The sequence below is a fragment of the Argiope bruennichi genome, chromosome 10, assembly GCF_947563725.1.
Source record: "Argiope bruennichi chromosome 10, qqArgBrue1.1, whole genome shotgun sequence".
Lineage (NCBI taxonomy): Eukaryota > Metazoa > Arthropoda > Arachnida > Araneae > Araneidae > Argiope > Argiope bruennichi.
The window spans coordinates 52,083,729-52,210,036 of NC_079160.1; the positions used below are offsets into that span (position 1 = coordinate 52,083,729).

The window sequence follows — 126,308 nt, forward strand, 5'->3', positions numbered from 1 at the left end:
CATCGGCATTTTAAATAATAAACTGCATTTTTAGTTATTTAGATCAATATTTGACACATAATTATAATGTTCATACGAATTCATGTTAGTAAAAAGATCACATAGCAAATTTCATTTATCTAAGTCAGTGCGTTTTTGAATTATCGCATTTAAATGCATGTAAATATACAGATAGGCAGATGGTTGAGATTGACCCATTGACAGATTTGATTTAAAATTTGTGATGCATCGACATTTTAAGTAATAAACTGCATTTTTAGTTATTTAGATCAATATTTGACACATAATTATAATGTTCATACGAATTTATGTTAGTAAAAAGATCACATAGCAAATTTCATTTATCTAAGTCAGTGCGCTTTTGAATTATCGCATTTAAATGCATGTAAATATACAGATAGGCAGATGGTTGAGATTGACCCATTGACAGATTTGATTTAAAATTTGTGATGCATCGACATTTTAAGTAATAAACTGCATTTTTAGTTATTTAGATCAATATTTGACACATAATTATAATGTTCATACGAATTTATGTTAGTAAAAAGATCACATAGCAAATTTCATTTATCTAAGTCAGTGCGCTTTTGAATTATCGCATTTAAATGCATGTAAATATACAGATAGGCAGATGGTTGAGATTGACCCATTGACAGATTTGATTTAAAATTTGTGATGCATCGACATTTTAAGTAATAAACTGCATTTTTAGTTATTTAGATCAATATTTGACACATAATTATAATGTTCATACGAATTTATGTTAGTAAAAAGATCACATAGCAAATTTCATTTATCTAAGTCAGTGCGCTTTTGAATTATCGCATTTAAATGCATGTAAATATACAGATAGGCAGATGGTTGAGATTGACCCATTGACAGATTTGATTTAAAATTTATGATGCATCGACATTTTAAATAATAAACTGCATTTTTAGTTATTTAGATCAATATTTGACACATAATTATAATGTTCATACGAATTTATGTTAGTAAAAAGCTCACATAGCAAATTTCATTTATCTAAGTCAGTGCGCTTTTGAATTATCGCATTTAAATGCATGTAAATATACAGATAGGCAGATGGTTGAGATTGACCCATTGACAGATTTGATTTAAAATTTGTGATGCATCGACATTTTAAGTAATAAACTGCATTTTTAGTTATTTAGATCAATATTTGACACATAATTATAATGTTCATACGAATTTATGTTAGTAAAAAGATCACATAGCAAATTTCATTTATCTAAGTCAGTGCGTTTTTTAATTATCGCATTTTCATGCATATGAATATACAGATAGGCAGATGGTTGATCCATTGACAGATTTGATTTAAAATTTGTGATGCATAGACATTTTAAGTAATAAACTGTGTAGTAGATTTTTACCTATCTATCTCTTATTAGCTTTTTGAGGGTTGTAATTAGCATGTTTACTTTCATTCAGATAGACAAACTTATTTTGCATAGATTTCGTTCAAATTCAGACAGATATCGCAGTTTAATGTAAAGACTACATAACAATTTCCTACCTCATAGAATATTAACTGTTGGATTGACTTTACATTTTGGTGCTACTCGATAGAACGGATTTCATTATTTTGCTCTCTCTTTAGTTAGCGAATATCCATTTCTTCATCAGTATTCTAAGTCCTTTCTCCAAACATCAACGATACATGAAGACGTTTGAATTTAAACAAGAATTCTTTGGCAAAGTTCCTAGCCTTAACTAACTAGGACGATTTTGTCACTTTTATTCGTCCATTAATTTCACTATTTCGCGTGCGCAACTATCACCAGAATGCTCTGTTTGTTGCGCAAATACAATTTAAAATGGTACTATTTTTTGTTGTTGCGCAAATATAATTTAAAATGGTACTATTTTTTGTTGTTGCGCAAATATAATTTAAAATGGTACTATTTTTTGTTGTTGTGACAGTATGTAGTTGTCTGACATGATAAAATGAATGCTTTTATTATGGTAAAAGAACAGCTAGTCATAATAGAATTTGCACTTCTAGTTTAATGCATATCTCAGTTACCGCATACGAAAAAATGTATGGATACATATTTACAAAATATGGTAAATTTAATCCAATTCTGATACAATCTGATGATAAAAATTAAACTTCATCCATTTAATTTTTTGTGTTTTTGAAGTGCCACATTCAGTTGGAAAGATGTAGAGCATTTTGTCCAAAACTTCATAGAAATTTACCAATCTTTAAGTAGTATGTCATTTCAAAATGCAACCCTGTAGTTTATTAAGTATTTGAGATATCGCATTCAAAGAAAAAAAAATCATAATTTTGACATAAGTCGAATTTTTCGGTGATTAAAAATGATTTCTTTTTCTACTCTCAATGACAAGGGGAAGAAAAAAAAAAACAGCACCATAGTTTTTTTCAAATTCATATACACCCATAAATATCTTTTGAATGGAGACAAAACCCCATACCAAATAATTTCGTTTTTGAATTATCGCGTTTATATGTTTCTGACAGTCGTGACAGACAGACGGTCACTCCTCTCAAAATTTGACTTAATAGACTCGCAAAATTTGATAGTGTCCACACAATAGATATTAATTCTGTATACCGTATCTTATATATATAGCTCTCTGCGTTCAGTAATTATCATGATAACTTATATTCGAACAGCAGGATGAACGGACTTCCTCTTAACAGATTTCACTCAAAATTGATAGAAATCTGCAAATTTGATGTAAAAAATGAAAACCAAAATTCATTCACCTAGATCACACCGTTTTTCAGTTATTTTTGTTACAGAAGAATGGACACTTTCCAAAAAATTGTATTTCGAAATTTGGTGTAAAGAACATATACTACATTTCAACCGTCTAGCTCAAAGAGTTTGTGTGTTATCTTTGTCATAGACAAACATTTTTCATAAAGGTGTTTTCGAAACTTAGGGAGGTTTAAAACGTGGTGATTCACCAAAATCCGGAGTTCGAATTTTTTGACGATTACTGTACTTTCTCTATACAACCTTTACGAGAAAGTAAAAATAGAACAGCTTGCAAACTTATTAAAAAAACTGTTACTCTAATATCATGGATATGCCCAAAATGTTTAAAGCAAAAATCTTTCAACTTTCATGATGTATAGAGAATTACGCGATACCAAGTTAATTAAATTTTTATTGTACCCACACAAAATATTCCGAAACTTTATTAAAGCTTTCCAAGTGCGGGGCAATTGAAATTCTAAAAATTAACCACAAAAGAAAATGTAATAAACAAAAATTTACCTGAAGAAGGGATTGAAAATTAAAACAGGAATAAATTGAAATACTTATCCTCAAAATTTAATTTTCCTTTCAGCAGATTGTTGTCTAGACTAGGTTGAAGAACCAATTGAAAAAGCTGCGAGGTGGAAAAAAAAAAAAAGATCTAAAAAGAAGAAAGTGCGTATTAATTTGCAATCCGGGCTTTGGTATGCCAGAAAAGATTGAAAAGCATCAAGAAAAAAAAAAAACGATTTTTTTTTTCGATCGCTGTTTTTTTTTTTTTCAAACTCTAAAGAATTAATTAATTACATGTCTTTCAAAGCAAAAGAAGAAAAAAAAATTATGTAAGCTTAAAATTAATAAATACAAGAAAAATAGAAAGGAAAAAAATGTTGCTGGGAAAGAAATTTAATCAGTACATTTCGTTCAAAAAATTAACGCCCAGGCTCAGAAAATTAAAACAAAACCCTCCGGCAAGTAAAAATTTATTAAATCTTGATTGTTTTCTTTATTAGTGTTAATAAAATTTTTTTGAATAATTCTTCAAGGTGAATTAAGATGAGCAAAAAGAAAGACATGAAATTACTGTCCCTTGATTTGATCGAGAATGCTTTTTCTTTATATGTATGGCAAAAAAATGAACAAAATGCCCTTTAAAACACATTTTTTTCAATCTTAAGGTCTCTTGACTTGGTTTTTAATCAGTTTAATTTACTGATAAATGTTAGAGTGCATTAACGTAAGGGTTAATCAGATAAAGTGTTTTCTGGTGATGCGTAAATAAATAATTCAAACGGCCTTTTTTTTTAGCTGCCGATTTTTTTTTCGTGCACTCTATTTTATCCTCTTTTTTTTGTATGTTTTTATTTTTTAAAAGGCGATATAACTTTTACTGTGACTCAGTATACCGCGTTTTATGCTTCCTGGTATATTAAAGAAATTCGATTATGAATTTTGGATGTCTCCTATTCCCTCTATCAAATCCAAATTTTAAATATTCAGATTTACAATTTAGGTCATGAAACGGCATAACGAATTTAATTTATCTAAGTCTTTGTCTTTTTTGAATTATTGTGTATATATACAAATATAAAAGCAGATAGGTATTCAACTTTTTAACGGATTTGGTACAATATCTAATACATAATTACATTTCTTATGAAACGGTTCTGTTCCAATTATTATCCATCTGTTTCTTTAGAAGATTGACAGATAGCGAGCAAAATTTGATAAAATTATATACATATCTGATTTTAGGACTACATTCTAAATTTCATTCCTCTAGCTCTGTGCGATTTTGAATTATCTTGTTCACTTAATTCCAAAACTGTGTCTTTCGGATACTTAGAAGTCTGAAATATGGATATTCATCAAAATCTCGAGTTTGAATATTTTGGCGATTATAATACTTTCCCTTTATAAACATTGGATATGCGAAGGCAAAATTGGAATGAAATATAAATAAATAAATCTTGAATGCTATTTTGTTCGAATTTTTTGACTATTGAAAGAATCGTTCACGAATTTTCTCATGTTCCGCGTCCCATTTGTTACGGACCGCTCACGAGTTTTCTCATGTTGGACGTCCCGTCTGTTATTGCTTCATAAATGACAAAGTAATGATGGTTTTAGAACTTACAAGTTTGCCCAAAAACGTCGTCGTATATCTTACGTTTTTTTTTTTTTTGGGGGGGGGGGTCTTTAATGTGTTAAACTTTTGTAAGCCTTAAAAATTATTAAAATAGGTTGGGTGCAAGATGGAGGTATGACAGAAGCGAATTCCGAAAAATAAAATCATCAAAATGGGTGAGAAAAAATGGTTGGGATCTCTGATGAAGATAAAAACTCCCAGTACACAAACAAACAAAAAATTTTAAAAAAAAAATCACAGCAAATAAATTCAAGGCAACCTAACTAATAACGTAAATAATTATTGCAAGACTAATGATACTCTTAGCACACAAACAAAAAACAGAATTTTAAAAAATCACAGTAAATAAGCTCAAGGCAACCTAGTTAATAACGTAAATAATTATTGCAAGACCAATGATACTCTAGCAGTAAATATCGTGAGTAGATGATAACTTATTGCTAACTAGAGACATTATTATCTCAGGCTGAAAATTTAATTCAAATATTTGGAATCGTGGTAGTTTGAGAAATTACGTTTCACAAGAAATATCTTGTAAAATAACCCTAGAAGAAGAAATTCTTCAATTAAATGTAACACACAGTGCATCCTAGTGACATATGTTAGCGTTACTGAAAACGACAATGAGATACCAATTACGTAAAAGAAACATTAAAGCCATCACCACCTAAATAGTTGAATGGAAATCGAAAAGATAAACGAAATTGAATTTTAGTTTACAGTAGTCACATTAATGTCCCATTTTAAAACTCCCTTACGCTTTTACAATGGTTCTTTTAACCTTTAACAATGCTCATATACCTTCATTGGCACTCTCTCTCCAATTTTCACACCACATAAACGGGAAAATTTTTGTCTCCTATAGATTTAATTTACACTAGACCCGCTTACACAGTGATTCTTTGATGGAATCGAATATTAATCGGAACCGGGAGCTCTTCAGTTTCGAAAACAAGATACTACAAAGCACCCCAGATAAAAACAGAAACCAAAAGTGAAAAATATAAACTTTTTTTTCCTGGGCTGAGTTTCTGACAGCTGCATAAAATATCCTATTTAAAAATAAATAGCTAACTTTATTCTCTGAATTTTTAATGACTTTTTTTGCATGTGCTAAAATTATTTACTAATAATTTCATATGATCTAAAACTGCGGGAGAGAATTATACTCGTCACAAAAACTAAACAAGGGAAATACAAAGGTGTCTCAGTTAAAGGTTTAGGGGCTTTTAGAAGGAATAGGGTGAAAAACTAGTCAAAATCGAATAACAAAAAAGGGGTTGCAATGCTTGCAAGATGTAGGTAGAGTTCGTTGCAAGAAAGTAGGAGTTTCAATAATTTGCAGAATGATGTCTGCAAAAGAACACAACAGAAGTCTTTTCACAGACTTTATATTGCTGACGAATGATTCTTTCTTCATAAGGGATATAATTTTCAATTCTGACAGTGTAGATACGATGAAGAACTCCAATGAGGCACAAAATAATGCAGCACAGAGACTTCCTGTGGTAAATGTTTTGCCTTCAATGTCTATCTTGTCTGACATATGCAAATTACTTGATCCTCTGGTCCTGAAAATTAATATTTGTTAAGCGACTAACATATTTCGATGACAATACACATTTTAGTATGGCATCTATATGCTGGCATCTCTAGTCCTGTTCACTGCCATTTAGAAATAATATCGACCAAGGGTGAATACAGCGTAGTAATTCGACTCTTTGGCCCCCTCAATCATAGCACCTATCATATCTTCACTATTTCTACTGCAGGTATTTTAAAACGTATGACACTCCTTTAAAAACAAGGTTTGCTGGTTATTGACTTCACGGTAATTAAAGGGAACGTAAAGAGATATTTGAGATCATTAAAGATTGCGTGGTCTTCCAGATGCCGAAGATATGAAGGCAGCATCTAAGTTCATGATCAACAATTCGAACATTTCTTGTCACCTTTTGTTATCTTTTTACAACATATTTTTTGTGGCAATAAAAAAATTCACACATTCATTTCAGTGATATTCTTTAATTTCTTTTTTTTATCTGTATTTACTACCTATGATCATGCCATTTTCGACTCATCATTGCTATGCGATTCAGACTTTGCTAGGTGTACTCTATCTCTTTCTAGAAATTTATAAACCTTAGCTAATACATCCTGTATTATATTTATTACGTGCAATTAATTATTATTTTTTCCGTTTATTTTTCTTGATCCCTAGAACGAAACATCAAGTTTCTTTATAATTTATAGATTTGAAATAAGTAAGGAAAAAAAACAGTCTTCCAGCCTATAACCCTGGTCTGAATTCGTCAGCATTTATTTCATATAACAGCTTTTGAAGCCTAGATATGTTAACAATGGCCGCCTGACTATCATTATTCTTATTTTTGCGAGATATCTCAAAAACATTGCTTCAATGCAAACTCTCTAAGGAGGGGAAATTCCACAATAAAGTCTCCCAGCACCAATCACCGTACTGACATCACAATTTTTTTTTATTTTATTTGAAAGCTTGTGACATTTAGATATCTTTTTACTGATAGCCTTCCCTTTTTTGCTTTTCAATTTTCAAGAAATATTTCAAAATAAAACCTTAATTCAGCCCCTAGTCTCAAAAACTCGACCGATTTTGCCATTTTTATTCTACGATTGATTTCGCCGCTTTATACGATCAATTCACTAATCTGAATACTCCGTATTTATTATGCAAATTTCATTTAATATTGTATTTTTATTTGTTGAGATAAAATGCAATTCATCAAAGTTGATTGACATTATTAATTAACAAGGAACAGATTTATCAATGAAAGTGCAAAATGGATAATAGACGCTAATAGAAAGATATTTAGCAGGTAATAAAAAGGCATTTCATTAAGTGATAACCATTTTTTAAAAAGTCATCCTGATAGTTGTGTCTGTTTACCAGCGGCTTGGGAGGCTTTAAATTCGAAATTGATTCTACAAAAAGTAAGCTTTTTAATCTAGTTCTGTAAGCTTTAAATTTGAGGTATCAAACACCCTTCCATTACTCAGACTTAAAAATTTTGAGAGAGGGATGTTTTTTGAGGTACTGTTCATCCCCTTGCCAATTGGTTGGTTTGTATTGTTTATTGACTCAAGAGCGCATCCACTTTCTTGACCAAGATTCAAAATTACAGACTTTGTTCTGAAATGTTTTAAACTAGACGTTAATTTGACCGAATTTTACACCGCTTCTTTAGCGTAGTTGAATCTTTATTGGTCTGTTTTAATTTTATTGTTAAATGATTAAAAGCAGTTCAGTCAAATTAAAAATTCCGATATTCATACCCTTTCTTCAAAAAATCCAGCACCGCCCGAGCCAGAATGTCCCGAAAAGTGGAAAATGCTTTATCGCACGCGTTCCAAACAACGATAAATCATTAGCAATCAGAACCACATTCAGCCACTTTCAGGAATCTGGGCTTTCGACCATAATTAACGGTAAAACGCAGGAAGTTGGCAAGCAGGAAAAAAAAAAGTCGACCGTGATCTATAATTCTCAATCAATGGACTAAGATTTCGCATCGCAACTACCGCGGATGCCGAAATCATGAGGGGAGGGAGAATGGTTTAGCTGGAGAGAGAGATAAATGGCACAGGATGGAAATGGAAATAAAAAATGAAGAAAAAAGCAGGGCCGAAAAATCGAGTGAGAAAAAGCTTTGTTTCTTGCTCTTACTCATTTTAAATGCCCGTAATTAGTCCCTGGCCCAGAGCCATCAATTAGGCAATCTGCCGCCGCTCACAGAAACTTCTCTAAATCAAACCACGGATTGGCTCACATTTGGCGACCATTCGTCGGATCTGGCGACTCACACGTTTTTTTTATACAATCTGTAGAAAACGGAGAATAAAGAAAAGCAAATTAATAAATAAGAAACGCGATGTATGATGACCAAAGTCAAAATAATTTTTTTTTTCGCTCTGAAAAATGAGCTACAGAAGAACAATTTGAAATGTCATGGAAACTTTTGACTCTTTTAAGTTATTCGAAATTTGTAGGCAAAAAATGTCAAAGAAATAACACTTGGCTTTAAAAATTTCATTAAAAATCTGTTTAATGGAATATTTTTTAAATCATTAGACAGTTCGACTGCAGTAAAATGTTTGTATCGTTTATCGAGTATTCTTTCAGATATTTCTAAAATTTCTATTAAAATTTTGCTATGAAATCAAAATAAGAATTAACTTAGATTGGATTATATAATACGATTTATTGATGCAAGAGCCAAACTTATTTGAGAATTAATTTTGAAAACGAAAATAATTTGGATCTACTTACAAATTTCGGGAATTTTTTACAATCTTATAATTCTTTGAAATATAATAACGAAAAGTCTTTGATAACTGTTTCAAATAGGATGTTTCATTTTATTAGGATTAGGATTTTTCATTTACGAAGTATTGTAAAGAAAGTAATGTAATAAAAAGATTCAAATTCGAGTTTTTGAAGAATTTCCACGTTTTAGATCTTTGAGTTTGAAAAACACATTTTTGGCACTACGCTTTTCTGTATGTGCACACGATAACTTGTTAAAGTTAGTTATAACTCCAGCTAGACATCTAGCTATTTTTAATTTGAGATACAAAGATAAAATTTGTAGTGTTAATTTGAGATTAAATTTGTAGATCAGATTTTAAACGTTATCTATTCTGATGATGTTGCCCGTTTGGCCCTTTGAGTAATATGAGCTCAATTATTTCAAAACATAAAGAGCTACATAGATAGATAGATAAAATTTGGTTATTGGGTTTAGCATCTAAGAGGTAGATTCGTAACGAAATTTGATCCAAATCTGTTAATGTTATGTTATTCTACGTTAAATGCTATTCTGTATTTTCACATGCTCGTAAATGCGGCAGCATATACGATTGATCATTCATTGATTTAAATCAATGAAATTCGGTACGTGATCTTTACAACTGAAATTCCGCGTCAAATTTTGACTTCAATCGATCGGAAAAAAGACGACCGTGACAGATTCAGCAAAAATACTAGATACAAGCCAAATATTCATATTTCATAACTATTTGTTCGCAAATGCCGTGCAAGGCGTTTTCTGCCTTATTCGAAGTCTGCAATTTTAAACGGAGGGAGGGGGAGAGGATCTTTCTTGAAAAATATGAGAAAAATTCGGGTGAGACCCCATCTGCTGGTTTAGATCTAGATGTTAGTTCAGTTCAGTTCAGTTCAGTTACATTAACGTACCATTTTTAAAGCAACAGTAGAGCTTTGGATGGACCTCTTAATTTTGAACCGCTGTCAGATGACGAGGATGACATCTGAGCAGACGACATTCCTCTCCAAACCCCCTCACCAGTAGATATAATTGTTAAACATAGACTTGACAAATACATAGCCTAAACATATTCTTTTGCTTACAAATCGAGTAATTTTTTTTCATTGGATTGATAGTATTTCAATTAAAATAATATTCTAATTGTAGTGTCTCATACATTAAAATAGTATATTTATTAAAATAGACTTCAATAATTGCTAGTATTCTCATTAAAATCACCTTTTCATTTTGTTATAAGAGTAATTTATAGCAGCATTTGCATATTATAATTATAACCTTCTCAAACTTCAGAAATCCTTATTCCCTCTTTTCGATTATACATGTAGAAATCTAAAATGTCTTCTTCATAATGACACGAAATGAATGTTATAAGAATGTGTGTACATGGCTTAACATTCATTAACAATAGTTTTGTTTTTGAAATATTCCGCAAGACTAAAACATTTGTGTCTCTCCCATTCATTACTGACTCTGTGAATAGGAAATGAGTGTTATAAGAATGTGTGTACATGGCTTAACATTCATTAACAATAGTTTTGTTTTTGAAATATCTGGCAAGACTAAAACATTTGTGTCTCTCCCAATTTATAAGTTAAAATAGAGACCTATTCTTGCCTCCCTATCTCTCAACATCAAGTCTCATACCAAAAAAGACTAAGGGAAAAAACAAGCACCGCAGTCTTCTGTCACACATTTCAATCAATCAGAGATTGTCTTCATTTCCATTTCTCAAATTATGCTCCATCAGATTTTTTTAACTGCATCCTGATCTACTATATCATAAAAAATAAGTGAACACAGATTATATGTATATTTTTACACATTTTATCTCACAGCACTATATTTCTATTACTACAAATTATATTTCTAAGTTGAAAAATTATGTAAATGGTCTCATCATGATATAATTTCTTATATAATTGTAAATTCTGTATATAATTATTTTTGTTTTGTTTCCCTACTGTTAATATTTTGTTAATTAAATAAAATTCCCGTAACATGCCCACCAAACTGTTCAGTGACCAGAATGGTCACGGATACGGGGGCATGAGACGGCGTTCTGTTCTGTCTCTCCCAATCATTACTGACTCTGTGAATAGGAAATTAATGTTATAAGAATGTGTGTACATGGCTTAACATTCATTAGCAATAGTTTTGTTTTTAAAATATTCGGCAAGACTAAAACATTTGTGTCTCTCCCAATCATTACTGACTCTGTGAATAGGAAATGAAAGATAATACATTTATGAGGTTGGTTTAAGTCAGTAATTTAGGCTTGAAACTACTGCAAAAAACGCAATTCAAAAAGTTTTTATAATAGTAGAAATTATGCTTTCAAGTTTCATTTAAATAAAATTAATTCATCTTATTTCTTAATTCCATTTTGAAATTATTTAAAAATGATTGATAATGTCAAAGTCAATTTTTGTGTGTATTTCATGTTTATGTAACTCTCAGAGAATTACTAAAATGTCTTATGCAACCTTCTATGTTCTAACGGCTACCTTTATCAATAGGTAATATCTTTAAAAAATGAAGATGAGAAAGCAAAAATTACAATTAGTGTAGAACTTTACTGACATGATATTCAGATGCGAAAATCACAGACATTGATTAAATGGTTAAAAAAAATTTAATTTAAATTATTAATATTATAATTACTAACATTTAAATAAACTATTAGTTAAAACATTAATAAAATAGTTTTCGGTGGAGCTTTCTGTAATTCAAGATCTTGGACTCAGAATTAGAAGATCACAAGTTCGAGACCCGAATGTACTAAGTTTGAGCTAGGTACGCAAGATTGTACATGTTAATTCTGTGGAAATTCTATGGGGAAAGGTATTTGGCTTCTTGTCATCTGGCATTGGTTCCAAATGAAGGTATTATCAATTATGAAATCATTTTGAACCAAATTATTAGTGCAAAATCATTTCTCAAAACTTAGTTCAAAACAAGATGTTAACCTAAACAAAACCAATTTCTCAAGATTTTGATTAAATGCCTTTTTTTTTAAGCAACTATCCATTCTTAATTCTTGTGAAAAAAATGATGTATGAATATAAAACAACAACAAAAAAAGTTTAGTTTAGTTATATTAACGTCCCGTTTTAAAGCAACACAAGGGCTATTTTGAAACGTACATCGTAATGTTGAACTACGGTCAGATGACGAGGATAACATCTGAGCTGGCAACCCCAAGCTTCCACATCACATCATTGGGAAGACGTTTGATCCTGATGGATTTAACATGCACTAGACCCGCTTACACGACGGTTCTTCGATGGAATCGTGTCTCGAATCTGAAAACCTCCGTTTCCGAAGCTGTGATCTTACCACCAGGCCACCGCGGCCTCAACAACAACAACAAAAATAATCCTTTAGGTCTTGGTTTTTTTAAAAAATACTTCTGCATATGATGCCATTTCAAGAGATTTATCTTTTGGCATGTAAGATACAATGTGAAAGTGGGGGATTTTATGCGAGAATTCATTCGTTTCGTTTGCACTCACAGCACTTAGATAATATCTAATAATTGAGATTGCAAAACTAAATAAATAAGTGAATCAATAAAAGAAACAAAATGGGTATAAAAATGAAGATATAATAAAATTGGTAATAAGTTTGAAGAAGAATGTTATTACCAGTCTTGTAAAGTCTTTTATATTGGCTAGAATTTCTTTTATTTGTTCATTGAGGGATATGACTTACATGGAAAACCAATGCTGCTTGATAAACTTCTTGCTCGTCCTTTGAAATATTGGAATTATTTCAGTATCATCATATTTTATTGTTTTTATAATATTCATTTCATAATGTATTTCAATCATCTATTATACAATTCTGACGTTATAAGATAAAGTATTACAAACAAGGTTCACCAAAATTGTTGGATTTTATTTTTTTATTCTAATTATCAAATAAAAATGGACATTTTAACCTTTTATATTAAAAAAATTATGTGTAAATGATCCATTAAAAACAAGATTTCATTTAATTGATTCTTAAAATTATAATAGTGTCTTCTGATTTTTTTCTTAAAAATTAATTAAATTAAATCAATTTCTTACAAAAAATTTAATTAATCTGTAATTTCTTCCAATTTTACAAGTTTTTTTAAATTATAAAAATTATAAAAAAATGTCAAAAAAAGTAATCCGTCTAAAATGGTATTTTCAAAAGGCTCCTCTGAAAAAGTTAAGCATTTCAGTGCATAAAATTCATTTTGTAACAAATTTTCATTTTTTTTTTTTCCTCCCTTTCCCTTCTATAAACATGTTGAGAGGAGGCATCTGAGTCCAAAGGATTAAATTTTTCCCCATTCGTTAGAGTTGTCATCTTATATTTATCAAAACTAATTAAGGTTAATGTCAGCCATTAAGTACATCTAAGGAAATAGCTATATTAGTTTTAATCACTAATTCGGATGTTATTCAAAGGCTTATGACAGCACTTAAGAAGAAAATTACAATTGAATCAAAATCGAATAGGCTTAATTTTAGTTTTACGGTAGTTGTTATTTTGATTGATTTCGAACTTCCTACACAAAATGATAAAAACTATTATTCTTTTCCAATTTATGCTGACAATTATTAGTGTAATGAGAAGGATATATATCCAAATTTATTTTTCCCACGGTCCTGTAATTGCAAAATTCTGTATAATGTATACCTGTCTCTACAGATATCCTTCCAAACGGCGAATAAGCTAGTTTCATAACTAATTGTAATAAACTGGGTTTTTTTCCATGACATTTTTCTGTTGATAAATGTAAAAGGAATTATATTAACCCCTGACCTCTGTTTTCTTCACTATATTATAAATCAGACAACTGTATTCTTGCTATTTACAAAAATTAAAAGTTTATTACTAATTACAAAACATACACGTGTAACATTGCGTCATCGCAAAGTGTGCCTTGATGTTATTCAGGGAGCGCCTAGCACAGGGCAGGGGGCTTATCGCCGGTAGATGAAAAAGTTGATGGAGGATAAATGGCTATTCAGTATTTTACTGTGACCATCTTCGATAAATTTGAGAGATGAAATGTCATCGCAAAAGTGTCCCGAAAGCATTCAAATTTTATAAGATCAACTTTGGCTTAAATGGCGCTCAATGTAAAATATAAAAGCAGAGTCCTTCCGATGGTTTCATTTTTTTTAATAATATTTTGGATTTAACACTCAAATGCCCGTATACTGTACAAGAAATGCCAAGGTATTAAAATATCCTGGGAAAAAAAGCATGTTCCAATTGGCCGAAGAACTTACTAGCAAAATAAGGGAATCGAATGAAGGAAACCCCTTTCATTCTTCAGCATTTCGCTCATAAGTTCTTCGGATTCGACTCAGCTGTTGCAACAAAAATATAAGTAAGATTATCTGTATGAAATGTAAAAACAACGTTTGCGGAAAAAGAATATGGGCAACAAAATATATCTGCAAGATTGCAAAAATAAAAATTTGTATAAGTTTATTTATACAATCTGAATAGACTTAATTCTATAAATACAATCTGAATAGACTGAATAACTTCTATTAAGTTAAAAAATTGTAAATGTTTTTGAATTAAATTAATCGTTTTTTAAAGAAAATATATACAAAAAGGTCCGTGAATGCTGTTAATGAAACTTTATCAAAATTAAAGAATTTTTTAAAATGTCTTAATATTTTAAAACTAATTTCAATATTTATTCGAGTTTTACTGATTTTAAACAAGGAAAATAAATTCATTCATGTAAAATTTATCTTCTCTTCTCTTCAGATTTTTTTTCTCTTTTTCCGACTAATTTTAGTAATATGTTACCTATAAATAAATCCACTATTTATCGTAGCACAACCATTTACTAAGTAATCCCATTGCCGTGCCATTACTCTATTCACCTGTTGCGTTTGGAGGTTAAGAATCTTGAGTTCAAGCATTCAGTGACCCCCCCCCCCTCAAATTGGCAAATCAGAAGGGAAATAGAATAGTGCATTAACTTAAAAGAATGATAGATTATTAAATACTGGATAAAATTTCTGGTGTAGCAATTTTCATACAGGAAGCATTACTTCTCAACGTGCTAAAACAAGCATCATACTTAAAATTAAATTGTATTTTTTTAGTTCCCAAATGAAATTATCGAATGGCACATTCCTCACGAAATTATCCATATAAACGATAAACTGAAAATAGTAGAAGGACTTTCAAGGAAAATGCTTGCTCATAATTGTAGGATTTCATGAAAAATTAGGAGGAATATAACGATTGTCCCCAACATATTTATTATCATAGTATCATGCTAGCAATTACTTGAATGCAAGTTAAAAGTATACTACATAACTGCGACTATTAGAACATTGCCACTGTCTTCTCATCTTAGTTAGTTAAAAATTACAACAAGGGCTTGTTGTAATTTTTAACTACGAAATATTTATACCTTACTGATTAAAAATTCCTATCTGAAATCCAAGCACACATTCTACTTTCTTGCTGCGCAGGAGTATACCAAATCACAAATCGGAGCTATTTTCTAATGAACATATAAACAAGAAATCAAAGCATATGGTTTCATGTATCACCAGACCTCAGTGGATCCTATTTTCGAAGGTCAGCTCCAGTCGAGTCCAAAAATATATTTTCTATTTCCACTCAAATATTTTTTTTTATTTTCTATTGGACTTAGAATATGAATAATTTTAAACATCCTTTCAACTTCTTTCCTTAATGCAGTTTCATTAGATTACAAAAAAGTGATTACTGCTACTAAATACAAATTGTCACCACTCAAGTTTTATTAGAAATCGAGAAGAGCAGCCTTCACTTCATGTTACTTTCTCCCATACTTTCTACAAAGGTATTAGTCCCCTCTTTCCGAGTAAAATTATGGATCTAAGACAAGGCCATTAATGCCACAAGTGCTCAGAATTTTATTTTCACACCCGAGAATTGTGTGCTTCATAGTATAGTAAAGAAAACCCCTTCTCGTGTATTAACTGCTTGACTTTGACGAAAAACAGTAACAAAGATCTATCTTTGGTATATATTTGGAATTTTTATTGAACTTAACCTATCTTTAATCGAATATATATTTTCTTCTGGGGTTTTCGGCCATTTGAAACCAAAATTTGACATACAATTATAACTGTAGTCAAAAGATCATATACTGTAGACAAACGATCAGATAGTAAATTTCATTTACTTAGCATTAGGTTTACCAAGGGGTCATTTTGACGCCTCTGAGAAAACCTTTCTTTTATTTTCTTCAAGAAAATTGTTGTCGTATTTTATGAGAATATCTTTATTAATTTTTACTTACATTTATAAGACATATAATCGCAAATATTATCTTTTTTCTTTTTTTTAGTTTCGGAGGAATATATATAGTATACCTATTTTTATCGAAGGGATCATTTTGACTATTCGAATAAATATTGTTGTGAATACATACATTTATATTTAAATATGTAATAACTGGAACGTACATAGATATAGGCATAAATATAGAAATGAATATGTGTTAGTAAAATGTTTGTATATAAGAAGCAAGAATACGAAACCAAAAGTCACTCCGATATTTGTTGGTAAGGTCAGGTTGTAAGTAAGAAGACGTGTGAGACAATGTTTTGATAGAAGAATAGATGGCCTTGAAGACCTAAATTAGAACAGAAACAATTTTTTTTAGTAAATAAACACAGAGGAACTGCCTTTTGATTACACCACACCTCAACAAACATATTGAAAATATAAAAGTTTCTTTCTACTTTAACTTCATAACAGATATGTCAATTTATATATTTTTCTAATTAAATACCGAAAGGGGTCAAAATGACCCCTTTGGTAGAAATAGGTGTATGTCAACTCATGGTAAACCCAGTGTTAAATTGTTACGTTTTTCAATAATCGCATGTAAGTGCATGCAAACGTACAGACCATCAGATGATCAATCTTTTGAAGGATTTGGCTATAAATTTGATAAGTAATTACAATATGGATACTAAACTTGTATAAATTTTTTTATATATTTAGGTCTTTCCGTTTTGTAGATATCTGTCTATCTGTAGTTTTACAGCCAGGCAGACTTTCTCAGCATAAATCTCACTTAATATTGGATAGAAATCTAAAATTTGGCGTAAAGATCATATACAAAATTTCATCTGTCTAGCTCAAAGTGTTTTGAGTTATCGAGTACAAGATAGTATATGTCTATCGGCAAATGACAGCGATTTAATCCCTTAGCCACTAATTAGATTCAACATTCTATTTTCAGACTATTTTCCCATTTTGATGCAAATGAGAATCCATAAAAGGATACATTTTTCTATTTAAACTATTTTTAATTAAATTTTAATATGTTTAAAAGTGTAAAAATACGATAAAACTATACATGCGCTTTGAACCCCCGGGTGGGGACACCTCGAAAAGAGGATGCGATGCTTCCGGTATGGTGGTTGGATCTCGCCACCCTGGACGGTATACAAAAAGGTGGGGAGTCTGACTTCTCCCATCGATGACGGGACGTACTTCCTTCGGGAAAAGTTGTAACGTGGCCGGTGATGGCCCTTAGGACTCAACCACGGTTCCACCAGTGTTGCTGTTGCGGCGGTCCGGGTCATTCAGTTTTCTTTATCCGTGTGCCTTCGGGCGAGTCGGAGAGTCAGTGATATGACTATACATGCAGTAAGTAGGTTAAACTGGTTAAAGAGTTAATATTACCAGGATGGTCTCCATCATCCCTGACCATATTACCTGATAATGTGACCCTTTTTTATATCCGGAATTTTCTTGCAACATTATTCACAGCGCAGCCAAGAAGACATGTACTGAATAACACTTTCAAAAATTTTAATTCTTTCAATACTAAGTTGAACATACGATTAAGAACTGTTTAAAAAAAATTATTTTGATAAAAAAAATAATCAATGAATAGTGAATATTCACCTTCACAATTTCTCTACCTCTCTTCTAAATCCTAAATATATTACTTTCGACAGTAAAACAAGCAGTGTACAGATATGACAAGTGGTTATTTGCTCACTTTATTTATTGTCTTCATCGTTATTTATTTATTGTTTCCCTTTATTAATTGTCTTCATTGTTATTTATTTATTGTTTCCCTTTATTTATTGTAATTCTATACCTTAAAAGGCCCTGGAAAAGAAATCAAATTCTTAAAATCACACTTCATTTTAGAATTAATGTTTATCTGAATTCTATTTTAGTTAACAAAAACAATGCGTAGGTAGTTTTCAACAAATATTTGATTCGGCCAAATATTTGATGAAACAATGGATACGATTTTGATTCCATTCACAACAATGAAAATACTGTTGTGATATATAATTAAAAATACATTCAAAACTTAATTCAATCTAAACTAAAAGAATTTTACTATTTAATTGGTCTTATTGATAGGATAATTTGGGAGAATTTAAAACGGTATAAAAATCCTTTCTGTGCGGGAATATTTTTTGAAATTATAGCGAAAAAACACTAAAAAAACTGGTTTTATTTTTAATTAATTAAAATTTTAAAAATGAACCAAAAGTGCACCTTCTCACCACCCTTCAAAGAATATGTGTGCAACATTTGATAACTCTAAGTCAAATGGTCTGGCCTGTGGAACGCTCCCCCCCCCACACACACATCATTCATCTTTATTATTAGTAGATATGTGTACATGTACAGTTTTATAAGCATTTGCAAGCAATTCTATTAGCGAAGCAAAAAAAAAATATTATGTATATACATTTTATTAAAAAGCAATCTACATTTCTGCACACGTTATTTTACAAAGGTTTTTTTTTTTTTTTCAAACTCTAAAAAAAAAAAATACAACAGTTACCAAATTTAATTTACTTTATAAAGGAGTTAAGTTCCAAAAATGACGCGCTTGCTTTTTTTAGTTAATAATTTAAAATCTAACTTAATCACCACATTTGATAAGGACTTTTACTGAATTCTTCAACTATTTGATTCAGTGTCTAAAGGGATGTTGCAAAATTACCAACAAGAAGTAAAAGAGTATACATGTTGTGTGTGTGTGTGTGAAATGGTTAGCTATGGGCTTTAAAAGAGTGTTTTTAACCCAAAAATTCACATTCATTTGATCCTTATAGCGTTTATTAGGTATCATCTGTAAATTGCAATACGCGTGATACAAAAATAATTCAATAAGCTCTGTAAAGTAGACCGTCATATCTTGGACATCAAATTTGACACATATCTACTTCTTGGATAGTCAGTAATTATTGAAAAAATTTCTAAATTTCAGTTATTCTTAATTCTGTTAGCTTAATTCGAAATGTTAACATTTTCCTTCAATGATTTCGAAGCCTATTATATTATTTCGAAGCTTAACTATTTTACACTACCTTAAAATCTAAAATATTAGTTTTTCAGTAATATTGGAAAGAACATTTTAGAACTCCTTTCGTTATTTTTATTATTGGATTTATATTCAGGCGTTTTGCAGCAGTATTAAATATATTTTTGAGCAGGCGTTATTGATGCTGTATAACATAAAGAGCAAATTTTAAAAATAAATAGAAGAATCAAATCCAAAATCCCATCTTGCCATGATGTTTCTTTCCAACGGAAGGCCAAAATCGATTTTTTTTTAAAAATTTTGTTTTGTTTAATGATAGTTTTTAAGAAATAAATAATGTTATAAGAAGATCTACTCCTCTTTTGAATTTTATATAGTCTAAAAAGATTCATAATAATATAAATTCTCAATAATAATATATTTGTTACTAAACGTAAGTTGAGAAATATCATGTTTGTATTTAAAAAAATCTGAAAATTCCCGATTATAGATAGAAATAGCATATTTGGAATGCTGGATATATCCTAAGGACAGTCATTCCTAAATGCAAATAAACACTTATGAATGATCTTATTTAATATATTAATAAGGATAAATTGTAATTTTTTATAATATTAAGGAATAAAAAACATTTAACTTTCATGAACTTAAATATTCTATGCAATTTATTGCTTTCTCGTTTTGAAAAAATTTCTGGCAACTGCTTCTTCACACCCCTGTTTTATAAAAAGAAAATTTGCATTTAGTTTTTATTGCAAAACACGTCTTTCTACACTTTATAGAAACTACTTATCTGACTCTGAAGGTTGAATTGGATTTATCAGAAAGATAATTTAAATCCAATCATTTATAATCAAATACTAATTATTTTTATTATTATATAAAAAGTAATTATTATAATTACTTAAAAAAAGAACTTTTTGATTTATGAAAAACATTGTAAGCTTTATTTTTAAGTTAAATTATTTTGTTAATTTTGACTTACTGAAAAAAAATGAAGTAGATACATATTTTTTTAAATAATCTGTGATGGATATGGTTTTTTGTAATATTTTTGTTTGCATAAATGCTCCCAGATAATGTTCGTGAACTCACACAGCAATGCTGAGCATGAAGTGACATGTGATGCGTTAGTATACACAGAGAACACCAGAAATGATAGGACATAAATGAATAAGCGGTGATTAAATTAAGATAGCTACATGTCTCTAAACATAATTTTATACTACATAGAAGTAAAAAAAGTAGGTTTTTGAATTGTTCTCCAGGAACTTTGGCGCAGGTCTCACAATTTCCATTCAATCTCCAAGATCCCAAGCACATCTTCCGCAATTATTTTTTTATTAATAATAAGTCAATCCCTGTGCACCACAAAGTACAGCACAAGGCTTACAGAAATAAGTAGAAACAACTACATACATAGCTAAAAACAGATTTGAAACCAGATCTTCCTTGCAGATCAGATCCTAATCAACGCATGCGAGGGTCGAGCAGATTAATGAGTCAGACCATCATGCCCGATTAGAGCACAGTAGTTCTAATTATTACGAATCTAATTATAAAAAGAGGATTCCATTGTACTCTGATCACATTGAAATACTCATCGATAGCGAATCGGCCAATAGTTGAGGTAACATTTATTCTAAAAAGATTGTTTCCTATCTGTCAAGTGATTACATTCCAATGAGATATTCTCTCACAATAAAAAGGATTTCCCGAACTTCGGCTGTAAAACGTCTCTGTGCTGCATATTTCTATCACATAGTAGATCTTTACAGCTATCACATATACATTATGAAATGTGAAAATTACCTGCTTTTGGAAAAATGAGAAATCTGTAAACATAAAAGCTAAGAAAGAATTACCTGTATCGTGCTTCTGTGGATAACATTCTGCAAAACATTTGGAACTCTTGCAACGCCCTCTACCGCGCCTGGTACTCATTTCCGACCTGGCATTATCATGCAATACTTAGTCGTCTCAGTTTACTCTACTTCTCCTGGATAATCTGTAGCTTTAAAATTGTTTTCATATTTTTTTTTTTATAATTTTACTTTGTTTTCTCCTTTTAACCGTATGCAATAAAGAAATTTCTCCAGATGACAGCCTTTTTTTATTTCTTGGAGATATAATTTTTTTAAAGCCTATTAAAAAATAATTTTAACATTCTGGATACTGAACTACTATAAAATAGTAAATAGCACAACTGGTTCGAGAAATATGAATGGTACGGAAATATAAAAGCTGAATTATCTGTAATATAAAACATTATAGTAATTAAAAACCTATCTTTTGAACCCCTTTATAAAAATTTACCTTTGTTGTTTGCTTTCTCCAAAATGAGTGATAAAAATCAAAATGGAATGACTGAGAAACAAATTTGAGTTCTCTTAATGCGTTCCTAAAATTTTTCTGGTTTTTATTCAGAAGTCATAAATGATTTTAACAAAATCCATTATTCTACCGACTAAATCAAAAGCGCAAATAAATAAAATAAAATAATTTTAATTAAATTTTTAAAAAAAAACCCTGAAAAAGAATCAGAAGAGGATTTGATAACTTTTTTCTGGAAGTATTTTTTAACCCCTTTTCCTATGGATACTTTCAATTAAATGTGAAACAACAGCAGGGCAATAAAATGCAATCCGGTGAGAAAGCACGGAAATCAACGACAGACCCCCTGCCCTTACTTGGCGCTGCTGGAGCCCCTTTTTCAAGCAACCCCAGGATGCAGAGGTGCCAGAAAGTCTGGGGCAATCCGTGCGGGGGCGGTAGTACTAATCTCCATCCATTGAAGAGAATCAGTGGCGGTTAAGCAATTTACAACAATACCATTCCTTAATCACTTCCCTTGAAATTATTATTCCTGTTGGCCTGTGACATCTCGGTTTTTAACACTACTCACTTGTCGCTCATTTTTTTCTTCTCCTTTCCGAGCTTGAGACAAATGCAATTACCAGTGGGATCTTTTTCTATGGATTTATGAGTTTGACGGAGGCCTTGAGTGGTGAACTTATGAGAATAAATATTGTTCAATGTTTTGATGTTCTTTTGTTTCGATAATTGCGATTCGTCATCTCGGACTCGAGTTTTTAAACTAACCACCGATTGCGTCACTGGAGAAAAAAAAAAAAAAAATTAACGACCGCGACAATTTGCGGACGCTTTCGTTCTTTCTCTAGCTTGAGAATAACGAGTTTGACTTCTAAATTATTAATGAACGAAATAAAAATATAATTAATTGATCAGAAAAAAACAGATGCTAAAAACATATTAAAACTTCTGATTAATTTGATTTCTAAATTATTAATGAACGAAGAATTAAATGGAACACAGAATTGATAAGAATAAATAGACACATTAAAAATATTATCCTTTAAAAAATGTTACAAATTCTGTTGAATATTTGTTTTCTAAAATATTACTGAACAAATTAAAAATATAAATAATTGATAAGAAAAAAAAACAGTTAGTGAAAATATTATCCTTTGAAAAAAAAAATGTTAAAAATTCTAACGGATTTGATTTCTAAATTATTAACGAACGAACTAAAAATATAATTAATTGATAAGAAGAAATAGACACACTGAAAACATTATCCTTTAAAAACATGTTAAAAATTCAGATGAATTTGACTTCTAAATCATTAATAACCGAATTAAAAATGTAATTAATTGATAAGAATAAATAAACACTAAAAATATTATCCTTTAAAAAAATGTTAAAAATTCTGATGAATTTGGCTTTTAAATTATTAATGAACGAAATAAAAGTGTAATTAATTGATAAGAATAAATAAACATACTAAAAATATTATCCTTTAAAAAAAAATGTTAAAAATTCTTTCTATTTTTGTTATGTATAAAAAAAGGTGTTTAGATTATATTATTTATGTATATTTTGAAAATATATTGGCAAAGAGCATAAATCGGTATCGTTAAAATCCTGATCTTGCTTTTAATAATCTATTTTTAAATTCATATCTTCTTTTGATAATTTAATTATTAACTTGTTAATTAGTGCTTGTTAATCATTAATTTTTTTAATTAATTTTGATTATTTAATTTGATATTTTAATGAAGTCAATCAACATGACGTCAGTGTCACATGATAAGCATAAATGTACCTATCATAAGGGGCCATACCAAAGGTATCCAATATTATTGTGAGGTGACATAATTGATTTATAATAAATCAGCATGAATCGGCATTTAATAATGCAGAATTATTCAAAGCAATTGTTTCGACTACAAATGGCTAAAATGTTCTTTTAAATAATGATGTGCAGAAAAAAAATGTGAATCATTCGCTAATGGTACCTTCAATTCTTTCAATGTTATATGCTAAGAAAGAGTAAATCAGAATCTATGATGTGTTCCAAAAAAATAAGAGCTCAAAAATTAATTTCAGAAGATTTATATAGCCTGTTACAGAACATATATATGGCTATCAATTGAGCAACAGTGGTTCTAACAGGCTGTACAATGTCTAATATCATTTCATTCTCATTAATAAACCGCTTAAGTGTTTTTAGTATATACTGTTATATGAAGTTTTTAAGCTCAACAACAACAACAAAAAAAAAACTTCATGATTTTTTTTAAATAAACAATAAAAGTAAGTTGTATCTCCGATTGTTTTGCACAAATTTACTGGTTAGATTGAAAAACAAATATGAATTCATCGTAAAATTTCTTTGCCTTATGAAGTTATATATAGTTTTGCGTGATATTTTTTTTTACTATTGGCATTCTATATTTCCCTTAATAATTTTAATAATTAATGAATATTAATTAATATTAGAAATAACTCTGTGATTTGCACTCTTTGAATTCTTTTTTAATTAAACAATATAACTCAGATACTTCAAGTACTTTCATAATTCTCTATAATTGTTTATAATTTTTATTGATAAATTAAATAGAGAAAGAATAATAATTAGAGTTATCAGTAATTTCATAAGTTATGTAAACCAAACGATTTACTTTTTATAATTCTTTGCATCTAAATTGAATGCTGACGTATAAATGAATGACGTCATAGCAGAGAGGTATTGGCAATAAATTTTTATATGAAATTTTTGGATAATTAAATGCTAAAAATTTCGAAGTAGGATTCTTATAATCGAAGAAGAAAAAATAAAATATTTTTCTACAATGTACAAAACTTTAAAAATTTGTATTTGCATTTCCAAATACAATTATATATATATATAGAAAAATATCAACTAATCAAACTAATAAAGAATACCAAAACGATTTCTGATTTGAACGATGCAACTGTTAACGTAACTGTAAAACAAAAGAATTTAAATAATAAAAAAATTCAGAATAATATTCCAAAAAGATTTTTGAATTTTCAGAAGAATAATAAAGAAGATGATCTTTTTTATCAACAATATAAATAATAATAATGTAAAGATCCTTATGTTCAAAATAATTTCTATAACTTCCAGCATTTATTTATTTTTTTTATCGACCGAAAAAAATTGAAAGTTCTTTGAAATAATTTGACGTTTGACTTTGATAGAGGGCTCCATTACAATCTAAATATACAGGATTCGAAAGAGAATTTGTTGAAAATCGCCTTTCATGTAAGTAATAAAATATGATTTTTATTAATTGTGTTATAATAGTTTTAGTCAGGTTTAAAACAAATATAATAGTTTATAATTAAATACAACTTTTCTCTCAGATAAATTTTTCAAATCTTCAATATTCTTTCGCAAATCGCGTTTCGAAATTCAAAACTTTATCTCTAGTAAATTTTTCCTTTTTATAATTATTTTAAATTATTCTAATCCTTTAGGTATTGATTGTAAAACAATGAATATAAATTACTTTGAAGTTTATGCTGTTAGAATTTACATTCTTTTATCTAATAAAAATTTACAATAGCATCTGATTCGAGTATCAGATAAATAATGAAAATTAATTTTATTGATTTGTCTCCCAAATATTTGCATTGAACTGTGAAATCCGAAACAGAGCAAAGCTTGTAGTTGGGGGGAAAAAATGCATTTTGGACTTTTTGAAATCAAAATTCGATGCACAATTTTTTTTTAAAGATCATATGCCAAACCAAATTTTATTTATCTATTTAATTTTTGAATCTTCAGGTTTGCGTGCATGTCATAAACGGTCAACTCTGAACATATTTGATTCAAAATTTAATATGAATCTACATTTTAAATAACAAACTTGTGCACAAGATTTCATCTCTAAAGATTTTTTCATGTTCACTTGTATTCGGGTAACCAGACAGACTTTTTGTGAATGGTTTCATTCAAAATATAATAAAAATCTACAAAATTGCGAAAAGACTACATACCAAATTTCACGTATCTAATTCCAAGCGCTTTTGAGTTATCGAGTCCTCAGACAGACATATAGATGAATAACATAATTACAAAAAAAAGTGTTTTTGGTTCCAGTGAGATTTGCAATATAAAAGTTCGTCAAAATCTCGAATTTGCGATCGAATCAATTTTTGCGATTACAGTACTTCTTATAACGAATTTGGAATAATTTTTCAATTTTCCCAACTTGTTGTTTTATTGATTAATTTTTTAATAGTTTTGGCTCAATATTGTAAGAATTCTTCTCAACTATAGTGTATTAGAATTTTTCTTTCAATTGTTATCGTATTATTTTATTAATTCCGAAGCAATACGATAACGAAAAAATAAAGAGATGTACAGCTGTTTTGTCTTACTCGGTTATTGTTGTCAACCTGTTTATTTAATGGTGACGCATGTTTTACAAGGAAAAAAAATAATAAAATTCTCCGATTTATTTCATTTACTATACACGAGGATACGCAATAGATTTCCATTCTAAAGAGTACAAACTATTAAATGTTCAAACCATATGTCGCTTAAATATTAGAACTACAAATAATTCTTTTCTAAAATCAGAAAAAAAGAAATTATTTGAAAAAATGTTCTATTATTGGAGGCTTTTTTCCTTGAAATCCACCGATGAATTTTGCCGACAGAAACGCTTTGAATTTCGAAATCAAAGCAATTTCAATTTTTGAACTGTGAGTAATATTAAATGCCACGGAGATGGGCTAGAGAGTTTGGATTCTCGAGAAAAGTAGTTTCAATGAAAAGCTAATATAATTATCAAAATAATTTCAATCGAACTTATTTAAAATAAATGTTCTCAAAAATTATTCTGTATAATTAATAAAATAAATAAAGCAAGAACTAAATAAGAAACATATCTATTAAAATAACGTAAATTATTAGGACAATTTCTAGTTAAAATGCTGCAGTTAGAACACACAAATGTTGCAATATCTACAAATAAAACATACAACTTATCCTTCGAAAAAAAAAAGCCTTACAATTATCTATGTCTGCCTATACTTATAATAAAGCTCAATGTGCGTGTGTGTTGGCAGTCTGCAGGCTGGACCATTCAACTTACAGCTACGAAATTTGGTACATGTATACCTTGGAGTTCGGAAAAGTGCACCTCTGAGTGATTTTTTCGAATTTTTAATTAGAACTTTAATTAAAAATTAAGCGAAATTTTGACATTTTCCAGTTATAACTTCCGAAACTATTACAGCACAAAATTGATTTTTATATCCTATTGAAGACCAAAAATTCTCATTTTAATGATATTAATGCTTTAGCCAACAAATCAAATTTCTATTTTTAAGGAATTTTTAAAAAATAATTTATTCAGATTTTTCAACAATTTGTTTCGCACAAAATAAGAATTAAATTTAACTTGCACGAGCACGTTACGCGTGCATGGGGGAAAAAATTAGCTTTGATCAACGTGTTGCCATCATATTGACAAAAGCTCAAATTAAAAAAAAAAAAAATCAAACGTATAAAGATGTAATTTTCAGTTTGTATGAAATGAAATATGATATTTTATAAAACGTAAATGCAAAGAAAAGATTTCTATGATCTTTCACAATATCTATATTATTAATTCAATAAGTCAGTTTTATTTAAGGTAAACATGGTTTAATATATATCCTTTCAATTCAAGGACAAATGGCAAATTTGTAAACTTTTAATAATAGAAATGCATGTAGTAAAATGGTCTAAATGAAGTAAATAATTAAATTATATGTAGCTTGAATCTATAAATGCTCTAATAAATAATGAATATTTAATTTTTATCTAGATCCTCTGCTCTATGAATCATATTTAAGAAAATATTCTTGAGATACCAATATTTCAGATAAAAAGCGTTGCACTCCAATAAACTAAATCAATATCTAAAACTGACTGATTTATGAATATTTGAATATCATCATTCAATAAAAACTGCCCATTTCAGATCATTTTATCGAGCGTTTCAAATATGATACGCCAATCAGCTCCCAGGATTTCTCAAGACTGATCGGACTAGGATTATGAAATTTTTGTTCTAAAATATTGTTCTATCATCGATATTGTTCTATTGTTCGGTCATATTTAACAGCAAAAGATAGTAATGATCATTTACTTATTTAAAAGTTGCAGTGTCGAGAATACTTCCAGAATATGATCCCTTTAGACCAAAGGATTGTATAAAATTTAGAATTCCTAATTTTTAAAGTATATTTATGGACATTAAATATTATATTATATATATAATGTTATTTAAATCCTTTTGAAAATAAGACTAACAACTGAATTTTATGATGAATCTGAGAAATTTTTATTGAATTATTCTTAAGATATTACATAAATTATGAAAATTATTCTGTAGTGCAAGGTAGACTTAAATGCAAAACGATTTTGTTTTCAGCATTCATATTTTTTAAAAAAAATGCGTGGTTTCAATTAAAAATGTCTTTTTTATATTCATTGCAGTTTAATCTTTTCCGTTCAATTTATACTGGTGCTGACAGAAAATTAGAGAGATACATAATAAATTTTGGCTTAAGGCCGTTTTAATAATACGAGTAAATTATATGACTATCAAAATGTGAAGCTTAAAATATTTTGACGAAGAAGCAATTAAAGACACATAAAATATAGGGTGTTCATTAATTATTGTCGGGGTTTCCGTACCTCACAACTTTCGAATAAAAAATATTCGCAAAAACCGATTACGTATTCGTAAATTACAATTCAAAGAATTTTATTAATGATATTAAAGTGTAAAGCTTGCACAATTTGCACTTTGTAGGCATTCAGCTGAAGGCGATTATGTATTCGTAAATTCGCTGAACGAATTTTGACTTTTGATAATCGTGCGGGTTCTCCGAGCCCCATATTCTACAGTTATGTTTATTCACTTTTTCTGACACATGAAATATGGATTCGTCACTAAAGAACCATTTCCGAAGGTAATTTTCATCATCCTCAATTCGAGTCAAAATTTGTCCAGCGAATTTACGAATACATAATCGCCTTCAGCTGAATGAATACAAAGTGCAAATTGTGCAAGCTTTACACTTTAATATCATTTATAAAATTCTTTGAGTTGTAATTTACGAATACGTAATCGGTTTTTGCGTAATATTTTTTATTCGAAAGTTATAAGGTACGGAAACCCCGACAATAATTAATGAACATCCTGTATTTGTATGCAACTTGAAATTTTAACGAGCATTAAGATCGGCGAACCGGCTGGTCACCAAAGGCGGCTTGAAGTATATAAAAAATTGTAGAAAAAGATTAGTGAAAAAAAATAATCCAAAGATTGTATCAAGGGTTACCTTCGGAGAAATAGTCAAACCAAAGGGGACCGGAATTATTGGGATTTTTGGGTCACGAAAGATTAATTTTTGAACGAATATTAGACCTCTCTCAGAAAAACTTTTTTTGATTTGAATTTCTTAGTTGCTTTATAAAATCTTTGCACAAAATTCATTTTTTATTAATTTTGTTCTTTTTTTTGTTTGTTTGTTTTTATTCTCTTTTTTTAAATATTTCCTTACACTATACACTTCGGGCCTTTTCTTTTAGGAATAAATTCTATATAACTCTATTATATTGATAAATTTCTATATTAATAAATGTTCAAGATCTTTCAAACACATTTTTAATCATTCGGGGCCACAACAAGATGAGAAGATTTATCATATTAGATGATCACACTCTTAAAACTTCTTAATAAATGTAATTCAATAAAAACCACATACGATTTTCTGAGTGTGTCATTAGTCAGACTTTAATGAATTTTGCTGTTCGGTCTGTAAGCAGCTGCCCACAAACCATTTGATTTCCCATAATTGAAATAAATATAAACCTTTAATTAAAAAATCCTCAGAGTGTAAAAAAATGCTATAATTTTAAAAAATTATTCTAGGCTGGCAGCATTTTTTCGAATTAAAAATAAAACATTTCAAAAAATATCAAATAGGAAAAATTGAAACGATGGTTACAAACAGAAACGAGCTATTTATTCCCTCTGAAATTTTATCGATTCATTGAAATAATATTCAATAAAAACCAGACCGAGTCATAGAAATAAAAAAAATCATTACACTAATGCATTATTTACTGAAATAAATATGAGAAAAACGAGCATTTTATGAAAAGGGGAAAAAAAAAAAAAAAAAAAACGGTATACGAAATAAGAATTGTAACGAATAACAAAATTCAAATCAGAAAAAGAATTAAAAATTCTTGTGATAGAGAGGCGGAATTTTGTATTTATAATTTTGATACTTTTTGTTAGAATAATCAGTGTTCTTTTATGATTTATTTCTATATTCAAATATCGATTTTCGTTCTTTTTTTAAAACACATTATTTCATATTTTATGATTTTAAATGAAAAGATTTTCAATCCATTGGACCTCTTAATTTTGAAACTTGATCATATTTTATGGTGTTGTCAATTATTAAAAGAATCATAACATAATAAAATTGGGAATTTCTGCTGCTACGGTTAATTTCCATAATTATTACCAAATCGGATATTAGTGGTAACAATAAAAGTCGTATGTTCAATGTTTTCCTCTTACATTCATTGTGATAAAATCTAAATTTAATTTGTCAATCAAATAGTTTTTTGATGATAAGAAAACTTAAAATTGGTAGAGATTTCGTTATATCTTATTTCTAGTTCTGTTTTTCTATCTGATATAACAAAATTCTCTTCTTAACAAAAATTCTGCGTTAGAGATTATATACTGGGTGTCATTACTTTTCTACTGAAGTAGCAGCGAAGAACGATCTGTCGCATGCAAACTTATTTCCTTGTTCTATTCATTTCAACGTAATCAATCTTCTGAATGAAAACAATGCGAAATCTCTTAAATTCCAGGAGCGATTAGATTACTTCCATTTCCTTTTCTTCTTTTGAGCTGAAATTCAGATAAACGAATTTCAAAAAACATCACACTTTCGTACAGTTTTTTCAAGATCCAAAGAATTTAAGCATTTTTCAACATGTACTTCCATTCAAAAGAATTTTTTTTTTTAATTTTTAAATCATAATCATGGGATTTGATTTTTAAAGTACATATAGAAAATTAGTTTAGAGAACTTTGTTTGAATTTAATCATCTCAAAATAAAATCCAAAACAAAAAATTTATTTTTAAAATTTTTTTTAAAAAAAGTTGTTTAGTCTGAGCGTAACGGGATTATTTCATGTGATGACATAATCACATGGCAAACATTACTGCGTATATGATGAACATTCAACTGCGCATGATATTTTGTTCCGCTATAGCCTTACATCCTTTTCCTATTTAAAAATGAATTCCGAAGTGAAACTAAATGGCATAATTGTGCTACATTCGCATGAAATAATTATGTTACCAAGACATGATTTGAATTTTTCTAAGACACTAAGCAATTTAAATAAAGAGTTAGTGGAAAAAAAATACATGCCATTCATTAATTTTTACCATTTGGTCTAAAACTGCTATTGATAAAAACACTTGATTATATTTATAAGAATATATATAATACTCAGTCAAACTATGGACAAAATTAGCTTCAATATTTTTTGAACTAAAAATAAGCAATTAGAAATTAATTAATAAGAAAAAAGAATAAAGTAAAAACTAATCGTTGTAAATAATTAATATAATAAGTCGAAAGTTAATAAATTATTTAGAAGAAATTAATTTTCTTTCAAATTTCTGAAATTACTTCTGAAGAAAAAGAAATGCATTATTGTAATAAAATAATTATTAAAAACGCGAAAATTATACCAAGTTATTTATTGTGACCAAAAATCTAATGTTCTTCCCAACGTTCCTGGAATAAATTCATTGTTTGATATTATTATTATTATATCGAAATTCAATTTTAAGTTACTCTTTTTTTCAAATGTTCCCGTTTTAAATGCGTGAATGTAGATTCAGAAGCTAGACTAAAAGTACATTCAAATTAATAATGAAATTCATGCAGATTGGCTTGCTAATAATTCAGTAGGCCCTATCTAAAAACTTATCTTTTATAATTTTTTCTCTCCTTTCACATTTCGAGTTTTAGATTTGAAAATAATTTCCTAGATATGTTAGTTCATCATCATTATTATTATTATTCCCAAATATTTTGTAAGGAAAAAAAAGGAAGGTTGAAGAAGGTGCTGCTATAAAATCTCTCATTTCTGTCTTAACCCTTTCTAGGGCCGTGAGAAGTATGCTTCCCACCAAATAACATAATATGACACGAAAAAAAGTGGCCCTTTAAAGGGTTAAAAGAAGGATAGCGATGATCTGTTCGTAACATCGAGGATGAAGAATTAGAGGATCATGTATTCGCGACGCAATTCGGCCATCGTTGGATGCGGGGAGCGTTTAATCTTTTGTCATGAGACAAACATCTTTACACTGCTGTGACGCAAGATCTCAGAAAGCAGATTGCCAGCTCAGATGTCATCCAATTATGGCTCAAAATTATGTCTCACAATACCTGTGAGTGTTAGTAAGATTCACGATATCTCTTAAAATATGTGTTTATAAAACGGAAAGTTAATCTAAAAATGAAACAAAAAGTTTATTCCTTATGAAATGAAGGGATAAGTAATAATGTGAAAGACGAATTAGATTGTCATCAACTTTATTATTATTATTTTTGTTTTAGTATTTCAGTTATAACAACATTTCGCTCAGTGGATCGTTTCATTGGAAGATTTCAAAAACTCAATTTGTGTTTATTTTTTACATTGTTTGTTACATGATAAATTAATGAAGTTTAATCATGTATTAAATATGTGATAAACTAACGAAGTTTTCATTTAGACATGGAGATGAAATAAAATATTTTTTTCATTTTCATTTCTTTAACAGATTATGAAGCAAAGTCTTATGTATGATTGAAAGCTTTATACCTTTATACCCCCCCCCCAAGTTGAAAATCCTAACGTTCGATCAAATCAAAATCGATTATATGTATTATGGTATTAACTGCAGCTTTTACCAATTTTTTTAAATTTCATTTCCTGTATCATTAATAAGTTTCCTCATAATTTGCATAAACGTTGCAATTATTTTGCCATATAAAATGATTAAGCAAAATGTTGATTTCTATTGAGTATTATCAAAACATTGCAGGATAATTAAGAGGCAAAAGTGGAGATTAAATTTTGTCATAAAAAATCGGAAAATAAAAAAAGTTAGCAGATTTTTTTAAAAAGAAATTCCAGAACATAATAACAGGTAAATTTAATTTTAGAAAGCAAATTATCGGTATGTTGAAGTGATTATTCAAATTCGAGTCTATCGAAACATCCTAATTTTATGAATATTTCATGCTTGATCCTCTGTCTTGACAAAAGCACGCCGCATAATGATTTTTACATATCTGCAGATAACTTACAGATAGAGTGCCAGTCTAAAAATATATGTTAAAATCCGTATCTTTCTGTGTTTGACGTAATTAATCCAAGTACATGATAAGTAAATTTCTTATCAAAAAAAACTTATTGTTTTATGAAATATCTTTTTGAGAATTTATTCTTAACCCTCCAGCTGCTTATTCTGCATGTTGGCAATCAATCCATTTTCTATTAAATACCGAGTTTTTCGCAGTTTTGAGTGTTTATTTTTATGGTTGCAGATTTTTATTATATTATCGATTAATATATCATATAAGTTCACTTTGTTTGAAAAATATTTGAACTTATTTGAGAACACCGCATCTAAATAGTGTTGTTAAAAAATTACGCAGTCAGCGGGTTAATAGATTAGATCCTTTAAAAATGGTAGATACGTGTTGGTTTTGTAAAAAAGAACAATTTTTCTAAAATAATCTTACTTAGACCAACTTTCTTTCATGTGTTGTAATTTTTGCACTCTGCCCAACAAACGAATCACCACCTTTAACTAATCTAATCTTAACTCGCATTCCCAAGAAAATACTTTTCCCCACCAAATCTTCTTTCTCCTTCTCCTCCTCCTTACAACTCCTGTGTTCTCCGGAGCAAAACTGAAATCTCCATCTCAACCGAAAAACGTATCAGCGGGAAAACAACTCAAAGTTTAAGAAAAATGAATGATCGATCAAGAAACAAAATAAAAAAAATGATACTCCCCTCCATTCGAGAAAGAGGCGTGTTCTGTTTCAATCCCCCTCTCTAAGGTTCCGACGCCGTCCGCGCGGGGGAGCTACTACCGACAAAAGGCGGCACGCGCGCAATGTCCGCCGCGAAATCCCCCCTTGAGTTATTGGCGGAAAAGCGCAACGCCACTTTGCCCCTCTCTTCATTATAATAATCGTCCACCCCGTTTTTTGCCCCGTCTTTTTTCTCCCTCCCCCACATCTCTCCACAAATTATTTATTTATTTATTGAGTGATCATTTGCTTCGGCCACGTTCCGCCCCCCGTCGCTCTCTTCTCTTCGAGAGCCCGCTCCCCCCACCTCTCTGGTCTTTTGGCGCGTGATTTTATTTCTCGTTCGCGTCTCTATCCGGCTGGGTGTGCTCTCAGGGAGGGTTCGAGCGATGGGTAGCGGCTACTGCATCGTCCCTGTCCGGCAGGAGGTATGACGGACGGACTGGCGATCGGTGTGAAGGACGGTCCGCTTACTTTCGGCGAGATGGGGAGCGCTTTCAGGGTGGTCACCCCTAAGAGACCCAGGGAAGGTGAGTTGCTTCCTCTTCATGATAAGTTAGAAGAAAGTTTTGACAATTGTTCATAAAGTTCCGGGAGCTTTGTAAAGATGTTTCTCCAATGTTGCATTTTTCACAAAAGGGGATGGCGATTTTTAATACGCGAGATTTCTACAGCAGATTTGTTTTTATAAATATTTTTTATTTATCATGTAAATTTTAAAAATTAATTCAAGATGTTTAAATTTTCAAAGCAACTCAGAATTACTTATTTAAGATTTAAAACACAATTATAGGATCTTAGACTGTCTTTGCCATTATGGTTTAAAATCATTTTGATAAAATGCTCTAACTTTAATTAATGTTTGGTCAACTTTATTTAATATCGAAGGAATCTAATAATATTGCACTGGTTCGATCAAATAAGCTTTAAAAAGATCGTCAAACTGGGTTTAGACAATAGTTACGTAACTAGCTCATTCTAATAATAAATATAAGTCATTATGATTTTTATTTCTTATTAGATTGAGTTAAATTAATTTTTAGTCGAATTATTAGTATTTATTTTTTCAACTTAGAGAAATATATACGCTTACAAAAGAAATTTCTGAGAAAATTCTCGTGCAATTTACTCAAGTTTACCTGCTCGGATAAACAGGGAATTATTTTTCTGTGAACAGAAGGACACTTTAAATTTGTAAAGAGCTCTTTTCGCAATATTTCACAGCTTGAATTTGGTATACTTATAATAGAAATTAATTCTCTATTCACTTGAAGAAAAAATTATTTTGATTCTTATTTTTTATAACAAAATGTCTTCACAATTCCGTTCAAAAGAAGGAAATAAATCCCCCCCCCCCCTCTTCATAAACCACTTTTTAATCTCCAATTTAGTTCAACTATTCATTACCAAATTTTTAATTAGCACCTTCTAAATAAATAAGGATCAAAATTTATTCCTAAAGAGACATACTAAGTATTTTGTAGATATGCGCGCATTATATTTTATAGATGTGTTTATGGTTTATTTCTTGAATATAATCATTTTAAAGAATGTTTTACTTAATCTATTGATTAATACTGTAAAATTATGTATTTACTGTTAATATTTTTAATCCGTGACTACTTAATATACTTATCAAAGGTATCTATAACCTCATGGGTCTTACATTTTACGATCACTGATATTCAAAAGGAATCAATAACAAAGAATGTTTTTTTTTTTTTTTTTTTACTATACACAGAAAACTGAATTCTAGAAAAAATGTCATATTAAGAACATTATATTTCATCACATAATAAAAGAAATCTTTAAATTATTGTATTATAACCGGCAGACTGCTAAAAACATACTGCATTTTTCACAGAGGCATTTCTACTAGGATTTTTAAAAACGAAATTAAAAATCAGTAAAAAAGAAGCTAATTCGCCCACAAAGGACTGATTAAACCCTCTTACTTCAAAATATATCCGTAAAACGACTGCTCTTATCTATTTCAGTTTTTTTTTTTTTTTTTCAAAGATACTTCAAAAACTTTGCATAGTGCAAATGTATACGTGAAATGATCTTTCCATATGGATATTTACATTGCAATGGCATAATACTGGGCTTAAATATAAATATACCTGTAAATTTAACCAAAAATGAAATTCTTAAAAAAAGTTTTGAAAAAAAGTGCTCTTTCTTATTCAATTATTGCAATTTTGGAATTCTCTTTCAGACTCCAGTTAAAAACCTTAGGTTTCTTTTAAAAATAATAATATCAATGTGAAATAAAACTTAATGAATAAATTAAAGAATAATTTATGAAGGAACGTAATATTTTCAGCCTCGCTCCTGTAAACAAATTCAATCCTCACCCCCTTTTTCCCCTTCGTCTACAGAAACAGAAAAAATTGATGAAGAGACGTTCAGTTATATATATATATATTAAACTTCTCAGAAAATTTGTACTTTCTAAATTCTCTTGTCACAATACTTTCTACTTTCTGAATTCTTTTTAAATATTATATTTATCGTGCAAAAAATAAAATTAGAATTATACATTTAATAGATGATTCAAATTAATATACTCATTAATTCGACTCATCCGTTAATAATATATTTTTAATTTTATTTTTGGAAAAAAAACCCAGCCAAAGATGGTTTTGGAAGGAAAAACACGAATAGGAACAAATGTATAAAATAGTTAAAAAGAAAAACTCTTTTTCTGAATATAAATTGAATATTTCAGAATACACTGTACAATATTGTGTTTCATCCATTCTTTATTAACAAGAAATATTAGAATAAGTGCAAAAGTTCAAAATCATACTTTAAAAATAACGATGGTTTAATTAATCGCAAATAAAATTTCATTCTTTTCCTTGCATTTATGCTGCAATGGCAGGATCAACGGAATGAAACGGTTAATGTAAATTGATATATTAATTGACTTTAATGGCTTTCTAAAGAGAGCTTTCCGCAATTTAATTGAGACATTTATTGACCCAAAGACAAAATTACGGTTAAATTAACGAGCCATTGTAAAAATCTCAATAAAATAAAGGAGCACAAATAAAATGACGGCGGTCATAATTAGATTTCAGTTCATAAGTATTTAATATTGAATAAAATGAGTATTGTAAACAGGCAAAGAAATTAGTTAGATGATTATAGGCCCTTTCAATAATGACATTTTAATAATGTATTTGAAAGGCATTATTTTATGCAGTTAGTTTTAAGAAATTTTAAGAGATTCGATATCCAAATACAGTTTTTAAAAAAGGAAGAATCAAATTTAAAATGTATTAGTTCATTTTTTTATTTAAATTATTTTTTAAAAAGCATTTTTTAGAACTATATTTGTTATGAAAGCTATAAAGGATTTCCTGGTTTACTTTAAGTTTAGAAATTCTCGATTTATTTAAAAAAAATCGTTTTCGTTTTGAGTCTTAAAAGTGTTTTAAAAAACATTTTAAAAATTATTATCTATCCATAAGTAATTAACAAAGTTCTACCAATAAGTAATTTAAAGATAGAAATGCATTTTAAGTATTTACAAATTTTTCTCTTGATAACCTCCCCCCCCAAAAAAAAAAAAAATTGTTAACGGAACCAATCTTATAGAATATCAAAACTGTGCAATTATATTTCACTTCATATTCATTTTTCTTAAATATAAACGAGTTGGGGGAAAAAATCTTGCTACTTTTTCTGCCAAGAGTCTGTTAAAAGAATCCTTAGTAATTTTAAAGAAATTTAGAAATACCAATCCCTTTTAAATGATGTAAATATTTAAAAGCCGGTATTTCTTATCTTTATCTGGTCGATAAGTTTAAATAAATGCATAAGAAAGCCAGATTATTCACTTTCATCAGTCGCAGCTCATTTCGATCGCTTGTGAAATTTTTCACGTTACTTTGAGTTCGGTATTTGGATAATTTCTGAATGCAAAATTATAAAAACTATAACTAAGTTTAATTTAAATAGCTCTTATACTCATCATAAACAACTTCTATTTTATTTTGTAAATGAAAATAATTGGAGGAAAATATGCTTCTTTCTAAGAAACAAATCTGAAGTTAATAGATCTTTTGTCTTTATTGAAATAACTTGCATGATTATTGAATTTTAATTCATAGAAGTGTTATGAAAAAATTTCGACTAAAATAGCCATTCCTTATTGTAAAAAATGTTTTATAGAACATTAACACATTCCGATTTCATACAAATAAAACCTTAATATATTTATACTCTCTATCAGATTTAACAACGTATTATAATTCTTAAATTATATGATTACAGGAAAAAGGGTAAACTTACGAGATCAAAATATAACCGTCCGCTCAAGAAGACAAAATAATCCATACTTGTTCTTCCTCAGGAAAGGTTAAAGAACTGATTCACCTTGGTGTACTGTTGTAGAACTTAGCTTTATTTCCAAATTGATTTATTTTGTTTATATATATATATATATATATATATATATATATATATATATATATATATATATATATATATATATATATATATATATATATATAAATCAAGATTAAAATAACGCTGAAGCCACAAAATGATTGCATTACCCTTGGGTTCCTTACATTTTAGAATTGATTTGAGATTGTTGTTCGTTTTATAAGAGCTGTTGCCAACGAATTTCAGCTTATAAGGCATTTTTATTCTAAATTTTTATTTCGGGAAAACCAACAAGTTTATTTATTTACATTTATTAATCAATTCCTAATTAAGAATCTAACTATCAGAAATTACAGAAAAAAAATGCTACAATTCCTTTTTTCTTCGATTCGAAGGATTTCATTTGATTTTCTTACCATCTTGGACAAATGAGAAAAGATATAATTTTGATTCAAATGCAGTAAACATATCTCCTCTTATGATTATCGTAAAGTTTAGGTAAGATATATTATCGCCCCATTTTAAAACCACTTTGAGTTAAGAGTCACTTGAGACTTTTGAAATGCACTTCACAATTTTTAATCATAGTCAGATGATGAGGATGGCTCTGGAGATAGTACCCAATGTCCTACCAGCGGATGACTTTTCTTCTTGTAATCAGATTAATTGTGCATCAAGCCCACATTCACATTGGATCATTGATAGATTCGTCTTAGAACTGAAAGTCTCCGGTTCACAACGAAACTTCACCACCATGCCATCGTGGTTCTTCATCACTGTTAGAAAAGCGGAAAAGACGCATCTAAATTGCTGCTGAAGTGAAGCGAAAATGTAGACTTCCGTCGAGAAATTGTATGCAATTGAATCGATTTCACTAATTCAGCAAACAAAGTAATTAATGATGAAATCCGAATCAGGTGAACAACCCTTAAAAAATCAAAAGAAAAAAAATGATTAAAAATGAATATGAATGAAACATTGAAAAATTCGACAGAGAAAAAAATTATCACATTCATGTTTGTAGTGAGTTGGTTTTCATAATTTGAGCAATACCAGTAAATATGCTGTAGAAAGTAACTTATGTCAAATCAGTAAATTATAATCATCACAAAATCAGTAAATTGTAAGTTTAAAAAATAGAATGCAATTTTTAATTATAAATTAATTGTATAACGTTTTGGTCTTTAACATAAATAACTGATATTTATATTTTGCTATATGATTAATACTTTAAATTACGGATCGTTATAAACAATAAAACTATTTTTACTGACGAGGGAAATATGTGAAAAGGGGAAATCATTCTTTTTTTTTTTCGATTTAGTTTTCGAATAAGAAAATCGAGGGAATGATAAACAAAGAATTAGTCATTTGACTGTAAAAAAAAAAAAAGCGAATCTTTACCATTGTATTAATTCTTCACTTGCATGGTTTAAATTTAATGCAATAATAGGAATCGATTTTTGAAACTTCTGAACGGGAAAAAAAAGAGAGAGAGAGAGAGAGAGAAATATATATTCGAATAATATATTCGATTAATTCTGTATATATATTTTGTGTAATATATTCGAGTTGGTAAAGAATCGTTATAATTTTTTAATGCATCTTGAGAGTTGTTTATTATGATCTGTTCTTTTTATTTTTACTTTAATTTATTAAATATATCTTCTGTACAAGAAACGCACTTTTCTATGAATTCCCCAGAAAGAAAAGAAAATAGGTAAAAGAATTACCAGTCATCAACCAGCGGAGTAGTCTCTTCAAGACTTTCTCACATATTCTCCAATAAACTCGTCATGCTTGTCTCGTATTGTATGGTACTGGCATACAGTAGTTACGAAATATTAACTTTTGTCATGAATTTAGCATTTTTATTGAACCTATCATGTCATTCTTGGCGAGTACTTTGTCGAATAATCCTTGGCATGCTGTTAATGGTATCCGAAAATCAAATTTTTTCTTTAGGCACGTTTTACTCAATAGATTGAAACCAAGATTTGGCACAAAACTGAACTTATAGTCACAAAATCCCGTACCAAATATGATATATTTTAAATCATTGCGTTTTAACATATTTCTGAAGGTTTGCATATTTCTTAAACTGACAGACAATCAACCCGTTATTGGATTTGGCTTGAACTTAGACAGGTGTTTACACTATAGATGTTCAATCTTTGTGCCGCATCTTAGAAATCAAGCTCTTTTTGTCTTCTAGTAATTGTGTTAACTCAAACAGTCGGACAGACGGACTTCCTCTGAATAGATTCTACCCAAAATTTGATAGAAATCTGCAAATTTGGTGTAAAGACCATATATCAAATTTCAACCCTCTAGTTCAAAGTTCTTTTGAGTTATCTTTGTCACAGACAGACAGACGGACGGACATTTTCCTAAAATGTGCTTTTCGTACTCAGAGAATTCAAAAACGTAGAGATTCGTCGAAATCTTGAGGTCGAATTTTTTAACGATTAATGTACTTTCTCTATACTACGTGTACCAAGAAGTAAAAATAAATGTATAGTTCTCCAAATTAACTCACAAATTAGAAGTTAGGAAGTATATAAATACATTGTTTTTAAAAAATAATCTTCATAGTATGAAATTGTTCCAAAGATCTATTATTTTAATGACGCCTCACATTTAATAAATTTCAAGATATTGCTTCAAAATTTTAATATCAAAACATGTGTACATTTATTTAGCGCAGCAGAAACAACAGGAAATCAGACATATACAAATTTTTAAAAAAATCAAAGAAACATAAAGCGAGATGATTATTTTATGTAAATGGAATTTAAGCATTTACATTCGTTCTGTTAAAAAAAAAATCTGTTTGATCCAAAAATCCCAAATTCAAGGGACAATCGAAGGCAATAGGCATATAAATTTCGATGAGGCTGTAATGAACTATAAGTGATATTTAAAAGTATCTTTAAATGCCATTTTTAGCTAATTGAGCCATGATTTTGGCAAAAGCGAATTTTTGATTTTATTCAATCTACCAAGTCATTATCGGTGTAATAACGATTTAACAATAGCAATTTATTTGTCAAAATGTAGTATTTAAATAATAAAGCTATATGTGACTCTTAGATAAAAATTGAAAAGCATTTTATTTATTTCATTGATTTTAAAAAAAATATTTATTTTAAAGATATCTTTTGATCGTGGATTGTATAGAAGAACTGAGAATAATATCAAAATTAAAATAAATTAAAAACACTATAAGTGAATCGGCTATTTGTAAAAATAATTCCATATTGAATTGAAATTAAAGATACTCTGCGACGTAATGCAATTCAAAAGAAATTTAAATATCTGGAAGCTGTATGCAAAGACGAAATCTAATGCCTCATTAACGAAGTATTTTATAAAAAAAGTCACTCAGAGAATTAATCAGCGTGCACATTGTTCTATTTATTTTTATCAATACTGAAAACAATCATGGAATTTACAATAACACTAGCTATTCCTCCTAATAAGCGAATTTACCAAACAGCCTTAATTTTCAGAGAAAATTCTGTTATACATATGTGAAGTTAATGGAAATTAGTTTCTACTTTCAGGTTGTTGTGCAGTTGTTTTCCAAATATAACACCACTTAATAAAAGAGGATTTAAAATTTTACTGTACGAGTGGAAAAAATTATTGTTCTTTCCGTCAATCTATCTTTGGTTTAGAAACTCAATTTTGCGAGAAATATTTGAATAAAATTTTGTTTTTAGTTTTCCCAACATGAAAGAATCTCGTTTTTATTACAATAAAAATGTAACTTGTTACATGAGAAAATTTAAATTTCAAGAAAAGGGAAAATGTTCTTACATGATGGATTATTCCTTTCTATTCACAAAGAATAAATAAATTCCAATTGAGAATAACAACATTAAATTAAATATCTATGAGAATTTAAATATTTCTCAAATGCTTCTTTCTAAGAATGAATTTTTGACATCGGCATCTATTTTAAAAATTATCAAAAACAGTTTTTGAAAGCGTTGGTTTAGAAGCTAATTATTTCTATTAAATTATTTTTATTTTTGTTCCCAATTTGTAATTAATTGTTATACATGTCATAGAACTTTCATATCAATTGTTTCGAAAATTTTGCACCAGAGTAGTTTTTTATATGGAATAAACTATTTAATCGAATAAATCAATAAATTGATAATTACAAATAATTAAAAAATGTATTATCATCCAAATAGTGCGAATACACTAAATTACATAATTCTAGCCCATAACGAATTGATATAAGTATCGTATACAAAATTCTATCTGTGTAGACATGAAACGTCAAGCTAAATAGAAGTGCGTGAAAGCACAATAAAAAAATAAGGATTTTAAAATTACTTCAATAAACTCATCATAATACTTATAGAATAATGAAAAGATCGATGAAAATTGATATATTTCTCCAAAGAAAATCGTTCTTCCATTGATATATCGACATAAGAATCGATTTTATTAATAAATAAACACATGAGTAGAAACTAAGTCTTAAAATTGATACGAAAGAACCATTTCTAGAGGGTATTGCAACAGCACGCCTTAAAAAGATTTATTTTAAATTAATTTAATCCCCATACAAAATCTTTGATTCTAAATCATTAAGGTGAATTCGTAATGAAAGAACTATGCACTTAGTATTCAGCATTTCAATCCGATCACTGATATTAAAATTAACTGACGCTCAGTTTCTGCTGGATTCTAAAATGCATCACGCTAATAAAACCATAAATAAAATTGCAACTCGTGACAAATTTCCCCTACATCCGATACCGATAATAAGCGCATTGTTTCTTAAATAGTGGCGGTGTTATCAACTTAATGAAAATTCTCGTTGGCGCTCTTTAATTTGTGACAAGTCTTCCAAACAGGCGATAAAATTTTCTGGCGGAGCGCTGATTCAGTCATAAAGGCCGGAGAGTGCTCAAATTCTCCTTTGGCGAGGTAATTTAGCGAAGAGAGGAGCTACAAAGCAGTCATTTGTGTAATCGATATTTTAGGGACGGACTTAATAGAGATGGTTCATATTAACTTTTGACTTGACACTGAACACAGAAAATGATAAAGATTTTTAAAGACGAATCAAAAACAGTTGCCGGAATTCGGTCAAAACAATAGAATTGTGAGAACCATAGGCATATGCATATAAGAAAAAGAAAAAGAAAAGAAAAAAAAAAATCTCGGAGAGGTTATTTTTATTATTAGTGGAATAAGTTCAAATATAAACAGATTTTTTCAACTATATCTTCAATGTATCGTCGCCTAGAAAGTAACTCTAAAAATCCCTATTTTCTATATTTTATTAAAAAAAAGGGATGGACTGAAATTTTTTCAACAAATAAAGAATATTTTTCATTTTGTTTCTTATTGAGTATGGACATGACACCATATATTCCTTCCTAAGGTGAAGAAATCAAAAATATTAATAATTAATTTGCCAAAACTCTCTCCCCCTTCTTTCTTTTATAAAATAAGGAAAATTGAGATAGAATATGGTGTTTGCTAAGTGGCAACATACCACTTCCCGCCTCATAGGCTTAGCAGAATAAGAAAGACATTAATCACGTTCTGTGTTCTGCAATGTTACGTTTACTGAGTTTGAATTGTTAAATTCATTTGGAAAGCGTAAGGAGTGAATGGTGTCCTTTATGAGTTTCAAAAAGAATCCATATGAATTTTCGGATAAATCGTTTCTCTAAATTTAAAGACGCTACTTGCATTAATTCTATTCAATTCGATATTCTTTGTTTCTTTGAATATGTCTTAGCATATAACTATTATGCTGTTCCAAGTAAGCTCTTCTCAGTCTATTTTGAAACCTGAGGCTATTCCTTATCCTGACATAGAATTTATTACTATAAATGCATACGCTTGCCGAGCTACATAATGTCTAGTAAATCAGTTTCTTATGTTAGGCATGCTGTTTGTTTTATAAATATGTACATAAAGTTAATATCAGATTAATAAAAGAATTAAATATTTAAATAGTATATTATATGGAATGCTCTAACATTTCAAAAGAATAATTTTCAGAAATAAACTCATCTTCGAAGTTCAAATTTCCAGTTTTTTTTTATACCTATCGCATATATTTCCCTGTCTTATTATAATGGATATTTTATTTATTACAGCATGGTAAAAGCATTTATAGATAAATTAGCAGAATTCGCAAAGCAGATATTCGGATACAACTCTTAAATTTATCTTCATTTGATTAAATGCTATAAAAATTTAATAAATAAACTCGTTTAAATTAGTAACTTTTGTCTTTTTATAGCATGCGATTTGAACAGGAAATAACAGTCTGACTTTCTCTTAATAAGCACAAGCTGTAGATGAAAACTAACATATCGTAAATTCAAGCCAGTAACTTAAATAATTCACATGAAATCGAAAAAAAAAAAATGCGGTGTAGAATTTTAGAAATTTCAAAATCAAAAAGAATAAAAAACGATTTATTTTCAAAAAGTGAAAATAAGTTTAATTCTCGGGCATTACTAATAATTAATCATTATTTTTTATAATGCTTTTGTTTTAACAATATATTAGAAATTAATAATATTTAAGGCAGGAAGTTATACTAAATGCGTTCTCAGAATACTTTTATTAACAAAATGGATATAAATTTCTCAGTTCATTGATTGTTTCGAATAAAATGTGGCTGAGTTGGTAAACTTCTATTTTAAAATATTCAATATGCAAATAAATGGATATTTTTCTGTAAAATTTAATCATTGCAGTATGGGAGAAATAAATAACACAATTCTATATAAAACGAAACATAAAAAATTCCTTCTATTTTCATTCTTGCGGCATATTTAAGCAGAATGGTAGCATCCAAAGAAAGACTAACACATTCGCTTTCCCGTTGGTTAAAATATTTTCTTTAAATTGTTTTATATTATTTTGTAACATCATGTAGGATAATAAGCCAGTTCTTATGCAATTCTGCTAATACCATATACAAGATTGGAAAATGGTCATGATTTTCTAACTATTCATAAAGAGTTGTTGTAATCTTATTGATTTTTTTAATTACTTCCTATCATTCCTGATCACAACACAAAATCATAATAATGTTACAAATTCATTGATTTAATGAATGATGTTACAAATGATGTAATAATGTTACAAATGAAGATTTAATCTTATTGATTTTTTAATTACTTCCTATCATTCCTGATCACAACACAAAGTCATAATAATGTTACAAATTCATTGAACAATATTCTGCTAAATTTTTCTCTACAATAGTTTGATGCTTTAGATCAGCTAATTGAAAGAGTCATGAAAACACAATTACATAATAAGTTGACATGATGTGACAGTGACGAATATTGTTTATAGAGTAAAGATTTTTCCAAAGTCCAAACATTTTTTGATAATAGTTTTATGGAAATGTTTTGGTATAACGCTTTATGAAATTTCTATCTAAAAGTTTCCTACTTTCATTTGTCAATTCATGCTTGTTAATCAATCATTCACAGCATTTTCGTTGGAAAAATCTCATTGTAATCAACGGATTATTTTTCCATTAGAGAAATCTTATTAATCAGAAACCTTTGATCTTGTATCTACAATGATACAGCTCACAGAAAACTCCACATTTTTCCTGCTGTTCTCCAGTCGATTCGCAATTAAAAGATATAATCTCTGGCTTGATTATAATCAAGATTTTAATTACTAACATCTCTTACAGATCATTCATTCTGCTAACTTTTTTTCCTTCTCAAGGAAAAATTACAAATATGGATCTTGGATTTCACACCCCTTTCCCATCCTCCGCGTTGAAGGTGAAAGGCACAACTTAATTAACGGAAAATTAATCAAAGTTCATCTTACGAGCAAGTTTAGAAAAAGGAAAAAAATGATTATAAATAGAGGCAATATGTGAGAGAGGGGGAAAAAAATTTCCCACTTGGCGGTTAATTAATGAAATCTTATTAAAATCCGGAAGGCTTTTATCGAAGAGGTATGCTCAGCAATTTTCATTCTCTCGGGAGTGGGTGGAATGAGACGAGGGCACAGTAGAATAATGAGATTATTCACCTTTTTCAGTTGTTTTATTTGTCACTGAGATCACATTCGATATTCTGTGTCAAAAATTTCTAGACCATTCTTTCCTTTATGTACATTGTGATCTTGTTCAATGAATGCGCCATTAATGTTGTATTAATTTCTAAAATTATCAAAATTTCTGTTATGTTTTTTTTCATGGCCAATATAGAAGTTGCCCGATTGCTCTGCTTCATACATCTAGATTTTTTTTATTTCTAGTTTATCAATAATTTAAATAAAACCCATCATTACATACTTGTTGATGTAATGATGGGTTTCATTACATCATTCATATGTAATGTAATGAAACCCATCATTACATTACATATTTGCTGTTTTGTGAATACCTTTTTTTTTTTTTGTTTTAGAAACTATTAAAAACAACTGACGGACTCCTTTTAAATAATCGGTACTTGTCGGTTTAACGGCGACCAAAAAACGCCAAGAAAAATATGCTCACATTATAAAAATATGCTCAAGTGCATAAATACAGATAAAATCACTTGTGAATCACATGCTATATAGTTTAAGGATTGAAATCGCCAAATTGGCGAAATTTTTTCTTGGCGCTTTTTGGTCGCCGTTATAACCGATAAGTACCAAACAATCAAGCATATTTGTTTTCTTCTTAGTAATATAACAAAAGTAGAAATTGTTAAGAATTTCTTTTTAGAAGTGAATTTTCTCTCCTCAGTATTGCTGTATTCGAAATTATTAGAGTCCGTTTTAAATGTACTTGTTAAATTACGCAAATTGCTTTTTAATTTATATATTTACTAAATAAAAATAATCTTTTCGTTTTCTTTTTAATCAAAATAAGTGTTGTTTGCTTTTCTTCCATAATACAGATTAATAAAATTGATCGAAATCATGACGGTCGATTTCTTCAAGCTTTTTATTGTGATAAGATTCAATTCATTTCACACATCACTCACAGCGAGAAATGTTAATCTGCATCATTATATACTAACTTTTGAAAATACTGTCAGAGCGTTGTAAATACTGCACTTGTGTTGATTAGGAACTTAAAATTACGAATCGAATGCAGTCACGTATAAATACCATGGCATTTTGAATCAAAAGAGAGAAGTACTATTTCAACTTCTTACAATGAAACAACTTTCTTCGGTTTGAAATGGCAAGCATGAAATCATCTGAAATCACCCGAACTGTTATTATGAGGTTAGGGATACGTGGAAAATCATTTTCTATGAAATGCTAATGCCGTCAGTAAAATTTTGGCCGTCTAAAGATAAATATAGTTGCAATTTACCGAATCGCTATTCAAACGTCAACTTGCACATTAGTTTTTGAGAAAAAGAAAATTGAATTCTACATAAATTTAACTTTAAAGAGTTGCGTTTAATGGAACGATGAATCATGTATAAATATTTTATTCTTCATTTCCTTTAAATATGTGTTTGAAATTATCAAAATATTGTAGATTTAATAATAATAATATATATACGACGAAAAATTGCTTTTAAGCAAACTTATTATTCAATATCTCAGAGATAATCCGGATATGATAAAATAAAGTCATCTCATTTTTTGTTGTTGTTGTTATTTGAATTTTTTTTTATCATAAGAAAAATATTCTGATTATTTTTTTAATCATAAATTTAGTTGCAACTCTGTTTTAAAGTTTAGCTACGAAGCTTAGAGTAGTATATTTACGGAAAATGAATTTGAGTCTACTTTTAGAACCTGATTTAGCTCACTGTTTTCGTAGAAGGCAAAAATTACGAACAAACTATGGAAACTTATTGGCTTAACGTTTTTAAAAATAATATATGGCAATTTATTTGTAAAATTTAATTACATCCTAATTCCATTAGCAGGAATATTTTATTTAAAAACTCTTTAAATAGTCTTTTAATTGCAGATTAAAAATAATTCGCCTCTTTTTCACAAAATTTTGTCAATAAAGTAAAACAGATATTTGATTTTAAAATCGATATACACGAAATAAAATATTTGCATTTTAAATCGAGCAATGCATTTTAATCATCAGCTTCTAGTTATACATCGGTATTATGCTTTTTTAAATTATTACTTTTTAACATAATCTTCTAAATAGATGAAAAAAATTAAAGAAAAAAAAATCCTCCAAGTTTTTACTTTTCAAAATCAGTCCTCCTTAGAGCATGCAATGTTGAATGCCGATCCCATGCAACAGCCGTCCGCATCGCTGACTGGGCACTCCCCTGGGATGGTCCGCTCGACGCTGGTTGGTGGGTTTGCAGCCGTGGGTGGGAATGGAGGGCCTGGTCTCGCCGGCGACGGACGCCCTTTCCGGCAGCCATGCTCGCCATCACCCGAGGAAGCATGAGCTGTTTTCGCGTCCAGATTTGTTTTTCATCAACCTAGAAGAAACCGAGAATAACAGAATGTTATCTCGGGAACAAGGAGTTTACATATACTTTATAACTATCTTCTTTTTACATTACTTAAATAACATTTCTTAAATAACAATCTTCTCTGTTGTTATATTTCATTATGCAAATATCTCTTGCTATATTAAGTTTAAGTACTAGAATTTCATAAAATAAATGAATTATTTTTATTCTATCATTCAAATGATGTTATAAATTATTAGAATTTCTTAATTACTTCTGTAGTTGTAATTCATTATCTTGTTGCAAATTACATCTCTGTTAATTTCGTTATCATATGCTAAACGCAGATGATAAAAGAATTAGGAGCCTGCAATCTAATATTTTCTTACAACGGCAATGCGGAAAAACTGTGACACTCAGGGCAATTTACACTGAATTTTGTTTATATATACATGGATAGTTTTCTTTAGAATATCCAAACTTTGAACCTTAAAGCTTAAATTTTTATATCAATCCTTTGTATTCATCTGATTACTATTACTTAAAATTAATCAATATAATTACAATTTTTTAAAGTTTCTTTCTTCTCTTTGGGAAATTACATATTATCATGTGTATTATTTATAAAACAAAGAATTTTACTAATTCCTTACACTTGACATATGGGAATTAAAAATAAATAAATAATAAACGAAAACATATAAAAACAAACTAAATAATCGAAGGATATTCGTAGTTCTACTCTGAAACATCATAAAAGATATTTTAGTCTTGGTTTGTCTACCTTTACTATTATTTATTTATTTTTGCTTATATACCAGCAACAATGTCCACACATAGGTATTTAAATTTATTTGCTTTGGGAGTGAGTATAAATCCAATAATTAAAACAATGTATTGTTATAGAGCAATCTTAGAAAGGATTTTTTTAAATGTATAGTAAAAAGATATGAGAAAAAAAAAAGACTGATATATCTGAAATACTAAGCTTTAAAATTTTAAAGAAGTTTAACTGTGGATTTTGTGCTGTAACATGCTTTTAGGGAAATTACTACAATTTCGAACCATTCTTATTAGAAATTCAATTGAAATGTCGGGGGAAAAAACTTTTTAACAAAGTGCTTATATACTCCAGAGAGTAGCAATGTACTAAATATATAATCTCACCAATATGCTCTTGATGATTATTTAACTTTTTTTTTTCTTGACGTATATAGCATTACACAATTCGCAGTATATCCATCAATACTATTATGTTAAAAAATATAGATTAGTAAGTCGTCAAAATATTATTTGATTTACATGTTTAGAAGAATTTTATTTAAAAGAGCGATAAAATGATAAATTTCTTCTAACTTCTATTATTTTAACTCGAAAATCATATGAAATTTTGAGAGGCGCTGGTGTAGTATTAGGTCATTTCATTTTAAATAGGCATACTTTTTTTTTGAGGCAAACTATTTAAACTTTAAATTGTGACCCGTTAATGGTGCTGAGTCGCAAAAATATATTGATGTCTCAAAAACTCTTGAGAGCATTGTTCTCCTACATTTATAAGGGGAAAAAAAAAGATTACTATTCTGATATACTAGAATTTCTTTTAAATATCGCCAAAAAAATTCATTTTAATTTAATTTTTTAATCATAATCTTCATCATAATTGATTATTTATTTTTCCTGTTTCTTTCCGATCTTTGTGGCTGCCGAACTTTTTTCTCCTTGAAAAGAAATCACACGTGGTGAAAAAGTCAAAATAGCTGTTTTACCATTTAGGTTTCGTTTGTCAAATGAAACTTTTTCGTATTTCCAGATAAATTCCACCCTTAGTAAAGCAGCTTTTATTAATTAAAAGTAGAAAATGCATTAAATATATTCTTGTATGTTAAAATTTAATAAAATGTTTCAAATTGTGATGAATTTCTGGTATATTCCTCTTGCTCAGATCAATCAAATAACTTATAATGGTTTTCATCATCTTTATATTTGTATGTATCGTATCATTTAGGATTAAAATTCATAATTTATGTAGCATTGCTCGAAGATATTCGAAAAAAGGAAATAATTAAAAAAAAAACTTCTATAACATAAATGTATGTTATTAAATAGAGATAATTTAGCTTTAGTTTTGATTTTCTGATTCAGAATAGAAGTCGATATTTCGCGACTTGTTTCAATAAAAGGTTGCTTCAATTTTATTAGAATGAATCAGCAAATAAACACAGATATCTCATCTGAATTTGAATTAAGAATGAAATCTTTATAAATTTACCAATTTTTACATATTACAAAGTATTATATTCTATAAACATGCACATAACTTTTAATCAAATAATAACTTGACTTCAGAATTAGTATATAAATTTCTCAAAGGATGTGAATAAAGTTTTAATATGGGAAATTTTATTAAAGTTTTTGCTGGAATTTTTGTAACATTATTACCAACGATAGTGTTTTAAAAAAGAGAAAAAGTAGAATTTTAAATATCTCCTTTTTTTAGTTCTAAGCTTTAAGAAAGAAATGAACAACTAAACCATTCCTGGAGAAAATTCAAACAAATTCCTCTTCAATTTACTGGTAATATTATATGAATTTTACATATAACTACATTTTTTTTCAGAATTTTTTCTTCTTATTTCGCTTTTTCATTCAAGTTTCTCTTCTTCTTGAATTTAAAAGTGCATAAAGATATTAATTTGTTGATGTTTTCTAACTTTTCAAAAAAAAAAAAAAAAAAAAAAAAAAAAAAAAAAAAACTTTTTTTTTTCCCCCTCCAGGAAAGTTGAAAATGTTGTATTGTAAGAACATCTTTTCAATGGACCTCTAATAAATATTTTTATGCTAAAGTAGTAGTAACAGCTATTCCTATGTTTCTCCTACATTTGTTCAATAGACAAGTACTGAACATATAAACTGAATCATTCTTCTTATTTCCTTTTTACTATCGATGAACTTTCATAAATTGCAAAAATAATGTGGATTTATGCATTTTAAAGTGAAAAGAAGTGTTATTTCTAATGCATGCAATATAAAAATTTCTCTTAAATACAGTTGAGTCATTTAATTGGAAAATTTACACACTCATTATATCTTTCCTCCTCATTCTTTTCAATATTGTTTTTCATATTCATCTATCGAAGAAAATTTTCCATATCCTAAAAGAAATCCTAAATGCTATATATATATATTTTGGGCAGAAATATAAGTCATAAACCTGAGGGAGTGGTCAACTCGAAACTTTCTCGCATGTTCTGAAATTAAAATCCTAAAATCTAAAAATTTGGTTATTAGTTCATATACCAAATTTCATCTGTCTAGCTCAAAGCCTTTTTGAGTCATCGTGTTGATAAACAAACATATAAACTGACTGATTAAAGGACAAATAGGCAGATATATGCAAAAATGGGCTTTTCGAACTGAGGGTGGTTTGAAACGTGGAATTTCTTCAAAATCGCGAGTTCGAAATTTCTAGTGATAAAAATACTTCATCTATACTTCGTATAGGACAAAGTAAAAAAATTGTAAAAAGAAACAGAAGAAATCTGATCAGTATTACCATCGAAAACCAGGATAGAGAAAAAGAGTGATAGAGGGGGGAAAAAAAAGGTTGCAATATGACCCCTCTCTGATCCGGAGATAATTACTCCTTCACTGGGTATGTAGAGAGAAGGAAAAAGTAATGAAAAAGAGAGAGAGACGTAGTTTGGTAAAAGGTGGCAGGGGTTCAGCAGGGTGAAAAAAGGGGGAGGCAGTAATCAGAGGGCCGCAGGGATAATCCGGCGGGCCGTGAAAAAGCAACTCTATCAATCCTCTTACCCAGCCACAACGCAGGTTGCTTTCCCACATAAGTTGACACATGTCGCACCGCAGTTGGCTAAACATTAGGACTGCTCGAAACTCGGAATGAAATGGGTGCCATCGATCTCTTGTAGACAATGAAACTCGGAACCGACTTCGAAAATATTGGTCATAATTTTTCTTTCCCTCATCAAGCATTGTTTTGATCAGCATTGTTCTCAAGGTACAAAGGCTGTTTGAAAATATCTGAAACTGTTTATAAAATAATTTATTGTTAAAAGTATGAATACATTAAGAATTATATGAGTGAGCAACAGTGTGAAAAAAAAGTAATTTTAAGAGAATATATTGAGAATTAAATGTTTTATTTCTCTAATATATCGTCGCTATTATTTCAAACTATTTTCTGTAAAAAATCTCATTTATTGCATATGTAACATTTTGATGCTGCAACTGAAACCCTTAAGCATATAACATATTATTTTTGATATTTATATTGAGTTTTTTATCAGAAAATCACATGCAATAATTCGAATTTTTACTTATTTACACAAATGCTTTATGCTGATAAAAATTTCTTTGACAAATTTGACTTGTGATATTTTGATATAATAATATCAATATATCGAAATTCATGATCTTGTGATTTCCGTGAGAATGCTTTATCTAAGAACAAGATAAGAAAAAGAATCAGTGTTAATACAAACATGTTATTGTTTATATTCTTTCCGTTAAAAAGTAGAAAAATGATAAAATTAAAATTAAAAATTAAAAAATTCTATTTATTATTTGAATTATCCCTGAATGTAATATATAATTTTAATTTAATATAACATATAGTATAAGAAAGCAATCAGAATGTAATACATAGTATAAGAAAATAGTTTTTTTTTTTTTTGGAATAAACTTTAATATTTTGTCAAACCTTTTTGTTCAGCGAATATAATTTTGCCATGAAAAGTATAATTTTCTAATGCATTTTAAATTATGGTGTCAATAATTAAAATAATCTAATAATACTATTAATTAACAATTTTTTTACCACCACTTCTTAATGAAAACGCCAATCTATTGCTTTTCTTGTTCAAATAGATACCATTCGAAAAATAAGGAATGCGCTTTTAAGTAACGAATAAAATATTCTTTTTAATAATAAAATTATTTAATTATTTTATAACAATAATAAAAAAATTTAATAATTCCGTTTAATAATCAAAGATCATTTCTCGACTTAAAAATTATAACAGAACTTGTTTGTAAGAAATTATTACAGAATTAAATACCCGTCTTTGTTGCATTTCCAAGAGAACTAAGCAATATACTTCTGGTTACATCATCTGAAGCATCTAGACCTAATCTTACTGAAAACTCAAACAGTTTTTCTCCTCTTTTTTAAATAGACTGAAATAAAATCCTTCTCTGGACATTGTCTTTGCCGTTTTCATGGTTCGTGACAAACACAACGTAAGAAATAAAATGCATAAGATTCCCGGAATTCTTCAAGGGAAAAGAACGCTGGGCATTAGACGGGAAGCGAGGGGGGCTCCTCGTGACACGTATCTCGAGACTAACCTAATCCCGGATCCCGAGATCTCTATCTGTTCGTAACATGCGGCGTCATCCTCACCTAACAAGCTTATTAAAGGGGCAGCTTGGAAATCTCACCGAGGCAAGTGACACCGGTAAACTGCCTGCGGGCTACCGCATATTCTGGTATTTCACTCAAAATCTTCGGAGCGGAGCTGCCAATTGAGGCGCTCTCCAAAAAGGAAGCTGTTACTTCTTTGCCAGCGATACAAGAGGTTTTTTGCCACGGGTTTCACGAGCATAGTGGTGTAAGTGCTCACCATCAGCCATTGGAATTGAAGCTAGAAATACAATGAGTCTCATAGATGGCAGAATGTTTGTGAATTTTCATTATAAAGTGATAATCAGTAATACATATTTCTTCATACGAACGTGTTATGAAATATTTTGAATAGACTTCGTAATTTAGATTTAATAATAGACTTCGTAACTCGAAGACATAGACAGCAATGTTAGATTCTTAATATGATTATCACTAAATGTCACTGGATGAGCAGATTTATTAGGTTTAAATAAATAGATTGCCTAGTTTTACTTAGACAACTGATAATTGCAAGAAGTCACTGAATTTGTCGCATTTAAAACTTTATATGTGATTTTAGTCTTTCGTATGGATTGTTAAGATTTAAGGTAAAATCTCAAATTTTCCGAATAAGACAAACTGGAATGATTGTCTCTTAAAAGATTTGCGATCTTAGTATTGTTCAAATTTGAGACGCTGTGATAAATATATGTATATATATATATATATATATATATATATATATATATATATATATATATATTAATTTAGTGCAAGACTTCAATAATATTACTGATTTTAAGCTCGTTGTAGCAAGATTATGAATAATTGTGCTATTTCTTAACATGCTTGTTACTTAATGTCTCAGGATAAAATATAGCTTTGATTATTTTTAAGTAAGAAATTGATAATTACATTAAAAATTAGCAAATTATGATGCACATGACTCCTAAAATACTATTTTTTATTACAGTCCTTTTCACGGATCGTTAACATTCAAAGTATAAACGGTAAATTTTCAGAATAAACTATCCAAAAATAAGTTTTGCTAAGATATCTAATTTTGAATTTCATGCCTTATTGAGAATTAGTTTAATGGTGATTAGTTATAAAAACAGTTTATTATTTACTTCATTACTAGACAGTTCTTTCTGGTTTTTGCTCTCCGTGAAAATTGTCTTAATAAATTTAATTTCCTTACCACCAAAACTTATGATATTAAAGAATTTATAGTCATAACTTATGCACTCCGTAGTAAAACATTGACACGCAGCGTATGTTAGATTTCAAATAGGAAAATATTTACTTACAATCTTCCGGTACAAAGCACCTCCAGTTATTTTGGATATAATTTTCTAAAAAAAAATTGCTCTATTCTACTGAAAAGTGAATTTTTATTGACATCCAGTAATTAAAAGAAAATAGAAACTAGATTATGGAATTTAAATATTACAACATTTTCAGAATTAAACTATAAATGTGCAATTATTACAATGTTTTTCAACATCCGAAATAGTTTAATATTTAACATTAATAGGATCTCAGTTATAAGATTATTTGTTAATTTTTCGTGATAAAATTTATAATTATTAGAATTGTTTCTTTTTGTCTTTTATATAACTAATTATACAATAAAATACAGTCTTGGAAATGTAAAGTATGATAAATTATAAAAACAATTCTAATAAAATGAAATTTTAAATCTGATTATAAAATAAAGTAAGCTTATTTACTTACTCCTATACAATCTCTTTAATCACATTTCATTTTTAAATATGAAACATATTGTATTTTTCATAACTGCTTTGTTTTTTTAAACAGATGTTTGTACTAAAAAATTATATCTTTATTTCATATCGCTCTGTAAATTGTAATTTTTTTCTAAAAGTTCAAGTTTTTATTAAATGTCTGTAGAACTTTTTTTAAAGTAAATTAGAAAATGCCTTTACCATTAAAAAGAAGTGTAACATATAGACTTTTAAAACTTGTTATAAACATATAATATATGTATTAATCATTTCACAATTTTAGAAAATACCACATCTTGTAATCCTCCATCAAGAAAATAAATTGTCGTTAATACCATTTTACACCATTGTATAATAAAAGATAACTTCAAGTGCTTTTGATGATCAGATCTTGAGGTTAATTAAACATTTACGATCCTCCGTAAAAGCGTGACGAAGTTTTATATCACGAAGATTAAATTATTTAGCGTTCCGAAGCAGAGCGACAAGCCATGAGTCCACTATTCCTCGCATCGAAAGCTATCTAAAGGGAGTGAAAAGCTGGACACACTTTTAGAATCAAAAAAGATTCGCCGCGAGGGATAGGATGTACTTTTGACAACCAAGCTGGACGAAAACTTGGAGAAATCATAAAGTGGGCACGGATTACGATTTTTATTTTTTCCCTTCACTGCATTCTGCTCACTAAATATTTTCTAGACATGACACAAAACTCACGTCTTCTGTTTTAATCCTCGGGCGTTGCAGTTGCAGTGAGTATTCTAGACTTTTAGTAGAAGAAAATGTATAAGACGCCCCTGATAGCAAAATTCAATCTAGTTCGGTTGTAAAAAAGCTAGAATATTTATCATTTCTTTGAAATTTTGTAAGTTTTTTTTATAAGATTATGTGACATGATCTATAATATTTTCTAATAAGATAGTAATTATATATATTTTTTTATAAATTATTGATCACTTTAAATTTAGAGTCTTATTTCTTATTATCTTAAACGCACAAGGAAATTAGGACACACACATATATATTTATTTCAAGGAATTTAATTTATTATCAAATGACTTATTTTTAACTGTGTTTATTATTTATTCAATTTAATTGACAGAGGTATTGAACAAAAAAGGCAGTAATAATATATATGATGTGGAATTATTACGACGCTGACGGATTTACGATAAAATTTAGGTTTATCCTAGAAAATTGGTTCTAAAAATCAGCTCAACTAGTTAAAACAACATTTAAACTTTTAAAATATCAAAAAATATTTAATTTTATGTGTAACAGTTTTGATAAATAGTATAAAATTAATAAAGAAGCTCTGTGTAAATTTAATAAATAAAAAAGCTCTACTTAAAAATTTTAAAATAATAATATAAACAGACAAGAAAAATTAGCATATTGTATATAACAATTATACAAGTTTTAAATAAGCAGTACAATTTGCAATCAATGTATTAATTAAAAACACTGAAAATCTTTTATTATTTTTTGATAGAAAACATAGATGTCGAATGAATTAAAGGCTTTAAAAAATTATTCATTTACAATCTCCGAAGATATCAAATACAGATGTATTAACTAACAAAAGAATATAAACAATATAATCAGAAATATAAACAATTTTTTACACTTCTTATTTTTAATTTTAAATTAATTACCTAAATTAGAATTGTAGTTCATACTTTAACAGTATATTAAAAGGATAGTCTATAGACAAGAACAAACATTCGAATTATTAAAACAAAATTGAATTAACAATTATCGTACTAGTCAAGTTTAAAGGTAATTAAAAAAAACTATTGTAAAATTTTCGAAATTGTGAATTTGTAGAGAAATTTACAATGGCTATCCTGTCATCAAATAAACATTATATTATGGGCATATGATTGAATTAATGCAGTTTATCGCTTTGGAAGCGATTCGAAAAATCCGTTATCTGATAAGATAACTATTCTATTTAATTCTTTTTTTTTTCAATTTATTGAGATATTTTCTTTCTTTGAACCTCATTAAATAAATTGTTTCAAATATAATTTCCACAAATTTTTTTCTATAAGAACATGAAACAATTATTTTTATTAAACAAATCACTCATTTATAAAGCCATGGTGTATGATGGCAAAATTTCCGCAACCATTAATCGTAAAGTAGAAATTTTAAAGGTTAAGAGTTCAAAACCTGCTTCCTAATACTTGTGGCACGCTTGAAAATATGTTAAATGTACGAGATTTCAAAAATCTGCACATTTGTGTAATATACAATTTCAGGGAATGGTGTAATGTTTAAATATCAATCTTGCCTTTGATTGCATGGAAATATTTCTTATTCCCATTCATGACAGTTTTTGTTTATGTTTATAAAGATACAATTGTCGAAATCTTTAATCTACACAGATGCCAATTTTAAAATTCTTAACAGCAGAACTGGTTTCTGATGTCATAATAATTGTGCAAATTCTCATAAGTAACCTATTCAAGTATTTTGATAAGTATAGATACGAATTTAATTTTCGGTTATATCCGGAGGTATATTATTATTTTTCTATCATTAAAAATTCTTTTCTAAATTTAAGAAGTGAAGTCGAAAACCATTGATTGACTCAATGAATTCACAAATGCAATAAATGCATACCTTCCAAAAAGTATCCCAAAATTTAATGCAGTAAAGAAAATTTTACACAAAGAACTGGAATTTCATCTGATCATGAAAAACAATCCTTGAATCGAACTTTATCATAACACATTATAACTACAGATTATAAATTTGCAATATTAAATCAACAATTTATTTATTTTTTTTTACAAAAAAAAAATTAAAATTGCGTAAAAGTCTATGATCTGATAGTTGAAGAAATTCTCTTGAAATCGCTCAATAATGACACAGAATTATTTCCGATATCATTCAATTCGCAGATACTAAAGAAAATTTGATAAATTATTTCTCATTTAAAGTATTCAAAACTGGAAATATTAAATTTCAGAAATATTGTATCACAGATAAATTCAAAAACAATTTCGAAATTACGTCATTACCATTAGATATTTTGGAGATGATTTATTTATTTATGTTTTTAAATTTCACCTTAAAGAAAGATATTTATAGAAAAGATATTTATATAAAATGTTTTACATGACATTTGTAATAAGATGAATGTGTATAATGAAATATATGTCCCCTCCCTTTTTATATTCACACATCAATTATTTACTTTTGATATTTGATTAGACTGATAAAGGAGCATGTTAGTAGAAGCTGTAATGATTACTGAAATATACATTGAAAACTAACAAATTCATTAAGACTAACAAAACATAACTGATAGTAAGATTTGAAATTTTATGTTCCAGGTGTACCAGGAGTAAGCGTACCCAGACTGACTGCAGCCACTCTTCGACCATCCTTCCCACTTCTGGCTGACACTCTACCTACTTACTACTCTGGTCTCTGGTGTGGGGCCCCCTTGTCCCTCAAAGATCCCACTCTGCCCCTGTTCCCACTGTTTCCTCACTATCTGCCCTCATACGGGTTTTCAGTCGATTCTGCATCGGCACCCACCACAGTCGAAAGCTCCGCTAGCGCCACAGGTAAGATTTCTGTTAAAGAAATTTGTTTGCTATTTCGAAAATTCAGTTTCTATTTCTATTGTTTATCTATTATCTGCCATCGAAAAGGTTTACCATTGAGTCTGAAAGCTCCTCTAGCATCAGATACAAAGTGCCTTAAAATTGAGTAAAAAACAAAACAAAAAACACCCATATATTTTGTGGAATACTGCTTCAATAAAATAAAGAGTTGAATCCAAAAATTTGACAAAATTTATTGGAATAAATTTACGGTGTTAAATGAGCAGATCAAGCGCTATGTCGATTTAAGAATTCAACTTCTTTTTAAATGAAATAGAAGTTTAACTTAGTTTAGCAAATCAATGTATACGGTGCTATTTCAATATAAAATTATTACATAAAAGTTTCTATTTGCCATTTGATAATCTTCCAAAATGTTTCATTATTTTTCATTTCTCCGTTATCCATGTTAAGCTAGTTTAAGATCTCCGAGAATTACCATTTTTGTTTCATTCTTTCGTCTACACTGCAGAAAATAACGAAAACTATTAATCCTATATATTCTATATATTTAATGAATAAAAAGATATTTTGAAAAAATACAAAAATAAAATTTAAAAATGGAGATAGAGTTAATAATCTGAAATTAAAAAAATAATAATAATAAATTTTATTCCTAGACCTCTGAAACCATCCTAATGAAAACAAGAATTTCTGAACACTTCTATTAAATTTTAAATCAAAGTAATAACAAATCACTGTTTTGCTTCTAACTGTCAATTTGAACGAATTAACAAGAAAAGCACCTGCTCCACTCTCCAAAAAAGGATGAAATGATTCCTGCAACAAGTTGGGTATCCGAAAACGAAAATAAAGTTACAAAAAAAGTGTGGAGAAGTAATCACTGCAAAAATGAGAGCTGTGATTAAAGTTTAAAAAAAAGTAATAATATCTGACAGAAGAAAAAAGGAAAAAAAAAAGAAGTAAGAGAAGGAAAACTGTGCTCTGGTTGACAGATTTTTTCTCTGTCCCCCTCTTTCTCCAGCCTTATTACTATTCAAATGAGGCAAAAGGGAAAACGGAATCAAATGGCGCGAAGTGAATATAAATACTGTTATAACCCCTGGAGATTTTGTAGCCGGGAGCCAAATTGTCGCCGAAATCGGCGCCATATCTCTGGAGGCCAAAATAATCTCTAGTTTGCATATAATAATCCACTTTGGCTCGCTTTTCCTTCTCTAATCCATCCAGCAGGCTTTCTTTCGTTCGGTTATGATGAGCGATGGAAATACGGAGCAGAGAGAAAAAAAAGGGCAACCAGGAGAGATTTTTGGAAGAAAAGAAGAGAAATTAAGGAAGGAAAACAAGAAATGTTTCTTAAATTCCATTTATGACGTCGACTCGGGGAAATCACGCTGTTTAAATCGTAAATTGGTTTTGGGAGTTAGTTTTCTTTCACGGAGAAAGGATAGGTTCGGTTCGAATCTTATTTATCGTTCTAAAACGCATTGCGAAGTCAGAAAAAATTACTTTAAAAAGAAAATGTCAGTAATAACAGGAATGGGATTGCTTCTTCTTCTTTTTTTTTTTAATTAAGCGACTAGACAAGCTTATGACTTGTCATTTTAATATTTTGATTCATTTGTAAAAAGATATTGGAGATTTATTCAAGCACAAAAGCGGATTTATTAAATTAAGCAATTGCATTTGTATTGCCATAGGAATACTAGTACAGTATAGAAAACTAGTTTTTTTTTAAAGTAAAGGTGAAAAAATATATAAGTTATTAAAAAAGAAGTGTATATCAAACGATAATTTCATGCTGTTTTTTAAAACTTGTTTTTCTTTTAAATTAGGCGCATTTAATATCATTATTTTTAAAATATTCGAATAAATTTTGCTTAAAAAAATCCTTAAAAAAAGTGATAATTGTTTCTTTAATCTTCACTAAGCTTTTTCAGAAATAATATTAGGGATTTTTATAATTTAATATGAATAGAAATCAAAGAACTGTGCGAATTAAACTATTTTTTTTCAAGATATCTTTTGCTCTCTGAGTATTGCATTTTATTGCTAAAGATTTAATTCTTATTGATTTTACATTTTCTTTCCTTCTAACATCAAATAATTTTTTTCTTAGACAATTGTTTTTTCTTAAAATTAAATTTCCTTTTTATCGCAATTAAAGAATGCTTTTTTGCTTACTTGAGATCAATAATAATATTGACTTCAATACTTGTCACAAATGAATTAAAAATTCAAATGAATAATTTCAAATATCACGAAATGATGATTTTCAATTGCAGTTTTTAAGCCACTGAACTTTCTTTTTGAGACTCAAAATTTTGCCGAATTAGAAACGTATTCCTCTAAAATAACAAAATTTGAGTTATATATAAATCATGTTGCTATAATAATTGTGATTATAAATCATATTGCAGTAATATATAAATCATATTACTGTAATATATAAATCATATTGCTATAATATATAAATTATAAACTATAATAAATCATATTATATATAAATCAAAATGGATTTTTGTAATAAAAGAAAGCCAATGTTTTCGATTTCATCATAATTAACTTTGTTATTGCTTCATTCATTATTATGTAGCAACAGAAAATCATTGAAAAGCTTGCATAATAAAATAAAAACTATTTTAAAGGAGCAATCCTATTTTTATTTCAATTATATCCATTTTTTTATTTTAAAATTCAATACTTCAAATAGTAGTTATAAATAAGAAAAGAATCTCTTTTCACTTACCAAACAACTACAGTTTTAGGAATTTATTTTAATTATTTATTTTTTAAATATTTATTTTAATTATTATCCTTAAATCTGTGTGCATACAACACTCATACAAAGCGTTTAAAGTTATAGATATTCTACAGAATCCATTAAATCATTATTGCTTCTAAGCAATCCTACCAAATAAAGGGTTAATATCGTTGCAATGCAAGTGTGTATAAGCGAATCACCGAGACAATTGAAAGTATTGTTGTGACATATTCTTAAAAATACTTTCAAAATCCAATGAAATTCAAAATCCATATTATACGGAAATAAAATTCGTATAGCTGAAAAGTTTATCTTTTAAAGAGATGTAAAAATCATTTTTCTAGAAAAATATGTTCCAAAGATTTTTTTGGAAAAAATATTAATATTTCGATTGATTTTTAATTAAGTATTTAATGAAAACTTTAAAAACTCACCTTTCTTAGGGAACACTTAATATAAAAGAAATAACAAATTGGCAAATGTTATATTTTTATATTCAACGCTCTCTGCTATATTCAATTTGAATGATTTTTTCATTAAGCATTTAGTAATTTACAGATAATATGCCAGCATATAAACATTATCATCTTCATGAAAAAAACTCAAGGTGATGTTAATTTTTTTTTATTTTGGGGTTTTAATCGTTCTTGGTCAAGCAAGTTAACTCAAATCTTATAATTCGTAACAATATGAAATAGTGATTATCAGGAGAAACTGACCAACCTTTGTAACCAACCTAAGTAGCAAGCATACTATGGTCCTGAAGTTTTTCAGTCATGTTCACGTCCAATATATTACGTTTTTTTTTTTTCTAATTTCAGAGCAATAACTTCTTTATTTTTCAAATGAATATTCATGGTAAATTATTTAGAATCACATACGTTCAATTTCTGAAATACTTTAGAGTATTGAGAGTTCCACTTGTTCTACAGTAGATTTATAAAGTTTTCTTCACCTTGCTAAAATTTAATAACGTCTTTCCCTTTTAAATAAATCCTTCTTATATTTTACGAAAATTTAGTCCTGAAAAATGTCTACATTACCTCCTAATATTGATTTGAGAATAACCCCCTTATGAAGCTTATCTTCTTCTTTTCAAGCAGGACGGATGGCTCAGTTCAAAATTCAACATCGAACCGAACGACGGCGCTGATTTCCAGGATCAACGAAAGTTAAACTCAGTAATTAACCCGCTCAATCTGGCAACAAGGAAAATTTTTGCGCCGATGGATTCAATTTAGAGTAAACTTAATTCCTTTTCTCTGGCAACGTAACTAGATACAAACAAACTTCTGATTAGAATATCAAATTGCTTCCTATACAAGACCTGATCCAATAAGTGTGTCTTTCGCTTGGCGAGGAGCTCTAGATTAAAGCGGTCTCAGCATCGTGCACTCCTTCCTTTTTGTTTGCCAAAATGCGTATGGGCGTAGTTATTGGCGCTCTTTCGCATTTTTAATTCAGCGTGATTACTTTTACTGGGGAATTGCTTTGATCAAATTAAGCGGCTTTAATTTGTTTAATATTAGCTATTGAATTACGTTTTTGGATTTTTGGTGCTTCTTGAAAGCGTCGCCGTGCTGTGTTGGGTGGCATTTCGAGGCAGACAGATTTCGTCTTTTTGGAATCAGAGATTGAAATGAGAATGCCTGCCACACAGGTTCGTTCCAGAATTAGTGTCATTTGCATTATTTAAATTAGTAATCTAAAAAATAGAAAAGCAGCGTGCATTAACATTCAGTAGTTGTCTGTGGTAAATTTATTGCGATGAATTCGAAAGAAAATGCGAGAGTAATTTTAATAATTTACTGTTGCCATTCTGCTGAATTAAAATTAAGAAATTTTTCAGTTAGGGCACATTTTGAAATGAAAATCGCTTTTCAGAGCTTTGGGAATAAATTTGATGGTTTGAAGAGGATATAACTTCCTGTAGATAGATCTTAATGATCTGAATCATAATGACTGCTGTGACGAAATTGTTTATCTTTTGGAACATGAATATATAATTATACGTGAAATCTTTCTTTCACAATAACTTATATTGTTATAATGGTATATTCTTTGCGTCATCTTAAGGCAACTCGTAATCAAAAAATGAATTTAAACTGTAATTTAAGAAACTTTAAATACTCCATTTTATGGATACATTTTTAATAAATTAGTTTTGCAAAAAATTCTTTTCAATTTATCTCAATTATTTAAATTCAATATTATCAGCAAAATAAATAATCTAGATAACAAATTAAAAAATGCATCCCAATCTATTCTCACTTTTTTTTTTAAATTTGAATATGTAAAAATGCAAGATGCAGGTACCAACATTAAATATAAATGTGTAAAATGGTTTACAGAAAAAGTATATTAGCAAATTTATGGTAAAAAAAAGAATACGTAGAGTATTTGCGAAAAAGTATTGAAATAACGGAACGTTTAGTTGCATTTTTTATGGATGTGATATTATGTGTTTTTTTCATTATGAAAAAAATCTACATTCAGTATAACAAATAGTAAAACAACTGTTCCAGTCTGTTTATAAACGTGTGTATATATTATATTATCTTTTTTTAACTATATATATTACTGCTGCAACTATATATCCTTTTTACTATATATAAGAACATCACTTCGTAATGTTCTTTTTTGCATATGTTTATTTACATTTTGTTTATATTTGTATCATAATCTAATATTTCAATTGATATTTTTAATTAATTTTTTACGCTTAGATTATAAAATAGTTTTTAAATACATATTTTAAAGTTACCTAGTTATATTTATTCAATTTTTAATAAATGTGGCATTTTATTATCTCATTTAAAAGAATTATTGGGAGATGAAATTTACGATTCTTTTGAACCAGATGCACTTTCAAAAATAATCCGGATCATTTATTTCAGAAAAACATCATAATTGACAAAATTTAATTGAGTCGCAGCTTTCAAATGCTCAAATATCCATTTCCTGCTAATATTGTTCAAAAGTAATTATAACACGGATAAGCGCCATATGAAGTTATTTTACTCTAAACTGTCTTCACGGCATACTAATGACATATGCAGCGAAACATGTTTTACAGAAACATGAAAACTGATTCTGTTTTCCCCGAAGATCCATCCAAAATGAGAAGGGAATCAAGCAGCCTATAATGAACTTCTAGATAAAATGTTTTTATATTTGTGAATTATAATCAAATTTTGTATAAGAAGCTTTCTAAATTGTATGAATTGGGAAAGTAAAATATCTATAATATAGAAATTCATTTTCATATAAAAGACCAACATAAGTTCATAAATATTTTTAAATTTTGGTTCATAACGCTATCTTTAAATTGGACGGTGCAAGTATTGCAACAAACAAGTGTATATCCTTAAACATTTTCTAAATTTTTATTTTAATTTATAGATTAGTTTATTTAAACTACACCAAAGACTAGTTTATTTAAATTATTAAATCATTGAAACACTGAAGAATTTTTCAGTAAATATTTTTATTAACCAAGTTTTTAAATAAATATTTTATTAATCAAGTTTATTAGTAATCATTATATGAATTATGGTTTGTATCTGGCAATAGCCGTTGAAGAACACGTCTGTGTAAATGAAAATTAAATTCAAATACGTCAGAAACTTTGTATAAGAAAATAAATATTTGTATACGCTAATATTCGTCATATCAACAAAACAGGAGTTTTTGATGAAAATAGAAAATTATTGCAAGGGAAAAGTAATAAAACAACTTTAAACAAATTAGAATTAACAATATATAACAAATAACAAGAGTAATTAATTGAAATTTTTATAAAATTCCTCATATTATTAAAATTATGCTTCTTCTTGAAGGGCTGTTAACAGCGAATTTAGCTCTCATGAAGTCCTAGCCAAACCTAAATTCCATTTCAAATGAAAGTAATAAATATTTTAAATTATATTCATGTAAACCAATCATATATTTCTTCTATTTAACAAATACTGCTACCAAAAACTGGATCATTCCAACCAATTACAAATTACTTAACTAATATTTCAGTGACTGATTAACCATGAATACGCATGAAAATTATTTCAAAATGTATACCATATTTTTGCAAAGATAGATCAAAAATATTTTGAAAGCAAACATAATGGTAAGACAATAGTAGATTACTAATGAATTAAGGAAAACAATATGTAAAGATTGTGTCAATTCATATGGCGTCATAATCATTTATCACATCTTTTTCTTTAACATTAAGATTCTTCCTGTACACAAGCCTTTCCTACAATCCACACCATCCCCCTGACCGGGTTACCAATCTCATTCGAAACACTGTACAGCTCCCCACTCGCAATATCAATAACATTCAGTCCTCCGATATGCCCGGGGTCTTCAGGGAGATCTAAAGTATCTCGGGATCCTTGGAACGGAATACCCTCAATCCGTGACCTCGTGATTGATGAAAATGAAAGAAATCATCACAGTGGGGGGCGCAAAGGCTTAATGGGCAGGACTGTCAATGCCAATGAAGAGGGAGAGGGTTTAACGTTGCAGAGTTAAATAAGGCAGAAAGTAATCATTACGCTCTTGGAGTAAAAAGATTGTTCTGGATTGTGGTTTCAAATGAATATGTCTGGGAGAAAATGCCTTGTATATTGTTGGGTCTTTTAAGTAATAAAGTACAGGTTACCAATATATTTCGTTAATTATAGTTATAACTTTTTAAATATATGCTAGCAAAGAATCAGTAAAAAGAAAAAAAAAAAAAATATGAAAGCTCGATACATTAAAACTTCTTCCCCTTTGAAACTTCATTTCTAGAAATAAAAATTAAGAACTTCTTACGTTGTTTAGAACCATTGGTTTCGTTGGGGGGAAAAGTGCATTACAACTTTAAATTAATCAACTGAATAATTTTGAGACTTGTTTGTATTGGAATTTTCCTTGAATCGTTTCGGATTATACTACCATTTTTTATTGAAAAGCTCATGAAAAAAAAAGAGTTAAATTGAGAATGATTTCAAAGCGAGAACTTTCAAATATAACATAATAATGTACGCAAGTAAAAAAAAAAAATCTTGAATTAATCTTAAGAATAATCAACACTTTCATTTTTTTTTTCTTATCAGATCTTGAACTGTTGCTCTAGGCTTAAGCTTACATTTTTATTGTTGAAGACCTCTTCCGCAGAAATATATTGTGTGTGCAACAATAGTACCAGTTTATTTTTAGAATGAAAATATGAATTTTGGTTGCGTAAAAGAATTTGGAAGATATACTAAAAAAGATGCTGAGATAACATTAAAGATTTCCTTTTATGATCTCGTTCATTATATGCATTCGTAGCGACAACTAAAAAGGTCCTGAAAAGTTATTAAGACTCAGAGATGTAGGTTTTTAAAAACTAATCGTAAGCAGTATTCTTTAATGTAGTGGTTTGTATTTAAATCTTCCACTGTTGTTCAAAAAAATCGATTCTAGAAATGAATTAATTTTATTTAGCTATTTTAAATTATACATGATTGTTACGAATACTTTTTTTTTATCGAAGTATGAGCAAAGGTTTTCGTAAATTTTATAGAATTTGAAATGTATTCCTGGATGGAAGCCAATAGTTCTAGCAAACTTGTGAAGGATATTTGTTTCAGATTGTATTTTTGAATATTTTTAAAAAATTAATTTACATTATTTAAGACTGTAGTTTTTGATTTATGAGGAATGTAGCAAATGTTTTTTTCTAATGGGGAACAAAATTTAATAGATAAGAACAGATGAATGCTTATAAAAGGAAAGAACAAAAATTTAACAATTGCAATATATTGGTTAAAATTAGTATGTATACATGTTGTATATATAAGTAGTTACTTTTATACAGGATGAACATAAAATTTACTGCATAGTATCTATAATAATTAAACATGTACTTATTTTTGTAAACTATAACTATCGTAATTGAATTTATAATAAGATCAATTATGTTAGACAATTTTTGTGCCTGGAAAGTTCTAGTTTTCGACAAATATTGTCCATATTTATTTCTGTACACCATTATGAATTAGTGTACGAGTCACAAAATCTATTTTCCAAATATTTCAGTATTTCGCCTTTTAAAAAAGTGAGTGACAAACATCCATATGAGCGTGCGAATTCCCTTTGGAATGAAATTGTCAATTTGGTTCCTTGAATTCACAAAAGGCAATTTTTTTTGCCTTTAATTCTATTTCATTTCCATTTTACTAAGAGTTGAACTTAGTTTATAGATTTTTAGCACCATTTACTCGTGAGAAAATATATTCTAGAACAGAATTATGAAGAGGTGAAACTACTGCCGCACAATCTTCACAGTTATTTCATTCTAAGATTTCGTAACAGAGGAAAGACTTCACACTCGACATGCATTATCAATTACAGTTGTTCCAAACATAAACAAGTATTAAAATCAAAGAATAGTAATGGTAATTAATACAAAATTTAACATGAATTAATACAAAGAAATTTTCGATATTAAAGACAAAATCAGAATAAAATCATTGATTTCAAAATCAACTTTCAAATTCTACTTATAATAATATAAAAAAAGAATTCTGAATGGCACTCCAATCATATAAGGATAGATTGGTAATGCAAATATGCATTTTCCTAGACGTGAATAAAAAAACAGTGATATTAAATCCGTACTTTCTTGCTTTCCAATCGAATTGTATGTTTCAGATATACTTAAAAGTGAAAGAGTATAAATCCCCCCCTCAAAAAAAAGACCTTGTTTTATATACAAACAACCACAAAGTATACTATAAGAATATCAATAAAAAAAATGCCTCTCGGGCGCAGTACACTGATTTTAACCATTGAGTTAGGGAGCAAATAATGCAGAAAATCTCTGGAGCTATGCAAATCTTTTCAAAATCGCCCACCAAGTTTCCTTTTACGAATAGAACCCTTTCTTATGGATCAAAGTGTGTTTTTTACTGGAGTGAGATGCGGGGATTTATGTTTTATATTCAATAGATGGGCTCTATCATTTTGAAATATTATGGAAATCTCTGACATACATATATGAATGGGATTTATTTTTCGAGCTAGGATGCAGATAATAGAGAGTTTTTTAGCAACAGCATTAAGGTTTCCTTTAAGGAATAATAAGTAGTTCTGTTTACAGTAAATCTGATACGATATGCTGTATGAATTTATACGAATAGTAGGGTATGGAAATCCCCCCACCCAAAGGAAAAATCGAAACGTTTTCTCTATGATGTAAACGAAGTATACGACTAAAATCGGACAGATAAAAAATAACAATGTGTATTTTTTTCATTGCCTATGTTTCGGAGAATAAACAGACGAATTCTTTTTTTCTTATTTAATTTTTTCCCCTGGTTCTATGAAAATAAATAAGTATTTGGATCACAGTTTTCTTGGATAAAAATATTTGAAATAAGAAATAAGAATAAAGAGGTTTGTTACTCTGAATTTTACTTACTTTTTTTTTTGAAATGCAGAAATTTATCATAATATTTTATGAATAAAATATTTTTTAATAAAAACTGTTTGACTAAAAGAAATGAAAGAAAAATTGTCAAAATGATAATACTTCTTTGATTAAAAAGCGTTCTATTTATGGTTATCTTTGGGAAAAAGATTTTAGAGTATGTAGTTTTATTACAAAGAAAGTTTATTACAAAACAGTTTGAATTTCAGAGAAACAATGTAATCTATTATTGAAAATTAGAAAAAAAAAAGGTTCTTTAAAAAAATTGCCAAATTTTAAAAATAATTCACACTACTATTAAATCTATATTATTAAAAAGATACATTTTTTAAAATTTCGAAGCGATATTTTGTGCCATAATATCGCAGAAAAATCCTAAAATTCAACTTAATTTTTAATTAATTAAAATAAAAAAAATTGCTTCCAGTGCACATTTCCACCCTTCAAGGAGTGTCAAATTTGGCAGCTATGGTCAAATGGTCTGGCCTGTAAAGCGCCAATTTATGTTCCAAAACAATTATCTTACAAAAATAGTTTTTGTATTAATGTAAGACTAAAAAAATTACCATTTGCATTATATCAGTTTCATTTCAGTACACTTATTCCATGAATTTTAATAATATTTTTAATTTAATTTGATACATTAATCTGAAACAATGTTTTTGAACCCTATAATGGAATTCCAACTCTTCCATCATATCATTCAACCGCATGTTTAATTCCTTAACTTCATTAACTCCGTGGTAGGATTTTCATTTCCACTTTTAGGTCGCAATAAATATAATTTTTAAATTGTAGTAAACTGCTTCAAAGGAATTCATGCATTCCATTGTATAATAAAAAAGTTCAAATACATGTTTAAAAAATGCAATACGTATTAATTATTTAACAGTCTAAAAAGTCAATAATCTGGGCTATCAAATTGTCATCAAAGGTATCGTAAATTTTAGAAGAGAGTGAATCGGATATTTACGTTTTTAATAGCGCTGTGATGTTATGGGATTGAATCCATTAAAACGGTTCATGTAACAATTAACTGAACATATGTAAGACATTTAAAATAACATAGCTTTCATTTTAGACCCTTTAGCGGAATCATGAACATGAAATTAAATCGAAACGATTTATCTGAAATCTAGTATAAAAATATTCCCAGCGAACCAGCTGGTCATCTGAGGCGGTTAGTAAGAAAATAATGAGATGCTCATTAATCGTACTTCTCTAAAGAATATGTTGTTTGACTTTCGGAAGTGACTTTTCTTTTGTTATTGTTTTAAAGTTATACTTTTCTGAAAATTTTTTTATAGTATCTTGGACTGATTTTTTTTTTACAATCTGATTTAAATGTGAGTGACATTTAGATAGCAGAAGAGCATGAAGAATTCAATTTTTTTAGTAATAAAATGTTTAATATCTTTTTAGACCATATAAATTGTGTAAAAAGTATATTCATCTTATGAGTATATTATTAAGAAACATCGCAGTAAGCTTTACGCGAGTCTAGTTAATTTATTTTTTATAAAACTGAGTTTCACGAAACAAGCTCAGAGATCCAATTTAAAAAGTCTTTCATTTGAGTAGTTGATTATAACAAGGAATAAGTGAAGATATTTCAACACTTTTTCATTTCTTTTCATTATTAATAAAAAATATGATGTAGAAACCGAAATATATGTCACAACTACTATATCAGTTGGAATCGTTTTGTCTCTTAAGAGTAAATAAACACTTACAATTATTAATAAAAACTACTTTGTATAACAGAATAATTAGGTTTATGAGTATTCAAAAGTAATGACGGGAATCAAAGGATAAGGGAAAATAGTTGTTGGAAACTACTGTTCTCAATCCTAAAAATTATTTTTTGTTTTTTGAAACTCAAGAGTCGTTAAATATATAGAGCTTTTAAAGATTTGTAAACTTTTGAAACATAACAAATCCTTCTTGACTCTTAATAATATTTCAAATGTTCTTTCTTTAATTAATTCTTTTAAGCATTATCTATCATTTTTCGAAGTTCAGATTTTCGATCACTGTATTTAATTACTCACTTCATCCTTTTCCCTTTAATTTTTTATTGTTATAGATGAATTTTGTTTAAAATATTGGATGAATCTTAGATATAAAAACAATTAAATACAGCTTACTAGTTTTGTATCCATTTCAAATTGTTTTCAAGCACTTTTAATTTATATCGAAGATTGTTGCTTTTCAGTGATACATTTTAGGTTTAAAGATTTTGATTGCGTAATATTGTTAAAAGAAAATAAAAAATAAAAAAAGAATTTCCCAGAATTTTTTGAATTTTATTATAAAGAACAAAATCAAATAATCAGCATATACATTTAGTAAATTCATATTCTTCGGTGAAATAAAAAAAGAGCTTTAAATTTCTCTTAAACCTGCATAACTCAAAATTTCTTTACATAATTGAAACCTTTTTAATTATAATATCTGAAAAAAAATAGAATGAATATAAGATAACCATTTACATATTAAATCATTCTTCTTTTTTTAATTTTTGATCCTACAGACTCATATTCACTAAAGAAAAATACTTAAAATTTTATTTCTGTTTTTGAATTCTCCTACTTCTATTATTAAGGAATCACTATCTACCTGAAAGATAAAAATTAACTTGGTAAAAAAAATGTTTTTAAAAAACCTTTTGAAAATTAAAAATTTAATCACACCTTTTCTTCTACTAGACGGACAATAAAAGGTGAATAAAGTTAGGAAGGGGGAAAAAAATAGCCCTCCACTCCCAACCTCGAAAGAAAAATAGCTTCCCCACATTATTAATTTTTTCAGCAGCATCAAGATATCATCTCCCACAGAAATAGAGTACCATTAACTATAGTTCTACGCAATACATGTATAACAGGCGGAGTTTCTGTTTTTTCATGCCTGGTGGAGTATTTTTTCTTCCCCTGTTTTCTTGGAGTTGGCGAGCGCGTCCTGGCTTAGCGCGGAGGAAGATGTAATTTTTCCGAGCGCCAAAATCTGCTGTCGCATTCCCACGATTTCTGAGAGTCGTTCTTCCGATAACAGACCCCGCGATCACAAGCACAATGGTGTAGGTTACCTGAGACTATCCTTACGAACACACTCGCTGATGGCGCGTTTAATGTGTGGGTTGTTAAACCCTGGTTGCTTTTTTGGATAAATAGTATACTTGTTTGAAACATAATAATAAAAATATCTGTAATATATTAACAAAAAAAAACTGTTTTTGAATAAAATTTGTCTAAGGTAAAGAGTAGGATTTGGGAAACTGATTGAGTTTAAGATACATACTAATAATTGCAAACGCTAAGACATTACAAGTAAATGTTAGTAAATCTGCCTCATTTAAACTCCATTTCCTAATTTACTTTTTAAACTTACTAAACCTTTTATGTTTAGCTTCGTAATGTATCGAAGAATGAGTAAATCCTTTGAAGCATTTTTTCAATTAATCCATTGGATCCAAATATTGTATAGATTTACATTTGAATTAATAAAACTACAGGGAAACCTCGCCTATCTATCTTATTGCATGCTTGAGTTTTCGCATTCATACTATACGAAGGGAACCTAGACTTTTTAAAGCCGAATTTCTACAAAAGTTTAACAAAAGTATTCTGCTTTAATGTAAAGGTCGTGTATCAAATTTCATGACAAATTTGTTGCATTTTTAAGTTATCGTTTCACAGGCAGTCATCTCATTCATAAAAAGAAAATCCAAACCTTTCCCATTTTTCTGATATGTCTTTTGTTCGAACCATTTTTTTTTTAAATTCTACATCTATATTACTTATTATTAATCTTTCAAAATTCATCCGACTTTCATCTAACACTCTAAATAAATTCTACATTTTTATTTAATTTTTAAAGTTACAAATAAAAAATACACAAATCATAGTTATAAATCTTATTTCTTTCTCTTTATATTTGAGACAATTCAGCTTTTTTTTTTTTTTTTAATATTTGATTTGAGTTCTTTGGAAAATGTAGTAAACATTTTTAGAGATTAGAAGAAGAGATCTATCTCTTTTCTTCAATTTCTTCTAATGATTATGAAATGGGAAATGATTTTATCTTCAAGAGTTATTTTGCCTTATTTCCAGTCTCCCATTTTCTTAGGTTTTACTTTTTATTTATGTTTTTAATATTTTTATTTAGCATAATATGATTCAGATTTATGAAGATCAAATCTTGCGATCGATTTTCTTCTTTTTTATTATATATAAAGGGTTTTTAAGTTTTGTTCACTTGTGCGCATTTGAGGATAATATAATATTTTGATGTTTCATGAAGATAATTTTCATTTAATTGATTAATACAATTAAATTTTGATTCATACTGACAGTATCACTTGATAATCAATTTACGAAAACAAGAATATTTCTTTATATTATTTTTCTTCAAATTAATTACCAAATAATAATATAAAGAATAATATTATAAAGTCTAAAATTCAAAAGATTGTTTTAAAAAACTTCTTTTTCTTACATTAATAAAAGTGAGTTTTAAATACTGCTGTTATGAAACTCATTTTAAGAAAAAACAAATGCAGTACAAATTACACGACATGAATTTAAAATATTCTACTTCAGATTTCAGGGCTGGCATTTTGTTTTATTATCCTGCAAGTGACCTTACTTGAAATGCAACGTTATTATTGACTCAAGACGAGATTTTATATTGGCGGCTACTATTTGTGTTAGGAAGGAAAAAATTTGGGCAGCCAAAAATTAATTAAATGAGCCAAAGTGGCTATTCTCATCAGCTATCAATCAGGAGAAAAAGGAAGTTAAAAAAATAAATAATTATTCACATCAAAAAAATTACATCATATCTCATTTTTATTTTCATTTTATCGTTCTTAATTTTTTTTAAATTCTGCTGGATAAACCAGAATTAATATAACCGTTTTTAAGTTATAAAGTCCATTAAACATGATAAATTCCTTTAATGAAATAGAAAAGCATTTCACATTAAATTAAGATCATATAAATACAAACTTTTAAGATTATTCTTATTTTAAAGGTATGAAATTGGTTGTGCTTTTTTTAATATTATGACATTTGTAAAGGCAAAATTTAAACCAATTATTTTTCAAATTTCCGGGCTTAAGGATACCTGATAATTTTTTGGAATAGTTTGATTTTATTATTTTAGTTAAAGTGAATTTAATTATGTTTGCTTTATATTTGGATTTCAATACAATTTAAACTATAGATGAAATTATAGTAGAACAAAATTTTATATATTTCATGCATTAAGTTCTCATATAAGGTTTTAGATCTATCTTCAGCAACAGGATCTATAGGTTTATACAACAGGAACTATAGCTTTATTCATAAAATTTATTCATTAGTTCACAATGCTTCTTTTCCCAAAAAATGCCGAATTTCAGCAAATAAAAAAAATGTGGAAGCTAGAAATTTACATTTTAAAACATACCTTCCATTTTTGAATGAAATTTCATATCAGTTCTTTTAAATGAATGCTTTTTTCAGAACAATTGAAAGAAGGAAAAAAAAAAATGAATATTCCACAATTCGTAAAGTTCTCCACACAATGTCCGGATGACAAGACAAGAAAAATTTCTTGAAATTTTATGAGAAATAATAAAAAATAAAAAACTTCATCAGAGAAATGCATTGTTGGTAATGAGAAAATCTCGAAATAATTCAACTGTATTTATAAAATGAGTAAGAAAAAACAAAATATCAATCAGGTAGTAATACGTAAATGGAAAACTTATATTTATTAGGGATAATCAAGCATTAGAGATAATCAAGCATAATCTAATGTTGTGTTTTAAGTTCAGACAGTTAAGTTCATCATGGTTTCTGTCTTTTATTCGTAAACATCTCCGCAATCCGATTTTTGTGACGTTAAATATCAAAGATCTTGTTTATCACATATTCTTATATTCTTACTTTTTTTTTTAAAGTTTTGTCAGATTTTGGAAATCACATTTATTGAAACTATTTACTTACTAGGCAAAGGGGAACTAAATTTCTACAATAACGTTTTATAAATCTCCTGATACTTCTAAACTGAAAACCAAATTATTAAAATGTAAACTGCTTCATTATCGAATTTCACTAGTTTGCTATAGAAAGAAAAAAATGCTACAAGAAAGGAAAGAGTTCATTTTATTATCATTATTATTATTTTGTCATTTCCAGTGTTTTTCCACGCTCACAACGTTCAAAACAATTATGTGAAGGAATCTCTGAAAATAGTATCGCATTTTTGTATAAAGCTTTAATGCTTTGGCCTGTCCATAAAATATAGTTTCTGCTAAAATGAATTTTTGTTTAAGGGCTTGTTAAAATAAATTTTTGGGCAGATTTTTTTTTCTGCGAATACAAGTTAGAGTAACTGTTGTGTCACTAAATCATTAGAGTTTTAAGCTTTTATTGTTTTAAACATATTTATTTCATTGTTTTTTTTTACAATCCAATGTGCAGTAAATAAATTTATTGTTACTTTATGGAGATTGAAAGAGAGAGAGAGAGAGAGAGAGAGAGAAAACTTCCCAAGCAATCGAAGGAAGAAAAAAAAAAAAAAAAAAAAAAAAAAAACCAGATCTTCGAAAAGCCTGGGGAGTGAGACAATTTGTTTGTTTCATTGTCGAAACACTTGTTTTCAGAGAATATTTCAGAATTCGTTTGGTCCATAATTCATAACTTAAAGACTATAGTCAATAAACTCTAATTTAAACCGGTGTATTTAAGGGAAAGATTCTCCACAAGTTTGGAATTCCCTGTCATGAAATATATGATGCATTATTTTTAAAATTTGATATTACTCGTGAAATTATGTTGTTTATAGTATTTAGCATTATATATTTTTAATAGAAAAAAAGAAACTTCTTTCAACTGGATATTAAAAGTATGAAAAAAAAAAAAAAAAAAAAAAAAAAGGAAAGGAAAGAAGTCGTTCATGATTTAGTAAAAGAGTGTGGAAAAATTCAAGAGTTGTTGCCAAATTCCTTTTATTAAATCCTGTATCTGTTAAATCGAGGTTTTTTTGCGTGATATTTCTCTAGTTGTCCTTAGCCATATGCTGAACATCAGTTTTAAAAATATTGATACCTGTAGTACCGCCAACACATATACGAAAAAAAAAAAAAAAAAAATCCCCTTCAGCATCTCGCAAGACTTGAATTATTATTTTTTCTTGCAGCAAAATTTCATTCGCGGGCCCCTAATCGCCTCTCCATGATTGAGGGGCATTAACAGGATCAGGCCACTGTTCCTGCGAGGCGATCTCTAGCCTACAGGTATTGACAGAGGAGCGCGATTCGGTCTTGGAGACCGGGATTAGAGAGCGCTGCCAATAAACTGCGCGCAAAGGATTTGGTGGTTCGCGAGACAGCTGGCGATTCTCCCGTACGCCCGGCCCGCTAATGATTTACGCTACGATGGGCTTTTCTCCGCTCGCGAATCCATGATTGCGACCGAACCCTCCGCCCAACGCCCCCGACAGCTTTATTTCCTCCACTTGACTGACTGATACACTGCGGTTTGCGCTCGAGGGGCTGCTACTGTTGGCGAGGGACACGCTATGTTGGCGAGAAAGGAGAAAGCATAGATTCCGGAAAAGCAACGGAATATCGTGAGATTATTTTGTAAAAAGATTCTTATACTGAAAGTGCCGAACCTTACTGGACTTGAAAAATCATGAGCAATACGGGGTTTTGTTAACATCTTCAGTGTGAGAAGGCAAAGATAAATTATAAATTTCAAAAAAGTTTAATAAGAAACATTGTTCATTACGTTTATTTTTGTTTATCATAGGTTTACCTATACTATGTCAGAGAAATAAACAAGCAAAAAGAAAGAAAGAAAGAAAAAAAGAAACCCATGACATAAATTATGCTTTGTGAGAATTTATTTGTATAGTTAAAAATAATCGCGAAAATTCGGATACAGATTTAAGTAATTCTGTCGGCTAATGTTTTTATTTATGCTCTGGTATTCTGGCGTATTATTAAACAATTCTTTATTTTCCCATTTTGCATTTTATTTCTACTAAGAATCATTTATCTTTTTTTGTGGAGGGGGGAGAAACGAAATCGGTCACAACTGTAAAATGTTTAATGTAAAATGGGCCATGTAATATGCATCATAAAAGAATCGTTCAAAACGCTTTACAAATAAGATTGTGGAGCTTAGAGTCACTAATTTTGGCATAAATTTCATTTTTAAGTAGCAGAGACTCTGGAAGACAAGATTTTTAAAATTTTTAATTCAATTAAATTTTAAATAAATTATGACGTCTTATGATTTATTATATTTCGTCAAACTCATTTCATATACTGAAATTAATTATTCAAAAAATAAAATATTTTATTAAAAGATTTCTGATATTACTGTGATTGTAATACATATCAGCATGTATCGATTACAAATTCTTATAAATCATAGTTTCGAATTAACTTCAAATAAGTGAAATAATTATATTTTTTATTGTAAAATAGAGTATTCGTAACATATCTTCTTTTAAATAAATCGCCATTTAATTCTAGATTTAACTATTAATAAAAAATTGTATTTAATGATAATTCATTTTTTTATCAATTTATTAAGAATAAATTTATACAGGAATCACAAAATCGAACAAATTATAAGTGTACGAATTAAAGAAAATTATATTATTTATACTGGAATAATATTTCGATCCATTTATATTTTCCTGATTTTATTATTTTGCATCGTAGCAGGTATGTTGTCCGAATAAATTTTCCTTAAATGACCTCAAATTGCTATTAAATAAAACTGATCCTTTGAAGTTCTTTAAGTTCAGCTTCGTTTTAAAATTGACATTCTCTTTTTTTAACAATATTCATTCCATTTGTTATGCTAATGATTTCTTTCAAAAGAATTTTCTATCTTCAAAAATATTGTAAGAAAGTTTTTGAATATCAACTTTCTTAATGGTGTCAATTCGCTGTCGTTAGATAGACGTTAACTCTGCCCAGTCAATTTATATTAGAATTTACTTTGTTACTTATATTTCTATCATGAAGACCATTCCTAAATGTTGGTTGTCATTCAATCAAAGAAAACTCAAACTGATGACTCTTAGAATGAATTGTACAGACAAATGCTTCGCTGCTGATCTACTTAATACACTGTCCACAAAAATTAGATAATGTTTTAAAATATATATCAAGTGATAAAAAGCATCATATATTTAAAAAACAAAAAAATCGGAAAAGGAAGCGAAGTGACAGAAAATTCTTTAGTTATATAAATAAGATAGATGTAAATTCAATTACCGGGATTGAACAATAAATGGTATATTGATGGCAGTGAATAGAAAAAAGCATGTCAAACTAGAAAAAAAAAAAAAAAAAAAAAAGTGTCACATTGACTTTTTCTTGGGATGTACGATGATCAAAGATTGCTAAAGCCAGCGTCCTGGCATAGGGGTAGCGCGTCTTCCCCGTGATTTGGGCGTCCTGGGTTCGAGTCCAGGTTCGGGCATGGTTGTTATTGTTCTTCATTTGCTTTATCTGTGTGAATGTGCCCCCCTTTAAAAAGGGACTGTGCAAGCGAATGTGATGCGTGAGTAGCAAAATCGTACTCTTGGCCCTAGTTGGCGCTACTGAAACAAGAGACGCTCCCTTTCGGCTTAAAATCAGCGAGCTAGCCTATGGCAAGTGCCATAAAAAACAACAAGATTGCTAAAACTATAGGCATGGACAGGATCAGATTGTGTAGTAGTCTTCAAAGATACCTTTTTTGCTCCAGGATAATTTCCAGATCAAAAGTGTTTTGGACAATCTGGGATTGTTGATTGAAGTCCTCTCAATGAATAATGAAACCATTTTTTATTTGCATTTATTTTCCTCATTTAAAAAACAAACACTACATTTATTATTAATATTTTTTGATCATATTTAAATATTTTCTTCTAACCTAGTGAGCAATGTACTTACCTGGAGCATAAAAAGAGAAGTAAGAAATTAAAGCTATTTGAAATATAGAGGCTCATTATGCGTATGTTTAAAACCAAGTTTTGTTCGAATATATAAATTTTTAAATACACGAAGATGATGAAAAGAAATATTTAAAAAGTTCTAATGATACATTTTTCACATAATAATAATTTTCCCTCTAACTGATCATCTTTATTTAATTAATTTTTAAATTTAAATAAATTAAAACTATATATATTATTAATGGAATGTTAATTTTAAAACTAATTAATGCAGCTGATCAGTTAATTAAATTTCAATGAGCATTACTTATATACTCGATTTATATTTAAATAAGGAATTTTATGTAAGAAATTTATACTTATTTTCTGTAAATGCTAGTTTTTCATTTTATAAAGAATTTTAATTTTTATTCAAGGGACTTATTCATGCAAGGTGTAAATGCAGTTATCAATATGAACAAAACAGAGGAGATTTTATCACTTGAAAGGGATTTCATATAGATAAAATGTTCGTATTTCGAGTATGCTGCCTATAAAAACCTTTAATTTATGAAAATTCTTTTATTATTCAATAATAATATTTAGATAAAGGATGTTGAAAAAGGCCACAAAAAAAAGTAATCAGTAATACCCTAATATTTCCTGATAATGCAAAGATAAGATTTACAACTTAGAAATTCTTAAAGTCCTATTTTCTTTAATCGAGACTTTCGATACATGAAACTATATGAACTTAGTCATTCTAACACTCTGATGCGGACTTCAAATTCTCTAAAAATATTTTTTCTCTACGTATTTTATTAAATAGACCTAATACCGATTCACTATGTCAAATACAACACTATATCCAGTGAGCTTATACTAATATTTAAATACATATTAAATGTATGGGAATATTTTTTCTCTATTTGGAGTTAGATGTTATTTCTGTTTTATTATAATTTGTTATTTTGTTTTAAAATAGTTATTCTGTATTTCTATATTATATTTAGTAATATAAAAGCATCTTTTTACGTTAACTGAAAAAAATACATATGAAATGTGTAAAATTGACTATTATATAATTGACTATTGTCTAAAGCTGTGATGCTCTTATTTAAGTCATTCGTTTTAGACATTTAATGTGATTCATTTCACAATTTTTTTTACTGATTTCATTTTAAAATTCTATTTAACGAAGATTAAATTGTTTAAATATATGATAATAATTTTATTTGATGCAAATAATCTATTTTAAGATGAAGAAAAAATTTGTAAGCACAAGATTATAAAATTGTTCTACAATTCAATACTTTAAACAGCTGCTTCGCCACAAATTAAATTCAGCATAAATAAATTCTTCAAATGACATATATTTTATGTATTAGGATGTTAATATATGAGTTTTGAAAATTTTGAATAACTAACTCATTTACAGAATAATTAAAAGTTATTAACTGGTAAAAACCGTTAAATCCGAAGAATCAAAGTGATAACGGATATTACAATAGACAGCTTGTTCGAAAATCATTATAAGAGAGAAAATGATGGATTAATTTGCGGACTTAGAATCTATTAAAGTTCATATAACACGAAATGTCAAGTTGTTTTTAAATAACATCTAGTTAATATTCAATATAAAATTATACAAAGGTTGGATGTATAGAAACTAGATTACAAGCATATTTGAATAAAGATGAAATAAATATAATTTTTTCAATGTTCTATGAAATTAATATAAAATTGATAGCTATAAATATCTTCTTCAGTGACATAAAAGTGCCACTTATAATGCTTCTTATATGATAATGCATAAAAAAAATGCTTTTAATAGGGCTTCTTAAAATGAAAATCAGAAATCGAATATAAAATAAAGAAATAATTTTTTCTGCTACAAGTCAAGCGATATAATAAATTCTTCTTAATTAACACTTAATTTCTATAGCAAACTGAATTGCTAATTCAAAACCGTGATCATCAGCAAGAAAATGTTAATATTTAAATTTAAAAAATAATTTCAATCACACATACACACACATAATTTCACATGCAATTCGTATATTACGTGTAAGAGTATTTGTTAGTTATTTCCACTTTGTATTATGATTTAATTAAATCTGTCAATCTAAACTAATCTATAAATATGAATTACTTAATCAAATCATAATTTTTTATCAAAAATAATTCATCTTCCTTTCTTGAATCCTAAGTTAACATTTTGAAACACAACTGGTAATATATTAATTTTATTCGGTAAATTAGAATATTTTAAAGTTAATATAAATTTTTAAGTATGCTTTTTATAATTGATATTCTGAATGTTTTAACGGAGCACATCTGTCTGTTTAAATAAAGAATTTGTGCCTATTTTATATTTCGTTTATTAAAGATACTCTGTATTAAATGAAACGCTATATCAGCTATATCTTGAGTTTCACGTTTATGGAATAAATAATAATAATTTTAAAAAATCTCCATTTAAAGACCTTATTAGAAGAAGGTACGTGGAACGAATGCATTTTGCAAAGAAAATTGCAAACAATACCGAACATCGATACATATAGCGATTGAATCAATGCAGTGAATCAAATCTTCTATTTAATTTAATATATACTTGAACAAGGGGGAAAAATGGTATTCATCAGATAAGTGCATTTACTGCAAATATCATTAATGTTTCGATATCATTTTGTTGGCTATCAAATCCGAAGAAATCCGAGATAAATCGATACAAACGAGATGAAATTACAACAATGCGTGCAGCTAAATCGACGTAAAAACTCTGCAAAATGCATGCAGATAATCGATATACCAATGAGAATTCTTAGATTTCTCCGAGGGATTGGGAAAAGCGCAGATAGCGTTTTTCTTTAACTTGATAAAATTCATATCTTTCCCTAGGGATTTACTTTTTCCGAAACTGTGAGCTTAAATATGAAACAGAATGTTTCGTATAGCGATCGTTACTAATCGGTTTCTGCATTTCGAAAACGAAGTTAAATTTACTCATTTTTTTTCCCTCTGAATTTTGAACCAATTCAAATTTTATTACTGAAGAAGTGATTTTAATCATTTAAGATGTATGAATTAAGAATACAGTTGATTATAATTTATTTTTTTCAATTTCTGTCCCTGACAACTTTAGGTATGATCATGGATTTTCAATGCTTACATGCTCTGAATTCGCATGACATATTAAGATCCAGTCTATTAGATTAATGTCTCGTTTTGAATTTACATACGAATTCTGATATTGAAAAGACGAGCTCTTCATGCGAATTGGAAAAAGCAGTATTCTTTCGATTACTTTCCATTTTTAAATTTTATGAATCCAGGATGTTGATTATTATAGTTATTTTTTAAGTTGCCGTTCAAGAGCACTTTAAGCCTGATCATCGATATTTAGGATTCAAAATACACTTAATACTTAATATGCACTACATTAATACACTTAATATGCACTACATTAATGCTCCTTTTTTCGAAATTGCACTATTTTGGAGCTAACTTCTGAATTTTAAAGCGTGTATCAATGACAAGGACTCCACCTGAAATTGGGCAATTTTCTAAAATGTAATACCAAATCTATTGAAAGATATTTGACTAAAATGACTTTAATATATTCTATACTCCATATGCAGGAATCCTTAATTAAGGTGCTAAACCTACAACACATTCCTCTGAAACCTGACTGATTAACTTCAGAGATTTATAGATTTCAGCACCAGATCATAGCTGCTCAATAGCACTTTAATAAAAAGTGTAAATATAAATCAAGGGCCATGTATTTATACAATATTTTTAAGTATTATTGATACTTGTCTCATGATTCTTTCTGAAACAGGTTTACGTAATGCTTAAAACATAACTTAATTATGAGACTAATTAAAATATTTTTTATCACATTTTTTTTTTATGTAATGTGATTAAAAAACCGGTTGAAACTTATGTAATTTATTGGAAATAACATATTTACTAAAATGTGAAGTTTTACTTTTGCTCTTTTACTATATTAATTTTTATTTAAGTTCTTTTGAAAACCTCCCCACTATGATCTGTTTAATTTTCGTTGACACAAAAGATTTGTTTGCACTCGCATTGCATCTGAGAAATTACACTGAATTCAAGAAGTAATTGCAATGAAAATTAAACAGAGGAAGAAATTTCGTCTACTTAATTTTCATTTTATTCCCTGACGCACTCTTGAAGATGAAGTCATTCATTACCTACACTTCCAGAAGGAAAGCATACTTATGGAATAAATCAGTGCACAACTAGAGTAAGAGGTATTCTTGATTTGTTTTATAAAATTTGGCTTGATTTCATTCGTGCTTCTTGGAAACGAGTGTTTGTATCATTTTTATGGGAGTTACAATAAGAAATTTATTTTTACTTTAAAAAGAGGCTGGAAGAGCAGCTTGATGTAACTTATATTCGATTTATCGAAAATATGAGTAATCATTTCTGTTTTAAAAAGGGAACGCTTGCTTTATAGAAATGTGACACTGGTATTTAGAGAACATTTAAATTTTCTCTTGAAATGGTGAAGAATGTAAAGCGTGAAAAACTTTACTAACTGAGCTCAAATATTCGAGCAAAAAGCTTAAGAATATTATTTCCCGCCTAGTTGACGAAGAATTTACAGAATGTACAACAATAAACAGCTGCTTAATTGATTTGTTTTACAAAATTCTTATTTTATTGGGAGATTGAAAAGCCTCCTGGTATATCGATCACAGAAAATAAAAATGGAGAAGGCGTATTTATGTGATTTAAAATTTGATCACCTTTAAGGTAGACATGTCTTTGATTTTGGAGCACTTACATAAGACCGTAGAAAAGTTTTATTATATTCTTTTTGATATTTTAGTAACATATTTTTCAGAGAGACCTTAGATTTTTAAGGCAACGTAATTTTTTTCCTCTTTATTCATGGATGATAATGCTTTGTTTCTGAAAAAATTCCATCTTTAATTACGCACTTTTAATTCTTTTTCCAATCACAAAACCTTTAACGAGGAAAAAAATGTCCTCCTTCATTAACGAACGAAAAATTTTGGCTACAGTTCCAAAATTAGGAAGGAAATAATAATGTTAATGAAAAATAAAAACAATGAATTTAAATAATTAATTGTTTAACAATCTTTGGAATAATATTATGTCCATGTGATTTTTTTTATGAGGATTTTTCTTCATAATAATATTGGAGAATCTGAAGGAAGAACAAATTGTAAAACTTTTCGTAACCCCAATATTACTCTAAATCAAGATTTCTACAAAGTTCGGGTTATGACCTCAAATATAAGTTAGGAAAATATGCAAAAAAGAGGGTAAAAAAATTCCCCACGAGATCTCTTTTTTTACTTTCTTCAATGTTTGCCAGCAAAAAGAGTTTAAAAAATCATTGTGACTTAAAATACTTTGTAAAATTATCTTCATTCATTAGTTTTAATGGAACTATTTTATTTTTAACTATCATTAATTATTATTTCATATTCTTTATTATTTTCAAAATTATTAATTTATTTCTTATGGAAATGATATGAAAAAGCTATTTTACTCATAGAAGAAGTTAAAAAAAATGCTCAACTCTAAATAACCCTACTTGGGATCGCGACTCACAGTTTAAGAATCACTATTTCAATTCAAACAGCACTGAAACTTTGGCGGCAATAGACCTGTCGCCAAAACTGATCCGTGCGCCGTGCAACCCTCCCATTATAATACATCCCGACGACTATGGGTGCCTATCGAGTCTCTTTGAAAGCCGTGACAAAAGGGCGACAGAGCATTACAAAGTGTGAATTGTGCACACCGAGGCCCCGCGCGACTCTGCGGGCATGAATAACAATGAAGACGCAAAGCTTTTTTTTTTCGGGTGAAGTCTCTGGGAATAAAAAAAAGAGCAAGATTTGATATGATCCCCGTATGTAGAATTACACCGAAATCGAAAATAGAGGTATTTGGAAAGGTAAGATCACAGAAAAGAAGGTTTTTTCGCATGGTTTAAGAAAACAAGCAGGTAGGAGATGTTTATGTTTTGACGTCTTGCGATAGGAATCCGCTGGAATGCAATTGCAAGTGAAAAGAAAAAGAGATGAAGGAAAGGCATGAAATGTGTATGCTAACACACATACACACACAAAAAATGACACTATAGGATATGAATCACCTTTTTTCGGCAACAAGAATGTATTTTTTTAAAGGCATCTCAGAATTCTTCACAAAAGTTTAAAAGAATCGCGATGAGAAGGGTATAAATAATGCAAATCACAGTGCCTCTGCTCTTATAGAAAACCGATAGCCCGAAGATATTCGGGATCTAAATTTTCTTATTTGCTTACCTTTTTTTTTCTACAAATATCAATCAGCAACTTTCTTTAAAAAAGTAAACTCCCGTGAATCCTTTTTTTAAAAATTCAATCTCCCATATCTTGCCGCAAATAAATTTTTTGAAGGTTGTTTGGTGGTTCTAAAAGCAAAGGCATAACTGCAATACGTACTAGATGATTTTTTAAGAGAAATTTTCAAATTGAACAAAATACTCAAAATCAATCCAATACTTTCAGATTCATATTCCATTTTTCAGAATTCAATTAAGAGTTTCTCCCGATTTGATTTGTATACTCAGTTATTTCTATATTTTTATTCTACAATTTCTCGTTGTCTTAGATCAGTTTTTAGATAGACTCCTATAGAAAGACTACCTATTGCAATGTTCTCATGGCAAGACTTCGGGATGTTTTTTTATTTCTTTACCTATCATGGTCCCTAGAACCTAAAACCACCCTTTGTTCAAAAGGCTTGAAGTATGCTATTAGAAATGTAAAAATCTCTGAGGAGTTCATAAATGGCACATCTAGTTCAAAGAGCGTGGAAATGGTGTTTGTGGGAGATGAAATTTTCCTTTAGCTATTACTTTCTTAATATTGAAGATAGAAACTTTAAATCCAATATGATAAATTAGCACCTCATTAAAACGAACAACTTTTGTACTTAAGTTTCTCGATAACTGTAATATTTTAGAAGTTGGAGGCTAAAAAAAGGATTTTCAAGTCCTAATATTAATTTTTTCTAACATCCACAGTTTATGTTGCCAAATAGTAACTTAAATGTAAAAAAATCTACCTTTGCCTTTCAACTTGCTGTATTTTTTTTTTTTTTTTTTTTATTTTTTTTTTTTAAGCTTTTGTTTCACATCAGAGTTTTCGATTTTTCGCAGTTTCTCACTCAATTTTCTGAATTCCTTTTAGCATTTACTTTTTCTTTCAAGAAGTTCCTCATCGTCTTTTATATGTCTTCTTTTCCGTTTCTGCCTAATTCATTCCATTTTGCATTCCTATTTCAAATGGTTTGGTTCACATTTTTTTTTTTTTTAATCAGCTGAAGATTTTTCAAAATAAACACGTTTAATGCATGATTCAAAAATCCATTTTCAAATGCAGGAAGAACCCAATGGCACAACGAGAATAGTTTATTTGATCCGGTTAAAAAATATATATATTAGATCAAATAGAGGGCCAAAATTATAAATTCCTACATATAACATAACAAAATAAGGCATAAAAAAATCGAAAAATAAATTAATACAAAAACCAATGAATTAAAATAGGAAAAAAATATTGTATAACGTCTCATGCAACAATAATCCTTATGAAAATAAAATTTCGGTTTTCGAGATTTGAATATTATCGAGAAATAAAATTGCGCTGATGTTCATAAAAGAAAACAAAAGCTACAGTGAAATTTATAATACGTCTGAAAAGTAAGCTAGGCAATAACTTCGAATTACAATTAAAAAAATTGTCTGGATTTCCCCAATGATATAAAAATTATAATTCATTGATCAGAATGTATGAGAAAAATTAATGAGAATACATTAAAAAACCCAAATTTATCATCTAATGTTAAATAATAATAATAATAAAAACTAATTAATTTTAAATTTTGCGACATTAGCTTCTACTTGTGTTAATTCATCGCTGTACGAAATATGATCTCGATACATCAAACATTCTGGATGGGCATTGCAGTGATATACGCAGACCTAAACATAAATGCTCTTTTATATACAGATAGAAGCAAAAGAAAAAGAAATGCTCAGAAAACAGATAAAAAAGTTTTCATTCCGTTATTAACAAACCCTGGTTGATCTATAAAAAGGTAATAGATACTTTAAATTTCAGATGTAATTAGCGGCCTTTTAAGTATTTTTAATGCTGATAACAACGTAACATATATTATTTGAAATACAAAAACTTGACGTAATACCGAATTCAAATAAATAAGTAATGAATTTTTTAATAACCTATTTAGAATCACCATATTCATAATGGCGCTGAAAACGTTTATCTGGAGAATGATTCGATTTTAAGCAAAATATATCTATCATAAATAATTACTTTCCTTATTGCAGATTTTTGAATTTGTCTAACAGTATTTTGAACGCATGTTGATGTATAATTTTATGTAACACTGTTGATCTAATTTCTGACACTTCATCTTCATCAATCAAATCATAGAGCATGATCTGCAAATGGAAAAAATAAATGTCTGGATCAATTCTCTCAAGTCCTTCTTATGATTAAGGAAAATAATGCCATATTCAAGAAGAAAATACATAAAAAATTATTTCAAACGATTCGTTTTTACCACCCACTTTTCATTCTGATTATTTTTCAGATTTTAACAATTATTTGTGAAATAGTTGCAATAAGCATTTAAATTCATTTCATTTTTAATATTTTTTATAACAAACAGGCCTGAATTTTTTTTAATAATACTATGGGAAGATAGAAGCTAAAGCTAATTTTTTAGCGCAAAGAAGATGAAATTTTAACACTTAATTTCCACTTCTGAACATAACATTTCGTATAAGGCTAGTCATAACATTATGTACATGTCGTAATTAGGGTTACGTGTATTTGTTGCGATTCCAATTATTGCAACGTTTTAGAAAAATAAATTTATTTACAATGTAACTAAAGAAATTAAACATTTTATTTTTACAAAGAACTTCACCGAGCGTTCCGAAGTGGAAGAAAGATAATAGCTATTTTAGAAGCATACCCGGATGATGAGCGGTGCGGCAATTACGTCACACACACAACCTCGACGGAGCCTGTAGTTTACAGATATCTGATATGATTTATGACAGATATATAAGATTTATAATAGGTGTATATATGATAGGCATTCATTACATACATTTCCTTATCTTTATTTATCAATTAATGAACAATGGAAACTTTTGTTACACTTCCCTTTTTCTTTTTTAATGTAATGAATCAATTTTATATCATTAAAATGTTCTTCCCATATCTGTTTTGTATATTATTGTAACACTTTATTATCAGTTGTTTTATGAAATGTTTCCATTAATTAATTTTTACAGCAAGACTCGCCGGTGACGCCCCATCTCCATGGGAAACATGTGGGACCGATAAAGAAATTCGACCTTCTCTTACGCCATTGGCTCTTGGTGAGTTCAAACCTTTAGGACTAGCAACTTGGCCGACCGATTTGAGAGTCAAGCCTGTGCCGGTGACTAGTTGTCACGGAACTGCGAACTTCTTCAGAAGTCAAACCCAAAGTCCACCCAAAACAGACGATGCAAGCCCTAGACTCTTAGGCAGTGGCGCAGCGGAGGGGCCATCCTTGTTCCGCCCTGCGTTCACGGCTGGGCTTTCCTGTTTTGGACTTTCTTTGTACAGTTTTGGAACCCATTCGGGACCCCATGGTGAGAAGGCTCTTTCCAGTCCAGACGGTGTCCTCAAGTCATCGCCCACAGGCGATGTGTATTCTTGCGTCAAGTGCGACAAGATGTTTAGCACGCCGCATGGACTGGAGGTGCATGCTAGAAGATCACACAGTGGGAAAAGGCCTTTCGCCTGTGAACTGTGCAACAAGACATTCGGACACGAAGTAAGTTTGAGTCAGCATCGGGCCATCCACACGGCAGAAAGGACATTCGAGTGCAAACAGTGTGGCAAGTCCTTCAAGAGGTCTTCCACTCTGTCCACCCACCTGTTGATCCACTCCGACACGAGACCGTATCCTTGCCAGTACTGTGGAAAGCGGTTTCATCAGAAGTCAGACATGAAAAAGCATACATATATACATACAGGTGAGTTTCACTGAAATCCTTAAATAATTTTTATGTCCTTTTAGCTACTAGACAACACTTTTTTGAGTAATAAATAGATTGTTAATAAAAATTTACAATCTAGTGCATCAATCGCAAAGCCTTCTGGTATATATAAAATATACCGTTCTTACTGAGCGCAGATACAGAAACCATCTTCAAAATTTAAATTTCGAATCATAACTGTATAACTGTCGACTGTAAAATCACTTCCAATAAAATAATTAAAGGGTTTTGAATTTTCTAATTTGCTTCAAAACTGATTTCTTGAAGCAAAAGTGAAAGACTGCAGTAGATTTGTAAGGATTACACTAGAAATTTGATAGAATTGATTTGGTTGCATAAGAACTCATTCAAAAATTTCGTTGGTTACTTATTTAGTTAAGAAAGTAGGTAATGAAACAAATATTTTTAATTTTATAAGCGATGTCAAACAGTGAAATGTTTCTGTAAATATAGAGGAAAAAATAATTTCAAAAGAGGTTAAAAAACCGATAGCTGAAGTACAATTTTTATTGTCTTTGATCATATATAAATTGATTCAAAATAATATTTAGGTCATAATTACTGTGATGTTGAAAGTATCATCTAAAGTATGGTAAAAAGAAAAACAGCCACCAATTCAAATTCAGGAACGATATTAATTGAATATGATGCAAAAATAATATACTTGATTTTCGTTTTGTTCTCATGTTTTGATTTTTAATTTCTATGATCCTTCATTATCTACGGCATTTAAAATGTACGCACAATGTACGATGAAAATTATTTAATTGTTTGGAAAAATTGATGAAAAGAAATTTGTTATATGTTCTCACAAAAAAACGAATTAGATTATTTTATAAATGTATATCTCACAACATAAGGATATCTCACCCTGGATATTTACCCTGTAAATATCCAGGGTAAATTAATTAATAATCATTGCTGCACCGAGGCAGGAACTAGTTTTTTAAGAGAAGGCTTAGCTATGGCAGGTGTTTTAAGGACCATCACCGGCTATTATTTTTCTTATAAGAGATACATTCTGTCTATGGAATAGGCGTAGTTCTACAAATTCTAGGGAAGAAAACTTATGATAATTCCTCCTAGAAGAATTCGCTTACTTATCCGGTGTATTTTTGTCCATGAATTTGTGGTATTCCCTTATCAGTGATTTTTTACTTTACTGTTTTACAATCTTTACTTTCTTTTTTACAATCAAATGTAGAACGTGAAAAGGAAGGTAGAGAGTGAATATTGTTTAATTCGCAAAACATAACAATTTTTTTATTTTTTAAACACTATTTTAGTTTGTTAGATTTGCTTGTGATCCTGAAAACATTGTGAAAATTTTTTTCTACTTCTTTACTGTTATTTTCTGACTCGAAAAAAAAAAAAAAAAACTCTACGAGCGTTCTAAGCTGAAAGATATGAATGATATCACTGCTCAATTTTACAAAAGAAAAAAAAGGAGAATCTCCCGAAGAAGAAAGCATTTTGTTCTTATCTTGATTCACTGAATATTCCTAAAACAGAAACACTGAAAACCAAACAAAAGATTGGAGAGGCCGAACCTAAACCCAATTAAACCAGGACTGCATAAAGCAAAGTGCAAACTTGTCATCTGTGTGTGTCGAGTCAAGTAATACCACTCGACGACAAGCTAAATGTTTACATGTGTACCGAAAGCTCCGAGGGACGCCCAAGTAGTTGATGAGCACCCCAGAATTCAATCGGCTCCGCGCGGGAACAGCCCTCCAACCATCCCTTACCTCAAATCATAATCAATCTAGGCAAGAGCGCCTGTTTGCCCTGCCCCGGCTCTTTTGAAGCTTAAAGTATTGCGGTTCTCCACATGTCCGCGAAAATTAGGAAATATCCTTGCAGAGCGCTTCAAAATGAATTAGTTTGGTGGCGGGAAGAGATGGCTTTCCACTGCCTCCCCCCGACCACTCTTATTCTCGCTGCCCCCTTCCGCCACTCTCTTTCTCTCTCTCTGGAAGAGTCTGTGAGATCAAAACCTTTGCGGTAGGTTCTATGTTTTGATTGCTACGCTATTGGTAAAGTAAGCAACAAAAGCTTTCCATCATATTTGGCCTTCCAATTACGAAGGATTTCCTGAGCTCGTGATTTAACCCTATCCTCTCTCTCTCACTCCTACTCTTCTTTCTTTTCCTCTCTTCTGTATTTCCGTCCTCTTTTGGTTTCTTTCACTCTTTTTGCCATTATTATTATTTATCCTCCGTGCACGCCGGTAATCAGACGCAGTTTAAGTTCGGGGTTTGTTCTGTGGGCCCGAGACGAGGAAACCCGAGAAGCAAAAACCTTTTCTTTTCCGTCAAGACCACCGAAAGTATTACCTTTTCCTGCTAATAGAATTAGGTTGCGGCAATTTGCGAACGCAGGAGAATTAAACTACACACGCGGGTTACTTCTCCCTTCCACACCACCCCTTAGTTGATCCCAGGGTCCCATAATATCACCTGGGGGGATTGGACATCCCCATTCATAGATCGGCGGCGGTGCAAAATGGTAATTGAATTAGTTTCCGAGAAATAACAATCTGTTCACCAGTGCGGGGGGGATTATAAAAACAAGGGGACCCTGCGCGACTCTCTCTCTCTCTCTCTCATTCTCTTCTTTTCTCTTCTGCCCTCTTGCGCTTCTGGCGCCAAAAGATCCAGGACGACCCTTTCCTCCACCCCTAGAGCCTGTCCTATCTCGTGGGTGGCTGGATCCTAATCACCGAGGCTTTAAAAATGGGGGAAAAAGCAATTCATTCGCTTCTTTCCACCCTCAGTAATAAGCGCTGAGTTTTAAATTTTCTTGCGGCGAGGGATTTGTTCCATTTTTTTTCCACCCTTGCTGTGAGTTCTGATCGGTGTCCGTTTGGGATGGGGACGGAGAAAAAGATTTCAGAGAGAGTTAGGCGATTGATTAAGATGATAACCCTGCATCACCACCCCCCCTCTGTCTATATTGTTCAGAGAAAGAGCTATGCTTTTCCTTTTTGTGGGAGAAAAATAAAAAGGAAAGAAAAGCGATGCTTCTTAAATGGTGGCGCTGTATTTTTATGAGTTTGGATTACATCCTGTTTTGTGCGAAAAGATTAATGCTCAATTTGATTGAACCACGCTTTATTTTCATTTTTAGATTTCTGGCTCTTCGAAATATAAGTAGGGAAATTTCAAAGCCGATATTAACTTTCTATTACAAGCTTGATAGATGTGGTGGTTTTAAAAATTTGTATGATGATTCAGTATGTTTACGTTCGATTTATATTAAATTATTACCCTATACACGAACAATCTTACAATGAAGTTTTAAAAGTGCAATTTCGAGCAAATGTCTGACAATTTTATACGATTCTTTATATATAGATCCTCATGCCCGTTAATGAAGAATTTTATAAAAAATTGTGTCTTTAATTAAATAGTCGATATTTTATCATAAGAGTTAAAATTATATAATGACTATTTACATGGAACTTCCTTGAATACTTTTGTATTCTTTTTATATTTAGTATAACGTACCTCATTAAGACAGAGTTTCCTCATTACGAATATTAATTCCATGAATTATTTGATCCATAAAGTTGGCAACTCAAATTACTATGTCGTTTATGAAACAATTTTTATGAGAAAGTATTGCATGACTGCAATTAGTGATCAATTGCGTACATTTAAATATCATCGCCAATTAAACATTTTAATGAAAGATTAATGCTCTTGAGCTATTTTAAATCAAGTAATAAAACACGTTGTTATAACTGCAGAGAAAAAGATTTGCTTGGCTATAAATCATAAATTAATTTCATTAAAACAGTGTTCAAGGTAAAGTTTAGATGATTTTTTCATAATTATGAAAGTTAATCAGAATTGGACTACTAACATTTGTTTTAACAGAAATAATCTAGAAAGCAATTATAATAATTAGTTATCCTCATAAACTGGAAATGGAACAAACAAAAAAAAAAATGACATCAAATTGGGGTACAAAAAGAATAAAATCTAGGATTACATAGCTTTGTATCATACGTCAGTAAACAAAACAATAAAAAGAGAGAGAGAGAGAGAAAGAGAGAGAACTAATGAAGTGCTTGAAAAGTCATATAAGGTGCACTTGTGTAAATTTAAGTAACAAAAGCTACTTTTGCTTTGATTATTATCAACAAAATTGGTAGTCAAATATGTGATAACAATTTCTTTAATTTTATTAATGGCATTATTTTAATACACTATTTTTGCACTTCTTTGCAAGTTTTCTTATAATGCTAATTTTATTATTTTGTAAATATATAAATTATAAAAAGAGCTTTTTTTATTAAAATTATTAATATTTCATATTGTATTGAAAATATTTGTGTAATCTCAAAAAGGCAATATTTCTGCTATATTATGAAATATTAATAATAATTCGTCTTTGGCTATCTACTGCTTTCTGGGGACATTGATTATAATTAAAATGAGTTAAATCATTTAGAATATTTTTATGTCCATCAAATTATTAGACAGTAAAGGCCTTTTAATTTAATTGACTTACATATATTCTAATCATTGTGTTCATAAACTTTTCTAATGAAGACTCTTCCGATAACATCTGAAAGCTCTTAAAAGTATAGGTATCTTCTAAATTCCGCGATATTGTAACCTTTACTTTTTTGTTCGTCATATAAACTAAACAACTAGGAAACAGAATTCTTCTTTTTTACTTTCTCGTATATATAGTATAAAGAAAGTATTGTAATTGTCAAAAAATTCGATCTCAAGATATTGATGACTCTCCACATTTCAGACGACCCTGAGCACAAAAAATTTATTTTTGGAAAATGTCCGTCTGTCTGTCTGTGACAAAGATAACTCAAAAATGCTTTGACCTAAACAGATGAAATTTGGTTTATGATCTTTATATCAAATTTCATCCCAAATGCACATTTCCATCAAATGTTGAGGAAAAATCTATCTACCTGACTGTTTGAAAATCAATTAACACCATAGTTACATAACAAAGAGAGCTAGATAGATAAAATTCGGAACACAGATTTAACATATATATTGTAAGTACCTACCAAATTTTGAGCAAAATCCGTTTAGAGGAAATCTGTCCGGCTGTTCGAATATTATCATTACAAAACGAGGAGAGCTAGAAAGATACAATTTGGCTCACATATTTAACATCTATATTGTAGGCACCTATCGAATTTTGAGACAAATCCAATAACGGGTTGACAGTCTACTGGTCAGCACTTTCAGAAATCTGTAAACACGATAATTAAAAAGCCAAATGACTTGAAGATATCGATTTATTATCAATATCTTCATTATCGATTTATTATCAATATTCATCGTATGGAATTTTGCGACTACAAGTGCAGTTTTGTGCTATATTTTTATTTCAATCGATTGAAAAAAACGTGTCTAAAACAAAAAATCGATTTTCGGATATTATTAAACGCATGCCAGAGATGAACCACCACAAAACTCGCCAAGGATGACATGATAGATTCAGTAAAAATGCTAAATTCTCGCCAAAAATTAATATTTCGCAACTATTGTATGTCAATACCACAAATGGCGTTCTCTGGGATAACACCTTTATTAGAGATATGCGAGAAAGTTTTTGGGAAACCTCTCCCGGTGGTTAATTTTCACTAATGGACGAGAATCCTGCAATGAAATATTTAATGAAACTATGAAAAGGGTTTGAATTTCTGGGCCACAATGCAATCTACCTATTGTTGGAAATCAAGTAAAAATATATATATTTTTTTTTAAATCGTCATAGTTCAGAAAAAATATTTTATAGTATTTTTGGTAAAATATTTGATGATTGGTATCATTGAAGATATATATTTTTGAGAATTTTAAGATGATCGTCTCTGTGCCGTAATATTTTAGGGAGCTATCGAGTGAAAATCTAACATTCAGCTTAATCTTTAGTTGATTAATATTTCTAAAAAAATCGTTCTCAGGGATACATTTCTGCCTTCCAAGATATATATGTATCAAATTTGTCATCTGCAAATCAAACAGCATATCCTATAGAAGCAACACAAACACATTCATCTTTTTATTATTAGTAGATATAGACGTGATAATTGAAAAGTGTTTTTGTTTGGCGTGTACAATATTTTTTTTAAGAGATTTTAAATAAGCATTTTACATTTCTAATCTATGCTTACTTTTCTTTATATAACCAGTTGCTCCGTTTATCATAGAAATATGCAATCATAAAGCTCAACTTTCTGTTTTGTGTGAACGGCAAATATTCGAATTGATAAAATGTTGCACTTCAAATGATGAAATTCCCTAGTTGCATTACTCACCGTTAGCATTTGGACATTTAAAATATTTAGAAATTAATTCAAAATTATCACTTTAAAAAGTTATAAATTCTGGAGAAAATATTGAGAGAACTAAAATTAATGGATTATAACGATAAAAAGAAAAGAACTGGAAGATATTAAAATTGTAAGACAAAAAAAAGTCTTATAAAACTATTTTTATTTAACCTCTTAATTATTTTGCTTTTTTATTACCTAACTAGTTGACACTTTTTGCTTCGGAAATGCCTTGTCCATGTGATTGAATTAAGATTCCATTATACACTTGAGGTGTTTGTTCATTAAGGGTAATTTCTTCATCGAATTATGGCATCTTCGAATGTCCCTGTTTGATGTCCACAATGATTAAATAATTAACAACTTTAAATATGGAAAAGTTGTGCTTATTTCCTTATGCGATGAGCATATGAAACCTTGGTAACTTGATAGGTATCGAAGATTTTATTTCATTTAAGATTATAACACGAAACATCAAATAATTCCTACAATTAACATATATTTCATTCATTCAAGTAATGCGAGTAATGCTCATTCAAAAAATTGAATTGGATGAGAGTCTTTTCAATGTCCTATGTTTCTGAGCTTTAACAATATATTTGAAAATCAAAGAATTTCAAATCTCTCCTATTTATTTTATTGCCAATTTATTACTTTGAACAAACAAACATACAGACAAAAATTAAATCATATTCTGAGAAAGAATATTGAAAGTACATTGTGGAAAGGAAAATGGAAAGTACATTGTGGGTGAAGGAAAGGTGTCTGTCAATCTATCACGCTGATAGGAAGATTTATTTGAACTTTCTTTTTTATTGGCCAATGCGGATAATTTTTCTCAGAATTTTACGATAAGAAGTAGTTTGAATGCTATATGAAAATCTCTAGTTTCATGTATTATAGTTCAAACTTTTTTTTTGTATCTGTGTACTGTTATATTAGTCACCTCAAACGACCAGATGGTCAGCTGGGGGATATTGGATAAATTTGATTTCAGATAAATCGCTTATTTATAATTTCATGTCTATGATACCGCCAAATTTTCTAACATTAAAGCCGTGTTATTTTAATTGTCTTATTTAAGTTTTGTTTCTTGTATATATAAGCCTTTTTAATGGAGACCGATCACATGATATCATAGCGCTATTAAAAATGTAAATGTTCAATTCATTTATCTCCTAAATTTTGCGATACAGTAACTTCAATTTTTTTTCATCTTGCAAACTAAACAGATATTACACAGATTCCTTATATTTTAGTTTTCAACAATAGAAGAAAATCAAGCAGGTTAAATATTTGAAGGAAAATAAAAACGGTTTAAATGTAACCCATTATTGGAAATTGGACAAAAAAGTAAATTTTAAAAATTGTCAAAATGTAGGAAAAAATTTAGATTATGATTAAATCAGCATCATTAAAAAGATATTACTTTAAATTCTGATACGGTTGTAAAACTTTTTTGTGCAATAATATTTTAGGAAGTTAGCAAAGAAAAACACCAAAATTCAGCTTCAATTTTAATTCATTGAGATTCTAATAAAAATTTGAAGGAAAAAAAATCGCTGTGAGCTGCATATTTCCTCCCTCCAAAATATACATATGTCAAATTCAATAGCTGTTGATGAAACGGTCGTGCCTGTAGTGCACACTCGTACACTCGTACTCGCACACGTATACAATTCATCTTTATTAATAGAAGAGATATATGTAAAAAAGGCTTTTCTTATCACCAGATAATTTCCGATGAAATTGGTTACAAAAAACTCCGCTTAGGGTGTCTAACTACGTTTAAGGCAACGTTCTGTTAACGGCACAACGTTGACCCCTAAGGGTTAACGTCAAGGGCAGTTGTTGATCAAAATTAACATTTTTTTTATTCTTTAATGATGAAGTCTATTTATTTCGATTTCCAAATCCGTGTTTATTTTATTTCTGATATTAAATAGATACCAAGATATAAAGTTTTTTTATAAAACACTGTAGAAATGAAAACAAAATCGGAAGTTAGATATTCTCTATTATCTCATCAAATACTATGCATTATAAATTGTCTTATAATAAATTCTGTCAGCAAGCCATACAAACATGAATGAGTTTTGAGTATTTTTTGAGGACGGAAAGATGGACAAATTTCAAATTCAAAGATTTGCAATTTGAAACATTGTTTATATTTATAAAATATTTGCTCGCACTTGTTCGTATTTGCGCTTTTATTCGACAAAATATAATGAAATAATTTCAATGCAAAATATAATTTCTGTCCCTTGGAAATTACTTAATATTATCTACCTTTTAATAAATATTTGGATAAATATTTTATGGCTAAATTATTGGATATTGGATTGTTGGTGGATAAATTATTTACTGATCAAGAAATATGAAAATTTTTGAAAATCGGTATTCTTCTTTCATTCAAAAATGCACCTTCTGTAAATGTTTCACATGAAAAAAAAAAACCTTAGTGCGAAAAGGTTATGAATTAGGTTGACATTAAAAAAATATCATTCTTAATGTGAATAAAGTTATGCAAAGGGAATATATAGAACGCAAAATCTTTTCCTGATTCCAAAATTTTAGTATGACATAACCATTAAAGACAGTAAAACAAAATTTTTAGAATTTCATAAGCCTGTTCTTAGAGTTTTTTTTAAAATCATTGAACAAATGACGCATATAATCCATTCTTAAAAGTGAATGAAATGTTTGTATTGATAAAATTGAAGGGGAAAAAAACGGATTACTTTTTGTGGTTCTATGAAATAAAATCAATCACTTATGTTCATGGAGAGATAAATTTTGTTATGGTTGTTTGCTATATTATTACGTGGTAATCAACAGTGTAACACTCAATCAATCAATAATTTTCAAATTTTCAGTGATTCCATTGAAGGCTTGTGGCAACAGATGTATCTAGTCTTACATAACAAGTATTGGGCAATCTATGATTAGAACTAGTATAGTACGTTGACATGTTTCGAGCTACAAAGTGATATCCATTGAAATTCCCTAAACTAATCAATTTAATTACAAATTTAATTAAGGAATATACAGTTTACAAAAAGAAAACATGAATTATAATATTTTTCGAATTATATTTTTATAGAATTATAATATTTTTTGCACATTAACTTTTTTTAAATTAGAACCAGAATTATGCTATATAATGTTACTTTTGATATTGAAGGAATTTAACTTGAGTTTTGAGACTATATGTGAATTCAAATTTGCTTTTATTTATAAAGCATGTATAAAATTAACTTATTCAAAACAACAACAAAAAAATTATCGGAAATACGACGAGATATCTAATAGCTACAATTATTTCTGTTTCTTTTTTTTTTTTTACATCTTGATAATGAAAACATTACACTATAAAGTAACTTCTAAAAACAATAAAGAGAATGAAAAAAGAAGATACTTGTTGGTAGTATGAATCCAAATTATTAATATTTAAAAAAAACGATTAAGATACGACACACATTAAATATGTACATCTGTAAATAAAGAATAATATAATTTATGAATTAGCTTTAAAAAATTAATACCTAAAAAAATTAAATTATTGATTTAGATGCAACAATTCATTTACTTTCTTCACCAAAAGTAATCTACTGGGAATACACTGCACATCAGCAATCCAGAACTAAATGATTCACATTTAATCATCGAAAAAACGCTTAATTTTCAGAACAGGAATCCCCCCGGAATTCGCAACACGAGAAATAAAATTTACTACCTTCTCTTTTACATTTTGTGAAACAATACCCTCAGCTATGAATTTTGTCACCTCCCTCCCTCCCTATCCTCTCTCTTGAGTGGAACTGATGAGGATGTGGGGGGCGGGGAGTAAAAGATCTTTTGGGATGGAGAGGGGGGAGGGAGAAAGGAACATAAAAGGCATCTTGTTCGTCGTCAGGTAATGAATGTTTAAGGCTATGTGGCATTTCAGCGCAGCAAGCAGCTAAATCTCTACAAGGTGAGCGCTGCAATCTGAACGCACTCGGAGGAAAACAGGGATAAGTTCTTCGAGATTTCTAAGGAGTTAAACATCTCAAAAGTTATCCGAGAATATAATGAAATGATATTACATTTTTGATATGTGTAGTATGCATGTTAATTAGAAATTTATTCTTGAGTTTAAAAGTTAAATATCGACCCTGTATCATCATCTGAATAGCATATGGCCTGTTGAAAGATTGTCAAGCACAAGCCCTTCTGATACTTGTGCTGCAAGTTTTAGTGGAAATTCATAAAATAGTTCTGACTGTATCTTAAGCTCTGACCAAGGATCGGACGTTTTCTTGGTATTGAATCGCGGAGAATAGGATATTAGGTGGCAGCATTATGAGAAATGAAGGTTTAGACAACCCATGTAAAGTACAAGTAACACAGTTTATTGGTGCTTGTGGAAGTGAAATAAAGTTAAAATTGTATGTACATATCATTACATAAGCGCACATATCCTATAGAAATACCGTTGAATGCATACTCCGATTTTGTGCTGAAATGTTTGTGAAGATTCATAAAATATATTCCGCTGTTTGTTGAAATCTGATGTACAATCGGATATTGAAACGCAGAAAGATAGGAAATGAGACAGTGGTAATGTGAGTAATCAACAAAGAGAATACAGATATTCCAAGCTTCATTTACCTTCGTTATATTACTCAAATTTGACTAAGTTATCGTTTTATGAAAATGGCTGAAAATTTTAAAAATTCTACTTCCATAACCGTCGTGTAATTTCAAAACTAAACTTCATTTAAGAAATAACCAATCTTTATTCTCGCAGTATTACGATTTGAGATGAAGCCATTAAGAATAATTCAGCCACTCTCCTACTAGTTTGCACAGTTTTCTCTAGCAAGAAATAAAGCAGATCGAGAATTAATTATACCTTTAGATTCATAAAAAGCAAATCCGTGCTAAAAAATGATTTCTCAGTTGTTGTTTCTTTAATTAGCTTTTTTCTATCACTTGATGTTAGATTTAAAATTTTAAAAATATGTTGAAAATCTCAGTAAAAGTTTCTGAAGAATCTCCATAGTTTTATAAGATTTAAATATATCTTACATTTTTTTCCAGCAAATACGCTGTCCTAATTAAAATTCGCAATAATTACAGATATTTTTTCAGGCATTATGGGATATTAGCATGCATTATGGGTTTTCCGTTATTGAATCTAGAAAAAAGATTCATATGAAGTAACTATAGAGAATTATAAAAATAGACTAAAGATATTCAATATTTATGTCGACATTCAAAATCAATGTTTTCTTATGCAGATTAATGAGTTCGTTATAAAATTAAAGTATAGAGAAAAATAGATAAGGAAATACAGCACTAATCATATGATCACCGCGATTCAAATGTGTATAAAAGCATGTAGAGAAGATTCAAAGAAATTTTGACTATGGTTGAAATACATTTTTTTTTAAGTATTATCTTGCTGAATTATCTCTATGTATTATCTTCTGTACTGACTCTAAATCTAAAATGCATTTTTTATTCTGAATAGTCCTATTTAACTATACTTCACTTACGAATGGTTCATTTAAATTTATTTCTGAGAACTTCGATATATTTTTAAAGCTTCTCTTTCTCATTGTTGTTGCGTTGTTGAAGGAAACAGAATGCTAAATTGCTTTGAATTAAACAGTTTGTAAGCCGGATGCATTTTGTTAATTTCCATTCATAATTTCTCTCCCGCACTTCAAGAGGAAGGCCTTACACCACTAGGCCTTGGCCCCTTTTCCCGTTCTGCGGCTGATGCTTTTGCAAGGGAGAATAACACCGTCCTCCGCGGGATTTAAAGAGGGGAAGAGATGAGAGAGAGCAAGAAGTAAGCGTTTGTTGGTTGGCCGGGGCGGGGGTGGGGAGCCAGAAATGCAAGGGCTGCTGCTTGCTTCCTCGTTGACTGCCATGGCGCCACACTACCAATAATGGCGCTCCCATTTTTCACCTCGTTTTCGCCCCGGCAAAAGTATGGAAGCTCTCTCTGAGGAGTGCGTCATACTTGGATGGGAAGGGGGTGAAGGCGAGGGTCTGGGGGAAGCCTTTTCGGACAAGATAAATGGCGGACCAAATTGAATTTGCGGAGAACAATGCGCTTTGCTCAAATCATTGCGGCGCGATGCCTTTCGGAAGAGGCTTCGGTGGGCCGCCACTCACCCAATAACCGGCGAGTGGCTTGGGACGGATTTCATACCGACCCGGAATCACCGGCGGATTTCTCAGAAAGGGGTCTTCCGCAGGTCCACGATAAAAGAGTTTCCAGACCCGAATCAGTAATGTGAGTAAAGGGCACACACATCATTAATATAAGTAAATGGCATTAGCATGACGATATGATTTTCATTCTTTTGCCATATTTGATTTTAAATACACAATAAATTGACTAATATCTTTTCCCGAGGCGAGTTTTGAGACTCATTTCAGTGCTGACCTTGAACATTCATACATTCATGTCCTCTTTCTGCCGGCTTCCTGGCCTAGAGGTAGAACGTCTTCCCCGTGATTTGGACGTCCCTGGTTCGAGTCCTAGTTCGGGTAGGGTTATTCTTCAGCCTGTTTCTGTCTATGAAGTGTGTGGAAAAGCTACCTCCCCCCCTCCAGTCTAAAGGGGTTTTGCAAATGAGTGTCATCTTTTTATGAGCTAAAAGTCAGACTTCTACCCTCGGGTGCTCTGAGGCTTTTACCCTCAGAAGCTACTGCACAAACTCTGGTGTGTGTGCCATAAGTAACAACATGAGCATGTTCTCTTCCATCTCGTTACGTCACTGACCTGGACATTTATGGAGATTAGATAGGAAAAAAATTTGAATCTTTCTTTACTTTAAAAACATACAGCAAATGCTCTAAGATTTTGTCTCCAAGGTATCTCGAAAGACGGACCGCAGGAAATTGTTAAATCTTGCTTGTCGCTAGCGCAAGCTCTTCTGATACTTGTGCCGATTGTGAGAATCCGAATGTTTGGTGAGAGTTTATAAAATAATTCTGGCTGCATCTTAAACTCTGATCCAGGATCGAAAGTTTTCGTGGTATTGCATTGTGGAGATTTGGATATCAGCGGCCGTGTCGTAAGTAAGGCAGATTTAGATAACCCATATTAAATACAAGAAACCTGAAATTTATTGGTGTTTGTGGACGATCGTGAAATAAGTTAATAAATTGATTAATATCTTTACCCGGGGTGAGTTTCGAGTGTCATTTCAGTAATGACCTCGGGCATTGACACAATGTTGCTACGTCGCTGACCAAAACTTTTATGGAGGTTAGGTAGGAAAAATATTAAATGTTTCTTTACTTAAAAAAACATACAGCAAATGCTCTAAAAGGCCTCCTTCAAGGCATCTCAAAAGACTGCACCACTGGAAATTGATACAACGTTGCTTCTCTTCCTTCCCCGCTACGTTACTGACCTATACATGTTTGGAGAAAGGGAAGGATAAATATTTATATTAGAAGTAACGGGTAAAAACTGAAAAATCATTAGTCTAAGCTGAATCAAGCGCACAATATAATGAAGATTAAGCTTTGTATTATTATGCTACATACATAGTTCAGAATGTCAATCAAACGTCGATGAAAATTGTTTATATTTCTGAAAGAATTTCGTTTAAAAAATAATCAAAGTTTTGCACATAAAAGATTGAATCTTTAACTCCGAAGTTAATATAAATCACGAAGTTCATATGCGTAGAAGCATTTTTCGTAGTTCATCAAATCGCTCATAGTTTTTCGGACATCATCTGCTTGAGTAATCATCGACTGTAATAAAATTGCTCTGTAATTAGAAGTTAAATTTTTAAAAATTATTTGTTAGTATTTTATATTTTAAAATTTTTATAACATCGCTCCATTGTTAGTTACTACAGATTATTCTCTTCTTTCATGCTCATTATTAAAATTAAATAGCAGCTTTTTATTTCCATTGACTACTGATATTTATTGGAACGTTGTTTATTGGAATAAATCAGCATTATTAATACGAATAAACATTTCGAGCTTGCCTTATCTTATAAAATAATGTAACTTCGGGAGGAAGTTAAACAGCAAATAATTTGAGTTATAATATGGAAATTTAAAAATTTTGAAACTGTAATTAAAGTAACATTAAATGTACAGTAGATAAATTCTTTAGTAAGTAAAAGTAAAATTTAAAATTTGTATAATATTTTCTTTGAATATGAGAGGTAAATAAATGCCCCAATTAAAAATATGTATAATATGCAAAGTCAAATTCTATGAAGCATGTCATAAATCTTTTTGTGCATACGGCTTCATTTGTGCAATCTTAGTGCTCCGTGAAAAAAAACCTAATGCGATTTTAAAAAATCTAAAAAATAGGCTTACTTATTGATTTAAATTTAAGTAAATCTATAAATTTAATGAAGACCTCGTTCTAATGTTTAATGCATCTAATTCATTGTGTTTTTGAGATATTTTTAGACATTTTTTAAACATTTTTTCTGCCGTTAACAATACGTACTACAAGACCCCACTTTTTGGTCAACTTAGTTTCATGTTTCAACACATTTTTTAACTTAATTAACATAATAATTACTTCTCTTAGGCTAGTTTATTTTAGCAACTTTATAAAAATGTATTGTTTTTATTTGTTTTATGACAACTGGTAGTTGAGTAGTTATATTTACTCTTTTGCACAATATTACTTAAGCAGAAGCTAGATGTTTATAAATTCTGTAATAACCAAATGAATATAAAGAACTGATAAGAATTTGACCAATTATACTTGCAAAGTACTATTAGTACCCTTATATTTCAAAATATATCGAATGAGTCTTTTTTACAAATGTATTTATTTGGAAACTTGGCAAATAACATTTTAAAATATGCCTGCTTATATAAACTTTCTTTCTTTAGCAGCATCTCTGTAAATGATTCCATTTATAATCATGTTCATTTACACAAATCAGGAACACATACGCAGTTCCAAAATTAAATTGTTTTTGGTCATTATACCGTAATTCATTTATCTCAAATAATATATCACGGGGAAATCAGAATACAAATTTTTTTTCTATATACTTCATATACAAGAAAGTAAAAATTTAATTTAATATCCTATAAATCGATCAAATATGTGACTTTGCCTTGTCTCTAGGCCAAACCAAAAACACTTGCACAATATTGAGATCTTCCCTTCTTCGCTTGAATCCGGAGCCATATTAAAAACCGCTGCCCGGGCGGGTTTGCTAAAATATATATCACTGCGATATCTTACGGATTACATATCACGCGAACTATTGGATGAGTTTTATGTCTTTGGAGATGGTTTTTTTTAAAAAAAGGAAGTTTACGAGACGTAAAATCTTACTCTGATTTCGAGAAGATATGGCACTTTCGCATTTCCAAGGTTTATTTTCCGGCTGAGTGGAAGATTTTTACGAAGAAAAACGAGCATTCGTCGAAGAATTAGATTATACACATCTCTCATTTTTCATATGCATACACCTACCAGCATTCATAAAAATGGGGAATTCTGTTAAGTCTATGTGTAAGAAAATTCTATGGGTGAGATATTATTAAAATGGTCTATCACTGAATATGTTCATTTCTTTTTGTTTAGGAGTTTTAATAAAATATTTTAAGGCATATACTGTGACTTACACAATTTTAAAATCCTTAGTTTTTAATTTTCCTTACTCAAGGAGAGAGCACTGAAATCATTTAAAAAAATTCGACTTGAAATTCTTAATTATCTTTACAGTTAAAGTATATCTATATCTAAAAAGCAGTTATTTTTCGAATTTAAGTCTATGGAATTTGGAGTCTATGTAAAAAAAATTCTGAAACAAAATGAATTAGACAAATCAAATTTAGTATGTTATCTGGACATAAAATACAGATCATTATTAAATTTTAGTTTCTATCAGGTTCTAACTGAAAAATGCCTAATATGCATATTCGATTCTCTTTCCTGTAATATACAAAAATGCGTGTTATTTTGGAAGTGTACGAATTCAAGAGAGAACGCTACTGTGATTTCAGCATTTACAATTTTGCTTTATTTGTGAAAAATAATCAAAGCAGAGTCCGTCTTATAACATATAATTGGTTCTTTTGAACAGGCGTTATGCATTTTATAACTAATGAATTGTCTTTTTTATACTATTTGTGCTCAAAATATTCATTTTTTACATTTAAGATTCCATAATTAAAGCAAAAATAAAAAGGGCAAAATATTATGGCGCTTAAAAACCGACTTCTGAAAGCTTATTTTTTGTAATAAATATGATATGATATAATGAATAAGATAAGCTATAAATATTTCATCCTTAATTAAGTACAATAATTTATATGCTTAAGCTTTTCGGTATTCTCAATTTCAGATACTTCTTGTATTCATTTACTAAAATAATTAAAGTGGTGCGGAAGTTCTGAAATTAGGTGTCAGATATTTTCCTCTTCATCTGTTCATGCTTCAAGATTATGAAGTTCGTCCCAAAATATCTGAAGTATTGCTTTCAGATGGGCATCATTATATAAACTAAATTATAACTAAATTAAACTACTAAAATAATTATAAAATAATGTAATAATTTGAAATAAAATAGCATTAGTGTTCAGAATGTTCCTATGAGGTCTTTGTATAAAAATGTAATAATAAAACATAGGCAAATAAGCGCAAATCATCTTCAGTGAATAGTTAAAATTCAACTAGTGAAGACTTAAAATGTTTCCCTTTAAATGACTTGGAAGTCATCAGTTCTTTCACGTGTGAGGACATGAAAGAGTATAATCTGTGATGATGGTTTTGCCAATTTCCATCTATCCCAGTGATAAGGTTTAGATGCCAACATTTTTGTAGCTGTAGCTTCCTACGAAGGTTGTCTATTGCTTTTGAAAATGTACGCCGGATGTTCAGTCTAATGCTGATGACCTTATTTTTGGTCTATTTCTATAATTCGTTCTATGAAATATGCTTTGTAAATTCATTGTTTTTTTTTTAATTCTTTTTCTCTATCTATCTTAACAGAAATAATTTTTGGATACAACATCCTTTTACCTTAATGCTTTATTGTTATTATTATACCTTACTTTTCACTTAAGAAAGCAATATTATCGATTGCTATTTTTCCAATGAAAATTTACCGGTGATAGGGGACAAAAGCTTTAACCCTAATTAAAGAAACATCTCAAAATCTATTGCGATTCTAATAAAAATAACTTGATTTTAAAAGGAAAATTTATAATAATCTTATTCTTACTGAATAATAATTAAAAATTCCTTATAAGTCCAGGGATGTTTACACTCCTTAATAGTGTTTGATCTAATATCTTTCAGAGTCTGTATCTCATCCCTTACCTCCTTGTCCAAGAATAGCTTCTATTCTTTCATAAATGGACATAGCGCTCATCAGCAATGGAGGACAAATGGGAGAAGCATTTGTCCTCCATCGGTATATTTCACGCCTGTTGCTGCTCTCTACCGTCTCTATTCATTCATCATGGAGTATTTTCATCGATATTCACAGCCAGACCAATCCTTATCCTCCTCCATTATGTGCCATTGACCATTGTCAGTGTATCGAATACCCAAACACGCAGAATGTAAATTTCGGTATTTAATGTTTTTAATGTTCTAATAGGAATGACAGTCTTGAGATCATCCTGCACCTTCGTTTTCATTCTGTCAGTCCCTTGCTCTTCAATCTTCGGTGTTATCAAATACTTGGAGTACCAAAAAATAGAGCATACATAAATCTTCTAAAATCTGATTGAATAAAAAGTAAAAATAGGATCATATGATTTTTTTATAAAATAATTAAAAGCATATATAGCTTTCCTTTATTTTTGTCATCTTTAAACAAATAAATTGAAACGAAAATGTTGATAAATGCTTCTATGATTATAATATTTATGGACTTGTAAAAAGAACCAGAATTGATGATATCTTTAGCGAGATACTTGTGGATCTGTTTGAATATTGTGAATATAGTTCTTGTGAAAATTCTCTAATACAAAAGGCTGCTTGAACCCTACTGAAATTATTAGCATGCAAAAGAAAAAAAACATGGGAGAAAAAATATATGCAAAAGAAAAATGCAACCATTTTTTTTTATTATTATTTTGCCATTTTCTCGAATACAAAAGATTTTCATCGCTCCATTTCAATCAAAAAATTTTACAGGCACATCAAAGTTAAAAATATATATATAAAAAATCGATATATTAATTAAGATTAGCAATGCAATTAAACACCAGCTAGCATTTTATGGATTTTGATTTCACTATTAACATAATACATGCGTCCAATCTATTGTCCAAAATTATGTAAAAAAGGCATAATTTATTTTAGAAAGTCCAGCATTTAATTTCTGTTTCTATTTTGCACGATGAAACATATATTTCTCAAAATTTTTATTAGGTTCCTTATAGTAATAAAACGTCGAATTAATGCTAGCTGAAATAAAACGTATTTAAAAAAAACCAATGATTTAGTGAAATGAAAAATATTCTGATAATATTAAAGCTATTTTACAATATTCTGATAATATTAAAGCTATTTTACAATATTCTGATAATATTAAAGCTATTTTACAATATTCTGATAATATTAAAGCTATTTTACTTGTTTTAAAATATCGAAAATCTGAAATGAGAAAAACCCTGTAAGAGATTTCGCCATTCTGATATCTCAACACCTCCACATGAGATAGTGTACTACATTTTACGAATCTCACGGCTAAAAGATTAGAAACGATCGAAATTTTGACAAAAATTAATTTGTTTGTTTCGTCTTTACAGCCAACAACATTCGAAGTGTTGCATTTCACGCCGTTTCCAAACCGTGCACCTGTCCCGGAATGCGTCCGTTTTGATATGGTGACCAGCCCCTCGCTTGCAACGGAGAATCATCTTTAAACGGTGCTTGAATCTCAGTCACCATCTAATCGCTCACCCATTCACATACACACACGCCAGCCACTCACCGGAACATGCGCGAAGGCCAGCGTCTCTCCAGGGAAGAATTCTTCACGTGGCCCGAGAACAATGCAGCCACCCCGCTTCCAATTGAGGACTGCATTTTTAATGCGCACTACCGACACAGCCACTGATCAAATTTCCAGCCACTTTTACAGGGCCCCGCTCCTAAATCGGATTTCGCGCGGCGCAGCTGAGTTGCCCGACCCCCCGAGACACCGGGGCCCCCCTGGAGTCATGAGTCATTGTCAGGAGTCAACCACTCTATGTGTTCTAATAATAATAAACTTTCTTCCATCCCCGCAGACGAAGAAAAATGGATATTTTCTTCCCCGGTCTTCTGTACCACGTCTTCGCCCCGATTGGAAAAGACCTGTCAGATATGAAAGATGGCTCGAACGCTTGTTGCGCCGCGACGATCATAGAGGGGTCTGAGAATACTATGCGCAACTTCTAAGGAATAATTAACATTGACCTTTTGTTGCGCGAAATCTGCGCATCATTTGGGGGAGAGACGGAAATGATCGGTATTAATTAGAAATTTGGTATGTATGATATATTATGGAATCTGTCAGAATTAACAAACATCCCGTTTCCTTTTTAAAGGCTTTGCTAAAGCATAGCTCAGTTGCATTGATTTGCTGTATTAATATTTTCCTTTTGGTTGTAGGCTTGCTTCTTGACGTTAATTCATTCGTAAGACATAGTGGGTTGCAGGAACTTGACAAATGTTCATTAGTTGCTTCTTTGTTAGCAGCTACTTTTTACGAACCAGACCCACAATTTTCCTCAGAGAGAGGGCTGTGGTTTCTTGATAGTAAGGAACATGAAGATTCCAGATTTTGAATAATTTTCTGTCAAAACACACACACACACTTGTATTTTTTTTTTTTTTTGTTGAGAATTTATGTTTATTCGTTAGAAAAACGTGAGGGTTTGCAGGAGTATGATAAATCTTTGTTAGCTTACTAGTCACTGTGATAGTCATTAACCTCACGCATTTCATTCAAACTTTGCCTACCACAGAGAGAGAGAGAGAGAAAGAATACCATGGCGTTCTCGTACTGATATTGCGCCCAGAGAACCGGTGGCTTCCAAGGTTGAAGCTCACTTTCTTGGAAATTTCGTCCTTTATTTGGATCCGGTGTTAGATATTTTAGATCTGATATCAGAGATCAAGTATTCTGACATGCCAGAAGTAGAATATTCAACCTCTGCAACTTTAGGAATGGGCGCCATATTAGGAATGCCGTCCTCGTCACATGAACCATGGTGAAAACTTAAATGGTCCATCCCAAAATAGTTCTTTTGTTTTTCCTTGGTATGTCTAACCTAAAATAAGTTCTCTATAAAGAGCGCACCCCTCTCTCATTGTGCTGAAATTATACAATGAATCTGATAAGAATATAATGTACAAAATGTTCCTTAAGAATATAATGTAAATGTTCCTTAAAAATCATATAATTATTCGACATGAATACTGATTGTTTTTCGCTACAGAGAAACTAACAAATTTTGACTCAGAATCAATATACGACTTTTGCGTGTAAAGTTTTATCTACATAGCTGAATTCAGATTTCATCTGATTGTTTTGTTACGTAACTTTTTCCATAACATACGAGGTTTTTTAGAAGATATTTCGGTAGTTTTGAATAGTGGTCAGTTAAGAAAATTTCACTTGTAACTGAGCTTTTCTACAAAACTCCGAGACACATCAATAAGGTTCATTCAATGTCCAAACAAGCCTGCTCAATCCTTTTGGTTACAATATTAATTGACTTTCTGGAAGAAGAGAGCTACAGAATGCAGAAAGCAGCAGAAATCGTGGTATTGGAGGAAAGGGTCATAAAATTTATCTCAATTATTGCGAGAATAACAGCAATTGTGAAGGATAAAGAGGATGCTAATAGTTTTACAGAGTTTAACAATAAGTTTTGTTAAATTAACAAAAAATGTAGTAAATACCATTTTATGTGATAGCGGTTAATACTATTGTTCATTTTATTTTATCAAAATCTTCTCGTGTATATTCGGTAACATTTGAATACCGAACCGATGTATTCAAATGTACCCAAAAATACTCGTTTAGTATGATCATTACATTTTTTAATGTCATCCATTTTGAAGTAGCGAATGGACCAATCTTTCATTTCTAATCAAATTTAACGAATGATGTTCCTGGAATTTCTTGCTCCTCTTACAAGAAAATATCTGGTATAGAGTCTCGTATACGTGGGATGGAGTTCATATACTTTTGTCTGGACTAGTGCGGTGTGGATTCATTTAAACGGACAGCTATAGCTTGAAATCTATTGAGCAGCCATAAATCTCTGTTGCCATGTATTGAATTATGAAAGAAAAATGAATTTTAAAAATAACTGATTTGAATGTTAAAGACAAAAGTAAAATAATTCTGAACAATTACGAAATTTCAAGTAAAATATGCAATGCTGCGGCGCAGCTGACCCATTCTTTTTAATAAATATTAAAAAAATCATGAGCTTTTTGGATACAACATGGATAAATCTGAAGGGAATTAAAGTGGTGAAAACAATCTCCAATGAATCAAACATTTTAAATTTTGAAATGTGGTTGCAATATCGTTCTATAAATTTTTAAAGAAAAATAATAAAAGGAGGAACAATATGTAAAAATTATTGAAGTTTTTAAACTGTTATATTTGAAATGAATTATTAATAGCTTTGAGGTAAATATTTCCTGATGTCATAAAAATATATTTTCGTTACCCGATTCGATTACTGCTGTCAATCAGTTAATATTATCAAAACCCCGAAATGATCAAGTTAAGTGCAGAGAGAAAGATGAGAACACGAATGAATAAAGGCATCAAAAAAAAAAAAAAACATAAAAAACACAACGATATAAGACATAAGATAGAATCTATTTAAATAAAAAAATTTTATGTGCAACAAAAATCGAACACAGAAAAAATATATCAAATCGGAAATATATAAAATTTTAAATAAAAATGTAGATATAAATTAATAAATAAACTATATGGGGATTTGAAACTATATAGGTGGTGACTCTGTGTGTGTGTGTGTAATGAATTTCCTTAACTTAATTAAAATCCCAATTTTTATTTTAAATTGGTCCATGTTACTTCATTCTAAAATTTTCTCCTATTTCTTGTTTCAGCTTATCAGAATTTAATAGTAAAATCCCCGAGGGAAAAATGTGTCTTACTTTTCTACTGTATCACGATGTAAACATACGTACCTTTTTATCATTGCTTTCTCCATGTACAAATTTTGCTCCTTTGGAAAAATAAATTGATTGAAATTAATTCCAAAAATTTCTTCTTTTCAGTCATGCACTTGCAAAATTATGTTTACTATATTATATATATTATTTCTTATTGTTTTATGAATATAATAAAAATGCTTAAATGTACTCAGCTTAAACCATGGCTTTTTAAAATAATGAGATCTAATTCTAATGAAGTAGCTTTGACAGAATGAATTGATATCCTATTTTTTAAAAATTATCATTAGAAAAGTTTATTAAAAAGGATGTCAATATTAAGAGATATAATAAAAATTTATTACATTACCTGCAAAAAAAGGAACTATTTACTTCATTAATTTTTAAATAGTGATCCATTTATATAACTTACCTTCCTGCGTAAATGATTCATCATTCTAACCAAAATAATTTTCGAATCAAAATTTGTTTACGAAATGTTATTTTTTTAAACCGATGAAAATTCGGACGAAATTTTTTTTAAATTAAATTGTTTAACAAAATTGTTGGCTTGACTTAAGAATCGACCAAAAACTTGAACAGTCATTGTTTCTTAAAACATTCTTAAGCTTTAATAAATAATTCCTCGGTAAATTAATCATTATGCCATTTAAAAATATTTTCTAGCTAAATACTTTAGACTGAAAAATTCTCGCGAAGAAAAAAGGAAAACCGTTATTGAAATTCTGGTCGAAGACTCAACCAAAAATTAGAGTAACCATCAATTTTCAAGATATTCTTGTGCCCCAATATATATTTCCAAAACTGTCTTCTTTCTTCAAAATCCATCTACTCCAGCCACAACAACAGCGCATCACCATACGAAAATGGAATATTCGAAGAATCCCACATTCGAACAGTCGAAAATTTAATACCGCTCGCATCCATTTTTCATTCCTCGATTCCCACCGTCCAGTCCACATTCCACGCCGAATTGCAGGCGCTCAAAATATTTCTCTGATGTTTGTCTTGAAACGATAAAATCTCTTTTAACTATCCAATCCAATATGCGCCCACTGCTGGTTTTCCCACACATACAGATTTCCCGTCATTAACAAACCACGTGACCCTTTCCCGCTGAGTAAATTAAAAGCGGGCCACCCTCTTTCAATTGTGATTTATTATCGCGAATATTAAATTCAGAGAGAGAGAGAGAGAGACAGTGCTATAAAAGGTCCTCACCAAAAAGATCCTTCGTCCCGCCTTCCTCTGGTATGTGTGTAACGACGTCCCCCAATTGCACAACAAACCACCGCCGGAGTGAGTCAGGGGGACGAGGGGTGGAGAATTTGAGGAATCTTCTTCCCGATACTTGATCGATGCCGGATGGAATTCCGACTCCGATTACCGGGAGTGAACGAGGTAAATTAAATTTTCCCGGAAAAATTATCGTCTCGTTATTGTACCGGTTTCCATTCGTAGAGTCGCAAGGTGAGGGATTTCGCATTTATACCGAGTGAGGCGAGTGGATTCCAATCAAGAGTATATACGGCTGACATTTATTTAGTTTGGGGGGCTGCACCAAGGTGGATGGAGGGCTCGGGAAGTATTCGTTGAAAGGTTCGAATAGGATACGCATTATTGACTTTCAACGTAGCACTTGGGGAGAAAAGACGATGTGGATTAGATTAGAGTACTTCGATACGCCGTTACGTTGTTTCTCAGAATTTTGGATTCGGTCTTGGCAGATGTTCTGTTTTTTTTTTGTGACTGTTAAAATAGAATTCTGAGACAGCTTGTCCCAGAAAAAAAAATATCGTCTCGGTAATTTACCGGCTTGCTCTTAGAATTCCAAGATAAGGGATTTCGCATTTTCCCAATAAGAATAAGATCATATATTTGGTATTTATTTAATTTGAGATCTACACCAAGGTGATTGGAGAATTCTTGAAGAATTCGGTTAAATGTTTCCATATGATAGGCTTTACTGACTTACAACGATGCACTTAGAGAGACAAGAATGATAAGTATTGAAGTGCTTCAATAAACTGTTACATTATTCTTTTGAATTCTGTCTTAGAGAAAGTTTTGATTTTGTTCCGGTTGAAATAATAAAGTAATAAGGAATATAATGAACTCAGATATGAAAAAGATACATTCAAAAAAAAATTTTGCGCCATTTTTTGATCATTTTGAGTGACCTTTCATAAGTTATTTAATATCCGATCCATCTAGTAACAAAAGGAGTAGCAACAAAGTATTTATGTCGATCTTTTTAGTTACGTTCATTCAAAAACAATTCTTCCACTGCTAACTTAAACTTTTAACTTATGCTACGTTGAGAATCTGAATATTCTTAAGAAAATAAGTTAGATTTTTGTGAACATTTTTAGGTAAAAAAGTAGTAATTTCCAGATAAATATATATTTAATTCCTTGTTGATTTTGTTATAAAAAAAAGTTTCATGTTTTGCTATTGCTGACTTAACATCCGAGATATGATGCTTTAATTTTTGGAAATTTTATGCTCAAAACTTGCATGCATATGCAACATAGTACAGCTTAATTGATAATAAATGTATTATATTTCAATTTTTTGTGTAATTAGACGTTTAATTTTAGAATGGAAAATATTCATTGTAAAATTCGCAATTTCTTTCTAATAAATCTTTGAAGTTTTAGCATTTTTTTATCTTGCATATTCTTAGGAAATCTGTGGATAAATCCAGTACTGTTTTTTCCTTACAAATAGCATAATGTCATTTGGGCTTTCTTTATCATTTTCCTGCACTATTTTACTTCTCTTTTCCGAGCTTCTCAACCCCTTTATAAGAAGTTATTTCAGGAAATCGAAATAGGAACTCCAAATAAAAATTCTCAATCACGGGATTGGAGATTATCTATCTCGAAACTAGACTCCACCGAAGATTCGATATAAATTTGAACCAAGTGAACTTGCAGTATATTGTTGGGGAAGAAACAGTCTATGCCGGAATGTAAATTGGAAAGTGGGATACCAGTTCAGTTGACGTCTTCGTCAAACCCTTTATCAAAAGTTCAATGTTCGATCGTCGATGTGTTAATATAACAAATTAAAGACGTCATCATAGAAAACAATCGCATTGAAGGTTTTTTTTAATGCAAATTCTTAAATTATTATTCTTTAGATAAAAAGATTTGTTTTGCCTTACTTTAAGTTAGAATTAAATTAAACATAACACTTATACATGAATTTTTTTTAACATAGCACAAGAATCAACTTTTGATTATGGCTAAGATAATTCTGATATAATATCTTGAGTTAGATGTTTTAGAGGAAAATCATTAATATATCCTTTTTCAATAACATTGAAAATCACTGAATATTTTTCTGTGTTCCCTAATTGTTAGTCAACTTATCCATCATACATTCATAAAACGATATGACAAGGAAGTAATACGCTCTTCAGATGATTAGAAATCCAAAAATTATCATTGCAATGGTAGGAAAATACTTAAAATGGCTTCTTATAAAACATATTTATATAGCTCCAAACAAAGACAAAATAACTACTGATGCATCTTTTGTACACATGTAAGGAACAGATTAAGACTCATTACGTCAACGATAATCTCAATTAATTTACAAGATGTCAAAGTTCTTTTTATGTTACTTTTGTTTGTTTCATTTTATTCATGAATCGAATTGTTCTACTTTTGATGACAATTAGCTCAGAAATATTGGTTGTATTTCATTTCAATTACGCCTCTGATATATGAATTGATTTACTGATTTCAATACAAAAGTGTTTAGATTTCATATTGAGAGAGACATTTGAATCATCTTATTTTCGTAGTTTTTCCCCTTGTTTATAATATATAACAAATTCCCAAATGAAATCACGTTACACAACGTCACAGAGTGAAGGGAAAAACGGTAATTGTTTATGTAATCTTACGCCGTATTGTATTTAACTTTATTACCTCTTTAGTCATCAAAATGTTGAGTCAATTTTAACAATAAAATAATTGATCGCATTATATTTATAACAGGTCGCTCACCGAGACCAACCGGTTCGCCGGAGATATTAGTTATATTTAATTTCGGTTCAATCATTCAGATATAACTTCATATTCATGAATTCTCTAAATTGTTTGACGTTAAAGCCGTGTTTTTTAATTGTCTTATTTTGTTCTATTTATTGTGCAATGAACCTTTTTAATGGAGACCAGTTCCATGATATTATTAGCCTTATTAAGGAGTAAATGCTCAATTCATCTATTTTCTAAATTTCAAGGCATTATAATTTGAGCGACTATTAGATTGATATAAATAAAAAAAAAACAATTTTTTTAAACTTTGAAACGGCGTTAAATTTATTTTTGTGATAATAATTTCGGATAATATCGTGAAAAGACCTCAAAGTTCATTATAGTTTTTATTTAATTAAAACTTTAATTGATTTTTAATTAATTAAAGTTCTCCGTGGTGCACATCCCAACCCTCTAAAGTATAGGCATTTCAAATTTGGTAGCTATAGATCAAATACTCTGGCCTGTAGAGCGTCAATACACAGACACACATATACATCTTTATTGGTAGTAGAGATTTAGGAGAATGCCTATTACCTTGAAGAGTAACTTGAAAAGTATTAAATTTATCTTCAAGCCATGCAGAACAATTAATAATTATAATAATTCAGTATACTGGATAAACTAAGTAATTTAGAAGTGTTTTTCACAAATTTCACAAAAAAATGGCGAACTAAAGTAAGAAAGTAATGTTTCCTTATGACATTGTCAAGGAATATATATATATATATATATATATATATAAAATATTGCTAACAGTCCAACAGTCCCTGTTAATATTTAATATTTTCTTCTTGGAAAATTAAGAGCATTGCTATGAAGACTATGTAAGAAGTTTTCGACAGAGTTCTACAGATAATCATAAATTTCGTTCTTGGATATAGAGGCTACGGATGGAAAGTAAATGCATACATTTTATGATAAATGAAATGATACGAGTAAGCGGTTAAGAACCACTGTTATAGTGAATATTCCAAACTCACTCACAAGTAACCTCATGATTGATATCAAAGGAGAATATGCAGTTAGCAGAATTTTCTAGCCATCTGCAAACAATTCCATCGATTCTTTTTGGAATGCAATGCTTGATCCCTCTCCCCTTTTTCCTTTGCGAAGACGCAAACCATTCACTGGATCGACACTTTTAGACCCCGAGTGCAGATCGCGAGGCAAACAGACAAATAAAAACGTGGGAAGAGTGATGCAGGCACAAAACCTGGAGGACAAATGGTCCGGTTGACAGGGGGACCGCGGACAAGTAATTAGGTTTCTTTTCCTACGGCCATCTGCTTTGAATCATTTCAAATGAACGGGGGACCCATTAATGAAGGGCACGCGCCCCTCTTTCAAGGGAGAGGGAGCATTCTCGCTAATCTCGTAACCACGTCCGGATCAGATTTCCGACCCCTCTTCCTGATCGTGCCACTTTAGGGCGCTTACTTTTTTATTGGGTGGAAGGGACTGCTCTTTTCGGGAGGCCCACTTATTTATGGGGAGGGAAAAGAGGAAATGTCACTTATTTCGGCATATCCCTCCCGTTAAATTCCTTTAAAATGCAGGCGCGTTAAATGATGCAATGGATTTTCGAGCAGGCAAAGTGTTGGGACTTCCTTTTTCTGACTGTTTTATGACACTTTGACTTATTTATGAAGTACCCTCTCATTCAATAATTGTTAATATTATTGATATATACTGATATATATGACCATCCTGCGAGGACAAAATATTTTTGAGTTATTATATTTATTTCCTATATTTGAGAGGATTCAGAAATGAAAAATAAAGAGAAAAACAAAATAATGAAAGAAAATAAGGTAAAGAAAATTGAGTTGCAAGCTATTATTCGACACAATTTATTGAAATTTTTAAAGATAAATCTTTTTCTGAACTGTTGCAATTTGATTATCATTACTTAAGAATTTTGATGAGGAAGGCACTTTGAAACTCTGGTGATCCAATTTTTCTTTAAACGACCCCATTTGAGGTTGCAGCTCTCAGTTTATTTACTTAATTGTTTCATTTTCCTACTATGTATCTAAATAACTTGTTCTATTTTTGAAGTGTGCTATACTTGTATTGGTGTATTTTGAAGTGTGTGATTTGGCATAATTTACAGAATATTTTTGATATGTATTTTAAGTAATATTTTTATTGAATCGTAACACCCATTTGATTTCAAATAACCCTAATTATAAGCATGTATGAGACAAGGATTCACTCTTAAGTGCTAAAGGTTGATCTGTGTTGTGCAGATCAAAGAAAAAAAAGTGTTTAAAAGAGTAGTAAGAAAAAAAAGTCTAAAATTTATAAATTCTAAACTTATTGTAAGCAATATCGTTATTCAAATTTACTATAATTACTCTTGATAGTGACTTCTTTCATTCAGAATTAGCAATAAATTTACGTCGGAGACTTATCATGTGTAAAAACCTTCTACCTTTATAATATTTTTCCTAAAATCTATAAAATATATGCTCTAGATTTGGTAAAATGAAAAGTTCTTATCAAAGAACAAATAATTGTATTGTTATCTAACGATTAAAAACTATCATATAAAATTGACGCTCCCTCTTGACAAGACTTCACATACTGACAAATCACTACTCTATAATCGATTGACAAGAATTTTTTTTTTCTTACCAACCCAATTTTCATTTCACATTCGTCTGGTCCATCCAGGAAGGGATGGGCCCTAAATATGGGAATGGGAAATTTTCTAAAAAGGGGAATTTCGCTTCTCCGAGGGCAGCACAACATTGATGGCATGGTTGTATTGGTCACTTATCCGATTTTAAGATATATAAGAGTTGCCCAAATGAAAAGCGGCCAAGTTGAATGACAAGAGTATTTTTATTGAAATCGAAAAAAATTTCATCATTTAGGTAGCAGGTATTTGCCTTTGCTGTAGAAAGATGGTGGTTGATTCTTGAGGAAGTCCTCCATAGCTTCATTCATTTCATCGTCCGAATGGAATCGTGTTCCCTGTAATGCTCTCTTAAGTGGCCAAAAGATGTGGAAGTCACAGGGTGACAAATCCGGACTGTAAGGCGAGTGTTCCAAGACTTCCCAATGGAATTTTGTTAAGATCGTCTGGGTTTCACGGGAGACGTGTGGGAAGGCATTGTCACGGAGAAGGCTCACTTGTTGTGTGAGAAGACCTGACCGTTTGCTTTTGATTGATTTCCATAGTTTCGTCAGAGTACTGCAGTACTGTGTTGAATTGATAGGAAATCAATCTTGAGTCAATCCTTGGGGCAGGAAATCAATCAAGAGTGTTCCACGGGAATTGAAGAATCAGAAACCGTACTGCCGTGCGTTGTTTCGATCTGACGCATCCACGACTTTACTTTCGATTCAATTTTTTCAAGCTAGCTAGAACAACTTTCACTGTTGAGCGCCGTATGCAATGCATACTTCCCTACCGACATTTATATCCTTGGTCGGTGGGTATAATTGCAGTCATTCTGACGCAGTCGCAAGTGTCCACTTTTCATTTGGACAATCCTCATACCTCCCATGGAAGAAGTTGGCGCATGAGCCAATTATGGTCAATTTGTAGCTGACCAAAGTGCCACTTTTACTATTCGCGGTATCTGGTCATTTAGATTCATGATAAAGCTGAGTGGCTTTGTTTGATTTAATCTTTTATTCTATAGATTAACTCATACTGCCTTTCTTTCCAGGTGAGAAGCCTCACAAATGCGCAGTGTGTGGGAAGGCCTTCAGCCAGTCCTCGAATCTCATCACCCACAGTCGCAAGCACACCGGCTTCAAGCCTTTCGCCTGCGAGATCTGCGGCAGGGCCTTCCAGAGGAAAGTGGACCTGAGAAGGCATAAAGAAACTCAGCATTCGGAAATTCACCACATACCCTAATTCACCCACCGGGTGTCTCGGAACTGGGACACCCTCTCGGTTGGGATGAGACACCAAAACTGTGGACCAATCCTGGACTGTAAAGTGGGATACTAATTTCTCATTTCCGTGTTGAGGAAAGGTTTCAACCCGGAGTCTTTCGACCGATGATCTCTTCTGTGTCTTTTTTTCTGTTCAAAGCCTGACGAAGCAAAATGCGAACTATGAGAAACGCAGGGCAAAGCCTGATAGTTGTTTGATATTGCAAATATGTGATTTTTTTTTAAAGATATATTATCAGTATTAGTATTTAATCGCTTCCAAAAACATATTTATTTGGCAATTTTCCCACATTTTTTTGGTGAAAATAATTTAATTCCTTTTTGGTGAAAAAATATTTTTACATTTTAGATTTTAATTTTAATTTCAAAATTTAACATGGTTGAATCTATAACTAAAAATTAACAAAAATAATAAACTTGACAATTTCAAGACATTTCGAAAGATTTCTTTTAACTAAAATAATCTCTTCCCACCAATTAATATTTATAATATTTTTGAAAATACTTTTAGATTTTTTACAATGATTTATTTTGAAAAAAAAAAACCCATTTAGGTGTATCATTATAGTCAGGGTAATTGAATCTGTAATTACAAAAATTGAGAAATGAATTTCAATTAAATTGTTAAATAACTACGCACAAGATTATTAATTCTTTTTATTTTAATAAAAATTAATACAGGCTTAGTTAAAAATAATGTTTGTTATAAAATAAACAATTACAAAGTAATGGGAATGTTGCAATATGGTAAAATCTTATAGGTCTATATAGGTCTATCTTCCAATATCTACATATTATCCGAAATTTTGTAGAATGGGAAATTTATTTACACATGATCATATTGTAAAAGTGTTTGCGATTCAACAAATTTTATAAGGGATATGTATACTAAGCTTTTTTTTATATATACAAAGTAAAGCCTTTTAACTGCATTTTACCTTAATCTACTGTACTTTAATTATTTAAAACCATAATTTATTTTTGTCTAAATGAAAATTGGTATTTTTTAGGAGAAGATGCGTTTTAAATCAGGAAATATTGATAATTATATTGCTGATTAATTTGATTTACTTCTAAACCAGTAACTGATTCTTATGATAAATGTTAAAACCCATAATCTTTTGAGACAATACAAATATGAAATAAATTTAACTTCATATTTTTCCAAAATTGAGGAAAATAACAAAATGAATAAGTATAAGATTTCTTACGTTTTGATAAAAATAAGGAATATTAGCAGAATTTTAAACGAGACAAAGCCGCTTTTCATTTGTATATGTTTTATTTGATATACATATATATTTTTTCATTATGCTTATTTCATTCTACATAATAGTAAAGACGATTTTTCCTCTCTTTTTTAAGTCTCTCCAGTTGCTTGCAGTTATTTCATTTGTGTACATATTTTTATCTTAATAACATAATGTACAGTCTAATGTATTACCGGTGATGCTTTTATATTACTTTTCTTAAAATCACAAGTTCCTATGAAAAAAAAATACGCTTTTCGATGTCCATATCATAATAATGTGTGCGTGATGCCAATGGGGATTTATATTTGACATTATTTTACATTTTATTAAAATAACATTATTTAACAAATATGGATGTTATGAATAATTGATTAACATTGACACAAATAAATACTCTTATAATTTTTTTATGTTATTTAATAAAAAATAATCTAATTTTAATTAAGTGTCAATTCTAATTGTGAATCAGTAATTGGAGAAAACTTCAGTGATTTCAAATATGCAAAATAATATACAGAACTAAGAATTTTCATTAAAAAACATAAAAAAAATAGTTATAAGTTATATTTTAACGACCACATGGAAGTTTTTCTATAACCGAATAATCATTGAAAAATTGAACAAATTTTATTGAAATTTTTATTTATTTTTATATAAAATAATTTTTATTTTTTATATAAAAATTATTCTCACATTTGGTTGAATTTCTTTTCCAAGATTAATTTTTATTAAAATAATGACGGATGATTATTAAAATAATGATAAAAATTTTGAAGGAGTTAAAAGTTCTCTGCATCCTTAACTAGACATTACGATAACTTATTTTGCAGGTTGGTTATTTCGCTGTTATTAAATACTTTTATTATAATATTCAATTTATAACTCTTTCGCTACTGCAGTTTATTCCAAATATTTTCCGAATTAATTTATTTTCTTAAAATATATAAATTTTCAAATTTAATTTAAACCTTCAAGAAAAAAAATCATATTTTAAAAATAATTATGAAAAATCCTGGCTGATCGACAGTCTAATATGTTCTACAACTATAATATTATTGCCTCTGAATTCTCTTTATAAAATTAAATTGACGAAAAGTGAGAAGGAAAATTCAATCCTTCTTTTAACCACAAATTGTATAAATTGTTGTACTTGTTTTACGTATATATTTCAAAATACAGAAGGTGTTTGGACTTTTTTGAACGTTTTAGTAGAATATATAAAGATTTTATTGATTAAAAAAACTATTTTATTGTAAAAATAATATTTTTTTTATATTTCAAATCCTGTCATTATATTTTTTCTATAAGTAAAAAATGTCATTAATTTAAATAAATAATGGAAAGATTATTATGCCTTCTGCTCTTTCTATAATCATATATCCCTATTTTATTTTTCAAGAACACCGAAAAAAGCTTTGGATTTATTATATTTGAAAGCTAAATAAGTGTGATTGTTTATGATAATATGAAAAACTCGATTTATTGATAAAAGAATTCAAAATACTTTAAAAAAAATATAAGGAATTTATAACTATTTTATAGGAAAATTCTCAAAAAGTTGTTCAAAGTCATAAAATTATTCATTTTAGATCTATATAAGGGAAAGTAAAATACCTATCTTTTTTGTTCGCTATAGAAATTCAAGATTAATAATTTTTTTTCAATTTTTGTTCACAAATGTTATGGAATATGAGGTAAACTTGAGTAAAGGTTTGGAGAAAATTTATTAAATAGTTAATTTTTTATTAATTAAACTCCATGTTTCCTTTGCGTAGGCAAATAATATACTATGATGGCTTTTAAATTTATTTATTAAGGAGAATTTAAAATACACTATAAATAAACTTTTAGAATTTACTAAACTTAAGAACATTTTTTACATTTACTTCAGGAATTTTAAAATTTTTTTTAAATAATTTATTTGGAATGCGGGTTTCACATCAGAAGATTAAAAGTAAGGATAGTTGACATAAATGTTACCTTCCATTAATTGCAAATGAAATTTTATTGCCTTAATTAAAACATGAAATAATATCTATTTAAAACAAGAAATACCATCTATAATTCTATCAAGAAATATCATCTATGCATCTATCAAGAAATACCGTCTATCTAAAGCAAGAAATGCCGTCTATAATTCTATCAAGAAATACCATCTATAATTCTATCAAGAAATACCGTCTATCTAAAACAAGAAATACCGTCTATCTAACACAAGAAATACCGTTTATCTAAAACAAGAAATACCGTCTATCTAAAACAAAAAAATACCGTCTGTCTAATACAAGAAATACCATCTATAAATCTATCAAGAGAATGAAAGATGTCATACATTTAAATGAACTATTAAGCTCTTTGATAAAAATTAAATAAGAAAACGGGATCAATCAAAAAGCTTTTATTTATATTCCTATTATCAACCAGATTTATCACCTATAAATTTTCCTCATTAAGCCTACTAAATGAAAATCTGAAGATAAAAATAATGAAAAACTGTCTATGCTAATTTTAAAGCCGTTATCTAGCATACAGATGCAACGTATGATAACAATGATCAAACACAATCAAACAGAGTATTTGAAGTTCATAAATTTTATATAAAAACTTGCTTTGAAATTCATCACAGTCATTCAAAAATGAGCGAACAACCTTCGTATTTTGCATTCATTTCCTATGTTCCTTAAAATCCTTGTCATTAAAAAGTATTGCTTGTATTCCTTTAATGTGAAGCTTTTATTGTGAAGAACAAAATAATGTGAAATGTTTGTATAGTATTCACTACTCTTATTCTATGTGACGACGACGAAATCCTGATCCTGCTCAAGGAATCGGTGTTTTTGTTCAGCTTTTGTTTTGTTTGACGCGGACAAACGACTGATTTGTATTGTAAAATGTACATATATACTGACATCTTGCTAAGCGCTCATATTATATTATAAATATTGTTATTTGAAAATAATAAATCTATGTCGTTCCACTATGTGTCTCATATTTTGTATTGTTTATTTTTAGTATAGTAATGTTTACAGGCTGACAGTCTTATTTATAAATTGCATCACGCGACATGTAATGTTAAAAAAATTTCTTTTAAAATGCTATACGGGGGAAACTCTTAGACCTAGAGTCATTACATTTGGCAGGTGTATATTTCTTGGTAAGTAGGTGATAAGTAAGAAATTATTTTTTTTAATATTTTAATCAGATTTTAAATAAAAATTTATAGAAGGTTTAATTTTTTTATGTAACTTCTTAATATATTATTACACAAAAAAATCATTTTTACTTTGCTTCAAGATTTAAAGAATAAGCATTTTAGTGATATTAATTTTAGTTCTACTCCAATTTATTTTTTTAAAATTATTTAAAAATATTCTAGTTACATTTTACAAAAATATTTTGCATTATTTTAATCACTGGATATATACACATAAATGTAACAACGATATAAAATTCATATTTTTATGTGTACCTATTATTGTTATAAATCAGGACAATTTTGAAAAATATTATAAAGAAAACACAATCAAGCTTAAACATTGACTTCAACGATGTTTTTGAGGCTAGAAATTCTAATATCCTTTAGTTTTTTTAAATATAATTTTTAATACTTATTGTACGTTAGATAAGAATAAATGCATAATAACATATGAGAGAGCCTTAATACAAACCTGAATATAACTTGATATGCGGATGGACAAACAGACAAGCAGCTTTTTTGCAAGGGAATTAGATCTGAATGTGATGCTTTATCATTTAAAAAAAAAATATCTATTAGCATTTAGATTTTACCAAGAAAAGTTTTTTTTTATTTCTTATTTTGCTTAAAATTACTATTACATTTCAGTTGTACACTTTTCTTATAAGTCATACATTGAAATCAACTTTTTAGAAAATGGTCTGCAACTAAGCGTTTTGCCATTTCGAGTAGTCAAAATTTTTTGAACGATTTATTAAAACTTTACGATTAAACGAGCTTAAAACTATTTATATAAATATTAAATCAAATTAGATAAAAGCTTAAGGTAGGTGACTATGTTAAAAAGTCAGTTTTTTTTGCGAAATCATGAATTTTTTTTATTTTTTATTTTTATTATTTGAACAGATTTCTTTAACTGTTAGAATTTTAAGACTCTTTTTAGGAAATTACACTGATTTTTTTGTTTTTTCATTTAAATATGTTTTAATGTTATTTCACATCTTTAGATGCTATTTTTTTTCAAATTCCAATTTTTGATAGAATTTCCTTATGAAAAACCTCATAAATTAAAATTTAATGCATATTCTTTGTTCAAATTTTGGTATAATAATTTCTCAATGTGATCTGCAGTTCCTGAACTAGAGAATAAGCAATCTATTTATTTAGAAATATTTTATAGTTGTTTTAGTGCTCTCCAATGTGAAAATTTCGTGTTATTCGAAATTCATGTAACGTCATATATTCAGTCGAACCCCAAAATTTAAAGAATGGACAAAAATTAAAATTATTTTCCAGTTCCAGTAGATAATATATTTCTTACGCTATCAGCTAAATTTTAAGTAAATTATTTGATAAATCTCTAAACCTTAAATTTTTTAATTTATGTCTCTTTTTAGCCAAAAAAAAAGCTATTTATTAATTTTTAATAAAACCTTTGCCACTTAACTGGTTTGCACTATATTATTTTAAATATAAAACTTAAACATTTTGACGTTAAGATTTGATAATTGAAATAATCACAGAAAATCTACTCTCGTAAAAGGGATTTGAGTGAA

General features: G+C 29.4%; 1 protein-coding gene across 1 annotated transcript; it reads left to right on the forward strand.

Moving 5' to 3' along the window:
- The first annotated feature begins 34,295 nt into the window (after positions 1-34,295).
- Positions 34,296-120,707, forward strand: LOC129988351 (zinc finger protein Gfi-1b-like). Its single transcript, XM_056096554.1, has 4 exons — positions 34,296-34,539; positions 59,307-59,543; positions 89,091-89,822; positions 120,072-120,707. The coding sequence occupies exons 1-4, from the start codon at positions 34,440-34,442 to the stop codon at positions 120,260-120,262; spliced, it is 1,260 nt and encodes a 419-aa protein (XP_055952529.1). The 5' UTR covers positions 34,296-34,439; the 3' UTR covers positions 120,263-120,707.
- The last annotated feature ends 5,601 nt before the right edge of the window (positions 120,708-126,308 follow it).

Excerpts from the sequence above, each read along its gene's own strand:
- LOC129988351 (XM_056096554.1), top strand. The coding sequence starts at position 34,440 with ATGACGGACGGACTGGCGATCGGTGTGAAGGACGGTCCGCTTACTTTC. Across the intron at positions 34,540-59,306 it reads CCCTAAGAGACCCAGGGAAG|GTGTACCAGGAGTAAGCGTA; the intron begins GTGAGTTGCTTC and ends TTTATGTTCCAG. Across the intron at positions 59,544-89,090 it reads AAGCTCCGCTAGCGCCACAG|CAAGACTCGCCGGTGACGCC; the intron begins GTAAGATTTCTG and ends TAATTTTTACAG.